The sequence below is a fragment of the Bradysia coprophila genome, unplaced genomic scaffold (genome assembly GCF_014529535.1).
Source record: "Bradysia coprophila strain Holo2 unplaced genomic scaffold, BU_Bcop_v1 contig_94, whole genome shotgun sequence".
NCBI classification, from domain to species: Eukaryota; Metazoa; Arthropoda; class Insecta; order Diptera; family Sciaridae; genus Bradysia; species Bradysia coprophila.
Window position 1 is genome coordinate 4,172,078 of NW_023504022.1, and position 142,058 is coordinate 4,314,135.

General features: G+C 36.4%; 11 protein-coding genes and 3 long non-coding RNA genes across 28 annotated transcripts; 8 read left to right on the top strand and 6 right to left on the bottom strand.

Moving 5' to 3' along the window:
• Positions 1–4,698: 4,698 nt before the first annotated feature.
• On the bottom strand, positions 4,699–6,055 carry LOC119085020 (L-rhamnose-binding lectin CSL3-like). The gene is made up of 4 exons (XM_037195198.1): positions 5,868–6,055; positions 5,507–5,800; positions 5,143–5,439; positions 4,699–5,078 (listed from the first exon to the last, which is right to left on the bottom strand). Exons 1-4 carry the CDS (start codon positions 5,956–5,958, stop codon positions 4,783–4,785), a joined length of 978 nt encoding a protein of 325 aa, XP_037051093.1. The 5' UTR covers positions 5,959–6,055; the 3' UTR covers positions 4,699–4,782.
• Positions 6,056–14,740: 8,685 nt separating this feature from the next.
• Positions 14,741–23,166, top strand: LOC119085019 (segment polarity protein dishevelled). The gene is given in 9 exon segments (XM_037195197.1): positions 14,741–15,559; positions 19,625–19,694; positions 19,900–19,991; positions 19,993–20,204; positions 20,272–20,558; positions 20,629–21,409; positions 22,063–22,149; positions 22,220–22,291; positions 22,397–23,166. Coding segments are annotated over 9 exon segments (1,806 nt in total). The 5' UTR covers positions 14,741–15,374; the 3' UTR covers positions 22,417–23,166.
• A 9,365-nt stretch (positions 23,167–32,531) lies between these two features.
• Positions 32,532–33,585, top strand: LOC119085021. The gene is made up of 3 exons (XM_037195199.1): positions 32,532–32,677; positions 32,861–33,129; positions 33,199–33,585. Exons 1-3 carry the CDS (start codon positions 32,673–32,675, stop codon positions 33,312–33,314), a joined length of 390 nt encoding a protein of 129 aa, XP_037051094.1. The 5' UTR covers positions 32,532–32,672; the 3' UTR covers positions 33,315–33,585.
• A 39-nt stretch (positions 33,586–33,624) lies between these two features.
• On the bottom strand, positions 33,625–46,428 carry LOC119085023. The gene is made up of 3 exons (XR_005089204.1): positions 46,290–46,428; positions 35,393–35,515; positions 33,625–33,721 (listed from the first exon to the last, which is right to left on the bottom strand). It is a non-coding gene; the product is annotated as an uncharacterized LOC119085023 (long non-coding RNA).
• On the top strand, positions 46,291–46,903 carry LOC119085022 (mitochondrial import inner membrane translocase subunit Tim13-like). The gene is made up of 3 exons (XM_037195200.1): positions 46,291–46,495; positions 46,567–46,635; positions 46,698–46,903. The coding sequence occupies exons 1-3, from the start codon at positions 46,394–46,396 to the stop codon at positions 46,794–46,796; spliced, it is 270 nt and encodes an 89-aa protein (XP_037051095.1). The 5' UTR covers positions 46,291–46,393; the 3' UTR covers positions 46,797–46,903.
• Positions 46,904–51,633: 4,730 nt separating this feature from the next.
• On the bottom strand, positions 51,634–58,179 carry LOC119085024 (SRSF protein kinase 3-like). Its single transcript, XM_037195201.1, has 9 exons — positions 57,059–58,179; positions 54,838–54,964; positions 54,317–54,411; positions 53,801–54,083; positions 53,175–53,343; positions 52,832–53,103; positions 52,630–52,773; positions 52,298–52,568; positions 51,634–52,228 (listed from the first exon to the last, which is right to left on the bottom strand). Exons 1-9 carry the CDS (start codon positions 57,928–57,930, stop codon positions 52,041–52,043), a joined length of 2,421 nt encoding a protein of 806 aa, XP_037051096.1. The 5' UTR covers positions 57,931–58,179; the 3' UTR covers positions 51,634–52,040.
• Positions 58,180–63,237: 5,058 nt separating this feature from the next.
• On the top strand, positions 63,238–84,045 carry LOC119085025 (single-stranded DNA-binding protein 3). 10 transcript variants are annotated; one of them, XM_037195202.1, is made up of 16 exons: positions 63,238–64,380; positions 68,799–68,871; positions 68,937–68,998; positions 69,061–69,145; positions 69,202–69,246; positions 69,315–69,404; positions 70,309–70,407; positions 71,356–71,439; positions 71,756–71,804; positions 72,134–72,163; positions 74,519–74,697; positions 74,758–74,805; positions 74,863–74,923; positions 74,997–75,067; positions 75,138–75,335; positions 81,168–82,278. In XM_037195202.1, exons 1-16 carry the CDS (start codon positions 64,322–64,324, stop codon positions 81,270–81,272), a joined length of 1,338 nt encoding a protein of 445 aa, XP_037051097.1. In that variant the 5' UTR covers positions 63,238–64,321; the 3' UTR covers positions 81,273–82,278. The 10 variants fall into 10 exon arrangements, with proteins under 10 accessions (XP_037051097.1, XP_037051102.1, XP_037051100.1 ...); XM_037195207.1 differs by having other exon boundaries at positions 81,855–82,278; XM_037195204.1 differs by having other exon boundaries at positions 63,239–64,380; positions 74,758–74,796.
• A 6,204-nt stretch (positions 84,046–90,249) lies between these two features.
• Positions 90,250–97,029, top strand: LOC119085026 (two pore potassium channel protein sup-9-like). Of its 2 annotated transcripts, none has more exons than XM_037195214.1 (8): positions 90,250–90,422; positions 92,445–92,856; positions 92,922–93,062; positions 93,435–93,576; positions 93,647–93,837; positions 93,908–94,095; positions 94,171–94,328; positions 96,693–97,029. In XM_037195214.1, exons 2-8 carry the CDS (start codon positions 92,730–92,732, stop codon positions 96,907–96,909), a joined length of 1,164 nt encoding a protein of 387 aa, XP_037051109.1. In that variant the 5' UTR covers positions 90,250–90,422; positions 92,445–92,729; the 3' UTR covers positions 96,910–97,029. The 2 variants fall into 2 exon arrangements, with proteins under 2 accessions (XP_037051109.1, XP_037051110.1); XM_037195215.1 differs by having other exon boundaries at positions 96,708–97,029.
• Positions 93,784–94,499, bottom strand: LOC119085027. The gene is made up of 3 exons (XR_005089205.1): positions 94,372–94,499; positions 93,992–94,301; positions 93,784–93,927 (listed from the first exon to the last, which is right to left on the bottom strand). It is a non-coding gene; the product is annotated as an uncharacterized LOC119085027 (long non-coding RNA).
• Positions 97,030–102,985: 5,956 nt separating the features above from the next.
• LOC119085028 (zinc finger protein 565-like) lies at positions 102,986–104,764 on the top strand. 3 transcript variants are annotated; one of them, XM_037195216.1, is made up of 7 exons: positions 102,986–103,183; positions 103,303–103,482; positions 103,531–103,783; positions 103,851–103,919; positions 103,979–104,057; positions 104,243–104,326; positions 104,388–104,764. In XM_037195216.1, the coding sequence occupies exons 1-7, from the start codon at positions 103,178–103,180 to the stop codon at positions 104,407–104,409; spliced, it is 693 nt and encodes a 230-aa protein (XP_037051111.1). In that variant the 5' UTR covers positions 102,986–103,177; the 3' UTR covers positions 104,410–104,764. The 3 variants fall into 3 exon arrangements, with proteins under 3 accessions (XP_037051111.1, XP_037051113.1, XP_037051112.1); XM_037195217.1 differs by having other exon boundaries at positions 102,989–103,183; positions 103,543–103,783; XM_037195218.1 differs by lacking the exon at positions 103,979–104,057 and having other exon boundaries at positions 102,988–103,183.
• Positions 104,765–112,243: 7,479 nt separating this feature from the next.
• LOC119085029 (dual specificity protein kinase splA) lies at positions 112,244–128,284 on the bottom strand. Of its 2 annotated transcripts, XM_037195219.1 has the most exons (5): positions 127,998–128,274; positions 126,437–127,937; positions 126,171–126,368; positions 125,617–126,111; positions 112,244–112,458 (listed from the first exon to the last, which is right to left on the bottom strand). In XM_037195219.1, exons 1-5 carry the CDS (start codon positions 128,014–128,016, stop codon positions 112,269–112,271), a joined length of 2,403 nt encoding a protein of 800 aa, XP_037051114.1. In that variant the 5' UTR covers positions 128,017–128,274; the 3' UTR covers positions 112,244–112,268. The 2 variants fall into 2 exon arrangements, with proteins under 2 accessions (XP_037051114.1, XP_037051115.1); XM_037195220.1 differs by lacking the exon at positions 112,244–112,458 and having other exon boundaries at positions 124,990–126,111; positions 127,998–128,284.
• LOC119085032 lies at positions 112,770–118,313 on the top strand. The gene is made up of 3 exons (XR_005089206.1): positions 112,770–112,858; positions 113,054–113,332; positions 114,981–118,313. It is a non-coding gene; the product is annotated as an uncharacterized LOC119085032 (long non-coding RNA).
• Positions 113,885–114,875, bottom strand: LOC119085030 (neurofilament medium polypeptide-like). Its single transcript, XM_037195222.1, has one exon. The coding sequence runs from the start codon at positions 114,770–114,772 to the stop codon at positions 114,134–114,136; it is 639 nt and encodes a 212-aa protein (XP_037051117.1). The 5' UTR covers positions 114,773–114,875; the 3' UTR covers positions 113,885–114,133.
• A 3,313-nt stretch (positions 128,285–131,597) lies between the features above and the next one.
• On the top strand, positions 131,598–135,476 carry LOC119085031. Of its 2 annotated transcripts, XM_037195224.1 has the most exons (4): positions 131,598–132,046; positions 132,199–132,481; positions 134,103–134,198; positions 135,380–135,476. In XM_037195224.1, exons 2-4 carry the CDS (start codon positions 132,206–132,208, stop codon positions 135,419–135,421), a joined length of 414 nt encoding a protein of 137 aa, XP_037051119.1. In that variant the 5' UTR covers positions 131,598–132,046; positions 132,199–132,205; the 3' UTR covers positions 135,422–135,476. The 2 variants fall into 2 exon arrangements, with proteins under 2 accessions (XP_037051119.1, XP_037051118.1); XM_037195223.1 differs by having other exon boundaries at positions 131,598–132,481.
• The last annotated feature ends 6,582 nt before the right edge of the window (positions 135,477–142,058 follow it).

Consider the following 142,058-nt stretch of genomic DNA (forward strand, 5'->3'; position numbering starts at 1 on the left):
ACCCTTTTGTCTACATGTCTTTAACGAGAAATTATACGGCAAATTTGACCACAACATTTAACAAATGTAACAAACGCAATTACTAAATGAAACCTAGAGTGATGGTTAAGGCAGCTATGCTGCCTTCTCGCATTCAGTTGTAGGCATTGGGTGCAGCTAAAATATACTAGTTTCCGCTTATGTGATAAAATAGAGTACACACTTGTCACTATCAGTCTCGGCAAGAGTGTAATGGTTATTTGGATCACAAGGGACGAAAGTAAAAAAATTCAACCGTGTGCGAAGTTTGCAGCCCGTGGCCGAAGGCCAGGGCGGCAATCGCACAGGTTGAATTTTATTAAGTCGTGCCAGTCGACACCAGACGGAACACATGTTGTTGCTGTCATTTACTTTCGCATCCTCGTTTGAGGGGCGAAAGTACTTTCGCTCCTCTGTTGCGAGGCGAAAGTATTTTCGCACCTCTTGTGATGTCGTGGCTAACTGAGAGTTGAATTTTAATACTTTCGCATCTCATTCGGGAAGCGAAAATTACAACTTTCGTAGTTGGTGTAATGAAATATATATTACATACCTTTGAAACCCAAACCAATTTCTTTGTTTTCACTAGGTGTGTAATAAGCTACTTTCGACCCTAGGGAAAACAAAAGCATGTACATACGACTCTGTTAGTTTGGTTTTCGCTGTTGAGCTTGTTGTTAAGTCTAAAGTGAGAAAGTTTAAACAGTCTGTTTAAAAAAAATCCAAACTTAGTATACTGGTTTGGCCTGACTAGCCTAGGGGACCTAGGAAGCTGCTCAAACGAAATGCCAAAAAGGTATTTACAAAGTAATAGCAGCGCGACCTTTTCTTTTTTCTTTTTTTTTATTTCTTCGAGTTTTCTTTCGATGGAATATGGTATGGGGGGCATAGTCAATTCGAAGGAGATTAACGAAGTGAGAATCCAAAGATTGCAACGAAAATTGGAAGAAAAAGTAATTGAAAATAGAGAACTGAAAGAAATTTGTTCGATCGATAATAAGATAATCCACGAACTGGAAGATGCTCTAAAAGAACTGAGAAGAGAAATAGTCATTTTGCGTAAAAAACAAATAAAAATTCCTCTGTGAAGCCGAGTTTTTGATGAATTTTGGAAATACATTATGAGTCTGCTAAATGTACATGGTGTTTTCGTGGAATCATGACCTTGAGTAAATCCGCCTTTTTAAAGGCAGCCATCAAGTGCTTTTTGAATATTTTCGCTACAAGTGACGAAAAGTAGCACTTTCCGTTGCCTTTATTGCGAAAGTATATTTCCATAACAACTAAACACATGCTACTTCAAGGAAAAACGGCATGGACCTGGACCGCAACCAGATCAGTATCACCAGTTAACTTATTGAGTCTATTACTTCATTTGGTATAGCAACTTTCAACATATTGACATCTTTTACCTCAATAGTGTTATTATTAAAACCTTGAAGGGTGAAGGTGATGCAAGTCCTTTTGTTTCAAATAGTGAATATGTTTGTTCCAAATAACTCGGTGTGTTTGGGACTAAACCTACCTTGCCCGTTTCTCTTCTATATACTCATTGAAGAGTATAACCTGAAGTGAATCATAACTCGCTGACCCATGAAGCAATCGTCTCCTCCTCGTCTTTTCTACCTCTTAACACATTCATTCCTGAACCCAATACCACATTTGTCGTCTTAAGAGAAAGACGCACAGAGGTTTAGAGGGTCTACGAATTATCTGTGCAAGAAAAGAAATTTCGTCCATTGATCCATCGTTCACTCAGAGTCTCAGCGTCACTTTCTCACCATATTCAAGACTTCAACCGAGCTAAAACAGAACAATGAAGACCACGAAAGAAGGGCCATATTCTAAGTCCAAGTACAGTCAAATCCGCGTAAAAACGCAAGAGCGAATTCCTCGTTTGTAATCAACATTACTTTGCGACCTCCATGCAAAACTTTTTGCAAACGTTTGCAACATCTACAGATTGTCTACATGGAGGTCGCAAAGTAATGTTGATTACAAACGAGGAATATTTACCAGAAAATAATTACCGAAAACGAAACGAACGCTGCCGATTTCATCTACAGGAACGTAATCGCAACGTTTTCGCTTTTGTTATATTAACATGTTCATTGTTCAATATTGAATATTGTTATCACATGCTTCGAAAATAATATGGAGGACCAAGCGTTGACTTCATAGCGCCATTTCAAATTTGCGCCACACTAAACTTTTTAGACCCGTACGAAGTACTGGGGGTCTTATAGGTTTACGCATACGTTTGTAACACGTCGAATTGGACTCCCTGAGTAAGGGGAAACCTATTGTGGTTGTCTAGAGATGCCAAATCAGTGAAAAAAAAATGTCCGTCTGTCCGTCTGTCTGTCTGCACGATAACTTGAGTAAAACGCATCCGATTTTGAAAATTCTTTTTTTTCCCGTTTGGTAATGTCAAAAGACAGGCTAAGTTCGAAGATGAGTGATTTTGGATCGACCCCTCCCGAGCTGTGGCCCAATAAGTGCTTTACGGTTTTTCGAAGATATCTCCGGACATTCAAACGTTACACTTGTAAATGATACGTCAAATAAAAGGTATTTACAATACCGATCGACAAAAAACGAGCCATCAGAACAGTCGGAGCGTTTGCTGCGACTGAGCCCCGTACAAACCCGTATATCTATTGCGTACGTGACCCTAGTGCGTCTGTCACCCTACTTTGACCGTAAGCCTATTGCGCCGGTTAATGTAGTTAAAGTAAAATTATTATGTAATGTGTACATCTTAGAAATTGCGCATAGCGCAATTACGAAGCCCCGTACGACGTTCCTTTCAAATGAAACAAAAATTTCAAATCGCCCTAAAATTTTAATTTATTGAGTAAAAATACACATAGGGCCCTAGTAGCGGCCTTAGTCCGAGGACCCAAATTTAATTTTTTTTCAACAACATTCTATTCGGCCTTTGATTACCTTCCAAATGAAACAAAAATTACGAAAAACGGATGAAATTTACTCGAGTTCTATGTAAAATACACATAGGGCCCTAGTAGTGGCCTTAGTCCAAGGACCCAATTTTTTTTTTTTTTTTTTCAACTACATTCTATTCGGCCTTTGATTACCTTCCAAATGACACAAAAATTACGAAAAACGAATGAAATTTACTCGAGTTCTATGTAAAATGCACATAGGGCTCAAGTAGCGGCCTTAGGCCAAGGACCCAATTTTTTTTTTCACCAACATTCTATTCGGCCTTCGATTACCTTCCAAATCAAACAAAAATTACGAAAAATGAATGAAATTTACTCGAGTTCTATGTAAAATACACATAGGGCCCTAGTAGCATTTCACTTCTAAGGCCCTAACTCACGGTCCACTCACCCGATTTTAAAAAATTGACAATACCTATCATTTGCCGTTTCATTTACATTTCCATCGTTTGTTTTGCCATAAATATCACCAAAAGACCTTAAATCACTTATTAGGTGGCCCTAACTCACGAAGGGCCGACCCGAATATGCCCATCTTCGAACTTAGCCTCACTATTTCGACTATCTTTCAGGGAAAAAAAAAATTTTGAAATCGGATTTGATTTACTCAAGATATCGACGTGACGGACAGACGGACAGACAAAATTTTTATTGCGAATTCGTCATCTATGAAAATAGGCAAACACTTTGCCCTTACCGTCCGAATTCCATCAATTACACACGGCATCGTAATCCTATAAGCCCCTTCGTACTTCGTACGGGGCTAAAAAGTTTATGGAAATCGGATGACCGACTCGTGAGTTAGACCCCTTGGTGTGAAAAAGGCACAGGGCGGCAAGCAGTTTTTGCTTGTAGGTCGGCCACATTTGAACATATTTCGTTTGTTTTAGCTTTATTAGATAGGTATTGACCGTACCAATCAGGGAAAAAAAAGTTCATGAAATTATGTTCTCCGGAGCGTGAGCTAGGTCTCTTGAAGTGAGCTCTTATCTGGCTACTCGGAAGTACAGTGAACGTGGTGTATTTTGTCAATATCTCGAGTAAATTTTGACCGAATTTCATGAATTTTTTTGTTTGAAAGGTATTAACGATTGTAAAGCGTCGGTAAAATTTCCGGTCTCCTAACAAAATGGCTGCCGGTGGCCATATTGGATTTTAATAAAAGTGATATATATTGGGGAAAATGGTACTTAGAGAGTTTCTGTTAACATGGAAATAATTTGTTATGTGTGTGGGGTGTTTCAGGCATTCCATATATGGACATCTATATACAGCTATATTGAGCTATATACAGGCATGTAGAGCTATATAATAGCATATATTTATCTGTGAAATGTTTATTTATATGTAAATATAGTTAAATATAGCGGTTTATAGCTGTTTAAATAGGAATTTATGAAAGTTGACTTCGTACGGGGCTGTCTATATTGCCTCCGGCGATTTATTTGTTGATGATAACAAGGCAAAGAGTGGATAATGTAAGTGATTTTAAAGGGCGAATAGTTTTTCAGCAGAGAATGAAGTAAAAGAAATGAAGAGTTTCACAGTAAAGGCTTTTGATGCGAATAGGTGTTTCGTACGGGTCGGCGTTAGCTATGTTTAAAACAAAGAATGAAGCAAACAGCCTTTTTTCAGAAGTAGGCTGCTGTAGTGAACTCCTGCTCAAAACAAATGGAAAATGTATTCGAAACATTTACCACTTAAAACCGCTTAATTTGTAAGAATGTGCTGTATTTATTGAAAAGAAAGCGAAACTGTTGCAGTACAGTGTACCGTGTCCCAACATCAGCCTAAATTTTTACTTTTTTGGAATGCACTCGTACATCACATCCAGATATTTAACCGTACCCGAACATGGATTGGTGCCAAAAGTATCGTTCACAACCGGTATGGTGCAGCTCTGCTTATCAGTGCATCTAGTGCGCACAACCTCCAAGCCTTTTGGGTGGGAACATTTGTCAGTAGCCAATTCGAAAGCCTCACAAATAGTTTTCGTTGAGCGACCGTAATTTGCGCTGATTATATTCACTACAAGTCCTGCATCGCATTTAAGAGTCAAATCAGAATATTGGCAGGCTATCAGACGCTTTTGAGCTAAGAAAATTGAGAAGAAATTGAAGTTGGTCTAAATGTTACGGTCCTTTAGGCTACAACTCACATTTAACGCATTCGTACTGTATGTCTAAGTACTTCGAAGATGCTCCATCGCATGGATCTTGAAATACTTGGTTGGTGACTGGTATACTGCAACTTTGTTTCGTTAAACACAGATCGATAGCAGTTTTCGTGCTATTCTCACTGAAACAGTCTTTCCTATCAATCAGAGCTCCGTTCTTGCAAGTTTTTGATACTTGTTCGCCATAATTTGCACGCCGAACAGAGACTGATTCTCCGTCACCACATTTTACGTCCAAATTCGATCCTTCGCAAACTATTGATTCTTTGGGTGTCGGATCTATGGTAAGAGTAAACCAGAGTGAATACAGAAAGCAGCTTCAATGACATGAATTTCGTTTACTCACTTGGAATGCACTGATACCTCACATCCAGATATTTGACTGTTCCCGAACATGGATTGCCGAAAACATCGTTGCTAGCCGCAACATTACAACTTTGCTGCTTATTGCACTTAGTCTTCACAATCTCAATACTTCCTTTCGCTGCACAAGCGGTGCTAAGCAATTCATTAGTTTTGCAAATGGTTTTCGATAGGCGACCATAGATTGCATTTACCACATCGATGTAATATCCTGGTTCACATGTTATGTTCAGCGAAGTATATTGGCATGCCAGTGATTGTTTGGTGTCCGGAAGCGCTGTTGTTACGATTAAATGATTCGTTAATTAGGAACATCGAAGATGGATAATAGCGCAGATAATTACTGTCAACATCTTGGGCCCACACTGGCCCTCCATACATTACCACCAATGATAGAATGGTAATTGATAACACTAAATTGCTGTTTATAGCCATTGTCTTCAGCTTTGCTTTAACAGATTTCAGACAAGTTTTAATTAGCTTTGCTAACACTCTCTGTAGATATGTTACACAATACTGCAATTGACTTCAATGAATTAACGATCTTTTATAGGTATTTATAGGCAAATCAGGTATTCTCACGTACAGTATCTGTGTAGGAAACATATTATGAAAACCAACTTGCAGGTAACGAGCGATAGCGAGGGGTAACATACTCTTTTACTTTACGTTACAATGTGATTTACGAGAAAATCACACGGAAATCCACGGTGAGCTTGAAAATGTCCATACCTGAACCTGATATGTCGTGCACATGATATTATATTGATATTGGTAGAGTGCAGCTGGTTCAATTTTATTATGCTCGATTTTACTATTATCTGATTCTTAATCACGAGGCAGCCCTCAATAAAAAAATTCATGTGCACGACATATCAGGTATCGACAATTTTTAAGCTCACCGTGAACCACGTGATTTTTATAACCGAAAACTTTTTCAGTTAAATTAAGAGTGATATCGCCAAAAATTCAACCAATTTTTGTGAAAATGAATAGAATTATTCGGCAATCTGGGCAAGCTATGGCTCGTTTGAATCGTCTTTCAATTCTAAGAAATAGGTATCTTTTACTTTTTCGTTTAGTTTTCCATTTTCGGAGTGACCACGTCAAAAGTGATATAAAGGGGTCGTGAAAACAGTCTTTTTGTGATACCTCGAGATAGACATGTTTCTAAAAGTTGAAATTGTTGTAGAAATATAGGCCTCCGGCAGACTTTTATGAAGAGTATAACTCGATTTTCCACATATAGTTTCCATAGTTGGGAACGGTTATGACCTCTTGGGCAGTACAAAGAGTACATCATGAGTGACCATTTAATGACTGTAAATAAACGGTTCGCATTTCTGCTTTACAATAAGCCCATATTCGGTGCAAGCAATTGAGTTTCTGTTCTTTTTTGAAGTCAAATAAGTGAGGTTTTCAAGGCCAATGATCGTAGGGCTCAGGACATTTTTGTGCTGAACATGTAATTTTGATCTCGCTTAATACATTTTCATCGCTCCTTCCTGTTTGACGACCAAAAACAAGTTGAAAACTCTGGAAATATGGGTCTACTGGGCAGACATTTTACTTCGACTAACCTGTGGCGCGCAACACAAAATGTCTGGGGAGTGTTTTACGTGGAATAGGAGAGGGTAAGTCCAACTACAAAACCTTATAGATACTCCCACGGATAAGTGCTGCTGCAAGCTAGCAGGAATGTCCATACATTTACCATATTTTGAGTCATAAGTCCGGAACGGGTGGCGGCCCTTACCGATGATTATACTCTTTATAAAGGTCTGCGAGAGGCCTATATTCCTACAACATTTCAACTTTTAGAAACATTTCAATCTCGAGACATCACAGTGTTTTCACGACCCCTTCACATGCTGTTACTTTTCACGCGTTTACTCTAAAGATGAGAAACTAACAGAAAAAGTAAAAGATACCTATTTCTTAGAATTGAAAGACGATTCAAACGAGACATAGCTTGTCCAGATCGCCGAGCCATTGTTTTCAAATTGGTTCAGATTTTGGCGATATCACTCTTAACTTTTTTCTAGTTTTCAAGTTGGAATCGATTTTTGTTATGGCTCTTTACACATTTGCGATATTCACGTAACGACCATGAACTGGCCTTGAGTTTCAAGGAAAATTTCGATTGTACTGAGCAATCATTGCCGTTTTTCTCAAGGCTGTATACTTTGGGGAGGTCACGCAGATCGTCATTTTATTAGATACGAGAGAACACACCTTTTCCATACAAACAAATTCACCAAAATTGAATTTGTATGGCGTGGTGAATTTTTTGTACGAAACGTGGTGTGTAACCCGCGTATCTGCATCTGCAATACCTCCCCAAAGTATACAGCCTTGTGTTTTCTGGCACATCTGGATCTCAATAAGACCAAAATTCGATAAAAAAATCTGCAAAGTCATGGCGAGTACCTTAAAAAACCGAACTCAAAAATGTTTATTTAACATTTTAAAGGTCGTATTTCTAGTCAAGGCTGTATACTCAAAGTATATAGCCTTGTTTCTAGTTGGGGGAAAACAAATTTTTAAAGAGATTCTAGAAATGGTCAACCCCCCTAGTATATGATCTACAGAGATTGCTTTTTTATTTATAGAAGTTGTCCAATGTTTTGTGGTAAATTCCGTCCGTTGTCGGCGTCGCCCTAAGGCAACATCAATATACAAAAATTAATGATGCTGAATGTAGATTTTTGATTTTAAACTGGCAATGTAAGTTTTAGATTATTTTTATTTTGTGGCAATTTGTAGATATTTATTTATATTCTTGTTTTGTGATAACACATATAGTTTTCTGTGCTTAATGATCACATATCCACTCCATCATTTTGTTGTTCAATGAACGCATATTAACATCTATTCCATTTGTTATTCCCTTGACTGAAAGTCAGGGTCTTACACCAGAAAATACCGAAAAATGTGGGTAACAAAAAGGTTCACTGTGATTGAAAATGTATGAAATGCTATGAAAAACGTTAAATGTGGGTAACAAAAAATCGTTGAGGGCACGATAACTTGAGTAATTTTTAACCAATTTGGATGATTCTTTTTTTTAAATACGTGGAATTAAAATCCCGAGGCTAAGTTCGAAGATGGGCTACGTAGGAGTAAGGATCTGGAAGCTATCCGAGAAAAACGGGATTTTATACTGTTGATCATAGCCTCAATTAAAAAAGATTTGGTTTGGTAGTGTGGTTAAATCATATAAGTTTGTTTTCGACGTGCATGAACTAGTAGGAAGAATAATTTCATCATTCGATGCCCATCTTCTAACGTGTAAACATCTCTTGCTAACAACTTGATAGGTGACTATCAAATTTGATAGTTGACTAACAACTTGATAGTTGACTGAAAACTTGATAGTTGACTAACAACTTGATAGTTGACTCAAATTTGATAGTTGACTAACAACTTGATAGTTGACTAACAACTTGATAGTTGACTAACAACTTGATAGTTGACTAACAACTTGATAGTTGACTAACAACTTGATAGTTGACTATCAAGTTGTTTGTCATTTATCAAGTAGGTAGTTTTTTACTCCCTTTACAACCACATCTTACGCCAGCAAAATGCCTGTTATCAAATTAGTACACTTCGATTAAAAAGTGTAAGAAATTTTAATAAAAAAGTTAAATTTTTGCAGGCAATATAAGATGAATTATCTAAACTAATTTTTGAAGATTTTTTTTAAATACATGGAATTAAATGAATCAAAGAGAATATTTTAAAAATTTTACGAGTGTGAAGTTTGCGGCCAGAGCGAAGCGAGGGCCGTAATCTACACGAGTCATATTTTATTTATGATTTGAAGTTGATTGAAAATCTTGAAAATTGCAAATTTTTAAGAAAATTGAGAGCTCGAAAAGTGGTCAAAAATAATTCCACCTTACCCTCGATGGTTTCCAAGAAAAAAAAATTGTCAAATGTTACTGTCATTTGCGTGGAGTCATTAATATATAAAATATATATTATGTATTAAATGTGACAAGTTTTCATGAATACGTCAAAAATACATTTAGAAAAGTGTCAGTCAAGGGACCTGACCCGCCCAAAAGGTGGGACCTAGTTTAACAAAACTCCTTTGGTTAGTTGGTCTTATCGTTTTGTTCATCTTCGATGCTCTAATTCAGTATAGGATAAGGATATTGATCATTCAATTGATGGAGCTAAATAGCCAATGTTCGAATGTTTTCCAATGCGTAATATATGAAACTTATCTGAATCTTTCGGACAAAGTAAAAGTCTTTGATTTTACATGGAATTTTCAAACATTTTCTAACCGACGTTCTGAAACTAAAAAAAGTGGAACTATCTTCCCATTGCGTGAGTGCAGTGTGACAATGCAGTGGAACTTTTTCAATTTTCGTAAATCTGTCTATTTTGGATGAATTCTGGTGGCTCAAGGGATGGTTCATCCAAAATAGACAGATTTTCGTAAATCTGTCTATTTTTAGTGAACCATCCCTTGAGCCACCAGAATTCATCCAAAATAGACAGATTTTCGAAAATCCATGAATTTTGGTGGGACAAGGGATGGTTCACTAAAAGTAGACAGATTTACGAAAATCTGTCTATTTTGGATAAATTTTTGGTAGCTCAAGGGATGGTTCACTAAAAATAGACAGATTTACGAAAATCTGTGTATTTTGGATGAATTCTGGTGGCTCAAGGGATAGTTCACTAAAAATAGACAGATTTACGAAAATCTGTCTATTTTGGATGAATTTTTGGTGGCTCAAGGGATGGTTCACTAAAAATAGACAGATTTACGAAAATCTGTCTATTTTGGATGAATTTTGGTGGGACAAGGGATGGTTCACTAAAAGTAGACAGATTTACGAAAATCTGTCTATTTTGGATGAATTCTGGTGGCTCAAGGGATAGTTCACTAAAAATAGACAGATTTACGAAAATCTGTCTATTTTGGATGAATTTTGGTGGCTCAAGGTATGGTTCACTAAAAATAGACAGATTTACGAAAATCTGTCTATTTTGGATGAATTCTGGTGGCTCAAGGTATGGTTCACTAAAAATAGACAGATTTACGAAAATCTGTCTATTTTGGATGAATTTTGGTGGCTCAAGGTATGGTTCACTAAAAATAGACAGATTTACGAAAATCTGTCTATTTTGGATGAATTCTGGTGGCTCAAGGTATGGTTCACTAAAAATAGACAGATTTACGAAAATCTGTCTATTTTGGATGAATTCTGGTGGCTCAAGGTATGGTTCACGAAAAATAGACAGATTTACGAAAATCTGTCTATTTTGGATGAATTTTGGTGGCTCAAGGGATGGTTCACTAAAAATAGACAGATTTACGAAAATCTGTCTATTTTGGATGAATTTTGGTGGCTCAAGGTATGGTTCACTAAAAATAGACAGATTTACGAAAATCTGTCTATTTTGGATGAATTTTGGTGGCTCAAGGTATGGTTCACTAAAAATAGACAGATTTACGAAAATCTGTCTATTTTGGATGAATTCTGGTGGCTCAAGGTATGGTTCACTAAAAATAGACAGATTTACGAAAATCTGTCTATTTTGGATGAATTTTGGTGGCTCAAGGTATGGTTCACTAAAAATAGACAGATTTACGAAAATCTGTCTATTTTGGATGAATTTTGGTGGCTCAAGGTATGGTTCACTAAAAATAGACAGATTTACGAAAATCTGTCTATTTTGGATGAATTTTGGGTGGCTCAAGGTATGGTTCACGAAAAATAGACAGATTTACGAAAATCTGTCTATTTTGGATGAATTCTGGTGGCTCAAGGTATGGTTCACTAAAAATAGACAGATTTACGAAAATCTGTCTATTTTGGATGAATTTTGGTGGCTCAAGGTATGGTTCACTAAAAATAGACAGATTTACGAAAATCTGTCTATTTTGGATGAATTTTGGTGGCTCAAGGTATGGTTCACGAAAAATAGACAGATTTACGAAAATCTGTCTATTTTGGATGAATTTTGGGTGGCTCAAGGTATGGTTCACGAAAAATAGACAGATTTACGAAAATCTGTCTATTTTGGATGAATTCTGGTGGCTCAAGGTATGGTTCACTAAAAATAGACAGATTTACGAAAATCTGTCTATTTTGGATGAATTTTGGTGGCTCAAGGTATGGTTCACTAAAAATAGACAGATTTACGAAAATCTGTCTATTTTGGATGAATTTTGGTGGCTCAAGGTATGGTTCACTAAAAATAGACAGATTTACGAAAATCTGTCTATTTTGGATGAATTTTGGGTGGCTCAAGGTATGGTTCACTAAAAATAGACAGATTTACGAAAATCTGTCTATTTTGGATGAATTTTGGTGGCTCAAGGTATGGTTCACGAAAAATAGACAGATTTACGAAAATCTGTCTATTTTGGATGAATTTTGGTGGCTCAAGGGATGGTTCACTAAAAATAGACAGATTTACGAAAATCTGTCTATTTTGGATGAATTTTGGTGGCTCAAGGTATGGTTCACTAAAAATAGACAGATTTACGAAAATCTGTCTATTTTGGATGAATTTTGGTGGCTCAAGGGATGGTTCACTAAAAATAGACAGATTTACGAAAATCTGTCTATTTTGGATGAATTTTGGTGGCTCAAGGTATGGTTCACGAAAAATAGACAGATTTACGAAAATCTGTCTATTTTGGATGAATTCTGGTGGCTCAAGGTATGGTTCACTAAAAATAGACAGATTTACGAAAATCTGTCTATTTTGGATGAATTTTGGTGGCTCAAGGTATGGTTCACTAAAAATAGACAGATTTACGAAAATCTGTCTATTTTGGATGAATTCTGGTGGCTCAAGGGATGGTTCACTAAAAATAGACAGATTTACGAAAATCTGTCTATTTTGGATGAATTTTGGTGGCTCAAGGTATGGTTCACGAAAAATAGACAGATTTACGAAAATCTGTCTATTTTGGATGAATTTTGGTGGCTCAAGGGATGGTTCACTAAAAATAGACAGATTTACGAAAATCTGTCTATTTTGGATGAATTTTGGTGGCTCAAGGTATGGTTCACGAAAAATAGACAGATTTACGAAAATCTGTCTATTTTGGATGAATTCTGGTGGCTCAAGGTATGGTTCACTAAAAATAGACAGATTTACGAAAATCTGTCTATTTTGGATGAATTTTGGTGGCTCAAGGTATGGTTCACTAAAAATAGACAGATTTACGAAAATCTGTCTATTTTGGATGAATTCTGGTGGCTCAAGGTATGGTTCACGAAAAATAGACAGATTTACGAAAATCTGTCTATTTTGGATGAATTTTGGTGGCTCAAGGGATGGTTCACTAAAAATAGACAGATTTACGAAAATCTGTCTATTTTGGATGAATTTTGGTGGCTCAAGGTATGGTTCACTAAAAATAGACAGATTTACGAAAATCTGTCTATTTTGGATGAATTTTGGTGGCTCAAGGTATGGTTCACTAAAAATAGACAGATTTACGAAAATCTGTCTATTTTGGATGAATTCTGGTGGCTCAAGGTATGGTTCACTAAAAATAGACAGATTTACGAAAATCTGTCTATTTTGGATGAATTTTGGTGGCTCAAGGTATGGTTCACTAAAAATAGACAGATTTACGAAAATCTGTCTATTTTGGATGAATTTTGGTGGCTCAAGGTATGGTTCACTAAAAATAGACAGATTTACGAAAATCTGTCTATTTTGGATGAATTTTGGGTGGCTCAAGGTATGGTTCACTAAAAATAGACAGATTTACGAAAATCTGTCTATTTTGGATGAATTCTGGTGGCTCAAGGTATGGTTCACTAAAAATAGACAGATTTACGAAAATCTGTCTATTTTGGATGAATTTTGGTGGCTCAAGGTATGGTTCACTAAAAATAGACAGATTTACGAAAATCTGTCTATTTTGGATGAATTTTGGTGGCTCAAGGTATGGTTCACTAAAAATAGACAGATTTACGAAAATCTGTCTATTTTGGATGAATTTTGGTGGCTTAAGGATTTTCAGACAGATTAGAAAGATTTTCGTTTATCTACGGACTTAAAATTTTCAAAGTTATTATTTTGTGAAGTTAGCTTCTTTCATTGTTCGTTTTGCTCAAGGTTCTGAAAGAACAGGTTAAGACACCCACGAAGGCGGGTGACACCGAAATCGCAGTACAGATTGTGTGCGAAATAAACTTGAAGAAAATGTTTTTTAGGAAAATTCGGAATTTTGTTTTTGTTACGTTGCCTTTTTCATATAAACTTCGTAGCCGCTGAACTCAATTTGTGTGTCACCGCCTTCGTGATCAACTCAAAGTTGTCTTAACCTGGTTCTTTCAGAACCTTGGTTTTGCTCTGTACGGTCAGGTCAGTTGTCAAATTTTAGCGGGTATAATTCGAAAATAAATTTTCATGATTAGCCGAAATGTTTTAATGAAAAAAATGATTGTGGCCGAATTATTGAGGAACTGCCTCTTATTATTGATGTCTCTTTAGTGCAATGCCGTTAGTGACTATTTTATATTCTTAACAGTTTTTCTGTGGTGCTTTACGATACTTACAACTTACCTCGCGCTTTGAAACCATGCAAGGTTTTCTTCCCTTGACGTCCAACCGAAACACAAACAAATTCGTATTTGTTTTGGTATTCGCAATAAGTACATTTGCTACTTTTTTGTCAATCGCTTGTCGTTCGCTCATTTCATTGTCATTCGCTCATATTTCATTGTCGTTAGCTCATATTAGCCGGTCGTTCGCCCTTCGTAATTTTGAGTGACTAAAATTTTTCTTCATAGATACATTTCCGTTCCGAAGCAGTAAAATCAACCACCCCTAAATACCTAGTATTAGAGTATGCTACAAGATGCATTAATTTGCTACATTGTAAGTTCCAGTAATCGAGACAATACTTTGCCCAGCTCGCTGGGAATTATCATCGGGCAAGAAATAACTTTATAATTTTCGACGAAAGTTTCACCATCTGCATGATTTGCATAGTGAAGTTCTTAAAGGGATGGGAAACCTAGATTTGTGACACAGGCACATGAGCGGACGGATAGACGTACAAACAGATGAAGTGTCCACAATAGGAATTTTTCCTAAAAGAAAAAAGCCCAAAAAAATATGTTTGTCGGTTCTTAACATTCCGACTTCAAAACAATAACATTTCATGTCGTGTTCACCATGTCGGCATATTATTCTTTTCGGTAGTATTGGTGACATGACAGCAAAACTCCATTTTGAAATTTCCATCGACTAAAAACACATATGATTGCACGGAACAATTTAAAAAAAATTTACCAATTGTTTTCTATCGAATTCGGCAATTATTGCAATTAGCGGTGTTAATTCAGTGAATTCGACATTAGTGTAATGTTTGCAAATCGGTTTCATTGACGGTTTCCCGATATAAAAACAAGATCGTGGGCGTGTAAAAGTAGAGAGAAAAAAAAAGTTTTTCCGAATTTCGTTTATTATTTTAACGCTGCGGGATTCTGTTTTGAAGAATGGTAAAATATACCTGAGCATCGAATTCTACCGGTTTGTTCGAAAGGACCTTAAATTCAGTGTCAAAATGTTCGTCTGAAACAAATCCTCGCCAATGTTGATGGCTTTTGTTGTATTTTGGGTACGTGCACCCGTCTAAAGAAAAAAGTTCGTGCAAAACAAATCATTCGAGCTGGCTGAGCCCACAATAAAAGTCCACTTTGTGCATCGACTGAGAATTCGAGTTGTTCGCCAACCGTAATCTTCCAAAAGCTGAACAAACTGATCGACTGACGTCTTTAACACAGTCCACATCCGTCTTCCTTTAAACTTTCGGCTTAACATTTTGATTAGTATACTACGTTGAGGTGAACATGGATGAAAATAAATTATCGGGCGAAACAAAAGTTATTTATCACATCGATGATGAAACGACACCGTATTTGGTTAAAATACCATTGCCATCGTCTCAAGTTACGCTGAAGGATTTCAAAATGGTTTTAAACAAACAGAACAGCAACTACAAATACTTCTTCAAATCTATGGACGCTGATTTTGGGTGAGTTTGAGTTACACTAAAATTGTGGAAGGTGCGAGAAATATGATAATGTTTGCAGCAACAAAAGTGCGCACTTTATAACGATCAGTGCGGGTAATTTACATATTTTCGGAAGATGAGAGCAGTTTGACTTAATGGATAAAATTCTCAGTAACACTCGCACTTCAACCGATTGTCTCATTTCAAAAAACCATAAAATCGAATTTTGCCCCTTATGTGGTCCCGCAACAGTTTATTGAACCTTCAGATGTCCAATTTATTTCTGTTTGCACTTCAGATCATGTTCAGGACACAAATTCTCAACAATTTGACAATTCGTAACTTGACAGTGTTGTCACCTTAATGCTAAGAGTGGTCCATACGATTTGTAACTTTTAATGTGACAACTGTGAAGTTACGAATTCTTAAATTCATGAGAATCGGCGTCCAGGTCTTGGATATTTCGATTCACTTGGCTTTCAAGCATGCGAGAGAATGCAACAAGATAGTGCCAATTTTTGTGTTGACCATTTTTGTGCTATCACAAAATTTTTGAAATTCGTTCAGTTTTTCATCCAAGATCTCAACTCAATTTAAATTTACAGAACCAAATTATAGGCGGCAACTGCATTCGCCCTTCAATAAATTGTATTAGGAAGGTGCTTGGTTTGCCATAGAAAGATAAAAAATGAGTTCAGAAAAGGAGACAACATCAGAGATGGTCATTATTCTTCATGGTTCTAGTGCAGATTTGCCTGCTTTAATTGACTTTCCTGTGAGTGACATGAAAGTCGTCGGATTATTCACCAAATCAACTTTCAAATTGAGTGACAGATTTTCCTGAACCCCATAAGAAAGTGACAGCACTCGAATACATGCACAAGTAGAAAATTCCATAAGAAAATGTTAGTCGACTTTCACGTTTCTTTATGGTTAACCATAAAGAAACATGAAAATCGACTAACGTCAAAATTTTCTACGTGATGATACGTCAAATGAAAGATATTTACAATACCGGTCGACAAAAAAAAAGTTTATAGAAATCGGATCACCGACTCGTGAGTTAGAGCCCTTGGTACATGGCGGCAAGCAGTTTTTGCTTGTAGGGCAGCCAAATTTGAACGGATTTCGAATACGTTCGCTTTATTAGATAGGTATTGAACGTTAGGGCGTATCGAATTTTGAGAATTTTAAGGGTCGCGATAGCCTGTGTGCGGAAAACGTAGATCATTGAAAACTAAGTCCAGGCATATGGTTGATGGATCCGAAGATGCCCGGGAAGAAGTCCCACCGGACGACTTTAACTTTCAAATGGTCATAACTCGGAAAGTTAAGAGTATTTTTGAAAACAATGTTCTAGCAGGATGTAGAGCGGTAAAAACTCTACAAAACTGCTAAAGAAACCGATGGTCCAAAAGGTGTGTCTGTCGAGGTTTTCTAACAGCGAAAGTTCGACATTTTGGTTTTTGACTTTTATTTCCTAAGAGACAAATTATTAACTTTAGCTTTTGGCATGAGGTTGTAGAGGAGGTCGAGTACTACCTGTACACTAGGCATTGTCCCGATCGGCGATCCATCCGAAACCACTTTTTCAACATTTTTGAATGGACTTTTTAAGTGTACCCACGTCGCCCACGAAGCCAGTGCAGACAATGTAACCGGTGTTGCTGAGTCGAGGTAACCTTGGCCAGTAAGTGCACATAATATTCCATAACAGTAGCTGAACTCTTTTACAAAATATTTAAGAATTCGGTGTAGCACATTTTGTACTACAAAATCTGAGAAAGTGAAATTTGTTAGAAAAGCAACAAATAATCGTTTTAATTAGTTATTTGACCCACGAACAGTAGTAAGAAGTCGATCTCGTTGCAAATACACATTTTTCGATATTTTTACAAAAGGTTGAACTTCGTGGTATACCGTGTCAATATAATGTACTACATCGAGATCCCAAATATTTTGTAAAAGAGTTCAGCTACTGTTATGGAATATTATGTGCACTCACTGGCCAAGGTTGCCTCGACTCAGCAACACCGGTTACAGTGTCTGCACTGGCTTCGTGGGCGACGTGGGTACACTTAAAAAGTTCATTCATTAATGTTGAAAAAGTGGTTTCGGATGGATCGCCGACCGGGACAATGCCTAGTGTACTGGTAGTACTCAACCTCATCTACAACCTCATGCCAAAAGCTAAACTTAATAATTTGTCTCTCAGGAAATAAAAGTCAAAAACGAAAATGTCGAACTTTCGATGTTAGAAAACCTCGACAGACACACCTTTTGGACCATCGGTTTCTTTGGCAGTTTTGTAGAGTTTTTAACGCTCTACATCCTGCTAGAACATTGTTTTCAGAAATACTCTCAACTTTCCGAGTTATGACCATTTGAAAGTTAAAGTCGTCCGGGGGGACTTCTTCCCGGGCACCTTCGGATCCATCAACCATATGCCTGGAATTAGTTTTCAATGATCTACGTTTTCCGCACACAGGCTATCGCGGCCCTTAAAATTCTAAAAATTCGATACGCCCTATTGAACGTACCAATCAGGGAAAAAAAAAGTTTATGACATTCGGTTCACCAAAGCGTGAGCTAGGTCTCTTGGAGTGAGCTCATATCCGGCTAATCGGCTGTAAAGTGGAGTATTTTGTCAATATCTCGAGTAAACTTTGACCGAATTCTATGAATTTTTTTTTGTTTCAAATGTATAATAAATGTGAAGCGTCAGTACTATTTCCGGTCTCCTAACAAAATGGCTGCCGGCGGCCATATTGGATTTTAGTAAAAGTGAAATATCTTGGGAAAAATGGTACTTAGACAATTTCTGCTAACAGAGAAGTAATTGGTTTTGTGTGTGGGGTTGGAGGCATCCCATATGTGGACATATATATATATATATCTATATATCTATATACAACTATATTTAGGTATACATAGGCATATATAGCTATTGTGAGCTATATAATGGCATATTTATCCGTAAAGTCATCATTTATAGTAAAATATAGGTAAATATGGCGCTATATAGCGACTCATATAGGAATTTATTAAATTTGTCGTACGGGGCTGTCGACATTGCCTCCGGCAATTTCTTTATGCATGATAACAAGGCAAAGAATGGGCAATGTAGGTGATTTTAGGGCTCATGGCTTTTCAGCAGAGAAGAGAATGAAGGGAGAGAGATGATGAGTTTCACATTAAAGGCTTTTGATACGCATGGGTGTTTCGTACGGGTCGGCGTTAGCTATGTTTACAATTAACTATAACATGTGCTGACGATATTGCAGAGGTATTTCAAATCGACTGTCGTCTTCTTCTGTAACTCTTATTGGTAAAACTTCCAATGGTTCCATAAAGTGTATGAGGTCTCTCAACATTTATTAAGCCGCTTTAACAACAGTGATGGGTCTTAGATAGATAAATTTGAGTTTTGGTAGGCTGCTTCCATTGAGAAGCACGAACCCATTTCCAAGATCCTTTGTTCTCTACTCCATTCCCTTACTACTTCTATCAGGGAAATTTGAGGCCCATCTAATGATCCTCATCTCATAATATCCAAAGGTACGAAACCTGAGATTGGTATAAAGTGTACAATTCCTTAGTAAGGATATGCACACCACAAGAACAAATAGAGTAAATGGACCGATCTAATTCTGTGGAGATGATCGTTAAGCTTGCAGTGGTTCGTGATCGCAACAACAACTCGCCTTATTTTCGCTCTCGTAAGTTGATGAATCTTAGCTGACTGAACTACATTTTCACTTTCCTCCCGATGCTCAGCACTTGTTTTCCAGTCTTTGTAATGTACCTTAACCTTTCACTCATCATCATTTACCTTACGTTCAACCGTCCTCGATTCGTCTCCTTCTCTGTTCGCTCGGTCCTGTCCGCATTTCTCCATTATTCTTCTGGTAAATATTTGTCCAACCATTTTGCTCGTCTGAATCCTTACTCATTTCCTCACCGAGTTGGTTCTGACTCTTCACAAACACGTCTTTTAAACGAACAAGAATTTTTGGTTGACTGACTTAATGCGTACCCGCTGCCTTAATTTTACTTTACTAATTTGTCAATTTCTATTGATTCCAGGGTCGTCAAAGAAGAAATTGCCGATGACTCCACAATTTTGCCTTGCTTTAATTTACGAGTTGTTTCTTGGGTGAGTTAATTTTATTGCGATAATTTGAGTATACAATTCAGACGTTTCGTGATGCAATCAACCTTTTATGTGTCCAAAGTCACTTGCATGCTTTTTGTAAATTAAAGAAGAAAAAAAACGAAAAAGGTGGTCCCCAAAAAACACCAAATTCATTGAGAATCTGCTTCTGTACACTGACTTTAATCCCAATTTAAAATTCTATCAGCTCGTTACTGCCGATGGATCCAATCAGTCGGATAATTGTTCCGAAATGCCACACAGTGAAATAGAAAGTCGAGTGGGTAAGTTGAGAACTCGTTCGGTGTGTTAAACATTTGCGCCATTTACATGTTTGCATCATCGTTACAGCCACCAATCTCCGGAAACCAATGCTAAACATGAATTCGAACATTATGAACATCCCGCCAAATCCGTTGACATATCAAAGTGCGTCTGTAATGTCCAGTGACTTAGACTCGACCAGTCTGTTCGAAACGGAAAGCGAAATCACATTAGATAGAGACATGACAGGTTGGTCATTTGTTCCATTACTTATGTGTTCGGTGTACCTCACCACTTGTTCTATTCTCGCCAACAGAATGCAGCAGTGTGCAACGATTACAAGTGCGAAAGAAACCGCAAAGACGTAAGAAGCGCGCCCCAAGTATGAGTCGAACGTCCAGTTACAGTTCCATCACCGATTCGACCATGTCACTCAACATCATCACAGTTTCCATCAACATGGAAGCGGTTAACTTTCTCGGAATTTCAATTGTCGGTCAATCGAACCGTGGCGGAGACGGTGGAATTTATGTGGGCAGCATAATGAAAGGCGGAGCTGTTGCTTTGGATGGACGAATTGAACCGGGCGACATGATTCTGCAGGTACGGAAATCTTGAGTTAAGTTGGGAAAAACGTTAGACACTTACACGGATCGCTTTTTCGCTGTTTCAGGTGAACGACGTAAATTTCGAGAATATGACGAACGATGAAGCGGTTCGCGTTCTTCGAGAGGTCGTATCGAAGCCGGGACCGATAAAGCTAGTTGTTGCCAAATGCTGGGACCCAAATCCAAAGGGCTATTTCACAATTCCTCGAACCGAACCGGTTCGACCGATTGATCCGGGCGCTTGGGTCGCACACACACAGGCATTAACGTCACACAATCACGAAAACATGTGCCAAGAAATTCAAGAGCCTACACGCGAGCGCCTCGATCGCAATAATTTGGAAGAGATTGTCAAAGCAATGACCAAACCGGACAGTGGATTAGACATTCGTGATCGTATGTGGCTGAAAATAACCGTTCCCAATGCATTTATCGGCTCGGATGCGGTGAATTGGGTGCTGGAAAATGTGGATGGAGTCAGTGATCGGCGAGAGGCTAGACGCATCGTTTCATCAATGTTACGTGCGAATTTAATAAGACACACCGTCAACAAGCTTACCTTTTCGGAGCACAGCTACTATGTGTTGGGCGACGGTAAAAATAAATGTAAGCGCAACGGCTCATCAAGCCTTTTGTCATTCTTGACATCGGTCACTAACATTTGTTCGTTTCCAATTGCAGCAGGTAGATCGACAATTAGTCTGGGCGGAGATACGGACAGTATTGCTAGTGATATAGCTCCATTACCAAATCCTCCAGTCTACATGCCATATTCGGGGACTTACAATCCCAGCCATGGTTATCAACCGATTCAGTATGGATGCACCGATCGACATATATCGTCAGGTAAGCAGAAATTTGAATATATTCCTTCCGATAATGGAAAGCCTACGTTTGAGTGACTTTCGTGGTGCGACAGTCTGCCCACAAATGAATGCATGTGAGATAATGTCGATCTGTTAACCATCATCTTGAGTCCAGAGTGTCTTGTTGCCCTTTCCAACCCTTTTTAATCGAACGGTAACACATTGTCTTCGTAAATATTTGTCACCTGAGACGAAATATCGCGGCCCTATAGAGTGCAGCCTAGTCACTTTACATCCAATAAACATCAAATTTTTGTCCAAATCCAGACATTGGTGCCATATGACGAAAGAAATTTAAAAACAAAATTTTGATTGGAAGACCTGTCGCGCCGGACGAGTCAAACATTCGAAAATTTGACTGGTCAGGTACAACATACCTTGGGAAAAAATATTTTTAAATTTCATTCTTCACATGGCACCAAAGTCTGGATTTGGACACCAGTCTCTGCTTTGTCAGCTGACTGAAATACAAATTCTCGGCCTGTGCATTGGTTTTAAAGTGTAACATTTTGTTATTATATGGCGAGTAGTGTGACTGTTTGTGTGCACACAATTTTGTCTGTAAAGTAATCCCTAGTCCAGATCTGACAAAGCCTTTCTATGAATTAATTTGCTTTGTTTTCGAAATTTTAGGCTCAAGCAGCTCTGATGTGTTGACCAGTAAAGATATTTCAGCATCACAGAGTGATATTACATCGATAATACAACAGACTAATCACAGTGAGTAGAGAGGATACGAATCTGCATCCGGAAGATTGCGAAAATTTCTAATTTCTTGTTTGTTTTGCAGTGACTATAACGAATGGCTCAAACAAATCATCTGGTTCCTCAAATCGCGGCAATAACGACCAAGAAATATCGGGTACGCATTTTTAGTTTCATTTTCTCTCGCCTCTTTTATTCGTTTTGCTTCCAGCTTTCTTCTCGAATTTGTTTTTCATTTATTTTCGTTTCGATTTTGTTTCAGTTTTCAGTTACGTTTTATAGAGTACAGGGTCTACTCGACGACAATGGCTGCTAAATTTTCTTTTCGTTTTTTTTTTGTTCGTTAATCCATCCATCGGACGTCTAAGTATGAGAGTTACTAAAACGGTTAGTCATTGGTGTCGATAATGACAAAAATAAGCGATTAGCCTCAAATAGCATTATTTACAGAAAAATCTATTTTTTAACAAATGAAGTAATAGATCTCGTGTCAAACAAACGAAGTAACAGAACAAAGTAACGAATATATCGCGACTTGTTTGCCATTTTGAATAATTTAGGAGAGTCAGGGTTTGATAGTGATCGGAATATCAAAATAATCTATGGTGTTAGTAGACGACAAATTAGTTGCGAATTCCCGGTATAGCCAGTCCGGCACTGTAGATTGATCATTTTGTGCCAACTATCAAATCGGATGCGCATTGGAAAATATGATCCTTTCTTTGATGTGAAATTTACCAGACATTTGCTACCGACAACAACGACAAAGATAAGCAATGAAGTCAGGCATACCGTTTCTTGTATAGCCTACGCCTCTTTCTAAAATGTTGAGACGAAAATGTTGAGGACAATGGGTGTCCTAATGAAGGCAGATGTGTCTTAGAAGTGTTAAACCTGAAAATACAGTTTTTATTCAATGATGATGTTCAAAGGTTAAGCTGGACGGTACGACCGACCTTTTAATCATTTTTAGCCCCGTACGAAGTACAAAGGGGCTTATAGGATTACGATGCCGTGTGTAATTGATGGAATTCGAAGCAGACGGTAAGGGCAAAGTGTTTGCCTATGTTCATAGATGACGAATCTGCAATAAAAATTTTGTCTGTCCGTCTGTCCGTCTGTCACGTCGATATCTTGAGTAAATCAAATCCGATTTCAAAAAAAAAAATTCCCTGAAAGATAGTCGAAGTAGCGAGGCTAAGTTCGAAGATGGGCATATTCGGGTCGGCCCTTCGTGAGTTAGGGCCACCTAAGTGATTTAAGGTCTTTTGGTGATATTTATGGCAAAATAAACGAATGTAAATGACACGGCAAATGATAGGTATTGTCAATACCAATCCAGGAAAAAAAAGTTTTTTAAAATCGGGTGAGTGGACCGTGAGTTAGGGCCTTAGAAGTGAAATGCTACTAGGGCCCTATGTGTATTTCACATATAACTCGAGCAAATTTCATTCGTTTTTCGTAATTTTTGTTTCATTTGGAAGGTAATCAAAGGCCGAATAGAATGTTGTTGAAAAAAAATTAAATTTGGGTCCTCGGAAAAAATTTTAGGGCTATTTGAATTTTTTGTTTTATTTGAAAGGAACGTCGTACGGGGCTTCGTAATTGCGCTATGCGCAATTTCTAAGATGTACACATTACATAATAATTTTACTTTAACTACTTTAACCGGCGCATAGGCTTACGGTCAAAGTAGGGTGACAGACGCATTAGGGTCACGTACGCAATAGATATACGGGTTTGTACGGGGCTCAGTCGCAGCAAACGCTCCGACTGTTCTGATGGCTCGTTTTTTATTCCAATGGTCTCTTGGCACTAATGCCTTCAATTCGACACTAATTTGCGCCCTCTACGAAGCCCTCTAGACTGAGACGAACATCAGGCTAACCACACCCTGGTAGTGTCCGAAAGCAAAGATTGAGGAACAAAATGATTTTCAACACATTCCCTTGGAAGGGCTGACATTTGGAAATTTGGGAAAATGGTTGGATTCAGCCCATTCTAAGTTAATGCGACAAGTCTGCCATCTGTGGGCTATCAGTGTATTAGGGACTATTGAACTGAGCACAAATCTTCCATGCAATCTCCTATTTTCGAAGTTTTTAAGAAAAGTATTAGCAAACCGTAAATGCGTAGGTTTGTCTCAACGATGAAATATTCTCTCTCCGATGGATTGGATACAAAAATTTTAACGTTCAAAAGCTAATGATAAAGAGATATCGAGTTTTTTTTAAATATTTTAGTTCACATTAAGTAAAGCAAATCAAAATAGAAAGAAAATCGTTTTTTTTCTCTTTTGTTTTTAAATTAATTAAAATTGATTTTTATCGAGAATTTTATTTATTTATTTCATTTTATTTACAACCCAATTTTTTGTATCAAAGAAAATTTTGTTTTTTAAGTTTCCCGCAAAGAATTTCTTTCTTTTTTTTTAATTTTTATTTTTTTATATAAATCTTCTTCAAATATAATAGAGCATTTATAGGACAACAAGCATACAAGAATCGTATTAAAGAAAAACACTTAAAAAAATGATATATTTGACACATTTAAAATAAAATAATTTTCTACTTTAATAATCTAACGTATAAGTGACGGATATACAATTCTGCAACATTCTCAATCCATCGTATAGTCGAGTATGCTTGAGGTGGGAAAAAACTTGCAATCAGCGTTTAAACACTTTTTAAGAACCTGATTATGATAATGTGAAGGTGGATGCAGCAATTACGTTTTCAGATATGTTTCGATGAATTTGACTGATGTAGTATCAACTGACACTTCTCGGCCAGTGAAAATGTGTATTCGAAACAAGCCTATACTACACATGGCACACATGCATTGATACATTTTACCGTCTGAAAACCCGTACTTCCACATACGTAATAAACACATAATAAGCGAGCTAGCTCGATTGTTATGTTCACGTTTGACATTTTTAAGTTTGCAGCACGATTTTACCAAGGTTCTGGAAGATCAGGTTAAGACAGCCACGAAGGCGGGTGACAACGAAATTGATAAATGCACTCAGTCCAGATTGTGAGTGAAATCCAAGGTTCTGAAAGACCCAGGCTAAGACAACTCTAAGTTGATCACGACGGCGGTAACAAAAACAAAATTCCGAATTTTCCTAGAAAACATTTTCTTCGAGTTAATTTCACACACAATCTGTATTGAGTGCGTTTATCGATTTCGGTGTCACCCGCCTTCGTGGGTGTCTTAACCTGTTCTTTCAGAACCTTGGTGAAATCAACTTGAAGAAAATGTTTTTTTAGGAAAATTCGGAATTTTGTTTTTGTTACGTTGCCTTTTCCATTTAAACTTCGTAGCCGTTGAACTCAATTTTTATGTCACCGCCTTCGTGATCAACTCAGAGTCGTATTAACCTGTTCTTTCAGAAGCTTGGATTTTACGTGGATACAACAAAAGAAAACATAAAAAGTAGACGATGAAAGCTGTGTTTCGTACATCAAGTACGATTTCTGAAAGTTCTATGTTTGACTTTCGATGAGATTTCCAATAGAAGGAAACGACAAATGATGAGAATTGTATTTTTAACCGATAGAGCTAAAGAAAGCGAATGAATCGGATTTGTCTCTGATTTTATATTGTCGTTTGCAATTTTCAAAGTTAATTTTGACCAGTTGACCAGCCCTGACCAGTTGACATTAGTTTTTCTTCACCTTATTCAATGGCTAAATTAACAATAATTTGGACGAAATATCCTCTTGCCGCAAAATAACAAATGTGCCCAGTCTAATAGGAACAATAAACCAAGTTCCTTTCTACCATTTCCTGTAATCTGTCGAAATCACTCTTAAAAACTTCGCTTACAATTGCTGATTGCAGAAAAAGGATTTCTCCGTTCCATCTTGTGCATTGGGACTAATGAGAATGTTGAATTATTTGACTTAAATAAAAATGAATGAATAAAGTTACAGGGAATTAAATTTAAATTAAAAGAAGAAAAAAAAGAATCAAATTGCAACTCTTTATATACAAAGAAAGAAAGAAAAAAATTAGAAAGAGACAAACGATAAAAATGAATAAATTTAATTAAAATAATGCAGTAACGTGCAATGATCCTATTATCAATTTATATGAAAAAAAAAAATGCAAAAAAATTTCATTTTGTAAAAAATTTAATGAAAAAAATGACAAAAAAAATTATGAAAAAAAAAGTTTAAAGAAAATTGTAATAAAAAAGAAAGCAAACAGAAACGCTAAATTATGAAAATGATTCAATATAAGAACGTTATTTTCAGAAACACACGTGCATAATAATTGTATACTTGAAATGAAGTTTAAGCAAAATGTAAAGTAAATTCAATGATTATGATGAAACCAATAAAAAAAATCAAAAATAAAAATCTTATTTTCTTTGCGACCTTGACTCAAAAGTCGACAAGGGTATCACAAGGGTATTAACAGTTTTATGTTAAGAGTGATATCGCCAAATCTTCAGGTGATTGGGAAACAAGCGGTCTCCGATTTTAATGAGTGATAGCTCGTTGGATTCGTCTTTCAATTCTAGGAAACACGTGTCTTTCACTTATTCTTTAAAAAAATTGTTTTCTGTGAAAACCGCTCAAAAGTGAAGACATGTCAGAGGGTACCGAAAACAGTTTTTCGGCAATAACTCAAGAAAAAATTATTTTAAATTGTTGTAATGTTGTACGATTGTCGGCCTTGGAAAGACCTACAGGTAGAGTATACGCACCGCTTGGTACTAGTTGATCCACGAGAGTTATGACTAGAAATATAGTGAATGTTCGGAGAGTCCGGATTCTCTGCAGCTTCGATGTTCCGCGGAACTGAGTATGGGGTGTAGTAGTTGGCCTCACCTACTATCGTCCCACATATAAATGAATATACTTTTGTGCTGCAATCTTACAGAAGTCTTAGAAAAAAAGTTGGTGCCAAATTGCAAATTTTTTCCTTCTTTCTGAGGGCCCAACTGCCAGAACAGCGTGTGGAACGGTTCTACGTGAGTAATTTTGTATCGTCTACTATTCCCTTACCGTATACGCTTCACTTTGACTCGAATATAGGTCGTTACAACATATCCAGTGTTAGTAATTCTTGTGAAAAATTATTAAATTTTTCTCGGAGGATTTTAGTCAAATAAAGTGTTAGCGTATAGCAAATGACCTCAGGAGTCCGGAACGGTAATTAGTTTTTCAATTGGACCAATATTTGCTACGTGACAGGAGTTTGGAAAAACGATACGATCAAGTGGGGGCAAACGGTTTTCAAAAATGATTTTTCTCTTGATATTACTACACTATTAGTCTATCTGATATATTCGCGACATAGCGAAGCGTTTTTCTATTGATAAGGTGAAAGAAGAGCAGACAATAAAAAATGATTGCCGTAGTACCGTTCCAGATGCTGTTCCAGCAGTTGGGCCCTCAGAAAGATGGAAAAACTCTACATTTTGGCACCAACTTTTTTTCCAAGACTTCTGTAGGCTTGCAGCACAAAAGTACTGGGTTCATTTATATGTGCAACGATAGTGGGTGAGGCCAGCTACAACACCCCATACTCAGTTCCGTGGAACATCGAAGCTGCAGAGAAGGCGGACTCTCCGAACATTCACTATATTTCTAGTCATAACTCTCGTGGATCAACTAGCACCAAGCGGTGCGTATACTCTACCTGTAGGTCTTTCCAAGGCCGACAATCGTCCAACATTACAACAATTTAAAATAATTTTTTCTCGAGTTATTGCCGAAAAACTGTTTTCGGTACTCTCTGACATGTCTTCACTTTTGAGCGCTTTTAACGGAAAACAAATTTTTTTAAGAAAAAGTGAAAGACACATGTTTCCTAGAATTGAAAGACGAATCCAACGAGCTATCACTCATTAAAATCGGAGACCGCTTGTTTTCAAAGTTAAAATCACCTGAAGATTTGGCGATATAACTCTTAAGTGCCCTATATTCTAATGTCAGGTTTTCACGACTGATAACGAAGTGGTGCTGTACCTGCTATCTCCATTAAATTATTAGAGAAATTTTATACAGTCGGATACATTCAAATAAGTGATGCATTTTCTTTCAGCTGCTTTTCAGCAGATCCACTCAGACAAACAACATTGCTTACACCTGTTTATTCGGGTGAAATAGGTACGTGCGTAAGAAAAATCTTTTGTTCACTTATACAGCATCAGCCGGAAAACCGCCGAGACAAATGAGTCACTTCTTTTAAAGTCGCCGACTGTAGTTACCACCATTCCGTTCCATTCCATGTAGTCCACCTATGACTGATTGTCAAATGAACTACGAATAGCCCCGGAACGAAGCAATGTTGGATCGCACTAGATTTACGCACCAACTAGGTATATGGATTTGCTTGGGGCTACGATCTCATCTGGTTTCTTTATAAATTATCGACTGAATTACAATTTTCTGTCATCTGAGCATTTCGAACTTTGAAATGGTAGCGGAGAACTAATCATGCACAGCATGAGCACAAACGTGAAGTATGATGCATTCTGAAAATGCAAGCAAAATGTAACACTGTTAACCGAGGATTTAGAATAACTATTACTGCTTAGTCCTAGAATGGTAATCGAAGTTAAAATAAGAGACAAGAGTCTAAATATGTAACACAGTCTGAAGGACATAGAGCTATCAAAACTGAACGAGTAATACATCTTACTATGGAGTATGAACCGTTAGTTTAAAAAATGATCATGACAAGGGTTCGGGACTGAGCCGCCAGTTCAAATATTTTTAGTCTCAGTCTGAAACTTACTTACTTTTGATGAAAAGTTGACCACGATTAATGACCACGTATGTACATCACAGTGTTTCTGTATTAATTAACTGCAACAATAAATTGATTATGGCTCTCGACATCAGTAACTTAACCTGGAAATTTTATTTGTCATCTACTTCAATTGTTTTCCAGAGACAATTTCTGTTGAATTTATATTTATATTTTGTCCCCCTCTCATCATTTTTATTGCACCTTTATGATTGGCCACGCCATTTGACTGAACTATAATTATTTTCAATAAATTTCTATGAAACACTCAACAAAATCTAATTAGGTTTATCAACATCAACTATTCCTTCGTGTAAGTTTGACCTTCCTTCACGTTGTGTAGTAAAATTTATTACGCCATTGTGGATAGTGACCTCAAATCGATTTAATATCATCTGGGTTGTTCCATTATTCGCTCCCTTAAAATAGAAACTAATTTATACATTTGTCGTATCTGTGTATTTTCCTAATTAGGTAGGTCATACTGGATATGTTCTTAGCAGAGGCTGGGAGGTCTACGTTACTTGCATGATGAATCGAATTGGAAAAGAGTCACTAGATCTGGATTTCATGGTCGTCTTGATCTTGAAACGGCACACCATTCCAACCTGAAAATCCTGAAACTTGACAGTGCTCCATACAAAATTTGACACTGTAAAAAGAGTGGGGATAAAATTACATACAAAAAGTACTCTATTTGGCAGCTGTCATAAATAGCACTCTTGCTTGAAGTGCGTTGATTTCATCCATTTTCAATCAATTTGTCATCGGATTCACATTTTCTGGTTGAAGACTCTGACTTTCAGCCTAAGGGAATAATCAAACATAGCTAACGCCGACCCGTACGAAACACCTATTCGTATCAAAAGCCTTTAATGTGAAACTCTTCATTTCTCTTACTTCATTTTCTTCTCTGCTGAAAAACTATTCTCCCTTTAAAATCACTTACATTATCCACTCTTTGCCTTGTTATCATATACAACTAAATTGCCGGAGGCAATATAGACAGCCCCGTACGAAGACAAATTTCATAAATTCCTATTTAAACAGCTATATACCGCTATATTTAACTATATTTCACTATAAATAAACATTTCACAGAGGAATATGCTATTATATAGCTCTATATGCCTGTATATAGCCCAATATAGCTGTATATAGGTATATATAGATGTCCGTATATGGAATCCCTGAAACCCCACACACATAACAAATTATTTCCATGTTAACAGAAACTCTCTAAGCATCATTTTTCCCAAGATATTTCTATTTTACTAAAATCCAATATGGCCGCCGGCAGCCATTTTGTTAGGAGACCGGAAATAGTACCGATGCTTTACATTCGTTAATACCTTTTAAACAAAAAAAAATTCATGAAATTCGGTCAAAATTTACTCGAGATATTGTCAAAATACACCACTTTCACTGTACTTCCGAGTAGCCAGATAAGAGCTCACTCCAAGAGACCTAGCTCACGCTCCGGAGAACATAATTTCATTAAAAAAAAATTCCCTGATTGGTACGGTCAATACCTATCTAATAAAGCTAAAACAGACGAAATATGTTCAAATGTGGCCGACCTACAAGCAAAAACTGCTTGCCGCCCTGTGCCTGTTCCACACCAAGGGGTCTAACTCACGAGTCGGTCATCCGATTTCCATAAACTTTTTTTTTGTCGATCGGTATTGTAAATACCTTTTATTTGACGTATCACTTACAAGTTTAACGTTTAAATGTCCGGAGATATCTTCGAAAAACCGTAAAGCACTTATTGGGCCACAGCTCGGGAGGGGTCGATCCAAAATCACTCATCTTCGAACTTAGCCTGTCTTTTGACATTACCAAACGGGAAAAAAAAGAATTTTCAAAATCGGATGCGTTTTACTCAAGTTATCGTGCAGACAGACAGACGGACAGACGGACATTTTTTTTTTCGCGGATTTGGCATCTCTAGACAACCACAATAGGTTTCCCCTTACTCAGGGAGTCCAATTCGACGTGTTACAAACGTATGCGTAAACCTATAAGACCCCAGTACTTCGTACGGGTCTAAAAATTCAGTAGTTAAAACACGGCCAAATGCATGGTTTTCAGCAAAACATCACTCTTCAAAAACATCAAATAACAGACAAAACAAAACATAGCTAACGCCCACCCGTACGAAACACCTATTTGTATCAAAAGCCTTTACTGTGAAACTCTTCATTTCTTTTACTTCATTCTCTACTGAAAAGCTATTCGCCCTTTAAAATCACTTACGTTATCCACTCTTTGCCTTGTTATCATATACAAATAAATTGCCGGAGGCAATATAGACAGCCCCGTACGAAGGCAACTTTCATAAATTCCTATTTAAACAGCTATATACCGCTATATTTACCTATATTTCACTATAAATAAACATTCCACAGATGAATTTCCTATTATATAGCTCTACATGCCTGTATATTGCTCAATATAGGTGAATATAGATATATATAGAAGTCCATATATGGAATGCCTGAAACACCCCACACACATAACAAATTATTTCCATGTTAACAGAAACTCTCTAAGTACCATTTTTCCCAAGATATATCACTTTTATTAAAATCCCATATGGCCACCGGCAGCCATTTTGTTAGGAGACCGGAAATTTTACCGACGCTTTACATTCGTTAATACCTTTCAAACAAAAAAAAAATCATGAAATTCGGTCAAAATTTACTCGAGATATTGACAAAATACTCCACGTTCACTGTACGGCCGAGTAGCCAGATAAGAGCTCACTCCAAGAGACCTAGCTCATAGAACATATTAATATATAACCTAGAACATAATTTCAAAAACTTTTTTTTCCCTGATTGGTACGGTCAATACCTATCTAATAAAGCTAAAACTGCTTGCCGCCCTGTGCCTGTTTCACACCAAGGGGTCTAACTCACGAGTCGGTCAGCTGACAAGTGTAGTGCTTAAATGTCTGGAGATATCGTCGAAAAACACTTAGGCACTTATTGGGCCCCAGCTCCGGAGAGGTGGATCCGAAATCACCCATCTTCGAACTTAGCCTGTCTTTTGACATTACCAAACGAGGAAAAAAAGAATTTTTAAAATCGGATGCGTTTTACTCAAGTTATCGAGCAGACAGACAGACGGACATTTTTTTTCACTGATTTGGCATCTACAATAGGTTTCCCCTTACTCAGGGAGTCCAATTCGACGTGTTACAAACGTATGCGTAAACCTATAAGACCCCAGTACGTCGTACGGGTCTAAAAATTCAGTATTTAAAACACGGCCAAATGCATGGTTTTCAGCAAAGCATCACTCTTCAAAAACATCAAATAACAGACAAAAATCGCCAACAAAAAAGGTCATGAACAGAATAGAAAGTGGACAGCAAAAATTTTATTTTGCTGACAGTTTGTTGGTGACCCGTCGACGAAAAAGATTCTCTCCCGTAAAAATATATCTCATATAATATAAGGTAGGTGCTCATATTATACACGATCGTGGTCGTTGTTGTTGCAATATGCGTGAATAAAACATTATTCGGATATTGGCTCTCATCATCGTGTTCGGAAATTTATATAAAATCTTTCACAAATAGGCCCAAAAGTCTCTCTTGTAGCTGCGATTTTTGCAAAATATTCTCTTTTCCGAAGGATTGTTATTCCAATATATACGAACGATGATGACATGTTCATATGCTTTTCTTAAAAGTAGTTTTAGTCACCAGAGACCTTCCTGCAATCAATCATTCATTGTGAAAACTTAACAAAGACAAAATGAGGTGAGTCTCGAACGTTTTGTTCAACAAAAAATGAATGTTCCAGCAGAGTGATACACATTTTGTAACTTTCGCTTTCGATACAATGATTTTCCTTTCGTTTATTGTGTATTGATACCAGTGTTGTACCTAAAGTGAAGTTATTTCGTCTGCGTTTTATTAAATAACAAACATGTTCGTTTCCAGTAAAATTGCTGTGGTTGCGTTATTCGCCATTTGTTCGATTACCTATGTTCAAGGTAACATCTTCACAAATGCCATCAATGACGGTATTTATTCGGTGATCGACATACTACTGAAAGATAAGTACCAAGACAATCCTCGGAAAGCGGAATGCATGAGTGAGGATTTCAAGCGAAATCATATCGCTGACAAATTCTATTCGACTGATCTGCTCGTCAATCAGGAGAAATTATCGCGTGAACTTCAACCGTACATCGATGCAGCCAATTTAAGTGTGTAGTGGAAATTTGTGTGCGGAAAATTTCGATGATTTTTAAATGCATTTCGTCTATTTTCCACAGAATGCGATGTGGTTGCATTTTTGCTCAGCCCATTGGGCATTGGCATCATGGTTCTCATCGCTTGCATGTTGGCCATTTCATGCATTTGCTGCTTGATTCGTTGCATTTGCAGATAGATTGGACGGTCGACTAAAACTATAATTTGTTGTGCAGAATACCCCGTGTGCTCAGAAAAATAACTCAAAAACATTCCAAACAATTCTCAGATGAATCTTCAAACTATTTTCGTTTTTTGTAATACTTTTTTGATGTACGAACTTCTATGATTAAGAACTTGTTACCTCATATCAGCCGAAATTTATATATAATTAACTTATACAATAAATTTACTGATTTTTGGGTAAAAATATACATGAAAATGATGATAATAAACGGCTTGAAGGTTGATTTTCCATTGTATGTGACGGCAATTAAGTTTTCGTTTAAACAAAACGAATAGACGGAAAGAACAATATATGCAATAGTTGCGTGCGCAGCAATGCAGAATGAGTAACAACGAATTGTTCGTTGCATTATATGCGCACTGTACAATCAGAGCCGGATTAACCCATGGGCAAAGTGGGCCCGGCCCAGGGCGCTGGGAAAATAGAGGCGCTGAGAAATTAAATTTTTTCGACAGTGTAATCATTTCACGTTCAACATAAGTCATGTACAAATCAACGTCGATTAAAAAAAATTCGCGCTCGCTTCGCTTGCATCTGTACATTACATTCTTGGGGTAAATGTGAGCTACAAGAAATGCATATATACATCTAACTTGATATTTTTGAATAATACACGCACATCGACTAACCCAAGGCTGTTCGTATTTGGTTATTTAAAGCGTTTTTATGATGGTCCTGCTTTAGAAAAGTTGAACTTTGAGGCTTCTGGCTGAAGACACTATCAATAATTTTCAATAACCATTCCATTGCTTCATTTTCGTCAGCCGCCGGTGATAGTCGGATGATGGAAAGCTTTTAGCTCATGAGGAATTTTCGAAAATTTTGTAAATTCCTCATGAGCTGAAACCTGCTCATGATCGCCGGACAACGGGAGTTTGGAACAAATAAAGCAGCTGGAAAAGCTGCAGAACAAATCCGTTTCCGCCCATTGAAAATTGTTCATGGCATACATTCGCGATTTTTTTTGTCGAAATCCAAGGCCAATTACCTAAATTTCAAGATCTAACACTTTCAGAACGAAGACAAAGGATCATTCTAGAGTGCCCTAAACTTCAATACTTTTGGGATCCCGAGTCCTAGATTCTTGAAATTGCTTCAACGCAAGTCGTTTTTTCCGAATCATGACCTTACCCAACGCACTGCTCCTAGCATGAACATAAGAAATATTTGGAGGCTGATGAAGTCACAGTAGGCACTGCGTTTCTTTCGTGAAGATAGGTGACTTGTTTTAGTTGTGTGAGTTCAACACAAAAGCCTCCAAATTCGACGTTTGTCAAAGTAGTGTTCATGCTAGGAGCAGTGCGTTGCCTTACCAAGTAGAGTAAATCTCGCAATATAATGAAACTGTAACAGTATCACAAATATTGTGTCAAAAATTCACGTTTTTTTCTTGGTTTTTCCTCACAACGCGTTCATGTTCTAACGATCTTCCAAGGGAAGTGAAAAGTGAGAATAATGAGAGGACATTCGAGTGTAAATTGAAAGAACACCTGAATGAAACTATAGAATTGTGATGTAAATTTGAATTGTAGTGTTCATTTTTCAATGTCTGTGATTATGGAACTTTGTATTTGAAAATAGCTATTTGCTAAATAAATTTGTTTGATTTGATTTGTTCCTAGAAAAAATTGTTTCGGATTCATTCTACAAACTTCAAACTTAAAATCCCGAAAAATACGAGCGAAACCTTTTTATAACTTTACTTGAATTTTGTTTGTGGGAAAGTTTTGCGAATTAATCACGAAAACTCTGGTTATATCATATATCTCTCATTCATATATGGTTATATGTTATCATAAGCTTGCCACCTCGCCTCGCTCGCCGTTTCTAACTTCACATTACTTAGAAAATAATATTCTTGAGGAAATGTTGAAAACATTTTATTTGATTTGGTTGACAATGTAGGAAACAATTTCTTTAATAAATTTTTCATGCGGCGCTGCAAGGCTCGTTGCCCAGGGCGCTGTAAATGCTAATCCGGCCCTGTGTACAATGTACAATGGTGACACCGAGACGTTCATGTTATAGACGTATAATCGTTGCTGATGCAATATTACGTGCTTCCGTAACGCAAATAGTTAATGTTACCTATACAAAAGCATCGGAATCTTGGAATTTTAAACGACCCTCTCGCAGAACATAACATTGCGATACTTAAACACTATCACCTGTAGGTAATCATTGCGACTTCGATAGTAGTAAATAGGTCACTTGCAAAACAAGAATTACCATATTGGCATTAGAATGATTCACGTGCTAATACAACCTGTATTTAAAGTGAATCACAGATGGTTCCGCGTAGAATTCATTGTGTGATTGTTAACAATTATTGAGAAAAGTATGATTTGCTTGTCTTCCAAAGAATGTTTCGCTGAAAATATTTGTGGTCGCTCGAACGTTTTAGAAGAGATTTTCCTGGTACTAGGCCCCATCTTTTGGATGGGTCAGATCCCTTGACTGACTGACTAATTTTCTCAAGAAGATTTTTGTAATCCGAGCAAAAAAAATCACTCTAAAAGTTATATAAAACTACAAGGGTATGCGTTCAGTAGCAAAGTTTAGCTTAGAGATTCTTATTCCCTTTACTTCAATACCACAGATTCTCAATCCACATAAAAAACTTCGTTCATATCACGTACTTCAAAATGGCTCATACGTATTTTCAGTACTTAATCGATGCTTTGCTGAAAAGTATACATTTGGGTGATTTTTAAATACTGTCTTTTGATGATATATTTCCACCAGAATCATTTTTCAAGTATGTACGACTGCAATAACGACCACGAATTGTTAGCTTTCAACATAAAACAGATTAGGTTGTAGCAATACTCTCTCTAGCAACCAAACTCTCAATTCTCTGTGTCAAATTCACACCTTATTTCTTTGTATTTTACAAACACTATTTTACATTTTGACTAACTACGCTGTAATTTACATGTGAAGGCTACTTGATTCTTTTACCACCTTAATAAAAGTAGTTTGGTTGCTAGAGAGGGTATTGGTTGTAGCAGTTTGACCAACCATGAGAAAACTATGTAAGCCGAGGGGTAATCACTGATTTACTAGCTCAGTAAATCACGGTAAATCACGGTAAATCACAGTAAATCAAGTAAATCAAAAATGAAGTTTCTACTAAATTTGAATCTATTTACTTCAATTTGTATTAGTTCATGAAATTTATCCTATATGTTTACGGCCACGATACTTCGAAATGTAATCCAGTGACAATTAAAAATTTTTCAAAAATTTTTCAAAATTTTTTGTGATTTACCGTGTTTTACTTGATTTACTGATTTACTAGTGATTACCCCCTTGATGTAAGCAGTTTATGAAAATTTCGTTACACTGGTCACTTTTTTTAGAGCTGATAAAGTTTTTTTTTTATAAAAACATATGGAAGAATGCGACCATGTTTTGACATCTTTTATTGGTATGCTATAGTACAATGGTAACTTATATGTTAATTTATTACTATTGATGACAATTTTTGCAACTGTCTCTCTGTCAGAGACACCCAGCCGAACGTGTGCGAGTTTTTCCATTATATTGATTAATACTAGAATTTTAGCTAACCACCGATGCCTCTTAAGTTTTATTGTCTGCTAACAGACCCTGGAAAGGGGTGAATTTCTCGCTTACCTCTTAAATAAAAATGGAACTCGTGTGATTACGGCCCTCGCTTCGCTCTGGCCGCAAAGTTCACACTCGTTCAAACTTTAATTTTTAATATTACACAAAAATTTTTTTGGAATAAATCCTAGAATATTATTCCAGTATATTCCATTAACGAACTTAACCCAAAAATTTCTTTTTTAGTATTTATAATTTTCTTTTGTGGAAAACCATTAAAAATTACTCAACTTAAACACGATAATATCACGGGACGATACAAAAATTCTTTTGGGAATATCTCTCAGATCCCCCGACCGTTATGTTATAGCCCATCTTTGAACTTATCCTCGGGAATGGAATTCCCCGTCTAATAAAAAAGTTTTTGAAATCCATTGAGGATTACGTGAAGTTATCGTGTTATCTAGGAACGAGATTCTTTTGTGAATATCTCTAAGATCACCCGTCCGTTACGACCCATCTTCGAACTTTACCTCAGCAATTTAATTCGCTGACGATTAAAAAAAAAACATTTTGGAAATCCATCGACTTCTCGAGTTATCGTTGAATCAAGCGACAAGACAAAAATTCTTTTGAGAATATCTCTAAGATCACCCGTCTGTTATAGCCCATCTTCGAACTTAACCTCAGGAATTCAATTCCCCGTCGATTAAAACAAAGTTTTTGAAAATCCGTTGAAAATTACTCAAGTTATCGTGTTATCAAGAAACAAGACAAAAATTCTTTTGGGAATATCTATAAGATTACCCGTCCGTTACGACCCATCTTCGAACTTAACCTCATCAATTTAATTCGCTGTCGATTAATAAAAAGTTTTTGGAAATCCATCGAACACAACTCGAGTTATCGTGGAATCAAGCGACAAGACAAAAATTCTTTTGGGAATATCTCTAATATCACATATCCGTTACGACCCATCTTCAAACTTAACCTGAGGAATTTAATTCCCCGTGAAATAAAAAAAAGTTTTTGGAAATCCGTTGAAAACTACTCGAGTTATCGTGTTATCAAGGGACGAGACAAGAATTCTTTTGGGAATATCTCTAAGATCACCCGACCGTCATAGCCCATCTTCGAACTTAACCTCAGGAATTCAACTCCCCGTCGATTAAAAAAAGTTTTTGGAAATCCGTTGAGAATAGGTCAAGTGATCGTGTTATCAAGGAATCATCAAAGTGTGAGAAACATTTTCTATATTTAAGGTTTTTGGTCATACATTCATGCATTTTCAATCATAGTAGTAAACATTGTGTGACAAACATTTTAGGGTGTTTATCATCCATAAGACCCATGACTTTCAGTCAAGGGAATAAAGTAAATATAACTAATGGAAAGTTGACCTAAATTGACAAATTCCAACTTTCAACTTGAATTTCTCAGCGATAGAGAAACGTCATAGGACAACTCACGGTTTATTGGATGGTTAGTTGACCGATCATTTTTTTCTTCATACAAATTTGCACGGACAACTTAAGATCACTTTTCCATTCCACTAGATCAACTTTCGATTATTTACCTGGCTACCTGATATTTACCTAATATTTCGTATCACGATAAGTAAACCTACCACGGGCCAAAGTATTTGGCCGCCTTTACTCATTTGGATACGAAATATCAAAATACTTCCCTGGTATAGTAATGTACAATAATTGGATAGGAGGTCGTTATGTTGAACTTAGCGTACATGTATATTGGAAGAAAAAATTGATTTTATTGACGAATGATCACTAGGGAGCTTTCACTTACACTTTGACATCAGTTTGATTGATGAACATTGACTTATTGTAACTGACTTTGCTATTGCGTTTGTGTATTCATAGCATTATAAATATGGAATTGATGTATTACTAGAACGCGACGTCACCATGAATTCAATTTCGTGTAATGTAATCGTGTTATTGCAAATTTCATTGTTTTTGTTAAATATGGTACTTCTGTGCACTGAGTACACTGTACTCGTGTCCAATGTAAATATAGTGGATTGCGTCATTGCTTGTAATTATTCACACAAAAGGCAGACAATTACACGACTTATTTTACTCGCTATTAGTGAGTCACTAAGCCCACGAGAAATTAGTTTTAACACTGATGTCGATGAAGTAATACTCATTTTCACTGGTGCAGTGATTACAATAATTTCAATCGATTCCCAACTCTCTTGCAAGGAATCTTCTGCAAGAGGACAAAGTCATTTTGTGAAACATTCCATTGTTTGATTCCTTGAAACCCGCACCGGGAAGGAGTTTTAGGGTAAATAGACTTCCGACATTTAAAATTATTTTGAGAGAGATGATTTCAGTGGTACAATTGTTAAATGTTTCCTATGTGCAGAATGAGCACCAGCTGAATATCACCAGCTGGATCTACTAACACACACTTATTGTATGATAAACAATCAAAACACAGTCTTCACAATGTGTTTACTTCGTGTTATGTGCGCGCATAGATGACGTCAACTGAAATGCACTGTGTGTAGGTTGTCTTTGAATTGTTTACAATACAAAGGGTTTTTGTTTGTACATCAGCTGGTGATATTCAATTGGTGCTTATTCTGCACATAGGAAACTTTTAGCAATTGTAAGACTTTGATCCATCCCAAGTAGCATTTCATAACCGCGGTTAGAAAATGACTTATTCGTTGCAAACTTTTTCGTTGTCCAACGGTTATGTAACGAATAAGTTATGCTCAAAATAACTTATTCGTTATGTAACCGTTTCACAACTAATTCGTTATCATTCAATTTATAACGAATTAGTGGTACAACCGTTAATAAACGAATAAGTGAATAGATAATTTTTGCCAAAAACTTATTCGTCAATTAACCGTTATGTAACCACCCGGGTAAAAAAAAAGTGAATGTGAGACCCCTTTTGAGACCGTTTTTTTTGTATGGAGGTGAGACGTCTCTTTTCGAACCTTTGAGACTGGTTTCTTCTCATATACTGATGAATTGATGATGATGATGATTGCGAAACCGATGAGAAGTCTCGTTTTAAATGTTTTAATAGACTGTATGAGACTGACTGAGTGGTCTCTTCTTCTGTATTTTACGTCTCTTTTCGAACCTTTGAGACTGGTTTCTTCTCATATACTGATGAATTGATGATGATGATGATTGCGAAACCGATGAGAAGTCTCGTTTTAAATGTTTTAATAGACTGTATGAGACTGACTGAGTGGTCTCTTCTTCTGTATTTTACGAGACTGACCGAGTGGTCTCTTCTCCTGTATTTTACGAGACCGACCGAGTGGTCTTTTCTTCTGTATTTTACGAGACTGACCGAGTGGTCTCTACTCCTGTATTTTACGAGACCGACCGAGTGGTCTCTTCTTCTGTATTTTACGAGACCGACCGAGTGGTCTCTTCTTCTGTATTTTACGAGACCGACCGAGTGGTCTCTTCTTCTTTATTTTACGAGACTGACCGAGTGGTCTCTTCTTCTGTATTTTACGAGATTGACCGAGTGGTCTCTTCTCCTGTATTTTACGAGACTGACTGAGTGGTCTCTTCTTCTCTATTTTACGAGACTGACCGAGTGGTCTCTTCTTCTGTATTTTACGAGACTGTCCGAGTAGTCTCTTCTTCTGTATTTTACGAGACCGACCGAGTGGTCTCTTTTTTAATAATTTGCGAGACCGACTGAGTGGTCTCTTTTCAAAATAGTTTACGAGACCGACTGAGTGGTCTCTTTTTTAGATTTGACTATGTTTGAGACTCAAAATATTTTTGAGACTCTTTGAGAAGTCTCATTTCAGTTTTTTCTAGATCCTTTTAGAGGCCATCTGAGAACTCTCACTTTCTTTTCGACGTCTTTTGAGACTATCTGAGAACTCTCACTTTCTTTTCGATATTTCTTGAGGTTATTTGAGAAGTCTCATTTTAATTTTTTTTTGAGATCCTTTTGAGGCCATCTGAGAACTATCACTTTCTTTTCGACATTTTCTGAGACCATCTGAGAACTCTCATTTCCATTTTCCATCTGTGAGATATTTCATTGTCTTTAGGCTGTAGTTTCTTCCCGCATTCACAGATGGCACAGTTTTTTATTTTTTCTTATAATTCGCTGAAATGATAGAAATTTTAGTGATATTTGATTTTTTTTTTACCTTTTTTTATTTCGTAATGTATTTTCCGGTCACCACTCCAAGTACTAACCGCGCCGAATGATGCTTAACTTTAGGATTGGACTGCCAGCCACTTTACGCGTGTTGCTAAATTGGATATATCTTCGTATAAGTCTTATTTCGAACCGTTGTTACAAAAACTTTGAGGCCGACTGAGTGGTCTTCCTTGGATTATTTTTCGTTGGACTTTGGGAGACTGACCGAGAAGTCTCGTTTTGAATATTTTACGAGAATGTAAGAGAGCGACCGAGTGGTCTTTCCTGGATTATTTTTCATTGGACTTTATGAGACCGGCCGAGTAGTTTCGTTTTTGAACATTTTACGAGAATGTAAGAGACCGAACGAGTAGTCTTTTCGGATTATTTTTCATTGGACTTTATGAGACTGGCGGAGTAGTCTCGTTTTTGAATATTTTATGAGAATGTAATCGAACGACCGAATGGTCTCTCTTGGATTTTTTTTTCGTTGGACTTTATGAGACTGACCGAGTGGTCTCATTTCAAGAACATATTTTTTCGAAATGCAGAGACCAACTGAGTGGTCTCATTTTAAGAACATATTTTTTTTAAATGCAGATGCCAACTGTTTCAATTTTTGACATACTTTGACTCTGATCCACTGTAAAGACCTTTGAGAGTTCTCTTTAGAACTAAACTTTTATTTTACCTAATTATTTAAATTATTTATGAGACTAATGATACAGTAATGATGTGAGTAATAAAGTTTTTTAGAAAATAGTTACGAAACTAATACCAGCTGATCAAAATAAATACGCCGTCGAAATGGCTACTTGTTCACAGAACTCGATGCAAACACAGCAGCAAAACTTGATAGAAACAAAATTGCGTTTATAATTAAAAGTTAAGTTCAAACGAGAACTCTCATAGGTCTCTGCAGTCGGTCAGAGTCAAATATTGAAAAAAAGACCGCTCAGTTGTTTTCTATTTCAAAAAAATGAGACTGCTGGTTTGGTCTCTGTATTTCAAAAAAAATATTTTCTTGAAGTGAGACCACTCGGTCAGTCTCCCAAAGTCCAACGAAAAATAATCTAAGAAAGACCACTCGGTCGGTCTCTTACATTCTCGTAAAATATTCAAAACGAGACCACTCGGTCAGTCTCCCAAAGTCCAACGAAAAATAATCCAGGAAAGACCACTCGGTCGGTCTCTTTCATTCTCGTAAAATATTCAAAACGAGACTCCTCGGTCAGTCTCCTCAAGTCCAACGAAAATAATCCAGGAAAGACCACTCGTTTGGTCTCTTACATTCGCGTAAAATCTTCAAAAACGAGACTTCTCGGTCAGTCTCCCAAATTCCAACGAAAAATAATCCAGGAAAGACCACTCGGTCGGTCTCTTACATTCTCGTAAAATATTCAAAACGAGACTTCTCGGTCAGTCTCCATAAGTCCTACGAAATATAATCCAAGGAAGACCACTCGGTCGGTCTCAAAAATCTCATAAAATATTGAAAAAGAGACCACTCGGTCAGTCTCGTTCAGCCAAAGTTCAACAATCATCAAAGAAATAAAATATTGAGAATGAAATGAGACTGAAAACGTAATGAGACTGAAATGAGACCGTTGATCATGCTCATTTTACAGTCTCACTGAGACCTTAATTTTCACCCGGGCAATAAGTTGAAGAAATCTCTTTCACTAATTCGTCGTAAAACGGTTGAGCAACTGATGCATTTTCAATTTTGCGTCAGTTGGAATCAAGATGTCATGCTAAAAAGTTCGCTCGGAACTATCTATGAGTGACTTTTTATGTGTAAAATGTGCTAAATAGTGTTTCAGTTTTCAGTCACTATGTGAAAATGAAATTTGAAGAATGTTTGTGCTGAAAATTGTTAATACTTTGTGAATTGTCGTATTTTTCTAACTTATTGCCAATTCGTAAATCAACATTTTATTGATCAATTTCACTAGTTTTGTTTGTTGCTGTTGTCGAAGTTAGGTTTCTTATGTCTTGTTAGGTCTCTTGATAGGAGTTAGGGTCGACAACAGTATCTTACAATAAAAGTGAAATTGATGGATAAAACTTTGTTGAATTGGCATTAAGACAATACGGTGCTAATTATCAAAGATGTAGAAAAACGAGTGGAAAAACGTGTGACTGACTGAATTGTTGACTAAAATCGAACCGTGAATAAAATAAGAACAGTTCACCGTGCCTCTTACTTTAGTTACGCACCAAATGATGAATGATAATAAATAATTTAAAAGAAAAAAAATCAGTTGAATTGCTGTGCATAAAAACATCTTTATGAATATTGCACATATAATTTTCCAGATAAAACGTGTTCTTGAATGTGTAGCTATAAGCTGAAAATAATGATAAACGAAAAAGTTGTGAAACGGTAGTACAACTAATAAGTAAGACGGTATCGAATTTTCAAATGTGATTTATAAGTCCTACGTCGGTTATACAACCGTTTCATAACTTTAACCAATTCGTTGTATAACCGTCTTACAACCAATTCGTTACTAGAATCTTACAACTTTCGCAACTGGGCAAAAACCGTTGTACAACCGTTATTGCAACGTTGTAGCAACGTTGCGACAACCAATTAGTTATTTTGGGTTATCTTCAAATAATTTATAACCGCGGTGTAATAACAGTTGTACAACCGAATTTTAACCGTTGAATGCTACTTGGGATATTATCTGTAGTCTTTACTTCTCTTATTTTCGAAAAAAAAATCTTTAACAAACGAACCGCGTATGTGAGAAATTCTGACTTTTTGCGCTTACCCACAGTTTCTAATTCACAGTCTCGCTAGCATTCAGAGAATTGAGAATTTGCCTTGGGTGAATACTTCATATTGAGTTGTAATGAAGAAATGAAGTCGAAGGGCCCCAGAAACCTGAGCCTATAGTTTTCATCAGAGCTGGATACTAGCACAAATGTTCAAATTATACTCGAGTGGTGGTGCTGTCGATCAAAGGAAAAAGGAAACCAGAAAAAATATATGGGAAGCCAGACATGCTGAAAGAATGACAGTGCCATCTTGACAACTCTAATCTCTCGAGTGTAACTCTATGGTTCTGCTGTTTTGATTTCACCATATTTGGCACAGTAGGGACTATCATCAACGATATTCAATGTAAAGAAATATTTGTTCAATGGGTCGTGATCGGTGAGGATGTGTGCTAGTCGCTTGATGTTTCTTTTGCTCTGGTGAGAGAAAAAACTTCACGTGACCAAAGTTAATTGATAGAAAATTCTTGTGTCGCATTGCTCAGATGAGCAGGAGCTGTTGAAGTTCAGGAAAGTCAAAATGGATCTCAGACTCACTAATTTTCCTCCCACTTAAATTGTCTTTTTTTACCGTTTCTTAAACTCAGTTAATCAAAAAAAACATAGCTAACGCCGACCCGTACGAAACACCTATTCGTATCAAAAGCCTTTAATGTGAAACTCTTCATTTCTCTTACTTCATTTTCTTCTCTGCTCAAAAACTATTCTCCCTTTAAAATCACTTACATTATCCACTCTTTGCCTTGTTATCATATACAACTAAATTGCCGGAGGCAATATAGACAGCCCCGTACGAAGACAAATTTCATAAATTCCTATTTAAACAGCTATGTACCGCTATATTTACCTATATTTCACTGTAAATAAACATTTCACAGAGGAATATGCTATTATATAGCTCTATATGCCTGTATATAGCTCAATATAGCTGTATATAGGTATATATAGATGTCCATATATGGAATCCCTGAAACCCCACACACATAACAAATTATTTCCATGTTAACAGAAACTCTCTAAGTACCATTTTTCCCAAGATATATCACTTTTAATAAAATCCAATATGGCCGCCGGCAGCCATTTTGTTAGGCGACCGGAAATAGTATCGACGCTTTACATTCGTTAATACCTTTCAAACAAAAAAAAAATCATGAAATTCGGTCAAAATTTACTCGAGATATTGTCAAAATACACCACGTTCACTGTACTTCCGAGCTCACTTCAAGAGACCTAGCTCACGCTCCAGAGAACATAATTTCATAAACTTTTTTTTCCCTGATTGGTACGGTCAATACCTATCTAATAAAGCTAAAACAAACAAAATATGTTCAAATGTGGCCGACCTACAAGCAAAAACTGCTTGCCGCCCTGTGCCTGTTCCACACCAAGGGGTCTAACTCACGAGTCGGTCATCCGATTTCCATAAACTTTTTTTTTGTCGATCGGTATTGTAAATACCTTTTATTTGACGTATCACTTACAAGTTTAACGTTTAAATGTCCGGAGATATCTTTGAAAAACCGTAAAGCACTTATTGGGCCACAGCTCGGGAGGGGTCGATCCAAAATCACTCATCTTCGAACTTAGCCTGTCTTTTGACATTACCAAACGGGAAAAAAAAGAATTTTCAAAATCGGATGCGTTTTACTCAAGTTATCGTGCAGACAGACAGACGGACAGACGGACAGACGGACATTTTTTTTTTTCGCGGATTTGGCATCTCTAGACAACCACAATAGGTTTCCCCTTACTCAGGGAGTCCAATTCGACGTGTTACAAACGTATGCGTAAACCTATAAGACCCCAGTACTTCGTACGGGTCTAAAAACATTTCAACAAAGGCAAGCGTAATGCTATGAAATCATTTAATCTATTACTTCCTTTCTTCAAAGTGCTGGAACTGTTTTTGGTGATGATTGTCATCGCCGTGATGATGTGGTGATTTTTTTTTAATGTAAAATCATGAGACGTGGTGTGTTCCCGCGTATCTAATAAAATGGCGGTCTACGTGACCTACCCAAAGTTTACAGCATTGACAAATAGTCCCTGAGCTTGTGTCTGATCAATACCCTCTCTAGCAAACAAACTTCGTTTTGACGCTGTCAAAATATCACCTTATTCCTTTGTTTGTGGAATCATGCACTGTTGTCTAATTTTTTACCATGGTGCACCTTATGTAGTTATGTTGCTAGAGAAGATATTGGTCTGATACAAAATCTGTTACTTCATTAAATTTGTTTTAACATTTATTTCACTTTTTATGACCATGTAAACTGGAGGTTGTTATATCAAATGAATAACCATATTCTGAAACGAGTGCTTGTTTTGCGCGTAATTTTAATAAATTTTTATGTTCATCCACGCCATCTACATTTTCAACATCGCGTACTCTTTCTTATTTGACATTACTGATAAGTCATGATAGCCGCCTGACGTTTATAGTTTCACGATTTCGTTCCGCAACTTATCATCTTGTAATCACCCGAAAATATTTTCTCCCAAGCTCAATTAAAATGGATATGCAGCTAGGTAATCTGTCATCCGGTCAAAAAGATGAACTCATGGATCAAGTCAAACAACAAATAGCTGTAGCCAATGTGCAGGAATTATTGACGGTAATTCACGATCACCGCAAACCTAACCCAATAATTTTCAACAGCGAAATGAAAATTCAATTTCTTCACAGAAAATGACATCGAAATGCTTCAAGAAATGTGTTCAGAAACCCGGCTCGGTGTTAGATAATTCAGAGCAGGTACGTCCTACTACCATCGTTCGTCGATACATTTTTACTGATATGCCCGGTTAATATTCCAGAAATGCATTGCAATGTGCATGGATAGATTCATGGACTCCTGGAATTTGGTGTCTCGAACGTACGGTCAACGGCTGCAGAGGGAACGTAACGCATCGTAGTGGGGTGCAGTGCACTGTTTGTTGTTCCCTTGAGATAATAATTGTAGAGCTAATTTGTTAAATAAAAGTGAATTCTCGTTCAAGAGCAAGTTCTTGAGACAGGATGACGACACAGTTTTTATGTTGCGGCTTGTTGCCCACATTTGCAAGCAATGCTGGTAGTTGCCTTCAGTGGACGTATACACTTCGAAGGCACTGACAAACTAAAGAAATGTAGTTAGGATCGAGCTTCCTCCGGGAATGAATTTTTTGGTAGGTAACAACGATTTCATGGAAAGTTCAGATTCCTCGTGAGTTTTGTTTTATTTATAGTCCTACGTTTTAAAGGTAAAAATCCTCGAGAGATTCCGAAATTTACAATTGCTCAAGGGCAACCGCTTCTCAAAAATTACGAATCCAGTTTCCAGTCAACGTTATTGGATCTGAATCTTACATTGTGATTAAGTGATAAATTTACGGTTTTTTAACTTATTTAAAGACAAGGTATAACTCCACATGGGGGCTCAACCAGGATAAGACCTTGGATAAACTAAACTCTTCAAAGATAGTATCGTTAATAGACGGCTTGAACGGTTTGAAACATGCCTAATTGTTACTTAGTTCCTGAATAATTGCTGAATTGATAATTTGAATAATTGCATCAGATTTCCAAAAACTTCTTTTTTTTTAATTCGATGATATCACGGTGAGCTTGAAAAACGTTTGAATAAAAAAGTTCTTGCATATATTCACTTTGGCTGTGCAAGATTGTTTGTGGGGTCGAGACAAAACTTTTTTTGTTCCGACACAAGGCAGTGTTAACTGTAAATTTAAAAAATAATTGTCCAAAACGAGTCATTTCCAGAAAATGGTGAAAAATACTGCTGCATATGAGCGTCTCTTTATTTTTAATCGATTGACAACATGATTCACAGACAAAAATCCTGGATTAGATTTAAATCTTTTTCGGATTACATATAGGACCAAATTTATTTTTGGATTGAAATCTAATTTTTCCAAAGATTACTTGCATTTAATCTTTCGAAAATAATCTGTCGATGGATTAGATCGAAATCTTCCAAGAGATTTCATTTTTTTTATTTTGAAATTAAAATTTTTTTTCCAAAATTTATTTGAATATTGGAGTCAGACTTATTTGTTTTATTTATTCTGAAATTGGAAATTTTATTTGTTTAATTGAAATTAAATGTTTTTTTTTTTACTTACTATGATCAGGATTTGAACTCGTTCACCTCGGTATCTCCGTATCTCCAGTCCTGTACTTTACCACTGAGCTATTGGGTTCTTAATCTTAGCAAGATTATTTTCGAACCGTTGTTGTGGAGATTTTACTCTTTCAAAGATTAAAAAATAATCTTCTGAACGAAACCTTTGTACCAACTGAGGTAACCATCATAGTAAACGAGTTCAAATCCTAATCGAAGGCAACATTTTTTTTTCATTTTTCCAATTATTTAATTAACTATTATCATAAATCTGTATGAGCAACGATAAGGAAGTTGAGCCTGGCAAAACTATTGAAAAGTAACATAAGCGTATAGAAAATATTATTGCTACTATCAATTTTAGCCATTTTAACCCGAAACGCAATCTATCGAAAGATTTAAGTTTTGTAATCTTTGAAAAAAGATTGAAACGAAATCTTTCAAAATATTTAAAATATTCGTAATCTTTCCGTAGATTAAACATTTAATCCGAATTTTTTCTGTGTTCTAGGTAAAACTTCGTTCTACAGTGTCCCTCTAAAGTCTTTGATTTTATTTACACCAACAACTTAGTCCTATCTTTTGACACAATTCGGTAGTTTGTGTCAGCTTTATGCATAAAACAACGCGTTGATAAAACCAAAGATTTTAGGGACATATAGAACGATTTTTTACCTAACTCATGTTGTCCATCGATTAAAAATAAAGAGACGATGCAACAATATTTTTCACAATTTTCTAGAAAATTAAAAAATTGTATGGAGATGACTCCTTTTGGACAATTATTTTTAAAATTTACCGTTATTGCCTTGTGTTGGAACAAAAAAGTTTTGTGTCGACCCCACAAACACTTTTGCACAGCCAAGCTCACGGTGACGAGGAATGAAATTCCCGATGCTAGGTTGGAAGAGATGAAAGTAAATATGAAATAAACGCTGAATTCACTACGATATATTTGAATATGTTTTATGTAAACATGAAAAAACTATATATAGAAAACGTTCGTAACGCTTGCCACCACGATAACTCGAGTCTTTCAAAATAGTTATTGACGTGTCTCTGGTGGATGGTATATTTTTCGCTGGTTGTAGCCCGAACGAAATGAGGCGACAAGCGAAGGTGCCTAAAGTAAAAACATTCCGAAATTTATGCCCAAGGCATGAAAATTTTTTTTAATTGAAGAAGAATGAAAATTGTGAGGTCAGATCCGTAGGTAATATCAGAGTAGTGAGATATAGGAGTAATTCTCCATAGAATATTTTTGCCTTGTTACCACAATAACTTGAGTAAACCTTCAATGATTTTCATTTTTTTTTCAATCGACGAAGAATACGTTTTCTGGGGTTGACTTGGTACATGGATATATTGAAGTATTGAGATGGAAGTATTTTATTTAAAAAAAATCGATGGAAGAAGTTTTTTTTTACATTTCTCGATAACATGCACTGCAGGATAAGCATTAGAGAGAGTAAAGTTAGAGGTCAGAGTGAAGCGAGGTGAATTAGTGAAAATACCCTATCGCTTCAGCGCTCACGGTGTGGTTGAATGGAGCTTAATTAAACATGTCGTCGCAAATTTGATATTTTTGGATATTCTTAGTCTGCTTGTGACCCTGAACAACGTTCCACAAAAATTTTTGATTTTCATCCGTGCAGTCAGGAGCACCCAGAGTGCTCTGTGGGTGCGATAGAGCTGATTGGGGTTGCAATCGATAGGGTATGGAATTTTAATAGTCATAGTACAAAAAAAAAATTCCCATGGATTCAAGGTGGACAGGTGGCGACTCATTGAAGTTGAAAAATGACGATCTTTGAAAGGTTCTACAGGCGTAGATACTTGAGTCACAGAGGTGGTAATTAGTTGTACAAGTAGAGAGATATTAGCTCTACCAATATCAAAAAAATTACTTTTCCAAATTTTCTACGTAGCAACTTTATAGTGGTTCAAAATTTTTCTCTCTTTTTTGGCCATATTTGTGAAACTCAGCAACACCTCAGTCACACTCTTGATAGTTTTTCGCAGCCAAAATGCATGGATTTGTTTTGCTGTTAGTCTCAGCTTTCCAACAACACCCCACTTGCTATATCTCTGATCAACAGTGCCATTCTATTGAGTGCCTAAGTGAGGTAAGTCCATCTACGACGAAATTTTAAGCATGACTTCAGAAAACGGTGGGGATGATTTGTTTGATTGCGATTTATAAAAAGAATTATTAAACTACATAAAAAAAGCAAAATATTACTGATATTTGGCCTCTATTACCGTTTTCTGAAGTCATGCTTAAAATTTCGTCGTAGATGGACTTACCTCACTTAGGCACTCAATAGAACGGCACTGTTGACCAGAGATATAGCAAGTGGGGTGTTGTTGGAAAGCTGAGACTAGCAGCAACACAAATCCATGCAGTTTGGCTGCGAAAAACTATCAAGAGTGTGACTGAGGTGTTGTTGAGTTTCACAAATATGGCCAAAAAAGAGAGAAAAATTTTGAACCACTATAAAGTTGCTACGTAGAAAATTTGGAAAAGTAATTTTTTGGATATTGGTAGAGCTAATATCTCTCTACTTGTACAACTAATTACCACCTCTGTGACTCAAGTATCCACGCCTGTAGAACCTTTCAAAGATCGTCATTTTTCAACTTCAATGAGTCGCCACCTGTCCACCTTGAATCCATGGGATTTTTTTTTTGTACTATGACTATTAAAATTCCATACCCTATCAATTGCAACCCCAATCAGTTCTATTGCACCCACAGAGCACTCTAGGGAGCCTTGGTACGGGTGCTCCGGACTGCACGGATGAAAATCAAAAATTTTTGTGGAACGTTCTTCAGGGTCACAAGCAGACTAAGAATATCCAAAAATATCAAATTTGCGACGACATGTTTAATTAAACTCCATTCAACCACACCGTGCGCTATTTAGTGGACAAGAAAAGCGTGAACTTTTATATCTTTATTTTCCCCGTGTTTGAGTCATAAACATTAAGGATATTAATTTAGTGGAATACATGTAAAGATAGTCGCTTCTCTGGTGTATGTGGGAGGAATAGATCGAATCGAACGAATAAAACTATCGGTTTGCGGTCCCTTCACGATCAAATAAATATATTTTTATAAATTCAAAATTGGAAACGTTTCAGTTAAGGGATCTGACGAGTGGCGGATGTTTTTAAATTTCGTTGACAAGGCACAAAGGCTTTTCAAAAAGACAATCTGAGGATTTTTAATGATTTTATGAGGATTATCTACGATTTTGAGAGATTTGAGAGTTGCTGGATTTTCTTTTTAAGTTTTGAGGATTTTCTTAGAATTCCAAGGATTCCAAGGGTGTGGGGATGTGTGGGAATGAAGCCAAAATTAAGCCGATTGCTTTCCATCATTCTTACATCATTTCTTGAGAAAATTTAGTGTAAGCTTTCGTTCTTGTTTAGAATAACAGCTAGTCTACGTACGAAATTCTCTCACAAAATCGTGAATCTCCTCTGCGCTGCGTTTTTGTTTTACCTTTTAGACTAGATGTAGACTGCAACATTTTCCTTTTTTGTGCTGCCAAACGCTTCATTTTGTCGATAGTAATCAAATAAAAGTCTCTGACTCGAATTTGTTCCATTTTTTGTTTTCATTTTTCTTTAAATATTATATTTTCATAAATTTTTCTAATATTCAATCATCGAATATATACCGAGTTCAATCTTCTAAAAATCATTCTGTAAATATAATTAAGTTTTGTGTTTTCCAGTTCCATAACCAAATCACAAAATCATTAAGCAGCACTTTGAAAAATCAATCAATTTTTCGTTTTGGTAAATTCAATAATTAATCAATCGTCAACAACTAATTTCATTCAAATTCAAATGTTTTCCGCCTTGCCATTTCTGTCCGTCGAATCCGAAACGGAAACGGAAAACAAATAAAATTGAAAAATCTAAACAAAACACCGGCTGGGGCACACACAATTAATTCAAATACAATTTTGCATTAGATGTGTCTCCTTAACAGAAAACCGAAAAACAAAAACCTCGAATAAAAAACAAAATTAATTCAAATCCAACCAAGGATGCTTTAAACATTGCGCTGCTGTGGCTCGTTCATTAGGATTGAATGCAAGCATTGGTTGTAAAAATTCTGAAAATTTTCTTGCCTCATTAGGATCCCAGTCATATTTCTCCACTAGGACATTGTAGAGACTCCATGGCTTTAGTTTTGTTATGTTTCGTAAATTACCTGAAAATCAATTCACTCAGTCAATGCCTTCCCGTAATAATATCGTTGCGTCGGTCCGTCGGTACATACCATAACTAGTAAAATATTTTAGTCCATGCTTTCCCCGAAAAATTAGACTAGGCGGTATGACACCCAATAATTCTATGATATGAGCTAAATGGTCTTCGTCCCGTGTATAGTCGTCGCCACCGTGCGGATCGAACAAATAATCGCCAGTTGCCAATTCAAATGCCAGACAGGCCGTGCTCCAAATGTCGGCGGTATAGTTATACGGTGCACCAAGTAATACTTCAATGGATCGATACTGACGCGTCTGAATGTCTTCGGTGAAATGATGATACTGAAACGAACGATTCTCGTTGCTTTTCTGTCACGATTGATTCATTTCGGTAATCGCTTACGTCATAGCATGCGTTTCCCAGATCTGCAATCTTGACCCGAACGTTGCTGCTGTTGATTAACGTTTGAATTGCATTCGAGTACGACTGGGTAGATGGAATGTTTACTTTGCTCTCTGGCTCATCGCGGCTGTTCGATGTTATCAACTGGAACAGAGATAGATCATTATCATCTATCTCCAGCCGAAAGATTGCGACTACTCACCATCTTCCCTGCATGACTTTGACTATTTTTACGCTCCATTTTGTATCGGTTAACGATACTGGCAGTTGCACCGAAATTCGAAATGTCCTCATCGTAATTATCCAAATTAAATCGGTAATAGCTCGACGAAGCCGTTGATGGTGGATCTTCTTCCGAGGTCGTTGAAATGTCTAGACTTGTGGCATTCGTCGATTGAGTATTTGTGGTGGTTGTTGTATTGGTCGATGAAACAGTCAGTTTAGACTTGTTTCTCTTTTTTTCGAATGCACTCACTGGAATGGGAGGGTTGTTGTTGTTATCAAACTGACAATTATACAAATATTTTCGGATTTCCCACACTTACCATATGAGTCCGGAAACTCAACGCCCTGCACTTTTAGACTTGCTATTTCGTCATCGATCTGTTGGTTCATTGCAGCAGCATTATCGATTACCAGTAAGATATTCTCGGGTTTAATGTCCGTGTGGATAATATTGCATTTGGTATGTAGATATTCTAGGCCTTGCAGCACCTGAAAAGTGATTTCAAAAATTTAACTTCTGCTCTTCAAGTTCTAATTGGTATGGCAGAAATGTGCTGATAGCCGAGTCAACACTTATACGAGGAGCTGCGGGAGGACAGGAAAAGTATGCCGTTCAAAGATACTTTCATGTTTTCCAGCAACTCCCTGATCCGAGGCCGAAAAAGAACTCATCAGCATTCTAGTAGGAGGACGGCGTTAGACTCATACGAATGTCCGGGTTTTATTACGAAAAATAAATTTGTGGACAATCGGGCATAGAGACGACCTCGATTTAAAATTAGATCCACTGAAAATGTGAAACTTCATTGCTGTAGCAAGGAAAGAGGTTCCACTGAATTATAGTCCCAAGAAGAGTTCCAGAGCCTTAGAGTTCCAAACGAGTTGTGTTGTTATCAGAGGGTAGCCTAGGTCTATCGAATGCTTTACAAAAAACCCCGTTACTCACCTGCTTAATGATCGATTTGACTTGTTGTATTGCCAGACCTTGATAATTGTTTTTGACAATCAATTTGTACAGACTGCATCCCAGTGCTTCAAACACAATACAGGTATGCACTCCATTTACTCCCCTTACTGTAAAATGGTTAAGAAGACGTACGATTTTTCCGGCAAACGGATCGTATGGCGCTGCATCGCGTATTACTTCCAAGAGACGAATTTCATCCGTCGCCGTTTCTGTATAATGTGTGGCACTTTTAACAACCTTTAATGCCACGTATTTCTCACATCTGAAAAGGCATAATCGGATCAAAATTGGATGTGTGGTGGGAGGGAAATTCTTTAATTTTCTCGCCACAAAATTTTTTAAAATAAAATTTGAGGAAACTGAAAATTTCCGTTAAATTTTTAGAATAATTCGTCGGAATTGCGCTGAGTGTGCGTCCGACATGCATTCATCATTGTTAGGTTTAGTCAAGTACTGTCCTAACATCATTCCCTGTCTATCTCAGTTTGTACTTACTCAATGTCACGGCACAGCCAAACCGTTGAAAAATGGCCCCAACCAAGCTTTCGAACAACACGATATCGATTATCGAACACATCGCCAATGACAATCTGTTTACGAAAAGAATTGATTTCATTAAATGAACCTGTCCAACGCACTTCAAGCATGAGTAGTACTTTAAATAGAGTACTAAAACTGGACAGTGTATCGAACAAATTTTGGCACTGTAAAAAAATTCGGACACTTTTTTCATACGAAGTAGTATTCTATTTGGCAGCTGCCATTTATAGCACTTTTGCTTGAAGTGCGTTGACCTGTCACATACTGCTATTCATCTGTTATCGATAACGACGACAAAATAGAGACAATCTCTGGGTAATTGTGATCCTTTATACAGTAAAATGCATGTTAAAAAAATTGAAGTACCAGATTTGAAATCAACAGATTAAAAATACTTTCTTTTAACATCACATTTTCAATCCAAAAATTGGCTACCATAGAATCACATAGAAATGAAAAGCTTAAAGAAAACTTACCGGATGATAACCGCCTCGACAGTACTGTGAAGCATCTTCTTGCTCTTCATCCGATCCGTACAAACTGCTGTCTGGTGATCCAGGGTATACATCTTTTACCGACGAAATGGATGCACGAGGCTCTGATCTGAAATCGAAATAATTTTTAGCGCGTCACGTAAAATACAAATTGAAATTTTGCGAAAGTATTCTGAATTGACAAATTGACAAGAGAAACATGTCGAGCTTGACCGTTCATCTAAATCGGTGAAGTGATCTAGAAATAGCTTTTCGTATTTACATTTACAACAATTTATTTACCGTGTTCGAGTGCTTTGTTTGAACGGATAGTTTTAAGAGTGAAGTTAACATAGATATAGTACATTACGCACCAGCCTCCGAGTACATGTTTTGACTTGGAGGAAGTTTGTGAGCCGAGTCGCAGAGACAAAACAATCCTATTCTATCTTATTCGCGCTTCAAATACGAGCAAAACGAGCTATCACTCGACTATGTAACTTTAAAATTGCCGGAGATACATCGTTTTGAAGTTGGTCATTTTGATAGAAAATGCACCAAATTAACGTTTTCCAAACAATCAAAATCTTTCAACTTACTCTGTATGTTTCTATCTGTCTGTCTGTCTATCTGTCTATCTATCGACGGTCGATCTCGGAAACTAGTCAGCCAATCTCCATGAAATTTTGCAGGAACCTCAGGGTGGGCATAAAAATGAAAATGTGATACGCCATTACCCCAGGAAAAACCAGAATTTTGTTTTATTGGCCTCGAAGTTGTTTCTGAGTGTGGTTTTCGAGGGTCGGGAACGCGTTTTCGGCTGTAGCTTAGCTGTATTGAAACCTACAGAGGCATGCGACCCATCAAATGAAAGGTATTCGTATCACGATTCGAACAAAAAAATAATTAAAAAAATCGGGGCAGATTCGTTTGAGCTAGAGTGATTAGAGTGACCAAATTTTGAGCTACTCGAGCGTAGGATGAAAGGACTAATATTTTTTTGGGTTATGAGAGATAGAGAATTACTTTCTTCGGCAAAGTCTCAGAGTTTTACGAGTAGAACAGAGGGGCATATGTGAAAAATGTCGATAGTTGGAAATGGGTGGGTCAATTATGTTTTTAGAGGTATTTCTTGAATGGTGGCAGATAGAGAGTTACTTTCTTCGGCAAAGTCTCAGAGTTTTACGAGTAGAAAAGAAGGGCATTTGTGAAAAATGTCGAAAGTTGGAAATGGGTGGGTCAATTGGGGTTTTAGAGATATTTCTTGAATGGTGGCAGATAGAGAATTACTTTCTTCGTCAAATTTTCGATTTTCGTCTTTCGAATTTCGTCAAATTTTCGATTTTCGTCAAATTTTCGATTTTCGTCAAATGTTCGAATTTCGTCAAATTTACGATTTTCGACAAATTTTCGATTTTCGTCAAATTTTCGATTTTCGCTCAAAAAGCAGTGTTCTAAAACTTCTAAAACGACTGATATCCCAACAAAAATCTCTTCGAGAAAAGTGTGACGCAGTCTTTGAAGTACAATTTCTAAAATGAATGATATCGCTAGAGTTGACGCTTTCAGCTTTCTTACGCAAAAATTAAATTTTACACCCAATTTTAGTTCAAACAAGCTGGCTTAGTTTTTCTCATCATCTGCCAAATAATTTTTACCAAAAAAAATTTGACTGGAAACAACCAAAATTTTACCAAAAAAATCTGCGTCGCATGTGGCAGATAAATTTTCTTGCTGGTCTGTTCCTGAACATCTGCCACTTTGCGACGCAGATTTTTTTGGTAAAATTTTGGTTGTTTCCAGTCTAAAATTTTTTTTTTAAAAATTATTTGGCAGATGATGAGAAAACCTAAGCCAGCTTGTTTGAACTAAAATTGGGTGTAAAATTTAATTTTTGCGTAACGAAGCTGAAAGCGTCAACTCTAGCGATATCATTCATTTTAGAAATTGTACTTCAAAGACTGCGTCACACTTTTCTCGAAGAGATTTTTGTTGGGATAGTACATTACTCACCAATGGGGCAAATGATGGAAATGGTACTTCTTGTGTGAAATTTACCGATCGAGGCGTAGCCAAGGTCGGTAAACACACAAGAAGTACCATTTCCATCATTTGCCCCATTGGTGAGTAATGTACTATTATGGGTGGGCGGTATGTTAAGTAGTAAACGAAGGAAATCCATGACAAACAAAATAAAAACAAAAAAATCAAAGAAATTACACACACATAACATGTTGTATATGATCCAGTAGTGCTATTACCATCACTTTCTTTTCGTTTCACTAATTTATTTTCCGCACACTTCCCATTATCACTGTCGTTCACATTTCTATCGTCATGGTCGAGACGCACCGGACATTCAATTTCAACTAGGACCGGACCAACTGACACACACTTTCGTTTCTTTAGCAACCATTCCCGCTTTAGGCCAGTCTTGTCTCGGAACGACTGACCGACACCACCCCATCCGGAATCGTTAATACCGATCACGGTCGAGGATTTTCTAATCACTTTCGTGCTATGCTTTTTCCATTTCACGTACTCATCGATGTAATTGAATTCGAACACAGCGTCAATGTTGACCGGATCAACAATCACATCAAAAATTGTCCGCGGTGAGCCATTCGAATTTTCACACTTTTCAACAATTCGAATGCCGAAGTACTGACTCAATAATATAATCACCGCTACGAAACCGACGATATGCGCACAACATAGTCCTAAATGTTGCAATTGATTGTCGTCGGTGTTAATGAACTGCTGATGATCGGTAAACAATCGATCATTGCTAACGGTTTTGTGGAACCAATTTTCCAATTTCAGATTGGAAGTTATCAGTTCGGATGTGCGGTAGAGAATCGGTGACGAACTGTCCGTCAATTGTGTCGTTTTGCTTTTCACAGGTGGATAATTTGGATTGACGACATGTGGATATTTGATCGATTCCGCGGACGGTTTCGATTGCAATGTTGAACGAATCTTATTTTGTCGATGATGACCGTTATCGGATGGACACTGTGTACCGAATAATGTTTGAAAATATTCAGCGCTGTCCAGTGATATCACAGAAGCTTGTGAATTCGTTCTTCTATGCATCGGTGATAAACTTAATATTTTCACAATTTTCCGTTTTATTTACTATGTTCGAGCACATTATAACATTGAAATTTTCAATTGATTTCGATATTTGCTTCATTTACATAATCACAATCGTCGATGAACACTCTTCATTATTATGATCTCTCAGTTGAGGTGCAAGTTTTTCGCAAATTTTCACATTTTCCGATTCGACAAGTGAAAATTTACATAAGTTACTGAAACAAAATAAAATGAAAATTTCATATGCGATCACAGATCTTTTAATAGAACATTTTCCGCGCGAGAAGCAATCACTTTTCTATGTTATCTTCTTCTTTTTGTGTGAGTTTCAAAGTCGTTTAGTCGGGGGCAATTGAGCTGTTGCGAAAACGACTGCAAGAGTAAATGACAAGCACTGACTATTGCAGCAAATAGCATGTTCAAAAAAGTGAAGTAATAGATTTGAAAGCAATCTATCGAAAATATGTACGTTGATCAAATGAAGTAATAGATTCTATAGAAGAACTTGCCGTCAATGACAAATTGTCGTTCTAACATCCCACAAAGATTCAACAGAACTCGAGACCTAAACAATTCTATAACTACAAACCGAAAAGCTAACCATGCAGTGCCATAATAAGCAATATAATAATACCAAATGGGATGATTAAATACTTACAAACTAACATATGGTCCCCTAAGTGCTGGCATTTCACGTCGTCGGTTGACAGGTGGCGATAACGATAACGATAGATTTCCTCCTGCAGGAGATGAACATTTATTATCGTCGTCATTTTCGAGACTACTGCTAGTCAATTCTGATATTTTTGGTGTGCGTGTAACACTAGTTTTTATCAATTTCGGCTGCGACAATAGCTCTTCAGCCGTTGTTGCCGTCGTTGTGGTCGTTATTTCATTTCCATTATCACTAATTTTAGTAGAAAGTTGAATATTAAAAGTTGTGCCTGTTCTTGGAGGTTTCCAGGTAAAAACGTCATCATCATCGTCCTTAAGTGCATCGTTTTGGTTGTCGCATAATAAAGTACTAGAGTATGATTCATAAGAGGAAGGTTGATGTACAGACGATGATGTAATTGAAGTTGTAAAAGTCTCTTCTTGCGATGCTTCCAATGGCGGTGAATGGGTGATGGACGATAAGGAATGTCTTGAAGATGGTTCGCTAAATGAGTCAACTAAATTATGATGAATTCGTTCCGTATCACTGAGTAAACTTTGTTCAATATTTTTTGATTCATCGACAGGTATCGTCGTTGTGTTGAATAAACGATGTGCTGCTAACTGCTTTGTTGGACTCAGCTGTGATGATATTGCCGTACATGTGATTGTTGCTAATTTGCTCACGATTGACGGCAATGATGGATCTTTTTGATTCGTCAGATTCAATTGATTGATGGAAATGATCTCGTTTCGACGATGATCCGAAATCGTTTGCAGTTCCGTGTGAATGGGCGACTGTTTTGGATGGGTCAGTGCTGGGGACAATGGATGCTGTTGTTGTTGTTCTTGTTCCTGTAATATCAGGATTGTTGTCTCCTGCTTCGCTATGGGTACTGTAGCAGACCCGGAAATTGTTGCTGGTAGAACAGGAGCCAGGTTTGACAATTTTATTCAATTTCTTTAACCCTTTGTCAACCACGCCACATGAAATTTCAAAGAAATTCTCATTCATGTTATATCAAGTTGAAGCAAAAGAGTGTTGTTTTGGGGTGTTGTTTCTGTATTCGATGGATCGAAGACAATAAATGTAAGAGCGATGCTATTTTTGCAGTTTCATGTTGAATCAAACATGTCACAACCGCACTGAAACACTCCGAAGGAAAACAACTTTTCCACTTTGATAAATCTATAAAATGGCAAAAACCTTTGGCAAATGAGCGATGTGTGTGCAAAACGTCTACCGAATCGACGTCAATGTCCTCACAAAAATCACCAAACGAAAATTCAACTAGTAAAACTGCGAACTAAATAAACAGATTCTGTATATCACACGGGGAAAATTCACTGCCACATTTCATCTTATCAATTAAAACATTCTACGATTAAGACTACTTGGTGCTGAAGAGCACTTATAACGCAATTTGATGAAAATTTGGTTCAAAAATTTTCCATTTGTTTTCCCGTCGTCAGTACATTCAGGTCAATAAAGAATGGATAAAATTCATGCAACAACAAAATTTTTGATAAAAGAAAGGTGTGGGTAGAGTAGAGGGTTGGTATAATATCTTGAACACTCATACTGTTTTGTTCAAGTGGTTCCTGCGCATGATTTCACAGTGTGGTAGTAAAGAGAGAGAGAACAGCAAAGGCTTTCAAATATCCTAGAGAAATTTTCCGTGTTATCACACTTGGAATTTCGAGTATGTTCAATATGTTCAGCTGTATTTTATATTATAAATGTGTGCGGTGGTCGAAGATGTTGAGATGGAAGTGGTAGAAAGAAGAATTGATCTCTTGCTCCTACATTTTGAGCAGTACGTTCGTTGCATTTTACTTCCACCGAAATAATCAAACGACATTCGTGAGACATGCGCGTTACAAAGTTCGGAAGTGGAACATAAATTCAATAATTTGGTGTCCACACAACTATGGATCGAAAATGTGAAAATGAGATAAATACACAGGGTTCTTCGAACATAAAATTTTGTTAGCAGAAGAAACGTTATTTTCCTGAATTTTTCTGCATTTTTCCAAATTTTTCAGACTTTTCCCACATTTTTACCAAATTTTTTTTTTCTGGAAGCTCGAGGAAAATGTCGGATAATCCAACAGAATTCGGAAATGTTAAACAGAAATTCATAATCATTTTTGTCGTAGATAACAATTAAAATAACTAGCAACAGTACCGGACTGGCTCGAAAAAGCCCATCGGGGACTCCATGCGACTCAATTTAAAAAGGCCCACAAATTAAAAATTCTCATACAAAAATCCAAAAGGCCCATCGGGAATCCCCCGCAGTCACCGTATGGCCAGTCCGGGTCTGACTAGCAATGAAGGTGTATCCCAGCCGGCATCAAAATCCATTAACATTTTGCGATTTCTAACCACCTTAAACCTATATATCGGAAAACACCGAAGACTCATTGAGCAAATCAACGATGTCGACTATAATCTTGAAAAAAAAAAAAACTGTCGGCTGTGATTTATGGATAAACTCTCTTAAATCGTCCAGGCTCGATTAACTCTAAGAAAATGTATTTGTGTAACAATTAGCGTTCAACAGGTATACAAAAAGTTTTAATGTTAGATTCATGGTGGAACAAGAGACGCTACAATAAAATGAAACTATAAATAAGTCAATGCCGCAGCTGCAAAGCAACTTATTCGTCTGATAGACTCAAAATTATAACACTAGGAAATGGATCTGTCGATATCGATTGAAGCTCCATGGTTATGCTCAGACCCTAGTCTTTGTTTCAAGTCGTTAGCTAGGTTTTATAGAAAAAAAAAATTGAATAAATTGTACGTAACCATCGTGCTCAGCTCATACGCATCTTAGGCAGATATATAGGGATATATTGCAAGTAGACGTAGTCAATCTCATTTACATGTACTTGTTGGTATATAGATTGTCGATACTTGCGTGTATATACGTATATATATATGCGCTTATAGATACTTATATTCACCTATATAGAACCTAACCTCCATAGATTACTGTACACTTTTAATATTGTAGTTGTGCTCTTTTTTTTTCATATCAAACATTCGTCTGATTTTGACTGTATGCTGCTCATCGTTATATTTTACTTTATTTTTAATTTTTTTTTCAGTTCGTTTTTTTTCTTCTTATTATGTTATTTTGGTTTTGTACCTATGAATATTGTACTACACATACAATTTCATTCGTTTCATACTTCTTCTTTTTTTTCGTTCATCGTAACGAAACGTTTGTGTGTGCGGGGTGATAAGTATTTTGCATCACAGCACAGAGTACGAATAGAATTTTATTGAAAATTTTAGGCAAGTGAAAGAAAGAGAGAAAAAAGAGGAAAAAAATATATTCGGCTTGGATGATTTGGCTGCATGCATACGATATTGTACATACATTTGTTTTGTATATGTGTTGTTTGGATGTGTTCTGTTCAGTGGAAGGTAATGTCAGGGCCGTACAACGGAACCTTTCATTACCATTTTCATATTTTTACCTTTTGAGCGAACCTTTCTGCAGTGTGACATCGATTGATGGATTCTAGGAGTCTTTAATCGTGAAAACATTTTCACGAATTTACATACTCTACTAGGTACTGAAAGAACACGTGAAGACAAGACACCCCTTGATCCCGAAACATCCACTGAAATATTCAAATTTTGGTGTCAGTTCTTTCAGAATCGAGCCGAAGTCTAGTCTTAATTTATGTGCTACTGTTTCTTAGCTTTGAAAGGTATTGGATTTGCTGAGACCCTATTTTCAATGTAGGTCACGCAAATCGCCATTTTATTAGATGCGCGGAAACACATTTTCCGTGCAAACAAATTCACCAAAATCGAATTTTGTGGCGTTGCCAAATTCAAGTGACAAATCTCGTAAAAATTGTCCAACAACACCGGGAGCATACTGTACCTTTTCCATGCAAACAAATTCACCAAAATCGAATTTTGTGGCGTTGCCCAATTCAAGTGACAAATCTCGTAAAAATTGTCCAACAACACCGGGAGCATACTGTACCTTTTCCATGCAAACAAATTCACCAAAATCGAATTTGTATGACGTGGTGAATTTTAAGAAAGTGGGTTGTCACTCGCGTATCATAATTTGCGTGACCTCCCTAAAGTTTACAGAAGGCAAGCTTATGACTTATTATCGGGTCTATTACTTCCATCGATCAAAATGTTTTTAATCGGTTGGTTTCCAATCTTGTACTTCAATTTCTTTAACATTTTTTTTTATATAAAGGACCATTTTACACAGAGCTAGCCATTGTTTTTTCATTATTTTTGTCGTCGTTATCGATAACAGATGAATATGTATGAGACAGATTAACATCAGCTAAACAGTACATTGGCTTTCAATTTGCAACCATTTTCGTTTGTTATAAGTACGGTATTTAAAACCAAATATCATCAATGAAAAAGCAATGCCCAGTTCGACTCATTCAACGAGTTTTGTGTCATTATCAAAATGCGCATAACTACATGGATATTCATACCGTCTCTTCAATTATTCTCGTTCATATATACAACACACCAATACAACGACAAATAGATAGGTTAGGAAACAAGTATATATAGACACTGAGTGGAATACATATGTAGAAAAACACATACTAAACACATACAAAACTAGGTTGACTGTACGCGCGTTCATGAAATTTCACTGGTAGTACTCAGGGACCGACAGCGACGTTCTGTGTATAACATTTTCTCAATATATTTGATTATTTTCATAAAATTATATTTCCGAAAAGAATTGAAGTGAATCAAAAAAAAACAACACACACACCGAATACATGTACCGTAGGACATCGAAAATTGTTACCAACCATGAGTTTAGTTACATGAAAAGTGCGTCGAAAGGGAAATAATTCGTTCCGATTATGAACTATTTACCGATAATTATGTTAAAACAATGTATCTATTGTTGTTATCGTGGTATTTGCGAAGAAATCTTTGATTTTCGGTCGAACATTGAATGAATGAAATTCGAAATTTAAAAAAAATAAGTCAACGAGGTGTTTGTGATTAACTTTTTATTTTAATTTTACTTTTTGTTTTAACACCATTTTTTCCGTGTAAAAAAAAAGAAACGTCGGTAAGGTGTACCACCAGACACAATAATATCATCAATGCAACCAATTCAGAACTCAAAGAAAAGAAAACTGTGCGTTCGGACGATATTGTATTGAAACCCAAAAATAAGTTTCGAATAAAACATAATAAGAAAACCGCAACGCTGAGAATATCACAATTTTTCCGATATTTTTTTTCTTCTTTTTTTTTGGTTACCCGAACTTCAAATTTCCGTTTGTTTACTTGCATCACCATTTTTGTCCAAAAAAAAAGTTCAGTGTGACACCACCACTTCGGAGTGAAAAGTTTATAAAATAGATTTCGCAGCGATTAAACATTCCAAAAAGTGGTCTTTGCTGCAAGATTTCATGTCTGTATCCATCAATAGTAAACAATTTATTTATTCGCAATATTCGGATTCAGACTGGGAGGACATGTGCTTATGTGGAAAGTAATATATAATTCAAGTGTGTGGACTAAACGCAGAAAAATTATCCAACGAAAAAAAGAAGAAGTTTTTATTGGACACCGTGTTTCATTAGATTTTAACGTTCCGACAGTGTCACTACTTAACTACTAGTGTCATTTTTTTTGTGTGTTTTAAGTCTTAAGATTGAAATTAGAAATATTTGTTTTGTACAAAATTGTTAATAATCACAAATGATGTATGGAAAAACAAAAAATGCAACAGTGCCGTCAGATGCTCAAGCAAGAGAAAAGTAAGTTTGAGAAGATTTCTTTTCCTTTTTTAATATTAAAATCAAATGAATGGAAAGGTGAACAACAGTAATCCGTTCATATGTACCTAATTGAACAGGTAATAGCGGCGTTGTGATCAAAAAAGAATTTCTCTCACGACACCTTCAATGCTAAAATTTCTGTACGAATATACATTTTTGTGTATTGTTTGGTTAAGCCATCAGCTATACACTCCGGTGTATAGGTAAACAGAAAGTATGAAATCGGCTATACCTGTTTCAGACTTTGTTGTAGTACCGAATACTGCCGGTAGACCGGGGAAGGGGTGCATAGGTTTGGAGAGAAAAATGCTATATTTGGGACAGATTTTCATGGAATTTTTTTTTCGGATAGCCTACGTATGTCCAGAGTCATAATAAACATAATAAGTACTTTTGATCATGAAATTTGCTTCGTGAATATTTCAATAAGAGTCTGCTTGCACCCACAATTTTTGTGTGTGTTTACACCACCTACCAGAAACGACATAAGCGTTTTATAGCACATTTCGTTGTATATAAGACACACTTGCCACGACTAGTCTTGTCGTCGTTGTCGATAGTAGATGGTTAGTCGTTTTTAAATGGGTAACTTATTGTTTACTGTCAACCAGCTACCAAACTTTTCCATATTCACTTCTGAGCAAACGTGGATTTCGGCGTCTTCGATTTTTTTTTTCATTGTTTACGACGATGTGCAACGTTGTCTTTCGTGAAGATTCTATGAGCCGCTAGAGTTATGCTGTAGTTATTCTGATAAGGTCTGAACTCGACCTTCTACAGTTTTCTGTGAGAAGGTGGTTGTGTCACCATAAAACTTCCAAATCAACACTGACAGTCAAATGAAAAAGAAATTTGTTTAAAAATACCTTAAAAACATTCGTATGACCCTTGCTGGTGAAAAGCGAAACAATACTCCCCGTTCTCAAATTGGTCGTACACAATTTTCATGCGCACAACAATAAAACAGTAAACACCGTTAATTTCAATTGTGTAATCGTAGGTCTAACAGAAATATTCTTTTCCACTTTTTTTTTTGCTGTTATACCATACACATGAGATCAATTTATTGCATTCGTTGTAGTACATCTAAACGTTCATAGAACAACTAGGTATATTTCGCATCGTCAAAGCCATTAAACATTCAAAACTGTGTTTTGCACGAAATCGATTCATTCGTTAGATAGTTGACAAGAAGAATTTTGTAAAATTCTGTGAAAAATTCATCGTCAAGAGACATTAGAGGGTTTACAGTTTTGAAAGCTCCTACTACCCATATTAGACTGCCACGAATCTTTGTAACTTTATTTGCACAGAATGAAGAACTTCATTTCGTCTTGATGGCTAAAAGAACCCATCTCATTCACCGTACCCTGATCCTTGACACTTTATAATCAGCGCACTCCGAAACAGGCACAAGAACAGTAGTCAGAATTTTTCAAATAAATTTAGTTTTTTGTGTTGGTATACTGCGGTGACCAAAGTTAGAGACTTTTTGACCATTAAAAAATCTGTTTGTTCTTGGAGTGCGTTGTTACAATAACTTTACAGTTTTCGGTTCATAACTATCGTCGTTGGTTATCTCACACTATTTTCGCGATGAAGCACATAGTTCATAGTCCATAGTCGTTCACCCTGACTTTAACGTACAACAATTCGTTGTACCAATCAACCCACTCCAAGAACAGGCACAAGAACAGAATTGAAATAAAAGGCCTCCACGATGATGTAGTAGTCCAAAATTCTCATATAAATTCAGTTTTTTATGTTGGCTATATGCCACTGCGTTCAATCAATAATAATAGAAAGGCCAGCGCCAGGTTTTTTTACGTTACGATTTAGCAACGGACTAAATGCAACAGTAGAACTCACCCACAGCGCGAGACTAAAAACTTCGAAAAGACTCTTGATAAGATTTGAAAAGAACAAACTAAAAAGGTGAAATGCCTACCAAGAGGTACTGAAAGTGGCTGAAATGCCTATAAATTTAAGAAGCTGAAATGCCTATTACTGGAAGCAACTTAAGCTGCAAAGACTAAACTCTTAAGAAATCACAGTCAAAACGTTTACAAAAAATAAAATACAAAAAAATGAAACAGGCAAACAAGAATTCACAGGTCTACAAAAGGTTTCTTCCAAGGCCGTTCAAAATGTCAATCGTCATCCACAGAGAAGTCAACACAACCTCACTTTGAAGTTTTAACGAACAAATTTGTTTAAGTTGCGAGAATGTTTGCTTCTGTGGATGACGGTCGGTTGTTTTCGGCCTGTCAAAATTCGTTTTTACCGTACCATGGAAGAAACCTATATGAATGAGAGATATATACGACATGTAGAAGAAAAACGTAGGCTAAAATTTTATGTGTTGGTAGTACCGAATTTGAGCTAGTTAGCTGTCAAAATTGTATGAGACGATGGTGTAGCGATGCTACAAAGTCTCATACATTTTGACAGCTATTTGAGCTAGTTAGCTGTCAAAATTGTATGAGACGATGGTGTAGCGATGCTACAAAGTCTCATACATTTTGACAGCTATCTAGCTCAAATTCGGTACCAACACAGGTTTTTTTGTTCCACTAATATTCAACTTTGTCGTATATATCACTCTTTCATATAGACCTTTTAAGTTGATAAAAAGACTTGATGGTCTGGAGGGATGAATTGACAGCTGACAGCTGCAATCGGTTTGCTTTTCATTGATTGTGTTCACTTTCGTTGAATAAAAGTGAAAAGTGAAAGATAGTGACCAAAAGCGAACCGATCACAGCTGTCAACTGTCAATTCATCCCTCCAGACCATCAAGTCTTTTTTTCAACTTAAAAGGTCTATATGGTTCCATACAAAATAAGAGACCAAAAAATGACCGTTAAAAAATCTTGTGCCTGTTATTGGAGTGCGTTGTAGCAATGTAATTCATCCGAAGAAAATTCTGTGCACGGTAATTCGGGTATGAATTGTGCACGTTGTGCATAGTCTAAAAAACCAAGTTGATTCCGATCGTCCTTAACTGACTACTATTTTAGTTTTTCGTTGTTCTGATTCTACTTTCAATTTCAATTTCTTGATTTGAGTGAGCAAAATTTGACCCATTCCTTTCTTAAGTTTCTTCAGTCTATTTTTTAGGTTTTTTAAGAACCTTTGTGCAGGAATATGAATTGCTGGTATAACTCTTCTTAAAAATGTAATTATTCGTAAGTAGGTCAAAAGATTTCATGAATTTTCATCGTTCAATATTATTCCGAAATATTGTCAAGTCAGCGTTAGTCGAGCAGCCGGTAAAAAATTAGCTTCTAATAACAGACTATCGGTTTTGTGGACACAAATATGTACAATGAATGTTTGAATTTTGCATAACAGCATTTTCATGTCTCACAATGATAAAAATGTGTGTCGGAATCGGATGCTAATTTTTATTGACTTTTATAAAAAAATGTAGAAAAAATTGAGATGTTGCGACAGTTCCCGCTGTTTTACATCGTATGAACATCAGAACTCTTTCCATTCAAACTCAACCACTTCAAATTTGTTTGAGATTATAAATCCACAGAAACTTACTAAAGTAACCTTTGTGGCCTGTTTCAATGCACTTCAAGCAAAAGTGCTTCGAGTGACAGCTGCCAAATGGAGCACTATTTTGTATAAAAAAATTTCCAGATTTTTTGACGGTATGTGATAATCTGGCACACGGTGCCAAAAGAACGCACTTTTAAACTACGTAAAAGGTGAACTCGCACACGCAAGCTTATTGCTGCAAATGCTTTTTAGCCATGTAATCGACTTAATGACTCCTTTTACAAAATTTTGGTATCGAAAAATTGTGTGCGAGTTCACCTTTTACGTAGTTGAAAAATGCGTTATTTTAGCACCATGTGCCAAATTACCCCACGCCTTTTTTGACATTGCCCGAAATTTGTTCGATTCACTGTTCCGTTTCAGTACCCTATTTAGAGTAAGTACCACTCGTGCTTGAAGTGCGTTGACTGTTGCAACAGTGACAGTGACAGTTGCAAAGAGAAACAAAACTCTTGTTTGCCCCGTGGGCGAAACAAGGGGTGAGAAAATAAAGATTTTCTCATCTGATCTGTCATCAGATAGAGAGCGTCAACAAAACACCATCTTCTCACTGCATTTGTGTGAAGAAATAGTTATTTATTTTATCTGTGGTAGACGGTAGATGTTAGGCAATGTCACGAGCTGTAGTTCGGACAAGTATGGTTGCTACGTGTGACGTGCACAACGTATACAAACATAGGAGGGGTCTTTTGGGTTGATCAACTTCCGCAAGGTTTTACCGTAGCAATTTTCCTAGATATTTGGAACCGAATTTTCTAAATTGCCCACGCGAATAGTTTTATCGCCTTTTACTGGTTTACTGATTTCGTTCGTTATTTTCTTCACAGATTGGCACTGTACGTCTATGAATACCTTTTACACGTGGGGGCAACGAAAGCAGCACAAACATTTTTGTCAGAAGTAAGTCGGACGATCGATTTTGTTTCATTTACTTACCGATAACATTTCGCATCTTTCCCTCGCAGATACGATGGGAGAAAAACATAACACTAGGTGAACCTCCGGGATTTCTACATTCCTGGTGGTGGTAAGTGATCAAGATTCGATGATAGTCCGGACAGAGTTGTGATGAACCATTTTTTTTCGCAGTGTATTTTGGGACTTATACTGTGCTGCTCCTGAACGACGGGATCAGTGTGATCATTCATCCGAGGCCAAAGCATTTCATGATTATGTATGTTGTCGCTTGTCGTACGGTAGTTTCCACCACTAATGTCGTTACATTTTTAGGGCTTTGTTAGTTCAGGATATGGCGTGAATGGACTTGGTGGACACGTAAGTATTGATGACCTGTTACTGATTGTCTAAAGTTTCGTAAATTAACAAATTTTCCAAATCAACAGAACACTGGTCCAGCACCAAGTCCGTTGGGACAAATACCGCCGAATGAGGGTGGTATGCCTGGTGGACCAATGGCGCCAAATTTCTTTCCAGTAAGTGTTTCTGTTTGTCGATCCGTTTTCTATCTGTAATTTTATTTCGGGTTTGGTTGATGTGTAATATCCGTGGTATTTGACGATTTGTTTGTGTTAATTTTCTGTAACATTTTCTTCAGTGGTCGGCCAATGTTATTCAATTTATGTAAAAAGTGTGTGGTCACATTTGACCGAATCAAAAACAAAATTTCATTCACACCAACACTAACACATCACACACACACATATGCACCATATGCCATTACATTTTCACTCAATCCTTACGTGTAAATGTATTGTAAATCATTCCTCATCTTTCATACAGACCTTCTTAGACCCTGGACACTATTATTGCATCCCAAATCGTCTCCGAATCTGTCTGTACAAAAATCCTAAAAGTTTTATTTGAGAACTTGCTGTGTGGAAGTACTGCCGTTTGCTGCACTGAGTCACTGTCATATCAGTGATATTAGTGGTTAAATAGACGTTGCTTTATGCTAACAATTGCACAGTCTTGAGATTATGCTTTTTTGGTGGGAGTTAGGGTATAACCAAAATTGCTTAACAGTCTCACCAGTGCGCTCTATGAGAAAGTAGGACTGCTTATAAGTCTAGCCATTATGGCAGAATCTGTGCACTTGGTCTTCCTTTTTCAACGATTCGATCAAATTCCAATCGAATCTTTGATCACGAATAAATTCCTCTTCTCTGATTAATCAAAAACTGTATTTCTTGCTTCTTCGTTAACATCCGGCACTCTCGTTTAGAATCGTCTTCGCGGTTGCCTGTAGGAACTGTTCGTATTTTAGTTGAATTTCTTTTATTTTAAAAAAAATTTTAATTTCTTTTTTGGATTTAATTATTTTTTAGCTTGTTTTTCGTTCTTTCCTTTAGTTTTTGTTTTTGTACATTTGTGTTTCAGAATTCCACAATGCGACCATCACCGCCAACACATCCAACTAGCCAGCAGTCCCCTCATCCTCAGCCTCCACCCTCACATAATCAAATGATGTCGGTTCAGGTTAGTAAGCATAAAGGGATTAGCACTGAGCAGAAAATTGAAAATCCTGAGGGTCTGGGTGTTCGATGACAATAATGTTTCTTCTGTTGCGTCACTTTTGTTCAATTTATTATTTAGAACGAGTCAGTTGTTCATTTTTCGTTAATTTATTATTGTTTCTTCTAAGCCAGATAGTTCCCGAGATATTGACGGTTCTTAGGGTACTGTATCAATGACGAACATTAAATGTAGGAAGCAAATCATTGAGTCCTTTATCATATTTTTGTGCCTCAGGTGGGGTGCTTTTTGTGATCAAATACTGAATGTAACGAAGAAACTTGTAGATTTAACAATGTTGGGACATGTAGAAACTACACCCTTATGTGTTGCATAAGATTTTCTAGTTATACTAGGAAATATCAATTGTGATCCGGATAAGACTCAACATTTGAATGGACCGAACATCAGTAGTTATGGGGCTATGCAATAATTAATGGGTACAAAAATGAGGCAAAGAAGTGAAGAAGTTTACCGACCTTCGAGGGCTTAGAGGGCGGAAAAATGTGTTTTTGTAGAATTGCAGTTCTGAGAAGAGCTGTAACTTCTGAGTAGTTGTAACTCGTAAAACGCGTGTTACGATCGCAAACCATCACTTTAAATACTCGTTGTCACTATGTTAACTGCATCTCTGCGTTTTCTTAAATCGGGAGATGGGGTCAAAATGGGCTATGCCGGAAATTGGAAGCGATAGAGCTTCCACAAAAACTTTGGATTTCATTAGTGCATGTCTCGTTCGGATATAAATGTTTCTGTCACACCAAAATATCATAACAATTTTTGGATTCTAAAACTGTGTCGTTTCCACCATTCAAAAAGCGAATGCACCAAATTGATTTGTCGTCATCGTACCAAAACAAATTGTTCATTGTTCTCATCAATGTTTTTTTTCTAAAATATTTAATTCAACAGCCGTTTATGGGTGCGCCTAGATATCCATCTGGGCCACGGCCTGGTGTCCGGATGCCACAAGGAATTGGCAATGATTTCAACGGAGTGAGTCTAAAAAAAAAAACAATTTGGAAATGATTTCATTTTCGGTTTCCCAATGTCATTTTGTGTCACTGGCAGAGAGAGGAAAAGTCTCTGAGATTTCGATAGACTTGATCGATCGAGTGAACGATTGACATTTTGAAACTTTAGAAATTTTGGCTTTTGATTTTGGAAAGATATAATTCCTTGTAATTAACACTTTTTTCTTGTAAATAATCATTTCACTAATTTAATAGTAAATCCAGTTCTACTTTAACTAAGCTCTTGATCTTTTTCAATGGAAAATTATTTTTGTTAACGAAATACAAATTTCTTCTAGCCTCCCGGACAAGCTATGATGCCAAATAGTATGGATCCTTCCAGAGGAGGTAAATAAGAATCCATTTGACGAGGGGAAAAACCACTAGACGAAAGTCTGATTCGCTAATACGAATTTGTACATATTAATTTAAAAGTGAAAATTTTAAAAGAGAAACTAACAGACTTCCAGAAAGACTGTTCAAATTCGATAACTTTCCATATTTATTTCCAGAAATTTGATTGGCGTGTCACACTAATTTCAGTAGTGATCTTCCCCTCGCAAACTTTATTTTTAAGTTCTTTATAGCTAACAATTTTGTTGAAGAAATCAAATTTGTTTTTTTTTTGATGAAAAACTTAATTAATTAAAACAAAAATATTTTTTTTATTAATATAGGTGAAGCTGGAGATTTTGTAGCATGGCAAGGTAGGCAATTAAATGTCGCTTGTCAGCTACTTATTTATTTTCGTTATTTTTTTTGTTGTTGTTCCTAATTTTTTTATTTTTCTATTTTATGCTTCTAAAATAAAAATTTGTTAATTTAAACAAATTCTGTAATTTTTTCCAACTCTTTTTTTTATGTTGTAGCTGTAAATGACCAAACAAATCGCCAAACATTTTCATTTTCTGGCAATTTTTATTTTGTTCATTTTGTTAATAACAAGTTCGCACAAATTACACACACACCCACACACATTCATAAAGAACACAAACTCAGATAAAGAAAATCATAAACGAACCCCGAAAATGGAAAACTTTTTTTTTTGTAATTTATTTCGACTACATACGTGGAAGAACAGCAGTAAGTTATCAATTCCAATGAAATCCGGAACGGAAGGAACTCAATGCCAGCCACAATATCATGTGACGTCCTTTTCATGCCAAAGTTTTACAAAAACAGTTTGTACTTAGCCTACATGAAGGCGTTGAAATAATCCAATTTCGGTAATTACGTTCTGCCGGCATCCTTTTCTCCTTCACAAACGTTCGCCCTTTTTATTCAGATCGAACTTACTTTTACAATTATTGTTTTACATTCTTCAAAAATATTTTCTTTACCGCGTACAGTCGACGTCTGTAAAAGTTTGACGTGAATTTGCTTCAGCTGGTTTTCAACTGGTCAACAAACAACAACTGATCATACGGCCTTATACGGGTGAAATAGTAGCATACGCGCTCGTATAAGTGGTAAGATCGTATGAACAGTTTTGGTTGTATGAGTGGACGAGCTGATAAACAGCTGACGCAAATTCATGTCAAAATTTCACTGACATTTGCTGTAATTTAAAATAAATTTCATGAAAGCTATAGTTCAGCTTTCCTGCAAGTACTTGCACTGCTCCATTTTATCAAACATTACCATTCGCTAAGACGTCAACCAGTGTAACTATCGAATCTTTTGTGCCCTTTATTCCTTCATATTATACATGATGGCATTGCTCTTTAGCCTTGCTTCAGTTTTGTAAATTAACGAATCTCGACGCAATAACCGATTCGGTGCATTGTTCTAGATAACTTACTGCGATCCAAAAGTGTGACCCAGAATTGTAAATTCATCTCGATTTCGAAAATTTCAAGCACATTGAAATAATTACAAAACTCTATTTGGCCATCATTTGACGATTGTGTGTTGAAGCAGAGGATCTTTGTTTGCCTCCAAAACATTTATAGGGAATAATAAACAATCTCCAGCTTGACGAAATTTATTGAAAAAAAATATTTCACTGTGCTTTTTACGGAAAGAAATAAACTTTCGAATGGTTTGAATGATCAGATTCATTACTGCAAAGCAATAGTGAATGTTTAGCTCATTAACAGCCAGATATTTAAGTAAGAACCAAATGTCTTATCAACGCACTTCAAGCATGAATAGAGTACTGAAAGTGGACGGTGTAGCAAACGAATTTTGACACTGTAAAAAACCTGGATTTTTCATACGAAATAGTACTATATTTGACAGCTGTCACTCGAAGCACTTTTGCTTGAAGTGCGTTGGTCTAATGCAAAATTTGTACTTTTAAATGGTTAAAGACGATTTATTGGCGCAAGTTCAACTATTTCAAAGTATAAAATTTGTTCGGCAGGTCATGAAGTCGAAACATTGGTTTGAATCTGAGGTCGGTTGAAATCAATGTCGACACTCCCAATCTCAAAGAATTGTTTTTTAATTTACAAAATTCTTCTTTTCTTGTCATCTTTCGCTTTTGTATTTTTAATTTTTCATTGTTTCACAACTTTTATGAAAGAGTTCTACGATACAGATATAAATTGATGTCGCATTCAAATCCTCTATGAGAAAACTCTTTTTTCATGAGTTGTTATTTGTCGGCTATTTTGGTTTCGTTCTAAGAATTTTAGTTTGGAGTCTAAGTCTGTGACAAGTTTTTCGGTGTTATTGAACTTCCTCAGATATCAAGGCTTGAATCCGAAATTTTGTCAAACAAATCTGTCGAAACCATTTTCAGAAAGTCGATTCAGATTTGAATGTCATAATACTCAGATCACTTGCGAGACCACTTTTAGAACCATAAATATTACGACATAATGACATGCGTTCAATTAAAAATCGATTTGATTTGACTTCTCTCTCATATATATCACATGCATTAACGCACGAAATTTCCAATAAACATTTTCGTTCCATCGAACGCTTCAATTTTTAGAACAAAACCAAGTACAAAACTTTGAACTCGATTTTCATCTTCATTTTGTAAACTAAAGCCAACATCTGGTCTATAGTGACCTGAATTTATGAACGTTAAATTGTACAATTACCTTTAGGAGGACCACCTGGCATTGGAATGAGTCCGCGAATGAATCCGCCTCGGGGACCTGGAATGGGTCCGATGCCAAATTCGTATGGACCTGGAATGCGAGGACCGCCACCAAACAGTAACTTACCAATGCCTCCGATGGGAATGTCTGGCGGGCCAAGACAGTGGCAACCGAATACATCAACGGTATGTTGTGATTTGGTTATTAACCAAGTTTAGTTTGTTCATTGTACATTTGTCTTTCAGCCAATGAGTTACTCGTCGTCTTCGCCTGGAAATTATGGAGTAAGAGAAGTTAAAATAAGTTTAAAAAAATTGCGACAGAAAATATATTTTGTGTAATGCTTTCAGGGACCACCTGTGTCTAGTGGACCTCCTGGACCTGGAACACCAATAATGCCGTCTCCGCAAGGTATTAAACTATATTCTATTCAAACTCAATTTTATCATCGGAAAAATGACCTTTGTCTCTCTCCCTACTTTAGATTCATCAAATTCTGGTGGTGAAAATATGTACACTTTAATGAAAACGGTTCCGAGCGGAAACATGGGTGGTGTAAGTTAAACAAATTTGAAAAAAAAAATTAACGAAATCATGCCAATCATTCCAATTCTGTTGTTAACAGGAGTTTCCAATGAGTGGTGGTCCAGACGGACAAATGGGACCGATGGGACCTAATTCTATGGGTCCAGTGCTGAACGGAAATGACTTAGATGGAATGAAGAATTCTCCGGCCAACGGTGGGCCAGGAACACCGCGAGAAGATTCGGGCAGTGGCATGGGTGATTATAATTTAGGCGGATTCGGTGGGCCGGGAGAAAATGTAAGTACATCCAGACTATTCACAACATTTGTTTGATTTAGGGAAGTCAAATTTTATCATTTTTTTTCTGTTTTGCCCATTGTAACGTCTCGTTGTAAATATTGGAATTAAATTTGATTTTTTTTTTGTCGAATTTGTTTATTGCTGATGCGCGTTAATTGTTTTTCATTTTATTTTTTTGTACTTGATTCATGTGCTTTATTGACCAATATTTACAGAAACTGTGTAATCGATTTGACGTTCATATTTTGTTATTTTTAATTGATTTTTGTTTTAAGTTAATTTTTTTACTCGTTGTAACCGTGTTCGTCCAGTCCACCGTTATATTTTTTTTTTATTTTCTTAAATTTGGAAATTGTTTCGTTAGTTTAAAATAGAAATGGCTTTTTGTGACTTTGTTTTATTTGTTAAATTTATGTCCACAGTCTCAATTGTTTTTTTTTTAATTTGTGGCATCGCATCACCAACACCACTTTCCCATTTATTGTAATGGTTAATGTAAATCACTCTCGTAAATTACTCGTTTACGAGCGTGAGAAGTTTAATGTTTGGGGGTCGTGTCGTGCACTATTAAAGTTCACATTTCTATTAGTTTATTGAGTCTTCTCCTGGTGACGTTAAGGCACCGCTCGACCGCTCAGCCTATCAGTTATACTATCCAATTCGAGAATTTTAAGAAAGTTCATTTTCAATCCAAATTCTCTCTGAAGAGTAGACTCATTAAACATACGTAATGTGTGTCATAAATCTCATAAATCTTACTCTTCATGGAACAGCAACCGATTTCATTAAAACCATTTCAATTCCAAAGTTATTTCGAATCCAAAAGCTTATGCAAATGATAACTCTTTGGATAGTACAACTGCTGAAGAGGCATGGATACTTTCAAGTTTTTTATTCTGGTGACGTGTCATGGTTACATAACTGAAATTAGAGTCTACATTTGGGCGTTTCGTATTGTATTGGCGCTGAAAATTCCATTTTTAGTGTTGACGACAACAGCCACCACAAAATGAGTCAGCTTTCAATAAAAAATGAATTTGTTTCTCTGAGCAAAATCAACAGTTTATGGAAAGGCAAACTGTTGACTTTTCTCACCGAATGAACTGCCACAAACAAAACTATTTTTTATTGAAAGCGGACACAATCGTGGTGGCTATTGTCGTCAATATTCAAAAAGGAATTTTTGTAAAAAGTTATGAGCGAAAATAAAATGCGAAACACCCGAAAATAGACTATAATTTAAGCTAAATATCCATGTCACTTAAGTCGCCAGACGCTAGAGCACTTGAAAATCACAACTTTCATCGAAAGTGTACAAAGTTCCACACTTTGGTGCAGGTTTACCCGATTTATGTTGAGGGTTTTACTAAAGTTACAGTAGAAAATATTGCGCTGTGAGCACAATAAAGCTCAATACAAAAATGTTTAAGGAATAAAACTGAGCCCTCGATTTTGATTCCATTTCTCTCTCATGATCCCTCTATAAGGCAGATGCAGAGTAGGGCGTATCGAATTTTGAGAATTTTAAGGGTCGCGATAGCCTGTGTGCGGAAAACGTAGATCATTGAAAACTAATTCCAGGCATATGGTTGATGGATCCGAAGGTGCCCGGGAAGAAGTCCCCCCGGACGACTTTAACTTTCAAATGGTCATAACTCGGAAAGTTGAGAGTATTTCTGAAAACAATGTTCTAGCAGGATGTAGAGCGTTAAAAACTCTACAAAACTGCCAAAGAAACTGATGGTCCAAAAGGTGTGTCTGTCGAGGTTTTCTAACATCGAAAGTTCGACATTTTGGTTTTTTACTTTTATTTCCTGAGAGACAAATTATTAACTTTAGCTTTTGGCATGAGGTTGTAGAGGAGGTCGAGTACTGCCAGTACACTAGGCATTGTCCCGGTCGGCGATCCATCCGAAACCACTTTTTCAACATTTTTGAATGGACTTTTTAAGTGTACCCACGTCGCCCATGAAGCCAGTGCACACAATGTAACCGGTGTTGCTGAGTCGAGGTAACCTTGGCCAGTAAGTGCACATAATATTCCATAACAGTAGCTGAACTCTTTTACCAAATATTTAAGAATTCGGTGTAGCACATTTTGTACTACAAAATCTGAGAAAGTGAAATTTGTGAGAAAAACAACAAATAATCGTTTTAATTAGTTATTTGACCCACGAACAGTAGTAAGAAGTCGATTTCGTTGCAAATACACATTTTTCGATATTTTTACAAAAGGTTGAACTTCGTGGTATACCGTGTCAATATAATGTGCTACATCGAGATCCCAAATATTTTGTAAAAGAGTTCTGTTATGGAATATTATGTGCACTTACTGGCCAAGGTTACCTCGACTCAGCAACACCGGTTACAGTGTCTGCACTGGCTTCGTGGGCGACGTGGGTACACTTAAAAATATTCATTCATTAATGTTGAAAAAGTGGTTTCGGATGGATCGCCGACCGGGACAATGCCTTGTGTACTGGTAGTACTCGACCTCCTCTAGAACCTCATGCCAAAATCTAAACTTAATAATTTGTCTCTCAGGAAATAAAAGTCAAAAACGAAAATGTCGAACTTTCGATGTTAGAAAACCTCGACAGACACACCTTTTGGACCATCGGTTTCTTTGGCAGTTTTGTAGAGTTTTTAACGCTCTACATCCTGCTAGAACATTGTTTTCAGAAATACTCTCAACTTTCCGAGTTATGACCATTTGAAAGTTAAAGTCGTCCGGGGGGACTTCTTCCCGGGCACCTTCGGATCCATCAACCATATGCCTGGAATTAGTTTTCAATGATCTACGTTTTCCGCACACAGGCTATCGCGGCCCTTAAAATTCTAAAAATTCGATACGCCCTACTGCAGAGAGCAAACGAGAATAAGCAATTCAATTAAATAACGCCAATTGACTTACAGAGTTTGAGCCAATCAGATGATAGTATTTGCCTTACGGATTTTAGGGAAATTTCCCGTTATTTGCACTTGTCTTATATCGCATGTCAGGGCTTTTTTTGGAATTTTAATTCTGAAAAATTCCGAAAGATTTTGAAAAGTTCCAAAACGTTCTGAATTTTTCAGAATTAAAATAAGCCATCGGAGTTCAAATACGGAATGTGCAGAAAATTGACTTTGTACTGTCACTCCGAAGTGTTTATCCAAGGACTTTCCTTGCTTCGTATCAAAGTTACTTCGAAGTTAACAATTAAATGCGAGAACCAAGTCCCCCATTAACGGACGAAATATTTATGTTCTTTTTCGTAGATCTGTTTCATGTTTCAGTCGATGATGCGATGCGTTAATAAAAGTACATACAAAAACCACCGTGTCCTCATCTCGGCATTTTATTTGCTGAGTGAAAGGAATAACTCTGTTACAAATATGTGATGTTGAAATTGGATTTTTATTTTTTGGATTAATTGATTCGATCTGATTTGTCATTTTAGATGTGTTTTAAGTTTCTGCCGACAACATTTTCTTTTTATCAAACTTAATATTTGCATGGTTGCTCTTGCTGAAAATGATAATGCTTTTTGTAGAAATCGATCGATTACTTTTGCTTTTAATTGAATTATTTTTGTTTTTTTTTTTTTGGTGGATTGATTTGCTTTCTTTTTCCTAAAAGCTTCTGTTATTAGTTCTAATGAAAGACTGCTAACCATATTCGGTAAACGTTTTATTATTTCGTTTAAAAATTGGTCGTACAGAGTGAACTGATCTGCAGAACACTTTCGCTTTTCGGTCTCTTTGTCGTAGTATACTCAGAACATTTTCCAATTTTGAACGATAAGCTAGACTCGACAATAAAGAATATATGTTCCATGCAGATGTAAAAACAGAGACACTTACGGAACATACAGGCCAATTGTAATGAATTCACATAATTTCAACAGTATGCGATTCACATGCCTCAAAGATTCATTTACTTTGATAAAGACGGTATACCGACCCGTTTAAACATTTCATTCATCAGCTCTCGTTCCAGCTTAGAAAGATCCATACTTTGTAAATTTCGCCCAAAGAAATTGCTCAACTAATTGTGACTGCAATACGTATCAGTATCCAATTACCATCTGAATCGGTGATAAGTGATTATTGACTCAATCATTGTTACGTGTAGATTTAGTTGTAATGAAGAGAAAATCTATCGCATAAGACGAAAACGTAACTTTATTTTGAATGGTAGGGGACGGAGAATTTTCCTTTTCTGCAAATCCTTCGTTTTCGTCTACATAGCCTATAAGCACATATCTTGCTTGACAATTGAAGTACTAGACGTTTCGTGTTTTCTGTTGGACTGGTTAACCAGAATATACAAACAATAAACAAAGTAAAAGCTTGTTCCGATTTTCATATTTCTAAAAAAATGGCTTGCATTGAAGCAATAGCAACTACAGATACAGATCCGCTGAAAGTGTTATAATAAGAAAGTATTTCAATCGTAAAACTTGCCTCTAAATAACTCGCTGGAACTGAGATTGCTTACGAATGTCATCTCGTTTCCACTGATAACTGAGCGCTTCAGTTTTAATTCAGTGTAAAAAAATGCTATTTTGAATGAGTTCGGTAAAAATCTTATCAGACCTTATCGGATGTAACACCAAAAGTTAACATCAATGTAGGGCCGAAACACTAAATATTACGGAGTCAGTTTTTCGCCTTAGGAAATGTTTATCTGGATCGATAATCCTCAAAGTTTCAGAGTTTTAAATTTCATTTTCGTTTTAAAAGAATGACCGCAGTTTCGGTGTCGTTTTTAAAAACCAAAAAAAAAAAAAACTGTAAAAAGTGACGACATTGCAAGCAGCAATTTAGTTGGAAATTTAGTTTTTTATGAAATACAGTGGTCGTTGATAGCGAGAAACGTTCTATTGGGGGTACTTATTAATTTCTTACAACTGTCTATCCTATGCGATACACTCCTAAGTTAATAAACACCATTGTGGTTCATTTTAATTGTTAAGAGCAATGAACCATTTGCAAATTAGTAGCCTATATTTGGGCGGGAAATTATTCGTTTTTTGATGATTCCTTTGAAGCAAAATCTTTTTTTGAAAAAGCACGGAAAAATTGGTTTGTAGATCAAAACGTATCAAACTTGGAGAAACCTGTGCAGATTACACAAATTTACACAATCTGCAAAGGTTTTTACAGGTGGGATAAGTTATCACCCAGAAACCAATTTTTCCTTCGAAAGAAACACATTTTAGCGTGCTCAAATGGTTTTACTTTTTCAAATAAAGATTTTGGTTCATAGAAATCATCAAAAAACGAATATTTTTCCTTTTAAATGTAGGCTACAAATTTGCGAAGGGCTCATTGTTCTTAAGAGAATCTCGTTCTGAATTGATAGCAAATATCCTTATGGGAAGACACGTAGATATTAGAGATCGGTTATCGATAAAATGTATTCTATGCCAAATAGAGGTTTGTCAGTCTAACCGCTCTCATTTGTCCAAAGTGTACAGCAGAAAGTCACTATAAAAAGCCAATTTTAAACACGTTTTTACATTTCAATTAATTAATTTGGTAAATTCAACTGAAAATAACAAAATTAAAAATCATTCAACTCTGAATTTCTTTTTCCCATTTTCTTTAAATTTTTTTTTGTTTCGTTAAATGTTAATTTTACATTTTTCCTGTTTTTTTTTTCACGTTAATTTTTTATTAATTTGTTTTTTGTTTTTTTTTTTTATTATTTTTCATCGTCATCTCCATTGAATTTTTTTTATTATTTCTCGTTCGATTGATCTTTTATAGAATTGAAATTTAAACCGAAAATAAAACTAAAAATTGGCTTTGCTTTGTTTTTTTTTACATTTTGAATTACAGGACCAAAATGAATCGGCAGCTATCCTCAAAATAAAGGAAAGCATGCAGGAAGAGGCGAAACGATTCGAGAAAGATTCCGATCATCCTGATTACTTTATGCAATAACATTCTTTTTCTCTAAACAAGAAAACCATACAAAAGCGAAAGGGCTAACTAAAATAAATTATTCAAAAATAAAATTAAAAGAAAGAAAGAAAAAAAAACCAAATGAAAAACAAATGAATGAAAAAAATGATAATAGATTGAGAGACGAAAAAAAAGAGAAACGTTACAACCTCAAAAGTTAAAACTATAATCACCACCACCAAATTCACGGAATTATTTTTATTTTTGACATAATTTCATGTACTTTTTTTTACTAATTCTAACCACGTAAAGGGTAATTAAGTATCGACATAGTATTTACTTCTATATCTTTTTATCCTATGGTTTTTATATCCTGTTTACGTTGCTGGATAACGTGTTTTTTTATCGACTAATAAAACAAATAAATGAATAAAACAAATCGAATTTCATCATCACAAATTACGCCATTTTTATCGTTTGAAACAATAAAAATTAAATAAAAATTTAAAACTGAAATCAATTAAAAACAAATCCAAATAAATAATCAAACCAATGTTGTCGTTAACCAAAAAAAAACAAACAATTTTTCGCTACTTTTTTTTTCTTCTCTTCATTTTTCAGTTGTGGAGTTAAAAAACCCAAGCAAAATTTTGGTATATTGTCCCAGCAAGAATGGATTTTGTTTTGTCAAAATTTTAAAAAAGAACAAACAATTCAATTCATTTCGACAAGAATTTTATTTTGCTTTGAAATGAAGACAAGACAGACATGTGATTTGACGATTGACAAGTATTTTTTTCTGTTTTTTTGCTAGTTAGTTTTACTATTTTTAATTTAACGAATTTTTTTTAATTGCTGTCGTCCGACATTGTTGTATTTTTTTATTATTATTTTTACTTAGCGATTTCTCTTATTTAAATCATGGTGGTAAGTAGTTTTAACTCAACAATTATTTTTTATTCGAAATAATTTTATTGTTTTTGTTTTTTCGTATTGCGTCTCTCATTGTCATTTCAATAAATATGTTCGGTTTTCGTAATAAAATGTAGAAAAAAAAATGATTTTAAAATCTCAGAGATGGTGTAGCTATGTTTTCTTAAAAAAAAAATCAGCAAAATAAACACAAAAACTTAAATGAAAAAATCTTAAAAAAGCGTTTAATTTTTTTTTTCTCTAAATAAAACAAAATAAACGAAAAAAAGAGTAATTTGAATAAAATCTAGTAAATTAATACAAATAAATCTTTAAAAACAAACTGAAAACTATGCAAACCGTTCAAAACCAAAATAATAGCGACAGAAGATCCCTAATTGTTCCCTAATCATTTTCCGAAATTGAAATTCAAACTTAACAGAGGAAACAGAAAATTTATTTCTAATATAGAAGTAGCTTTTAGGTCATTTTTGTGTAGAAATGGAATAAATTGTCGCCTGTTTCATTGTCACAACGCTAGACATTTTGTTGGACGAAATATCTTTTTATTATTTTCAATTTTCCATTACATTTTTGTGTACCATAGTAATGTATAAATCCAATCAACGCACAGAATGAAAATATATTTAAAAAAAAGTGTCCGTTACGGTAGCAAGATAATCCGTTCGTTTAAAAAGAAAATAATTAAAAATAAATAAATTTAATGAAAGCTACACGAAACATTCCGTTTAATTATTTCATCTTATTGGTTAACCTTTGCAGATGCTTCCATTTCTCTTGATTCTTTAATTTAACGTAAAGGAAGAAAAAATGTTAAAAAAAAAACGAAAAAGTAAAAAATCTGAAATTTTAAAGTGATTATCTGAAGAAACCAAACCATTTTCAATTATGAAGTTTATTCGAATACTGAATGGACTAGTGTACATCACAAAGAATAATTATTTTTTTTGTTAACAAAAGAAAGAAAATTCATTTTTTTTTCTTGTTTTGCCAGCAAAAAGGGAAAGGAGAATTGTTGAACATTGTTGACAATTTTGGTAGTTTAATTGTAATTTAATATCCAAATGATTGAAACCCATTTTTAATAATAAAGAAAAAAAGCAAAAAGATGAAAAACATTCGATGTGATTGATTGTTTGGTATGAATATAGTTTAAAAAAGATAAAGATAAAAAAGAAAGAAAAAAACATTAAAACCGCTCAGGTATGGCGATTTTTACAAATATTAAAAGTAAACACATTTAAACAAGAAAGACGTAAAATTTTTACATTAAAAAAATTAAAAATGGAAATTAAATTAAAATTAAAAAAGAAAAAATAATTAAATTGAAAAAGAATTAAAATAAATAAAATCTTAGTGTAAATAGGTAAGGTAATGTTATTACTATTTTAAATAAAATAAATGAAAAAAGAAAAAATCTTGAGAAATGTCGTTGATTTTGAACGCACCGTTTTGTGATCAACAAATAACTATATTATATACCACTCACTGGGTAATTCACTGTATTAGTGTCCGACGATTTTTTTTAACTTTTCTCTCGCAATTTATAGAAGAAAGAAAGTGTAAATCCGGCCTCATCCGGAACTAATTTTTTGTTTCGAAAATTATTTTTTTTTGTGGTAATTTTAGTATTTATTTAGTGGTATAAATCTTTCCATCACACAGACACATTATTCTTGCAACTTTTCTTAATTTATAATCACACTGTTAAAAAAATATTGAGCAAAAGAAAATGAAATGAAAAAAACAAGTTCAGAATGGGGGATACAATTTTTTCTGTTTTTCTGATATAAATATTATCACTGTGGAATGATTGTGAGACGAGTAAAAGTGTAAAAAATAAATTATTTAAGAATTAAATTAGTGACAACAACAACAACAACAAAAAAACACAGAAAAAAAATCATTAACATTATGTATAAATTTTGAGACTATATAAAAAAGTATAAAAATAAAACTGCAAATATATATGTAAAGTAATGATTCAAAAACCAAAGCGTTTTCAATTACCGAGCGGGAGTAAATAATTTTAAAGAACAGTCCTTCCTTTAGCTAACAATCGTTGTCTCTGTGACTGACGAAAAATATAAAAGGTAAGTTACTACCACAAAGGTGTCAGTCATTCACACCCAGAAAAAGAAAATTCAGACAATACTCCGGGTATGTGTAAAATTTCTCGGAGAGGTGTAATATACTTCACTGACGTATATGATACATGGACACTGTTTTCTATACACGTGAGACATATTGAAAACGTAGTTACGTATTTCGGTTGTCACATTTGAATATTCATGTGTTACGTATTGTGGTGGTGTACGTGGAATGTGAATAACTTACTAGTGGGACGGAAGTTAAACCCTCACCACGTATGTTAAACGTATACAGTGGATGTTTGTCCTAAACAATGAATTTGCATCATATTGATATTTCGTAACACGAAGAAGATAAACGACAAAAAAAATATTTTTGTAAATTAAAAAAAATTCTCAGCAAAATCCTTTCAATTTTTATGAAGTACCTAGTTTCATTTCGTAATCATCTCAGAAAGTTGTTTAAGTTAAAATTAAAAAGTGATAACATTGTTTATGTGCGTTGCGTTATAACGTGCTCTGTAACTTATACTCCACACACGTTTACTGCAACATTAGAAAGATCGTTGGCTCATGATCCAGAGGTCCCCGGTTCAATTCTAGAAGCAGTTAATTTTTAATTTGAAATATTTGTTACCAATAACTTCTGAAATGTATAATAATTACTGTCAACTGTTAATATGCTTTCTACCGTAGATGAATTCAATAATCGCTAGCCGAATGAACAATACTAGAACAAATTCCTAACTCTCTATTCACAAAAATCTCTCGACTATTTTTAATCGTCTTTGCTTAGAAATTTTGTTATTTTGATTAGTGGGAGGTTTGTTGAAAGCGGTGGCTGTAATAAAGAGATTTGAATGGTAATTTTGACTCCTCATTTTTCTCCGACACTAAGTAGTCGCATTCACTTTGATGTGCTTTCGCCTACACAATTAAGCTTCGTTTTGCGTGGTTCAATTTAGTGTGCACGCGAGAATTTATCGTGACCTTATCTTAAGACCAGGTGAAGGTGTTTACTTACTTACTTACTTAACAGCCATTTTTAACCCAAGCGGGTTTTGGCTGACTCCACAACAGCATTTCGCCATCTTTGACGATCCTCGGCAACAACTTTCCAATTGCGAATACTCAGCTCACGTAGGTCCTCTTCCACGCAGTCAATCCACCTTTTCTTTGGGCGGCCTCTGGGCCTAGTTCCGTCAAATTGGCTCACAAAAACTTTCTTTGCCACTCTATCATCGTTCATGCGGATCACATGACCCGCCCATCTTAGTCGTGCAGCTTTGATGACGCTAACAATATTTTCGGCACCAAAAATTTCCATGAGCTCGCTATTTGTTCTGATTCGCCACGTATCGTCCACTTTGACTGGTCCACAGATAGAGCGTTGAATTTTTCTTTCGAAACACCTCAGCCTGTTTTCTTGATTTACTGTTAAAGTCCAGGTTTCGCAGGCATAAGTGGCAACACTCCTAACCAGAGTTTTGTATAGCCGATACTTCGTGGTAATGTTTAGTAGATTGCTTCTGAAGAGGTGTTTCAATGCATAAAAACACCTACTAGCTTGCACCGTTCGAGTTTTCAGTTCTTCATCCAGATCGTTAGCAACGTTGACAGTGGAACCAAGATATTTGAAAGATTGAACAACCTCAAAATTGTACTCATTCATGGTCATGTTTTGTCCAATTCTGGATCCCTGACTCCTATCTAGTACGAGGTATTTGGTTTTGTCTTCGTTAATCACCAATCCAACTTTCTTTGCCGCCTCGTCCATTTCCACCAGACTCTCTTTCACCTTGATAGTGCCTCTACCCAAGAGGTCCGTGTCATCCGCAAAAGCCGTCAATTGTTTGGATGTGGTAAAAATTGTTCCATTCCAGTTAATCGACAGTGCTCTAGCTACTTTTTCTAATGCCAAGTTGAAGAAAAGAGTAGATAAGCGGTCTCCCTGTTTGACTCCGGTATCGATGGAGAAGGGGTCAGATAGCATGTTCTGAATCAATATCCTGCACTTCGTGTCCGTCAATGTCGCCTTTGCAAGTCTTATTAGTTTCATTGGTATCCCGAACTCCTCCAAGATATAGAAGAAAGCATTTCTGTCTAGCGAATCATACGCCTGTTTAAAATCCACAAAGAGTTGATGAATCGTGATATTAAATTCGTATGCTTTCTCCATTATCTGTTTTATGGTGAATATTTGGTCAATGGTCGATCTTCCTTCTCGAAATCCGCCCTGGTACTCGCCAATTATTTCTTCCGCGTAAACCGCAAGACGATTGAAAAGGATCGTCGCGAAGATTTTATACGCCGAGTTCAGGAGGCAAATGCCTCGGAAATTGTGACAAATCAGCTTACTCCCCTTTTTGTGTATCGGTATCATAACTCCTGTCTTCCATTGTTCCGGCATGACCTCCTCATTCCATACCACTAGCACTATTTGATAAAGCCTCCTCCATAAAGGTTCTCCGGCTGCTTTGATCAATTCGATTGGTATGTTGTCCTCACCCGGAGCTTTAGAGTCCTTGAGGGAATTCATCGCCGTTACCATTTCCTCAAAAGAGGGTTCTTCGATATCAGGTTCCGCACGCTGATATGAACAATGTGTTTGCTGAACTAATTGGGGCCGATTCAACAGGTTCTTGAAGTACTCCGTCCACCGATTCAATATTGTTAAGTTATCGCTCAATAATTCCCCATTTTCATCCTGAATTTTCGTAGAAGTCGGTTTGAAACCGTTTCGACTCTTTTTCACCGACCTGAAGAACTCACGAACATCACCATTCCTGTTGTGCGCTTCCAAAGTTTCGATTTCTTTGATAAGGTGTTCCCGTTTCTTTCGCCTCAGTAGCCTGTACGTTCGGACATTCTCTAGCTTGTAAGCGGCGCTGTTTGCTCTAGAATTTCTACTCCGCACCCTCAGCCTTAATTCCTTTTTCTTCAAAACTGCATTCGCACATTCGTCGTCGAACCACCCCCCCCTTCTTCGAGATGATGCTCTTCCAAGGACGTCGGTAGCTGCATTGCAAATGACTTCATTGGTTTTTTGGGTCATCTCGTTAAGGTCGAACGGATGCGGTTCATCAGTCAGCTGGCTTTCTACTGCTGCTTGGAAACGGGTCTTCATATCACCTTCTTTGAGACCATCTATGTTGAACTTGGGGCGTGCATTCACTATTCTGTTATTACACCTTGGCAACTTGCATCTCAATTTTATTTTGACAAGCGCATGATCTGAATCATGCAACGTTCCCCTAAAGCTCCTGACATCATAGATGCTGTTCCTGTACTTTTCCTCGATCATCACATGGTCAATTTGGTTTTTGGTAATTCCATCATTCGAATTCCAGGTAATTTTGTGGATGTCTTTCCTCTGGAATTGAGTGCTTCTTATGGTCATACCGTATGATGTCGCAAAATTTACCGCCCTGGTGCCGTTATCGTTACATAGAGAGTGTAAACTATGTATGCCTACAATCTCTCTGTAATAATCTTCTTTTCCAATCTGCGCGTTGAAATCACCTAAAATGATCTGGACGTCAGATGACGGGATACCGTTAATTATGCTCTCCAACTGGTCATAAAAGGCTTCCTTGATATCGTCCTCCTGTTCTTCCGTTGGGGCGTGTACATTTACCATCGTAATTTTGTGTGTCTTGGTCTTGAGCCTAAGCGTGCACATATACTTGCTAATGGGCACAAAACCGATAACCGTGTGATCCACCTTCCTGTCCACAAAGAAACCTGTACCAAATTCATGTGCGCTATTGTTTGAGCCGCTAAAAAAGAACGAATGATTGGGTAGCGTGTGTATGCCGCTGTCCAACCATCTTGTTTCTTGCACTGCTGCAACGTGAATTCTGTATTTAATTAGATCGGCCGTTGTATTTTGTAGCGCTCCACGAGCATAGAGAGTTCGTAAATTCCATGTCGCTAAATGAAGATCATGATCCTTTGAACGTTGCGTGGGTCGTCTTCGTAATTCCGTTGTTATCCGAGGCTGTTGTAGTGTTTCTTGAACTAGACTTTTTTTCCGAGGAGAGGTCGTTAGCCCCTCGCTCAACCCACTCTGCCCTCCACGATTTCCCATCCAGCTCGTAGGCAAGCTTTCAGGTAGCACTCTTAAGTTTAGCAAATTTGATAACAAATCAGTACCCGGGGACTACGATTTGGGCGTAAAAAGAGCACTTGTTAGTTGAACAGTTACACACCTGGCATATGACCCGGGCTCCTCCCTTCCGTTCATATACGGTCAGATGCCACCCTATCCAACTAACCAGCCCCCAGGTGAAGGTGTTTACTATCACAAAATTTGTAAACAAATTCACCCGACCTTAAGATAGAAGATGCTGTTGGCGCCTTGACTGTGTTTTAGAATTTGAATTTTAAGTGAACGATTGGGTGAATAAATAAATCAAAAAAATAGATTTGAACGGTTTATGAACGCTGCGTTACACTTTTCCATTTTGAATTAGTGCCTAGCACTAAGGGGGTAAATTGAATTGAAAATGTATTTGATTCAATTGAGGCGGAGGCACTTCTCTATGTGATATCTATCATGAAGGGAACAACACTTTGTATATCAACTCAACAGCCTGCATACAGCAAAGGCCTTGTTTGTACGGCAAAGTGTTTCATTGTACGTGAGCACAATTGTGAATCTGCACAACATTTTTGAAATTGCAATTTCGTTTCTCATGAGAGTCAGAATTTCATCAAAAAGTTCGCAGTGCGCACGGGTGAGAATGAATTACATGTTACTGTCTCTTCAATTATTCTCGGTGTTCATATATATGCAGCACACCACCAATACAATGAAAAATAGTTTGACTAGGAAACGAATCATGTACAAACTCTACTTATTATAAAGCCTCAGAGAGCATCAGGCTTTAGACTTTTAATTCCTAGAGTTGGCATTCTTTGGTCTGTTGGATTTCCGTTTTCGGTTTAAAAATATTATTTTGACGTTGTCTGAATTCTTACGGTTCTGAATACATATCCTTTTTGTTACTTCTCCTTCAACAGGAAACAGGCGACATGAATGGCGAAGGTTCACATGATCAATAACCGAATTATAGCCAACTCATAAATTAATGTAAATCTATTTGTCGCATCACATTGCCTAACGTAACTTATATTACGAATGTTCCATTCAAAATTTGGGTCTGAATAAGTAGGTAATTACTTACTTCAAGGAATCGTTTAGGATATTCCTACATAACACACATTTCCCGTTAGACAGTAACATTATTAGATCACTACCGATCTAATTTGTACTCACCCCTTTCTATGCAGTGCTTTTTCAGCTTTCATGATGCTCATGAAATTTTAAGAATACCGCAGAACGTACTTACTTCTTGTATAGAGCTTTTTTCATGATTTTATGGACTGTACAGTACTATGAAGTTTTTTCTAGAGTTTCTCCTAATCGGAATTGGCTCTTTATCATCTGTTGAGCTCTGTTTTATGTGTGGCCTGGCCTATGTATCATATTTTGTGCTAAACCAATTGAGATTCTTCTTCAATTTATAGAGATTGTCTAGTTCAAGAGAAGTAATAGATTGGACAACTTAACTGATTAATATCCTTGCCGTCTGTGAAAAAGCTTGTTTATTACAGAAAACAATGACCAGAGTGTCTTCCAAAATACATCAAAAGAAGTAATAGATTTAGTGATTACATTGAGATGCGTTAGCCGTTTCCGAATGGCTTTATTGTAGATTTTCAACGAATTATTAAATGATTAAAGTATTTAACGATGAGCTTTGACAAAGAAAAAAGCTTCCGAAAAACACCCATCCAAACCATCGCCTCTTACTTGCCACCAAGTATTATGTACAGCAAAATTAATTCAACATGTGAAAAAAAAGGTTTGATTACGTTATTCACCACCACATACTAATCGTACACACGTACACATGCACAACATCCTCAAATAAAAATACAGAACGGCGCATCGCATCCTTATCGATCGCCTGGCATTTATATTTGTTCGACTAAAAAAATCCTCATCAGTGTGGCCGCGTGTGCATTGATTGTGATTGTGTCGTGTAAATTTCTCTTATCATTACTAAAATTTGAATTTGTCTTTTATGATTTCAATTGTACATCGCGTAATCCGTTAATTGCACATCAGGGGCAGCAATACGACCACCGAAAAAGCCAAGTAATAATATTGGAAAGTTTAAATTTACTCCGGATATTGAGAATTTTTCTGCCTTTCAAATGTCACTCGGTGGATTTTCCTTTTAAAACGTTTCCGTGTTATTGGAAGGGATTATCGGTGAATTAAATTTTGGTAACAGATATGACGTTCGTCTGAAACGAACCGATTTTTTTTTGGTTTTCCGAAATTAGTTTTTATGTCAAAAAAAAATCCTTTTCTTTTCGGCATCCAAGTAAATCGTGTCGGACTATCAAATTTTATCCCTTAAGTCCTTGTCGTGCACAAAAAAAATTTCCTCCAAGTTATCTTACGAGAATTTCATTAAATAATTTATTATTTGCAAAAAGAAAACGCGATAATACATTTTTCCTTTGTGTACGTTCAATTCGATGTGAATATGTATGTTTTATGTGTTTATCTGGCCCTTCTGGTGTGTATTTATAGGGTGGGTTACATTTCGTTTACGCAAGAAAAACATTTTTGTATATTTCGAGGGGAAACGAATTGATACATTTTGTTCGATATTGCGAATAAAAAAAGAAGAGAAAAACTCTTCCAAATCAACTGTACAACATGCGTTAAGAAATGTTACAGTTTAATGATAGTTTTCACTGTGTACTCCTCAAGTTATGTGTACGGCATAGTTCGTCTGTGTTAGTTTATGCAAAAAAAAGCTGCAAATTTGATGGAATCTACCATCCACTTCTTTTAGGATTTTTTTTTAAATGTCGGAATCGGTAATGCTATTTAATTTGTCGTGTCAGAAATGTCGACATTATATGCTAAGTTAAGGAGAATGTGTGTACGTTAATTATACACCAATCCCTGTTGTCAATTACGAAAATGCTCTTGTCGTAAAATGCATAGGTGGTGGTGTGTTAACTATCTACTTCCTTAAATTGAGTTAGGAATGTTTCTGAATATAAACGATTTTTCAGCGTTCTTGTCGAGTATATTTGATTCGAATATTCCGTGTAGCAACAAAATTTCAAATTGTTCGAATGATTTTTTTTTTCATTTCCAATTGAATGAGCAAAATATTACGATCGTCATAAGTGTGTGCTTGTGTTTTAAAATAAAAGTTGCCGTCTCTAACATCGGCGTTACCCTAAAATTTCTGGTGTTTCTGGGAACACTAAGTACCCACTTAATCTGTTCATCTTTAGATATTCTGATCGTTAGATTCTTTCACTCACAGCAGCGATGACGAGAAAAATGATCTCGTTGTACTTATTTAGCTCAGTGTTCATTGTAGAACCGAGTAAAGCTTTCCCAATGGAAAATAAACAGCTATTGATGTAATAAACAGTTGATTCGAGTCGAAGCCGAGGTCAAGGAACTCATGAAAACGAGACATTTCATCCTTATATGGCTAGTTATGTAATGGATTTTACTTTACTAAAGAGGTCATGGTGCCATTCACTCACTCTCTTTACCTCGCTCGTAAAGTAAAATAGCACACTGCACCGGGAAATAATTAACAAATTACTTCCCTGGTACAGTAATCTACTATTACATGCTTTTGAGCATTAAGTCAATTTACTTTTCATCAATAGGGTTGTAAAGGCTCACTTTCGGCCCTAGAGAAAACAAAAGTGTAAGTTTTAAAAAGACTGAAATTCGAACAACAAATTCGTTCATTACTACGTATTGACGATTGAGAAAGGTCTCCTTAAACCGAAAAATCATTTCACAGCATTTTTCATATGTCGGTCGATCCATGCGAAGCTCAGTAATATGAATTTCAATTTTAATTTAATTTTCTAAGATTGTGTGGAGTCCGAGGCTTAATGTGACAACGAATAAATATCATTAAGTATTAAAGAATTACCTTTTATGACCGGCCATCGTTGATGCAGAAGTGTCTTAATTGAACGAATATACTTGAAACAAATGTTTGGAAGTACATTTTCAATTGTAGGGGCCTCATATTTCGGAATTAGTGTCTAAAGTTTACGAAAATTATCCAAAATTTTCCAAACGAACCGACAAGTCTTTACAACCGAGATTTCCTATTTTCAGTAAACAATTTCTTCCCATCCTCTTCCACGGCAACGTTAAATTGAATCAACGATCCATATCTGGTGCTTCCGATTACATAGTTGCAACAGCATAATTGATAAATCGACATCGACGACAACAAATATCTCGTGCCGATATCGAACTTTGGCAAAACTGATTTCGTCATTACGCTCCTCACACAATGCTGGTGATGATCGAAAACTCATCGATTGAACAAAGCTAGCAAGACGGTGTGGGGGCATTGAGATTGGCCCCCAGCCCGAGCATGTCGCTCGCAAATGAAGAATGAAGAAACAAAATGTTCGCACGATCTCCTTAATCGTGTGCACATTTACATATTTACTTGTTGGAGCGGCTGTATTTGATGCACTAGAAAGTGATACAGAGAAAAAACGCTTTGAAGCGTTAAACGGTAAGCTGTTTCGACTGATGCAACTGTAGCTGGACATATTTTCATTCGTTTCATCCGTATTGCAGATATAGAAGCTATGATAATTAAAAGGTACAATGTATCTTCTGAAGACTATAAAGTTATGGAAACCGTAGTACTGAAATCCGAACCACACAAGGCTGGTCAGCAATGGAAATTTACGGGCGCCTTTTACTACGCTGTGAATGGTATGTGAACAGAATTTATGCTCAAACAAATGAAGTAAAAGATTTTGTCTTCATCAATCTGATGACAACAATTTGATCAAACGAAGTAACAGATTCGGTAAACTTTTCTGATAGTCCTTGAAGCTATCGACTGCTTATTTTTGTGCAGTCTTCTAAAGAGACTACAAAGTTAATAAAAATTAAATGAAGTGAAAAACCGCTAGACCGTTGTTGTAACTTAACGATACGATTTAGTAATGTCCTGATATTATACGACCATGTAGTAAGGCAAATAAAATCATCGCAAGCTAAATCGTACCGATACGCTACGTTAGCCAACTTACTGGAAGTTAGAAAATGTATTCCACTAATGACTTCGCCCTTTTATTACAGTGTTGACAACCATAGGTTATGGTCATTCAACTCCGAGTACAGTGGGTGGAAAATTGTTCACAATGTGCTATGCCATAGTTGGTATACCATTAGGTCTGGTTATGTTTCAAAGTATTGGAGAAAGAGTTAATAGACTGAGCAGGTAATTTTACAAAACGTCCTAATATGCAACGATACCGGCAAAACTTACTGACCTTCCTGCAACCATTTAGTTTCGTCATCAAAACAGTGAAATCATCGCTTCATTGTCGACAAACTGCAGCTTCCGAATTAGACTTAATTTGCGTTGTAACAACGTTGAGCTCTCTTACTATAGCGGGTGGTGCTGCCGCATTTTCGAAATTTGAAGGTTGGAGTTACTTTGATTCAGTTTACTATTGTTTCATCACTCTCACGACCATCGGTACGTTGATTGAAGCATTTTTGTCGTTACGGCTCAATTTCTGTAACGATTGTTTGATCAATTCTTTTAGGATTCGGAGATATGGTAGCACTGCAAAAGGATAATGCACTCAACAGAAAGCCCGAATACGTTATGTTTGCTTTGATTTTTATACTTTTCGGACTGGCGATTGTAGCCGCTTCATTGAACTTATTAGTACTAAGATTTGTGACGATGAATACGGAAGATGAACGACGTGATGAGGCCCAAGCTATGCAGGTAAGAAATCACAGTTTGTTTGTAGTACCGAATTGGATCTGTGAGGTGATCGGAAACAATTAATTTCAATCACAGGCTCTACAAGTAGCTGTTCGATTAGAAGGAGATGTTATAACGGCGAACGGTTCAATATTAAGCGGGCATATTGGACATGATTCGGCGTCTTTGAATGGCGATAATACATCAATATGTTCGTGTCATTGTGCCTGTTTTAGGGCAAGTCGACATAAAACGTAAATATGATTTTTTTATATGACTTACGCATTAGCCTTATACCTTGGCTCCTCAAACTCATTTCCGCTATATGCTGATTGCATTCAATTGGAAACCGGCGGCCGAATGGCAGCTCTTCCAAGTGAATTGTCCTTGCCTTTTCTCACCAATTATTGGAAAAACTGAATGCCAATCAAATTTGTGTCTGAGTTTGTTTCAGCTGTTTTACCAGCTTATACGTCTGTGCACGGGTTTCATAGTCACACGTACGCGAGTGATAGAGATAGAACCGTATAAAAAGGCTGAAACAAACATAAAACTCTAATTTGATGAACATATTCAAATCAATTCTCATAAGGTGACAATATAGTCACTATAGTCACCACATGAGATTCTGAATTGATATGCAGTGGGTGACTCCTTCAAGTTAACAGCTTAACTAATCTCTAAGTGCTTAATGTGTGCTTGACCAAATTGACTGCTTGATTCAGATTGCCGCATCTACAATATCCACAGTAAAAATTGAGTGACTGTCGTCGCTTGTAATCAAGAACTATTTTTACGAAAGAGTTTTGCCATCATTTTTTTGCCCGATTTTCTTACATTTTCCCAGATTTTTCTAATAAAACGTTTTTGGGAAAATTTAGGAAATTGAAGCAAAATATGGGAAATTCTTTTTTCCTACTTCCACTGTAAAGGGTTAATGGAGAGAACATTGAAAAATATCATGTCCGGAGCGATAGCGGAGGACTTGACGCAGTCTAACTTCCAAAAAAAGAACGAAGAAATTTTTTTGAGACGCGGCAACTATATATAGGCGAGAATTTAAGTTTCTTTCCTTTGGCCTGTATCACCACAAATCCTATTCTTTCTTATTCGCGCTTCAAATACGAGCAAAACGAGCTATCACTCGACTATGTAACTTTAAAATTGCCGGAGATACATCGTTTTGAAGTTGGTCATTTTGATAGAAAATGCACCAAATTAACGTTTTCCAAACAATCAAAATCTTTCAACTTACTCTGTATGTTTCTATCTATCTGTCTATCTGTCTATCTATCGACGGTCGATCTCGGAAACTAGTCAGCCAATCTCCATGAAATTTTGCAGGAACCTCAGGGTGGGCATAAAAATGAAAATGTGATACGCCATTACCCCAGGAAAAACCAGAATTTTGTTTTATTGGCCTCGAAGTGGTTTCTGAGTGTGGTTTTCGAGGGTCGGGAACGCGTTTTCGGCTGTAGCTTAGCTGTATTGATACCTACAGAGGCGTGCGACCCATCAAAATCGGTGCAGATTCGTTTGAGCTAGAGTGATTAGAGTGACCAAATTTTGAGCTACTCGAGCGTAGGATGAAAGGACTAATATTTTTGCGATTATGAGAGATAGAGAATTACTTTCTTCGGCAAAGTCTCAGAGTTTTACGAGTAGAACAGAGGGGCATATGTGAAAAATGTCGAAAGTTGGAAATGGGTGGGTCAATTAGGGTTTTAGAGATATTTCTTGAATGGTGGCAGATAGAGAATTACTTTCGTCAAATTTTCGATTTCCGTCAAATTTTCTGAATTTCGTCAGATTTTGGAATTTCGTCAAATTTTCGATTTTCGTCAAATTTCGTCAAATTTTCGAATTTCGTCAAATTTTGTCAAATTTTCTATTTTCGTCAAATTTCGTCAAATTTTCGAATTTCGTCAAATTTTCAAATTTCGTCAAATTTTCAAATTTCGTCAAATTTTCAAATTTCGTCAAATTTTCAAATTTCGTCAAATTTTCGAATTTCGTCAAAATTTCAAATTTCGTCAAATTTTCAAATTTCGTCAAATTTTCGAATTTCGTCAAATTTTGTCAAATTTTCGATTTTCGTAAAATTTTTGAATTAAAACTGTAAACTGTTATAAAAAGCATTGTTGACTACACTTCTAAAACGACTGATATCCCAACAAAAATCTCTTCGAGAAAAGTGTGACGCAGTCTTTGAAATACAATTTCTAAAATGAATGATATCGCTAGAGTTGACGCTTTCAGCTTCGTTACGCAAAAATTAAATTTTACACCCAATTAGTTCAAACAAGCTGGCTTAGGTTTTCTCATCATCTGCCAAATAATTTTTACCAAAAAAAAAAATTTGACTGGAAACAACCAAAATTTTACCAAAAAAATCTGCGTCGCATGTGGCAGATAAATTTTCTTGCTGGTCTGTTCCTGAACATCTGCCACTTTGCGACGCAGATTTTTTTGGCAAAATTTTGGTTGTTTCCAGTCAAATTTCAGACTCATCGACTTTCCTTCAACCTCCACATCCCTGCCTCATTTTAACTTTTCAAATTATAAAATTGCGCATTGTATTTCTTAGTGATAATCGATAAAAAAAAACAAAACATTAGTGGTTTTCTATTTAGCAAGCACAGGTTCAAAGTGAGACGATCACCGAGTCACATCCGACATTTGCTACCATCGGCCGTGTTACCGATGAAAGAATTTCACCTAAACGATCGGTACGGTGTGATGGAATCGCGAACCCAAACCACATTATTGCAACACAACCTTGGACCACCCGACCTGCCGCCACTGTATCAGCCACAGCATAGAGCTTCGGTGTAATGGACAATTTAGCATTTTGTAAAATTTAAAATTAGTGGAGTAAAACGAGATTAAAATGAAACGAAAGGATAAGACGTACGCTATAGGAGGAGGACAAGGAGAGAAAACATTTTGCCGAAATAGAAAGTTTTACAATTTAATAGAAGAAAATGAAAAACACAAAATTCGAATGGTGAATGAAACGAAAATCTTATTGGTACTAGTTGATATGCTAGTGTTAGGTTAGTGTTCTTCACTTTGTGTATATATATGCAACTGAAGAAGGAAGAGAAAATATTTGAAAAGGAAAAAATTTAATTTAATTTTAAGGGATCATAGGTTAGAAAAACGATATTGAAAATTATTAAACTAAAAATCACCAAGAAAATAACTTTACCAAAACTTAATAAATTTATATTTCAAAGCAAAAAAACAAAACAAAACAAAAAATTCCAATTGCCAAAAGTAGTCTAAAACAAAGATCAAACCAAATCTAATCACAAACAAATGATGTTTCGAAAAATTAAATTTTTAAGAAAAAATGTTCTTCCAACGGTCACAAAATGTAAAAAATATGGAAACTTCCATGCTGAACTTCTGCCAATACCAAGTTTCACAGTCGGCAAGCATTCAGGGTAATAAATACTTTGGTCATACTTTGGGAATCTGAATCTGTTTTTGCTGATGGTTTCAATACCATCACAATGTTCCTTTCAAATTTAATGACTCAAAGGTAGACTCACCCTGTCTTGACGTATTTTGTTGCAATAAATCTTGTGGAGTGTTAAAATTAAAACTATCTTTGAACCGTTTTCTAACGGATTTGGAAGCTCGCCTAAACATCATTCTTAATGAGCTGAAGAGTGAAGATATTGATGGTTTCACACCGTGGAGCAAGTTGAACGCATGTGTGAATGAAATAGTTATTTACGAAACGAGAATCGTATCGGCTTCGCCTCGGGTTGACAATCGACATCTAGTGCGATAAAATACCAGAATATGATTCGTGATTCTTCGCGAGCATAAACAAAACACAAAAATCAAAATTTTCATTGAAAATCAATCTAAAATCGGTCACAGTGATATGGATGAATACACAACTGGGTGATGCATTTTGGGTGCGATAACAGTTGTTTTCCTAACGCATGCTGAAAGGCTTTTATCTCCTGTAATGTCATAATATTCACAATTTGAGTGTCACTTTTAGAATCAAAATGGGCCAGATTTAAACACGTCATTCACAGGACGTTACGTTTATTAACTGAAAATTTCGACAATTGGTCATTTGCGCACCGCTATCTTCGATATTTTCTCATTTATTCACGGCGAACTTCGATAATTTCACATATTGACAAATTCTTGACAGTGTACTAGATGTGTGTTTTATTTGTGGGGAATATGAATGAGTGACAGTGTCATGGCGTGTTGATGTTTCAGTTTGATTTTTTAAAATTGGTTTTTATGGTGATTATGACATTACAGGAGATAAAACCTTGTTCCTAACACGGTAGTAAATGGGATTGTTTTGCGCACACGATGTGTTGCCGAACTCGCTTCGCTCGTATCGGCAATCTCACATCTAGTGCGCAAAACAATCCCATTTACTACCTTATTATGAAAATAGCTATTTTTTTAGCGAATGAGAGGATTTCAGGACGAGGTCGCGATATTTCACACTAATTTTTGGATGAAATAAAATTGGTTCAAACGACATTGCACACAGGCATTGTACATATCGAATTCGCTCACATTGCATTTATGCGCTCAGAATACGAGAAAATGAACAAGTAACATTTTCAGCACGGTTAGGATCCAGTTGTTATTTATTCCACTAGCGATATCCACGTTAGTAAACATAAGTAGATGTCTTAACATTACATTGGTAATGCATGTGGAAGAGAATTGGATTGCAAATTGTGACTTCTCAATTGTCTCCACCTGTACCAGAATTACTTCTGGGAACAATATAAAGCACAGACTGCAAACATATCGCCAGTCTGCTACTTCTTTTGTTAATTCATGCAAGGGCTGATACGTCATTAGTTTCAACAGGCGTTTTGTTATGCAAGGTCTGAAATGCTCATCAAGTTTCGTCATCATTATTGTCTTAGCCACTTTTCGAATGGTCGAATCTAGTTGCGTGATTGTGGAAGATCATTTATTAATTCTTTAATTTGCCAAACATTTTTATTCTAAAGCCAAATAATAAATTTTACTGTAAATAATTACGAAAACCTAAATTCACAACGTGAGATGAATTTATTTTATGATTAAAAAAGAAAACTAAACTAAACAAAACGATCTCGATATTCACGATCGCAATGCCGGTGGTATTAAGAGATGGTCAATATTTACACCATTCCATACACTGACTGGTGCGAAAGGTACATATTATTGGTGAGTATTGAAATTGTTTTAACTATAAACTGTAGACAATGAACATCCTCTCTACTGTCGTGGGATGACTTCCATCGAATTTTAACTTTATTCTCTATTTTCCTATCTCTCTATCTATCTATCACTATCTGCACATTTAAATAAAATTTTAATCTGGTTATCTCTGAGAAGTGACTGATTTCTTAAAATACCTAAAAGAGTCGATTGACGCGAACATCAGGATATTAATTCAGAAATAAACAACACTTCCTATGAGTCGTCTACTGTGCGCGAATTGTTTTCGATGGTATACATCTATAAATTGCTATTGGTTGTTGTTGTTTTAGTTTGTGTTTTAACAAAACTTTTTTCATCTGACCGATAAAATTGTGAAAACACATTTCACAGCAGCTGATTTACTACCATCGTAAAGGGACATTTATTTTTAAAAGCCTAATTGAATGTACAAATCTTTTCGTAGACACTGCCTCACGGATATATTAAAATACTTTTGAATACAAATACCAAACAAAAACGAATAACGCTTTATCGGGATGGAAGAAAATCAATTTTTACGAAATAAAATTTATTAGTATCATTAAAACACAACAAATCGAGAAAAATAGATTTTTAATTATTAAGAGACCATTGATGATATGATTATCCGTATAAAAAATAAAATGCCAAATTTTCCCAAATAAATAAAATATATTTGCCAAACAAACAAACACACAAAAAAGATGAATCTACAGCCAATTTAATCAATATAAAAATATTTGTAGTATATACTCATATAGACAACCATCACTATCATTATATAGTTAAACAAAAAAGAAAAGAAATCATTTCATAAAATTATACCTCGAGAGTGTTTACGTATACCAAAAAACTTAAAAGACAATTTTTTCTGGATATTTGATTAATGAGAAATAAGTTTAAAAAGGAAGAAGAAGAAAAATATTTAGAAAATATTGATAAATTAAGCTTTGTGCATTTTTTAAAAAACAATTTCTTAAGGACATTCTAAAAAGTATAAAAGCAATTAACGAACGGTTCCACTTTTTCATTTAGAGAAATCCGACTTTGTTTATCTCACAAGAAAAAATGTTCAAATTTTTTTTATGAAATTTAAGCTTATCCTTTCAGCAACGGCTAATCATTTGTTATTTTGACAGTAATGACCATAATGACCTAATTTGGTCTTACATCGTAAAATGAAAGCGTCAGATTTTTTGAAAACAAATGAAGTAAAAGAATTTGTGTCTGGTTCGACACTTTAAGCAGTGGAAGTATAACAGAAAACAGTGTGATACGCTTGCCGTTTCTAAAAGGCTATGTCATGTGCTTACAGAATTCAGGAAAAACGCATTTCAATTTCCTATTTTTTAGAGTGTAAATTCGTGGTTTGTGTCAATACCTAAATTGCCGTGGAAGTCCATTGTGCCGTGAGATTATTTAAATTTAGAAAATCATTTTCCTGAAAGACAAAAATTAGCCATGGCCGATAATTCATTGGATCAACGCACTTCAAGCATGATTAACACTCTAAATAGAGTACTGAAACGGGACAGTGTGTCAAACACATTTTGACACTGTAAAAAATGTGATACAAACTTTCATTCAAAATAGTACTCTTTGGCAGCTGTCATTAGAAGCACTTTTGATTGATTGATAAAATATCGATTATTTTCTTAGATACGATTATCGATATTTTCAAAAAAATCGACATCAATCGAATGTTTTATCGATAATCGACAAATATCGACTGATAATTCGATCATTAGTCGATATTTATCGATTAAACATTCGGTTAACATTGTATCGATTATTTGGACGGTTTATCATCGATTGATGATATTTCTCAGTGAACCCTAAATAAGACTTTACTGAAAATCAAATTCGAGTTTTCCGGATAAACATCGTTTTCCGACACTTAACCACAATCAAGAAAAGTTTGTCGGAGAAAATATTTGAGCGCGAGACAATTTTCATTTCTATGTGATTCGCTAAATGTGAAAAGGCGATTACAAAATCGTCATACAATATGCAATCGGCTCGTATGAGTCTGAGTGTAGTGGAAAATTCAATGAGAGTTATAAAGGTAGGAACGAATAATGAAAAACTTTAAATGATCTCTGCTCTGGTTGAATCAGAACATAACTTCTATGTTTCTGAACAGGACGAGTAGAAAATAGGAAAGGAATGCATTTAACATCCTGTGCACTTCAGATCACTATGCACTTCAAAATTACGGTTTATTTAATTTGTCATTTTTTGTTGTTGTTGTTGCAAAAAGAAACTCATTTCATTCGCATTTGTCTTGATTACAAATCGTATTACTTTCCCAGCCAGCCTTTTCTACAATGCTTCTCTTTAAAATGTCATATTAGATGACTCTAAAAATTAAAAACTAAAAATGAATTTTTGACGCCATCTCTTAAAGGTTTTTTTTATTAAAGAGAATTGATGAAAAATTAAATGAAAAATTGAAAGATGAAAATTTTGTAAATATCTAATAACTAGTTTTAGAATACCAGAAAATTTGAATGAAAAATAAAAATAAAATTCCTTAAGTCTTTATATTATCATGATGAATTTGTATTAATTAGAGAGTATTTATTGATTAATTACAGACACTAATTGGTATTAATCCATTGGCGTTTCATTTACTCATTACTTATCTTATCTTCAACTGAATTGTGAAGGTCGGAAACAAGAAAATTGGTTTAGGTTCAAAAAGTTCAAAAGAGATTTTTGGTGTGTTTATTGACTTCGGCTTCGCCACAGATCACCAAAATTCACAATGAAACCATTGTTTTCAACTTTTTTTCGCTTCTCATATTACAAAACTTGGGATAAAAATAAAAAGTCACATTGTTGATGCGAAGCACACCCGAAAACTTCACACAAAAAAGTGGACTTTTCAAATTTTTAATCCCTTGTCAAATATCATGTAAATAACTTCTGATTGTGTGGTCGGTTTTACTTCGAAAAGTTTTAAGTTGTGCCTACCCTGGCTTGACGACTACCCCGAATATATAGCAAAAAGCATGTTCGAAACTGCAAAACTGCTTGCCGTCTATTACGGGATAATAGTAGATTACTGTACCAGTGAAGGAATTTGATATCTCGTATTCAGATGAGTAAAAGTATCCGAGGGCGTCAGCCCGAGGTACGTTTACTCATCGTGATACGAGATATCAAATTCATTCACGTGTACAGTATGACGTTTTACTTTACGAGCGAGGGAAAGACATTTCACTAGTGAGGAAATGGCCACATTCCCTCACTAGTAAAGTAAAATCTTTTACTCTTCTTGAGAAACACTGTTTGCAAACAATTGAAAAATCTTTACTACACTTGTATCTCTGGCATGCATCATTCTGAATGGAAATAATGTTGAGTGCATTTAAAATTAAACCAATTAAATTTTCGACAAAAAAGAAAGTTTAGGATTATAGGTCTGTACCGTTTCACATACAAATAAAAAAAAGCTCTGACAAGCAAGTGGTGTACCTTAAACCGAATGAAGTAACAGATTTTGTATAAAGACTAGTTGATCGGCTCGACAAAAGGCAAGAAGTTGAATCAATAATTTGGTCTTCGTTTCCACATTACAAAAAAGCTTGTATCGAAAATAGCTACTTCATAGTTACATGACAAAATAGAGATCATTTAGAACACAAAGAGTACTTTCGGTTTTCAAATATATTCCTTTCGTAACTCAACACTCGTTTCGGGTTCAATAGAATTCGATGGCAGAACGAAACATTTCTATTATTTTGTTTGATGATCGGGTTATCGCCGTATAATGTAATGTGAGTTTGTCGACAGCAGTGTTCGTATTTTTGGCTGAATGTTTTATTTTCTATATTTTTACCGATTACGAGATAATTATCCGATTTAAAATAAGATGCAGGTAAGACTTTGCAATGGAGTGTTCCCAGCACCACGCAGTCGTAGCAATATTTTTATCACTTCCCGGAGATCGGAACTTCTCAGTCTCGTTTCATGGTTTTCGACCATTGTTTCTGACAGGTTCTTCCCAATTTACGTACTCAACAATTGGACGAAGAAACAAAATCAAGTTTCGATGTATCGCTCTGCCTGGAACCACCTAGTTTACAAGCAGAACTTAATCGATTTAAGGAGATTCAAAAACATCCACAGCTGCTGCTGCAAACACTTTTTCAGATGGAAAATCAAAAGCCACGGCAGGTGATTCAGAGCTATTCCCTGCAATGACCTCCAACAGATGATTTTTAGATTTTCTTCAAGGTGGAAGATCTAAGGTTGCCAATCAAGAAAAACGAACATGAAGCGATCGAAATTGTTGCCAACAAGAATCACAATGAATCAAATTCGTTAGTCTGTTACATTTGTGGCAACTTGCTTCGTAGGAGTAGCATGTACGCTCATTTAAAAGGTCACAACGGATGTACTTATGCGTGTACCATTGACCAGTGCAGTTCTGTCTACAAATCGAAACAAAGTTTGACGAAACACCAACTTGTTCACCGTTAGTACTTACAATTATTCTCTCACTCTCTCGAGCGCTAAACTGACTCTTTCTTTCGGATACATAGACTTGAAGAGGACAACTAATAGTGGAAAAAATGAACGCCGGATATCATCGGCTGATCAAGTTGAGAATGGTAAGCGTTTTGATCGTCCCAGAAATTTACTTGAGACCAAAAAAATTCTCTCTTCAAAGGCAAGAAATCACACATTTGTGTGCGGGAAGTGTTTTCTATCAAAATCTGCGATTTTGGAGCATATAAGAATACACACTGGTCAGAATTTACTTTCTTGAATATATTCGGTGGGCAGCTTTCGACACAACGTTTAATACGTATGGAGAAACCCACAAACTGTCGAATGGGATTAATTCAGTATCCACCAAAGACTGTGTGTCGATAGCTAATTCCTACCGACAGTAGCTCCCAACCTGATGAAACAATTTCTTTCTATCATTCAGGTGGAAAACCGGAAAGATGTCGCCTTTGTTACAGAACATTTCGACAGAAATGCGCTTTAAGAAATCACTCAAGGACCTGTCTCCGTAAGTATCTATAGTACTTTCACTCGCTTAAATAAATTATTTTCTTTTCTCTATCGGAAAGACGCTGCCACATTCTCTATTAAGCCGAAATGAGCGCTCCAAACGGCACACACGTTGAATTTACCAGAGTGTTTTTTTAGGATTTATTACGATCCACTTGCGAGATCATTTTTTTGCGAACTCGTTTTGGTGATGTCGGTTGAATTATTATTCGAAGTTTATGTTTTACGTGTTGATGTAAGTCTTTTTATGTTTTAAGAATTTATGTTTTTCCTCAAGTAGGATGAAGAAAATTTTGTCGCTTAGCGAAATGTTTGCTCGTTGAAGCTTTCAATTTCAGTTCAAAAAGTGTGTGCGTGAATTTATGGTTTTATTCCAATGTAGTTTTATTAAACAATTTTTAAATGAAATATTTCCAAATAAAGTTGTTAAAGTCGAAAAACGTATTTTAAAAGTTGTTGAATATAAAAGTCGGACATTTCGACAGTCCAGTCGGTAAGGTCAGAACGTTTACCGAAAGGGTTGGGCAAATCGAGTGGTTGGAGATTGTTGGGGGCATTGAAAATATAGGTTCTAGAAGAAGAGACAAAATTTTCGGCCGCTCTCGGCTCCGCCTCGCCTCTTCAAAGTTCAAGTGCAGAGGTGTCTTTGTCGAGTGATTTCTCCGGCTGTGTGACACGTAGGATACCTTGTGATAGCTCAAATGAAAGGTGAAAGTCCAAAGTTTATTTTGGCCTGAAAAATTTTCCGCGATTTTCCTAGAGATTTTTCAGTTTTTCTCGAAAGTTGACTCTCATTTTTAAGTTTAAAGTTAAATATTTTTTCAAACGAAATTTTTGGATTAAAACTTTGTTCGGCAATAATGATCTACGTTTCTTTCTGCACAATTAAAAAAAAAAATCTGATTTTCTAACTTTTTTAAATGCGAATCTACATGCAATTTTCCACCCATTTTCGAGGATTATTTTACATATACATGTTTTTTGTGTTATTTGTGTTGAGTTCTGTGCGTCAGTGAGTGGCGTGTGATAGCTTAAATTAATGGTATTGGTCTCGAGTATCGTTTAGCATGCCAGGGATTTTCCAGTTTTCCGATTTTCATACGATTTTTCCGAGTTTTCCCTAAAATATATTACAAATTTGAATATTTTGCTTGAAAATCAAATATTTTCAACCGGATTTTTCTGATTCTTTTTATTTAGAAGGTCATATTGGATCTTATTAAAAACAAAATATTTTACAAAAAATACTTAGTTTTGGGACGAAAATGCAGTACACATTTGGTTTTTTCGCAAATTGTCCTCTCGACACTTTGAAAATTTATTCTGACATAGGTCTACTCTGCCGTAATTTTTAACAAAAACAATGTTTTAACAAAAAAAGAAATGTTCGCAGTTTTGATATAAAGTTTTTTTTCTCTTTCATAACCTTACACCTCTTTCACCTTAGACTAATCATACTATAATTACTCTAAGTTTCACACGCTTGTTTTTCTTCCAAATTACGGCAGTACTCTGTAAAACATTGTAATGACGAGAAACCCAATACAGGTTTCTTATTGGAATTATTGAAAATTTCCTTGAATTTGCTTATGTTCAAAGGGTGTAAAATACCACCATTGGGACGCATCGAACAGCGATGCGGGTCAAGTTTTTGTTTTCATAGTTCAGGAACTATTTTCCTTAAGAAGCCGGTTCCTTCCCCTTCAAAACGATAGCACACACGATTTGTCTAAGGGCGCGTACAGAAATTGTATCAGTTAATTATGTTCTTCAGGTTTATGTTTAACTCAGCGTATTCTCTGAGCGACGAAAAAATATAATTTCTGTACGCGCTCTAAAAACTGGATTTTTAGCGACGCTAAGAGTGAGCTAATACGGGATATTCGCTTCCAGAATAGATGGCCAAGATATTACCTCTTCTCTATGAAAAAGTAACGACCAGTCTTAAAATTGGATTCGTGATTGTTCAAAAACATCAAACAAGAATCACATTTTTGGGAACTGAATCCATTCTGGTAGTGAGTAGCCAGCCCATTCACTCTTAGCATCGCTAAAAATCCAGTTTTTAGCCAAATCGTGTGTGGTATCGTTTTGAAGGGGAAGGAAACTTCTTTGTACGGCTGTTTAGCAGGCAGTCACAATTTAGTTTCATGATTCACACAAGACTTTCACTATGCAGACACAATAATCTTCCACAGATTTTAATCACTCCAGAACCATTGGATGTAGTGCTTTGAGAAGTTAGACTATTTGTCAACTGAATGACTATGGTAATGGTATGCAACTCGGTGATAAATGTCAGACTTGGTCCGCGGCCTCAAGTGACAATTTACACATCCAGTGCCTAAAAAGCATTTATCACTCGGTTGCATAAATAACTATTCTGTTGTGTGAAAGGATGCTTCACAATTTAACAACGAAATATAATTTTCCAATATAAATTAGGTGAAATAATTGATATTATTGATTGTGTGCCAGCGCATATTAATATTCGGGTTATGTGTAAGCAGTGGATGAAATTTCACATTTCATATGAACTTGGAAGAGTCCTATGAACAAAAGTTAATTGCTTCACAGGAAAATAGAGCGCAAAAAAATTGTGGCCAGCCGAAGTTTTCAGAGAGATGGTAATATGACGGCTGGGACGCCGTTTCGACGGATAGAGGTAACATCTGGACCTTTTCTATAGAACGAATGAAATGTCAAAAATGGCCGACTATTTGCCAAATTGGTCGGTTGTTTACAAAATAATTAATTTGTGACTATAATGATTTGAGAAACAGAATATGGAAATACTTTTGCAGCGGTGTCAAAACTAATGAAATAAAAATAATTTCCAAGCTACTTTCGTATTATCCGAAATATATTGTGTACGAATACTGTATCTGATTAACAGATTTATTTTTTTACGTTCGTTCTGATGGTTACAAGGATTATTTTATAGCAATTTATTTCGTTGAAATTGGTGATGTTGAAAATAATTTTAAAATTTGTGGTTATGTTGGTAATTTGGTCGCATAGCATTCAATTGTTTGAAGAAGTGGTCGAGATGTTCCCTCTATCCGTCGAAACGGCGTCCCAGCCGTCATATTAGCATCTATCTGGAAGTTTCCTATAATATATTTCTTGACAGTTTGGCTGTTCATATGAATCACGTATGGTCCCAGGTTTGTTCCAAATAACTGTAAACACGAAGTTTGACAACCGAACAATGACGACTTTGATCCAAATGGACATAACCTGCACGATTTTTCATATATATTATATACAAATGTTGATGAGGTTATGTCCATTTGGATCAAATTTGACAGAAGTTTGACAATTTGTACGACCTTAACCCATTAAATCATTCAATTATTAAGAAAACTTGACAGTTTACATCTAATTTGTTGGTAAATTTTTTTGACAATTAATCACAATATTTCATTCAATACATTGTACATCGTAAGTTCACCAATCCACACAATTAGGCCGAAGTTGAAGATGTGTGTGAACTATCTGCAAATCTGCGAATTTTTAACCTCCGATTTTTTGTGGTGAAAACATTTTTTTGTGATAGCTCGAGATACACATGTTTCTAACAGACCTTCATAAAAAGTATAATCATCGGTAAGGGACACCCGTTCTGGACTTATGACTCAAAATATGGTCAATGTTTGGACAGTCCGCTGGCTTGCAACAGAACTTTTCCGCGAACTGACCATAGAGTTTTGTAGTTGGACTTATCCTCTTTCGTTCCATGTATCATAAACCCCAGAAAAATTGTGTTGCAAGCCATAAAGTTAGTTGAAGTAAAATCTCTGCCCAGTAGACTCATATTTTTCAGTGTTTCCAACTTGTTTTTGGTCTTCAAACAGGATGGAGCGATAATAAACGAAATCAAAATTGCATGATCAACCCGAAAATGGGAAATTAACCGAAAAAGTAAAGGATACCTGTTTCTCAGAATCGAACGACGATTCAAACGAGCTATAGCTTGCCTGGATCGCCGAACCATTGTATTTATTTTCACCAAAATTGGTTCAAGTTTTGGCGATGTCACTCTTAAACAGTTTCGATGATAGCTCTGTTCTCACATTCGCACATCAAGGTCGATTAGTCTTAATAGTAATTTATGCAACCGAGTGATAAATGCTTTCTTAGGCACTAGATGTGTAAATTGTCACTCGAGGCCCTATTTCTACCCTATTTCGTGATATAGATCTAGATTTTCAAGCAAAATGGTTTTTTCTAAATTGTTGTCCCATTTTAAAATCTACAGAGAGGAATGTCAGCAAAATTTGACGTCGGTGATGAAGTAACAATTGACGGAACCGAGTGTAAGATCGTTAAAATTGTTGCGAATGGTGATGCGCTGACACCGTTGTATCTCGTGCAAGACAAGAAGCATAATCATTTCACATATCACGGAGAGGACAACATGTCAATTACTTCAGGTTTGGAGTGTTCGTTCATAAATTCATCTGGAAAAATTACTAATTCGTTATTCATATATGCAGGGTCATATAATGCCAAAGATGATTCTGATGGTCCAAGTCGCAAGCGAATCAAGAACGGTTCGTCAATTGGTTCAAACCAGTCAAATAGTTCAGCCCTGTCAGAAAAAGCTGGTCCATCGACGAATGCCACAGATTCAATATTAAATTCATTTCGAGAAGTCATGTGCAATCCGATATAAGAAGCGCGTTCAACAAATTTTTCGAACGTGACTTTGGTCATCAGGATGATGACGACGTGAAGGACCTGGTACGAATGGATTGGGGTGAAAACATTGGAGGCGAAGTTTATACTACATGGGCAAAACTGATATCAGATTCACATCAATTCGAGTTGACGCAGTCAGAGGCGTCCGTAGATGCATTTGTAACCACACTGCTTGGTATATTTAAGTGGAAACCATTGTCGTCAAAAGTAACCCTAAAACTTGGCAAAGTCGATATGTTGTCTTATGTTGGTAATGAACAGACAGTCATGAATTGCGCTATAGAAAACAAAGGAGCAGCTCCGTTCAGTATACACCATAGTCAAGTGTCGCAATCAATTGGCTGCGTATATTGTATCAATGGGTATTGAAAACGCTTATGTACTCGACGTAATGTATAGGAAAAAATTTTGCACACAGAAGTTGCTGGGTATTTTGCATATCGGATTAACTCCGATATTTTATAAAGCGGAAATAACTGATCAGTATCTGGACTCTATTAAGACACTATATTCGAGAACCGATACCGCGTCTAAAACATCATCAATTCCCGAATTAGTTATCCAAGAATTTGCTCCAATACATCCGTATACAGATAGAGAAATAATGCGATCCCAGTCATCACGGTCGACTATCTTTAAATGCTATAAAGCTTTTGAGATGCTCGCCGATGAATATGGCAACGAAAAATTGAAACAAATGTGCGAATAAATCACGAGCTAAACTCAATATTGTGACCATGATAATTTATTGAAATTGAAATTTTTTTTTACTAAATCATTAAACGAATGTCAAAGTTTCGGTGTGTTTCGTTCTGGCTTTTTAGACCCGTACGAAGTACTGGGGTCTTATAGGTTTACGCATACGTTTGTAACACGTCGAATTGGACTCCCTGAGTAAGGGGAAACCTATTGTGGTTGTACATCGATGCCAAATCAGCGAAAAAAAAATGTCCGTCTGTCTGTCCGCACGATAACTTGAGTAAAACGCATCCGATTTTGAAAATTCTTTTTTTTCCCGTTTGGTAATGTCAAAAGACAGGCTAAGTTCGAAGATGAGTGATTTTGGATCGACCCCTCCCGAGCTGTGGCCCAATAAGTGCTTTATGGTTTTTCGAAGATATCTCCGGACATTTAAACGTTAAACTTGTAAGTGATACGTCAAATAAAAGGTATTTTTGTGCCTTACGATCATAATTCGACGTATTTAGGCACTGCACCTACGATCGAAAGTTCAATTATTCAGTACTTCTCAGAGAGACGTATTTGCGGCCGTAAAAGTAACTTTCACGGACGCTCTCTCCGGTTGACAATGGACTAGTCCTGAAAAATTCCACTTTTCATCCCTCGTAACGAAAAATACTATTACAATACCGATCGACAAAAAAAAGTTTATGGAAATCGGATGACCGACTCGCGAGTTAGACCCCTTGAAATGAAACAGGCACAGGACGGCAAGCAGTTTTGCTTCTAGGTCGGCCACATTTGAACATATTTCGTCCATTTTAGCTTTATTCGATAGGTATTGACCGTACCAATCAGGGAAAAAAAGTTTTTCAAATTATGTTCTCCGGAGCGTGAGCTAGGTCTCTTGAAGTGAGCTCGGAAGTACAGTGAACGTGGTGTATTTTGACAATATCTCGAGTAAATTTTGACCGAATTTCATGATTTTTTTTTGTTTCAAAGGTATAATAAATGTGAAGCGTCAGTACTATTTCCGGTCGCCTAACAAAATGGCTGCCGGCGGCCATATTGGATTTTATTAAAAGTGATATATCTTGGGAAAAATGGTACTTAGAGAGTTTCTGTTAACATGGAAATAATTTGTTATGTGTGTGAGGTTTCAGGGATTCCATATATGGACATCTATATATACCTATATACAGCTATATTGAGCTATATACAGGCATATAGAGCTATATAATAGCATATTCCTCTGTGAAATGTTTATTTATAGGAAAATATAGGTAAATATAGCGGTATATAGCTGTTTAAATAGGAATTTAAGAAATTTGACTTCGTACGGGGCTGTCTATATTGCCTTCGGCAATTTTTTTGTGTATGATAACAAGGCAAAGAGTGGATAATGTAAGTAATTTTAAAGGGAGAATAGTCTTTCCTCAGAGAAGGAAATGAAGTAAGAGAAATGAAGAGTTTCACATTAAAGGCTTTTGATACGAATAGGTGTTTCGTACGGGTCGGCGTTAGCTATGTTTTTAGTTAGGTATTAAAATAGGAAAAGGACACCCCACACACATAACCAATTACTCCACTGTTAACAGAAGCTCTCTAAGTACCATTTTCCCCAAGATACATCACTTTTACTAAAATCCAATATGGCCGCCGGTAGCCATTTTGTTAGGAGACCGGAAGTAGTTCTGACGATTTACATTCGTTAACACCTTTCAATCAAAAAAAAATTCATGAAATTCGGTCAAAATTTACTTGAGATATTGTCAAAATACACCACGTTCACTGTACTCCCGAGTAGCCGGATATGAGCTTACTCCAAGGGACCTAGCTCACGCTCCGGTGAACTAAATTTCATAAACTTTTTTCCCCTGATTGGTATACGTTCAATGTCTATCTAATAAAGCAAAAACAGTCGAAATCCGTTCAAATTTACCTGGTTCACATCATGGGTCGGTCATCCAACTTCCATAATCCGGCCATTGGCCGCGTTAATCAGTTTAATTCCTTTCGTTTTATGTATCGCGTAATGTTTCGTTCGAATATCATTTGTTGCGCAAGGAGACCGTTAACTCGAGGCATTCATTTATTGTTGTCGTCGCTGTCGGTAACACATGGATTAAGAGACATCTTACAAAAAAAATCGTTTAATATTGATAAAAAATTCTCTAACTTAACAATATCATGGTCTAAGTCTATTGTGATGTTGAATCCTTAACACTTAGTTCTCATATACACTTAAAAGTGGATGATTTTACTGTTTAATTGTAAGTCCTTAGTACGGGCATCTACATCATAGTCATATCAATTGGAGAAAATTATCGATAAAGAGTTCGCTCACCAAGCGTCCCCTCAGACACAAATAATAATTCTAAATCAAAAAGAAAACGACCGGCCGTTAGATCTGATCCAACCGACCGTCGGATAACGAACAAAAAAATGTTTTTTATTGCCTCGGATTAATATACTGAAATGGGGTGGGTTTTGTGTGCGTTGACTCTCATGGAATGTATGCTCAGTCATTATAATAGAGAAGATTCAACCTGATGTTACGGGTCGGCTGCCACATCGTTGCCATTATTCTTTTGCCGAAATTTCGTTGAATATTTGTAAAAGTCAGACATTTCGAATGGCTTTGACTCTTCTTTGTACGGCTGAAATTTAGCCGGATGAACGACAGTCATGTTCTTGGGCGATTCAACTTCGATATTGGTCGGATTGATCAGCAAATTGGTCGATGTTGACGATGCACTCGATGCTGTTCGTCGTAATTGCATATTTTTCTACTTAATTTCTCCTTTTACAAAGTGCGATATGATAAAAATGTGTCCGAATTATCTTTTTAAAAAGTGTGATCAATGTGTCTATGTTCACGCCGTGTGCCAGATTGCCCTACGCCTTTCAATGCGTTTTAAGCGCTCTCAGTACGTTAAAAGGTGAGCCGCCATATTTTTTGTACTGGAATATTTGGATGTGTACGATGTGTACTATACGAAAATAACACTCTTGGCTTTCGTAAATTTTGACATTCGAAATTTACAGTGTTTTACATTCGAAAAGTAGTATCAAGTCACGATTGTATTAGAAAGTAATTCAATTAATTGAGCGGTAGACGTCCGATTATTGCTGATAAAGTTCTGTAAGTTCATCATTTTATAATACAAATGTTTGTTTTTGTGGTGTAGAGTGTGGTGTGGTGGAGTTGGGGGAATCGATAATAATTATTTGCACAGTGGCTCGTCATTAACGATGGGAACACTGTGAAAATTATTAACGATTCACACAACTCCCTGTTTTTGATACCCCCAATTTAAACTCATCAATGTTTACACAGGAAAAAATGAGCGGATCGGATTCTGGTAAGGAGGAATCCATTGATTCAAAACCACCGACCGCAGTTCCGAGCCTCGATTCGGGGGAAGAATGTTTGCTTGACCTTGCGTTGAAAGAAGATTCTGTTCAAAAAGCACTGGATATGGTCGTGTCCTGCTTCCCATTAACTAGTAAACCAATTCCTGAAGTACCCGTATCGCCAAGGCAGCAAGAGCCAACAGCCTCACCAGCTTCATTAAGTCCCAAGCCGGGCCCGTCACGGTTGTTAACAGATGCCGAGGTAATTGATAAAGTTTATATCAACTGTCAAAGAGTCTTACCTGGATTATGTACACACCCCATAAATTCACATTCGGCACAAAATTTTAAAACATTTGTGTGTACAAATGTAACATTGAAAAGGTCACAACGGGTCTGAAAAGAAAACGTGGAGGGAAGGACCTGTGAGTAGAGTGTACAGAGTAATTTGTTGGATTTCCTCCAGAGTGTTGCGACCTTGGAGGATTTGGGTCATTGAGGTTCGCAAAAGGGGTTGAGTCGAACGAATTGAAATTCCCAAAAATAAGTGACGGTGGCTGAACGGATCTTCTAAGACCGAGTGAATCAAAAATGAAAATTTGACTGAATGTAGAGTAGATCCAGTGAAAATTAATTAACATTAGGGGTCTCAACGATGCTGAATAGAGTAGGACAACTGTGAGGTCTTATAAATATGGAGTTATGAGTCAGTCCAGGTGACATTATGGAGAATGGTGGTTTTGTGGTTTTTCTCAAACTTCTATGTGCTGTTGGTCGATTTGAACGCCCGTAATGACAAATGACAGTAAATTGATTTTTGTTCGACAAATAAATTCGATTCGAATGATCGGCGGTAAATACGATTCTCGCGCGAACTGAATATCCAAGAAAAAGATTGCCCTTTACTCAATTGTTAATTGCGGCGCAGCTTTTAGGCAGAGAATTTTTCGTTTATTTTTCTTCTTCATCTTCCTTAGTTTGCTGTGAAAGAACTTTTGATTTGTAAATTTATCGATCAATACTCACAAACACCATCGACTGGTTCCAACAATGCAACAACAACTCACAATATGTGCCAGCGCACTCCAATTCCAAATTTCACATCTGAAATCAGTCGACAGAACCAAAGATTAGATGAATTGTTTGAAAGATACTCACTTTTCGGTTTGGCCGGTATCAGTTTGATGCCCGGTTTCTCCACTGCCAACGATGTGTCGATTTTCAGCTTCTTTTCCGGTACCACTGCATCCTTCTTTTCGGGCGGCGGTGATGGTCGTTTTGTTACCGTTGTACCCGGTATTGATGCACCAGCGGTTGGCTGAGACGATGGACGCTGTAAGCCACGTCTGCTTGGCGGTGGCGGTGCTTCTTCGGCCAGTCCGTGACTGCGGAATTTGGAGTTGAATGTTTTGACGGTTTTCGGCAGATTTTCGGTGTCTTTTTTGACCTCGATTGATATTGATGACTTTTTCGATGGTCCACTTTCTTTTCTTTTTTCTTTCGCTTCTTTCGACTCCTTGACATCACCCGATTCTTTCGCAGTTTCTTTGCTGTTTCTCCGTTCCTTATCATCAGATTTGGATTTCTCTTTCACTGTCTCACCCTTCGCCTTTTCCGTTTTTTTTATTCGCTTCGACTTTGTCTTGTTCTTTTTTTTCGACGCTTTCTTGCTTAACTTTGTCTTTGATTTGTTTCTTACCATCGACCGTAGCAATTTTCAATTTGGCAATCGGCTCTGACTTTACCTTGACTTCGTCTTCGTTCTTGATCTTAGTATTTAGTTCGCTCTTGACTTTTGCCACCCTCCTTCGATAGACCTTTGACCAATTTCGGTGCCGAGTTCGACTCTACTTTTCATCTTTCAAAATACTATTCTTACATATAGTAACTAAATTGAAAATCGTTTTTAGGTCCAGCGCAAACGCAAATTCTATGAAACCGATTTTTCTATTGAAGAAATAGACTTCATAAATATCATGATCGAAGAGAGAAGAAAAAAGAACAAGGTATTCATAAAATTTAATCATTTTAATATTAGGAAATAACTTAAAACGAGGTGATCTTCACAAACAGTTTTGACATGCATTTACTAGGCCCCATCTTTTGGATGGGTTAGATCCCTTGACTGACCGACTAATTTTCTCAAGAAGATTTTTGTACTTATATGAGAAATTCCAGCATTTGACCATATACTGGCTCATACGTATTGTCAGTACTTAATAGGCATCAATGCTTTGCTGAAAAGTATACATTTTGGTGATTTTTAAATACTGTCTTTTGATGATATTGTAGAGAGAGATTGTATGTCTATCTACAATAAAACACTAGATGTGTCTTCGGCCGAAGCCGGGAATGGAATGAATTGTATTTCGAATGAACTCAAATCAATTCAATGGCAATCTTTGATGAATGCATATTGTGGAATCACCACAATACTTCCCCCGTTGGAAAAACTTTGAACGGTCCGTTTTGATTCTGATGGTCTGGTTCAATTCACTCGTGAGCATGAACATTTGTTTTGAGGGTTGAGCAGGATTTTCCATGGTATTGTGGTTGCAGCAGCTAACGTCTAATGCTGGCAGGCACCGCAGTAGGGTGGTTTGATTGTTGAGTGCTCCAAATCGTATGGGTCCAAAACGATGCATGTGACGAATGTTTATTTGTTTATTCCCACAGACTCAAGAAGTTGCTTTAAGCAAGTTCAAGTTTGAAAGAGAATATATTTGAATTTTAAAGAAATTCCCTTTAAGTTTTTAGCTAGTATTGATGTGTTGTCAGGACTAGGAAAATACATAATTTTAATCTTGATTAGTGAGTTGACTGTAATTTAAGAGTCTTCACGTAAATGGACTAAGATATTGGAATATTAGTCGATTTGTAATCTAGTTTTCAGTATGATGAAAAGTAGGTTGACAAGAATTTAGGGTGTTTGAAATTTTGATTTTATTGGAAAATTAATTTGCAATACAGTTTGTGTAGAGTGATACGTAGTTCAGTCAGTTCAGTCTACGAATTGTTCTTGAGTTGTTGTTTAAAATGGTTTAACAGTTTTGATATAATTTGACTGATCTGCAATTTCGTCGAGGTTTTAGCCTCGATGCAGACTAGAGTGAATTGACTTAAAGGGTGAATCCACTGTAGGTTTTGGATTTTTTTTAGTTTGTGGAAAGAGATGTAAATGTTTCCAAGTTGTACTGCTCTGAGCAAGGCTCTGAGTTGCATAGAAGACACGTCTATGTGCGAAATAAAAGGAATGCAGTAAAATACATTTTATTTCGACTGATATCGTGATGTTGGATCCGGGTTGTGTGATATCAGATTCTTGTTGTTTGGCAACACTTTAGAGAATTTCTTTAGTGGTGACAAAGGTCTTTGTACAAGTTTCTGAGACTTGTAGAATGTTAAATCATTTCTGATTTAAATGAACAATCGGATGATAGGATTGTTGGTTGTCAAGTGTACGATTACGTCCGTAACTTGAGTTCAAAAACTATTGGCTATTCCTTTGTAGCAGTTCTGTGTCGAAACTGGTAAGGATTAGTGAGCAATATTTTTGAATGGAAAAGAAATGTCTAGTCAAACATGTCTAGTCATATAGAATTCTTTTAAAAAAATCCTCTACAAAATTTATTGTCCTGCGCAACGTGACGGGGTATAAGTTCTAACAGTACGTCGTTAGTGACTTTCCGAAATAATGTTTAACAGAGTGAAATTAAGTAGAGTAGCAGAGTGATCAAATGTTATGATAGCACCCGTCCTCGTTAGAAAACAATTGCCGACTAGTATTTGACTAGCGATTTTGACTAAAAGCTCTATACCTTAACTTTCCATGAATGACGCAAATCTTTTATGTTTGGTGATTCGAATTCGAAAGGTTGATTTGGTTGAGGTTTTTGTTTGCTAAAGTAGTACTGAAATTTTGAAAAGGAACTACATAAAGTTCGTTTGAATAAATTTTGAAAATTTTACTGAAATGATCTGATTGAACTCCGAATGAGTCGTTCCTACACAGCATTACCTGGAACTAGCGGAACTAGACAACCAATTTATTCAGTGAGTCGAATAAATTGGGGAAGGCAACCAAATACTTTAGTTTTAAAATTTTAAATACATTCTGAACGAAATGTAGTTGTAGAAAACAATGTGCAAGTATTTTGCAGATTTAAAATTTATATGAAGATTGACTTGTGGAACTGTACGCGTGTAGTAAGGGTACTAGAGGCGCAGTGACAACTTTTGTGTTGGTCTGAATTGCTTAATCATAACTTAAAGATAAAACTTAAGTCTAAATTTACTTTCGTGCTTATCGTTGAGTTTTTTCTTAAAAAACGATTTAAATTTTGAGTTGTCAACATTCAAGTGATCTACTTTGGGTCACAGCAAAGTGATTTGAGTGTAGAGTGAATGTGATGTACGTCATGTCTTAGACTAAGTGATTTGCACGTAGTCAGGTAGCGACGTTGAGATACTTCTGGTTAGACAAAATTCTGACAGCTAAGTGTACGTGTAAGTCTGGTTGCGAAGTATGTTTGGTGTTGAGAGTAAAAGTGTGAATGTGTTGAATCACTTTGCTTTTAGTCCATTAACATTTATTTGGTTGGTTCAGGGCAATATATTGATATTGTTGACCAAAAGTTGTAAATTTTATTTGTTTTTGCAAATAAAACTTAGTTGTGCCATGTGTGACGACTGTGGTTCCTTTTTTTTTTTAAAAAAAAGCGAATCCATGCAGTCCATGTTGAAACATGCAAATTATAACCTTGCTGATTAGCTAAAGTGTTTAATAATTTGGTCGTGGTATGGGCTTAATTTGTGTAAAGGAATGTTCCTTTAAACAATACCAATAATTTTACCATGTTGGAATGTTCAAGATGGTTAAAATGTTAACAGACAAGTGAAATTTATTTTGAGGCAATAAACCTGAAAATTAAAGTTCATGTTGGTTAAGTGATTGCCGGACTTGAAATTTGTTCAATGTCGGGGTCACCAATTTGTAGAGAGAGATTGTATGTCTATCTACAATAAAACACTAGATGTGTCTTCGGCCGAAGCCGGGAATGGAATGAATTGTATTTCGAATGAACTCTGTATATAAAGGGAATGCAAAGGCAACATGATGCAAATCAATTCAATGGCAATCTTTGATGAATGCATATTGTGGAATCACCACAATATCTTTCCACCAGAATCATTTTTCAAGTACGTACGACCGCAATAACGACCACGAATGTGTTAGCTTTCAACATAAAATAGATTTGGTTGTAGCAGTTTCACCAACCCTGAGAAAACTGAGAAGTTTATGAAAATTTCGTTACACTGCCCACTTTTCTCATAGCTTGTCAAGTGACTACAACCGCAAATCTACTTTCTGTTGAAAGCTAATACGTTCATGGTCGTTATTGCGGTCATGTGTTTTGAAAAAAGGATTCTGATGAAAAGATACCATCCAAAAGGCAGCACGAGATAGGCAAATATTGGCTACAGTTTTAGCTAAGCACCGATGGCTTTTAAGTTTTAGTGTCTTCTAGCAGACCCTGGAAAGAGGCAAATTTCTTGCTTACCTCTTGAATAAAAATGAAACTCGTGTGATTACGGCCCTCGCTTCGCTCTGGCCGCAAAGTTCCCACTCGTCCAAACTTTAATTGTTTTCTTATCAGCGATACCAAGGTATTACACAGAATTTTTTTATGAATAAATCCTAGGATATTACTCCAGTCAGTATATTCTATTAACGAGCTTAACCCAAAAATGTCTTTCTTAGTGTTTATAATTTTCTTTTGTGAAAAACCATTAAGAATTACTCAACTTATAACACGATAATATCACGGGACGATACAAAAATTCTTTTGGGAATATCTCTGAGATCCCCCGTTATTGCCCATCTTTGAACTTATCCTCGGTAATGGAATTCCCCGTCGAAAAAAAAAATCGAAATCCGGTGAGGATTGCGTCACGTTATTGTGTTATCTAGGAACGAGACAAAAATTCTTTTGGGAATATCTCTGAGATCCCCCAACCGTCATAGCCCATCTTCGAACTTAGCCTTCGTAATTTTATTCCCTGTCGATTAAAAAAAAGTTTTTGGAAATCCGTTGATAATTACTTCAGTTATCGTGTTATCAAGAAACGAGACAAAAATTCTTTTGGGAATATCTCTAAGATCACCCGTCCGTTACGACCCATCTTTGAACTTAAACTCAGCAATTTAATTCCCCCTCGATTAAAAAAAAGTTTTTGGAAATCCGTCGAAAACTACTCAAGTTATCGTGGAATCAAGCGACAAGACAAAAATTCTGTTGAGAATATCTCTAAGATCACCCTTCTGTTATAGTCCATCTTCGAACTTAACCTGAGGAATTTGATTCCCCGTCAAATAAAAAAAAGTTTTTGGAAATCCGTCGAAAACTACTCGAGTTATCGTGTTATCAAGGGATGAGACAAAAATTCTTTTAAGAATATCTCTAAGATCACCCGACCGTCATAGCCCATCTTCGAACTTAGCCTCAATAATTCAATTCCCCGTCGATTAAAAAAAAAGTTTTTGGAAATCCGTTGAGAATTACTCAAGTTATCGTGTTATCAAGGAATCATCAAAGTGTGACAAACATTTTCTGTATTTAAGGTTTTTGGTCATACATTCATGCATTTTCAATCATAGTAGTGAACTGAACATTGTGTGACAAACATTTTGGGGTGTTTATCATCCGTAAGACCCATGACTTTCAGTCAAGGGAATAATATTTCCACTAAAATCAACTTTCTTCAAAAGGCTACCAGTAAAATATTTTAAATTCATGTCAAAACTACTTGTCCCGGGTGAAAAAAATGGTCTCTAGAGACCTATTTTAGACCGTCTCAGATTGTTATCGCAACGGATAGAGTGACTAATTCTAAGCTAATTCGTATTGAAATGGCTCCCCTCGACAACTTGACCACGTAGCTACAGCCAGCTAAAGTCGAAAATTCGACATCTTTGAATGGTGATATGTCCAAGACCAAGAAAGTTTGAAACTCTTCGAATGGCGAATTTCACGATTTGAAAATGTCGAAATCTCGACGTTAGCTGGCTGTGGCCATGTGGTCAGATTGTCGAGGGAAGCCATTTTAACACAAATTAGCTTAGAATTGTTGCAAACTGAATGTGGTTCCTTAATTTTCACCCGGGTGGAGATCCCTTCTAGTTCAGGTGTTCAGCCGTACCGAACAATTGAGTCTGTTGGGATCAAAAGTCGGTCTTTTCCATCTGTCAAAGTGACGTTTTAAACGTCAAACTAAAAAAATATGAAAACTGGTCCCAAGTCATTAATTTTTCTTCAATTCTACTTCAGCAAAAGAATTGAAGACATTTTCTTCAGGAAAAATTAACGACTTTGGTACCAGTTTTCATATTTTTTTTTAGTTTGACGTTTAAAACGTCAATTTAACATATGAAAAAGACCTACTTTTGATCCCAACAGACTCAATTACACTATTTTTAAGTTTTTTTGTAAAAATGTACCTTTATTTTTATACGATTGTGTAGAAAACAACCCCCCCAAATATGGTTAGCTCCCCGGAATCAACCGGGTCGACAAGTCCAGTAGAAACGGCAGAAAATCCTTCCAATCCGGCCAACGAATAAAATTAATTGTGGAAAAAATTGTCTTTTTTTCTGATTACAGGGTCTATTTTTGAGAAAAGTATTTCTCAAATTTCTCAAAAATATCTCAAATTTCTCGAATTTATTTTTGAGAAATTCGAGAAATATTTTTAGAAATTCGTGAAATTTTTGAGAAATTCGAGAAATATTTTTCTCAAAAATAGACCCTGTCTGATTATGATCGTTGCAAATAACTCTTGATAAAAGCAGAATTTTTCAGGACACGACTAATCCTGAAAGATTCCACTTTTCATCCAAGTTTCTGCCGTTTCTGCTCTTTTAGTATAAGAATATAAAAACGCTGAAAATAATATTCGACATCAAAATAAATTGCAAAAATTTTTTAGCCTTTTTGTTACAATGAACAATAAATATTTTTCCATAATTTTTTACAAATATTTCGTTTGTTTTAATCCAATAAAATTAAAAATTAATCCTTTTTCAAAAATGTACGACCGCAATTCCGACCACGAATGTGTTAGCTTTCAACAGAAAATAGATTTGGTTGTAGCAGTTTGAGCAGTTTATGAAAATTTCGTTAAACTGCTCACTTTTCTCAGAGCTGGTCAAACGACTACAACCAAAACTAATTTTGATTTAAAGCTAACACATTCGTGGTCGGAATTGCGGTCGTACATTTTTCAAAAAGGAATATGATGAAAAGATATCATCAAAAATGAAATACGAGGCACACAAATGTAGGCTAAAATTTTAGCTAAGTACCGGTGCCTCTTATAAGATGCATGGATGCTTTGCTGGAAAGCATAAATTTAAGCGTTTTTAACGCTGTATTTTAGATGACTTTTGATGATGTCTTTCTAGCAGAATTGCAGAATCCTATTTCAAAAATGTAGGACCGCAATAATGACCATGAACGTGTTCGCAACTGAGCACTAAGGCTACTCTTTGTTGTAGTGGAATGATTACCTGTGAAAATTTCGGTAAACTACTGACTTTTCTCAAAACTGGTCAAACTCACTACAACCAAATTTATTTTTTATTGACAGCTGACACACTCGTGGTCGTTAAATTTTGAAAAAGGATTTTGGTGAAACATGTCATCGAAAATTAGATAAGAAACACACAAGCTGCAATTTTAGCTATGTGTCAATGTCCCTTAACTCATAACTAAGAAATAGAAGTTTTCATGAAGTTTATTGCATTTCATGAATGATGTACACACTGGTTGTTTGGACCAGCTTGAAAATGTAAGCATATTGTCAATGCTATAAATGTTAGATTAGCATTTCCAACAAAAAGCCCATGTAATGTTGAAAACGAAGTCGTCCATCGATAAAATGCTAATACTAAAATCGGTCATACGCTCTACAACAAGGGATCAATCATTCTTGAAATACACCGCATTAGTCGTAAAATGTATGAAATTTGCAATCTGTAGTTCATGTTTATTGTAAAATTAAAACTACAATGTCTTCATTAAGTCGAAATTGTATTCGAAAATTATATTTACCACTTTCGATGTATGCCCATTTTAATTTAAAATATTTATAACGCATCTTCGTATGGCCTGTTAAGAGTGTCTTTCCATCAAATGCATTTTCGATTATGACAATGACTGTCTCACTGGATGTAAACTGACTGTAGGGAAAAATAAAGATGTAAAAGCTCACGCGTATTTTTCTAAGGTTTTTATTGTCCACAATGAATGCCCCGTTCCATATTTAAGGTCAGGAACCTAAAATATTTCAATACGAATTCTGGAGAGTGAAAGTTAACCTGTTACAGACGGCAAACATATGACAAGTATCGGGTCTATGTATTACTTCCATAGATCAAAGTATGTTTAATCGGTTGATTTCAAATCTTGTACTTCAATCTTCTTAACATGAATTTTACTACATAGAGGACCGTATTACCCAGAGCTTGTCATTCTTTTTGTCGTTGTTTTCGATACCAGATGAATAACGGTATGAGACCGGTTAACAGACAAAAAAACTGAACTTAGAACTTCCGTCAATGGGTCATTAACATAGATGATGGCAAGCATATTGACAGTAAAATTATCGAGTTATTGTCAACAAATGGAAACAAAATTCTTATACTTCAGTATGTTCATCGTCAGCATGCATTAATTGTGTAAAATCGCAGTAGTAGAGATCATCTATGATTCATTTAGAACAACGATTACAAGGGCCTGAATTCAAAACCCAAAATTTGAAAATGCACTTAGGAAGTTAGGACTGCTCGTCGGTCTGTGAAGAAGTAGCATTATATTACTTTGGGTAACGTGAGATGCAATGCTGGAATAGTCTCTAAAGATTCCTGTTTCATTGAGGATTTTGACAATAAAGCGAAACACTTAAATTATGCCGCACGAGAAATGCTGAGCCTCAATGTACTGGTTGTTCGTAAAAGAAATCACCAGGGCTACTTCTTAGCTGATTACGAAGTAGACTTAAGAATTAACATGAAGACTCCCTTAGAATGCCTATCCGACATTTTGTTAATTTGATAAAAATCCGCCGTAAAACCAATTGACTTATAACGAAATTCAAACAATAATTTGAAGCGACAATAGAAGCAGCAAATGGTGAACTTTCACTCATGGTCATGGTACCGAAAATATGCGATGAATGACAGTCCAGTTCAATAGAATTTACAAAGGAAAGGCGACAAAACAGAACCGTAGGGTTCGCTAGTATATATTTATGGGTGTTATGTGTTCAATTCAAAGGCTATGATAGTTTGAACCGAAAACCAAATAAATGAAATTTGTTAACGCAATCCTAAAATATATGTTAAATGGTTCGGTGTTTGAATAAAAAGTGATTTAAGATTTTCTTTTTTGTTTTAACTCTCGCTTTAGCTTTATTCGTTCGAAAGGAGTGTCTTGTGGGATTTAAATTTTGGTATTTCTCTTTCCGAAACATTCTGTACAAATTTCTGGTGATGTTTGCCTGAGAACAATGCACAAAGACCACAAATAAATATTTGTTTGAATACCAATGTTCTCTGGATAGAATTGAATTCGATCGAGCGGTAGCTGAGGTAATTTATTATAAAATAAAACAGGAAAACTATTTACAGAAACAAGATGCAAAGCCAATAACTGGATTTCGTTCGACTATTTTCGTCATAAATGGTAGGATGGATGAGGAAGCAATTTTTAAAGGATGTGGTGGATGTTAATTACTACAACAAGAGACTCCTTTTCGGATGTAAACTTGCGACTGAGCTAATTTAGAAGCAATTAAGATCACACAGGAATCTCTCAAAATTCATCTTATCTCTCTATTTCCTTCGTTAGTATAAATTGACTGAATAAAACCTAGTGAGTGAGTTCCCGTGTGATCCGGCAGTGGCTTCTGAGTAACCAATCATCGAATATATGAACATAATTTTCTAAAAACTTAAATTTGTTTTGAACGATAAAAACTGAAACAAAAACCTTGTCGTAATTTCGCTTTAAGCGGTTCCTCCAAATTGGGATCAATTTCTAATCCTTCGACTTCATCAACGGTAAGATTGCGACGTTTCACTTTAAAAACGGAAAAATTTCAATTTGTGAAAATTATACAAAAATCTGTGTAGTCAACCACGGTTTCCCTGAACAAGGAAGAAGTTTTATGGACCCAAAAATTGATTACGGATTTGAATAGAGGACTACTAGAGGAGCTCAGAACCGTGCTCAGTGAAATGGCCCACGTTGCTTCCCCGAACAACTTTTTTTTTTGTTTAAGTTGTGACCCCCCTTGAAAAATACCTCATTTAAATAATTGAGAAATCGCGTTTTTATGCAGTAAACTGGTTAGTATTTCATAGTTGCACCTTCCAGCTATACCAGCTAGACTCATTGAAGTTGAAAAATGACGATCTTTGAAAGGTTCTACAGGTGTGGATACTTGAGTCACAGAGGTGGTAATTAGTTGTACAAGTAGAGGGACATTAGCTCTACCAATGTACAAAAAATTACTTTTTGAAAATTGTTTCCATAGCAACTTTATAGTGGTTCAAAATTTTTCTCTCATTTTTGGCCAAAGTTGTGAACCTCAACAACACCTAAGTCACACTCATGTTATTTTTTCGCAGCCAAACTGCTTAATTTTGTTTTGCTGCTAGTCTCAGCGTTCCAACAACACCCCACTTGCTATATCTCTGGTCAACAGTGAAGTTCTATTGAGCGCCTAAGTTAGGTAAGTCCATCTACGACGAAATTTTAAGCATGACCTCAGAAAAGCTTTCAATATAACGACACAAGGACGCAAGGTTGATTTATCGTTGTAGGTATCCCACACATGGAATAAGAGACATTTTACAAAAAAAAAAACGATTTAATAAAAAAAAATTCTCTAACTTAACAATATCGTGTCTAGTCTATTGTGATGTTGAATCCTTAACACTTAATTTTCATATACACTTCAAAGTGGATGATTTTACTGTTTAATAATGTCCTTAGTACGGGCTAAATATCATCATCTACATCATAGTCATATCATTGGAGAAAATTATCGATAAAGAGTTCGCTCATCATTTTGTCACTGCTAAAAGCGTCACTGCCCCTTAAACACAAAATTATTCTAAATATAAAAAAAGAAATAGAAAAAACGACCGGCCGTTAGATCTGATCCAACCGGCGACGGTCGTTAACGAAAAATGTTTTTTATTGCCTCGGATTATTATACTGAAATGGGGTGGGTTCTGTGCGTTGACTCTAATGGAATGTATGCTCAGTCATTTAATATAGATTCAACTGATGTTATGGGTCGGCTGTCACATCGTTGCCATTATTCTTTTGCCGAAATTTCGTTGAATATTTGTAAAAGTCGGACATTTCGAACGGCTTCGACTCTTCTTTGTACGGCTGAAATTTAGCCGGCTGAACGACAGTCATGTTCTTGGGCGATTCAACTTCGATATTGGTCGGATTGATCAGCAAATTGGTCGATGTTGACGATGCACTCGATGCTGTTCGTCGTAATTGCTTCTGCATTTGCTGTGGTGGTGGACGTGACGGAGATGTTGGCTGTTGTTGTTGCGTTACTCGATGTTGATTTGGATGAGATACCGATGCGGTTGTCGCGGCCGAAGGTAATGGATAAGGTTGTTTCGGTGGGATGGGTAACGGTTTCGTCTGATGATGGAAATCCGACGGTTTGTGTGTTACCAATTTAGCTGCCGGTGCAAGTGTTAAGGCCGAGTTGCTGAAGTTTCTATCTAACGCACTGTGACCGATTTGCTGCTGTAATTGCTTCTCGTTGTAGAATGAGTTCGATGGACTCGCATACAGGTAATTATTACGACCCGGTGAATGCATTGAGTGCGACGACAACTTTTTCTTTTCGCGTTGATGTAGTACCGGAGGTGGCGGAGACGGAGTCATAAGTTTTCGTTGTCGTTCGTCAATCGGTCTGGGCGGTGGACAGTCCAAAGAGGTTTCGATCCTGGCAGTGAGATGCTAGATTGTAAAACAAATCTTTTGTGTGAAAGGCGCATCACTTACCATGCTCGTTCCTTGAATTTCTTTTGCTCACTGTTCATTGACGATATGGACAAGCTGTCGGCATTTTCGTCGATGTTCAGCTTCGAAATGTGTTCGATGTTTCCGAGCGACGTGGAAATGGTCGGCTGTTTTTGCAAAGTGACTGGCGCTTGCTTTCGCAATTTTAACGACTGACCTTTCCGATCAAGGCTAGCAAATCTGAAAGCGAAGAAATTTGAAAATTTTGCATGAGAACACGAACGTACGTATGCATTTTGCAAACTCACCGGTCTACCGAGCACCAGACTCGTTCGTTGTTGTCCAAAGTCATCCAGTATCCACCCAATCCTTGATGTACCATTAGCGTACCTTTCGAAGTGATTGGTGGCGAGATCAGTCTACCATTCAATTGATCAGTCATAGCAGAATCATCCACAACAACATCCAGCCGTTGATTGTACGGATGTCGTTGAGCCTGTATCATCATTGGTTGCGTGTGCGGTGCATTATCCAACCGATGGTTCATTGGTAATTGTCTCGGTTGATTGACATGCTGCCCGGACAACATTAGTCGACTCATCTGCGGCGATGATCGGAATTCCGGTGACACCGTCGTAATGATATCACCGGGTGAATATTGATTGTAGTGATTGTGGTAGTTGAACGTATCGGTTTCGCATGATATCGGCGAGTATCGCTGCAAATTGTAATCGTTGTCCAGCAAGGCGGTCTTCTTCAATTTGTGTGGACTGGTGGAAGTGTCTGGGATCGAAAAGTCTGCCTTGTTGTTATTGGAAGCACTGGCATTGTGGTGGACATGATGATAACCGGCAAAATCGTATGGGGCGGTTACAGTTTCCTGTCGATGATGTCGAGAACTAGTCGGCGTCGTGGGCATTACATCAAGATTAGTCGAGGATGTGTTCGAAATCAACGAATTCCGCCGTTGCATCATCGAATGGTGGTTGTTGTTGTTGATGTTGGGACTTATATTGCCACTGTACGCCTTCATAAGCAATTGATGTGAGTTAACGGCACTGCCAATGAAATTATTGTTGAATTGGGTCGGTGAGGCCTGGCTCGTCGGATGCAAAAAATTGTTGTTGTTCGTCGCATATTTGCTGTCGCTCACGTTCTTCAGAATGGGCGAGGCTTGTTTGAACTGATTCTGATAAGCCGTCGAGGTCACATCACAATTTTGACGCTTTTTCAGAGCCGTCAGACTCTGATTGATCGAAGTCAATTTCTGCTGGGCTGCCTCGTAGTTATTCTTGTGCGTTCGCCGTATCGACTTCGTTTGGGACGCATCATTTGCCATTTTGAGCGACGCCTCCGAAATTTGCTGTTGAATCTGCTTCCCCAGCAGCAATTTGTTGATTTCATCTTCCTTGTCTGTGGTGCCATTCAGTAAATTTTCGGGCAACTTAAAGGCCGTGTTCACTTTACGTCTTAGTGTTGACGATTTACCGTCGGTCGATTCAAAGTCATAGCAGCCAATGATCTGTGCCTCCTGACGGCACAACTGTTGCAGGAGACTGTTCTTTTCCAGAAGAATTTTCTCCAGATCCGTTTTCCGTTGCTTTAATAGTTGGAGTCGTTGGGCTGCAGCTGCCTGAGTTGAATTACCCGGTGAATGAGAAGACGATGCTGGCGACTCCAGTGGCTGCGTCCCCGACGGGTAAGAAGTGTTCGATATTGTTATCGAAGTATTTGACACACTTAGCGATGGCGTAGGAGACAATTGCGCTATGTTTGGGGCTCGTAAACTGGTACGAAGAACAGTCTCGGCTGAAATAAGGTTTTGTTCAGCGAACGGCGATTCACCAACGCAACTCGATTCCAACTTACCCATATTCGCGATCCTCATTGATAAAAAATCATGAATTTCGTCACTGGAACATAGCAAAAGAACAACAACTTGCAGGAAATTGTAATCGTTCGTACCGCTGTCCTGGGCACTCTTTCATCGAAATAATAATTGGATGTGTGTCAGCGAAAAAATGTGGAGGAAATTACGAACGAAAAATGTAAACAAAAGAGAAATAAACCAAAAGCAAAAAAGATAAATAAATGTTCGACACCCAGATTTCTTTTACATGTTGCCAAGTAAAATGGTTGTTGATGATTCGTGTGTCAAAACAAAATCGGAGAAAATGACAGATTTTTTGCCGTTGTTGTACTAGAACTTTCAACCGCCGTTATGCAACATTAATACGGTACAAATTCCAAAGTTCTGAAAGAACAGGTTAAGACCAAAGTATATAAACACTGAAGGTAGCGCAGTCCCTCAGGGAATAGCAAGAAATACGGATCCCGACTTTAAGGTGAATTTCGTATGACGCCAATACATATATTTACAGTATGTTGTACGCATGTGTATTGATATACAATAAATTCACCTCAAAGTAGGGATTCGCATGTTTTTGCGGATCTGCGCTACCTTCAGTGTTTATATACTTTGGTTAAGACAACCACGAAGGAGAGTGACACCAAATTTTATAAACAGATAGTGTGAGAAATCAATTTGAGGAAATTATTTTTCACGAAAATTCAGAATTTTGTTTTTGTTAAGTTCCATTTTACATATAAAATTCGAAGCCGTTGACGCAATTGTGTGTCACCGCCTTCGTGATCAACTCAGAGTTGTCTTAACCTGTTCTTTCAGAACCTTGCTCTGACCGTATACATCTCGCAAAGAGAATGGACTTTTTTACCTGTCGTCTTAAGAAAGACGCACAGGGGTTTAGGGGGTCTACAGATTATCTGTGCAAGAAACGAAGTTTTTGTCCATTGATCCACCGTTGATCCACTGTTCACTCAGAGTCTCAGCGTCAGTTTCAGTTCACTTAAAGCTTCAATTCAACGCTCATTATATTTTCATCACATTCAAGATTTCAGCTGAGCTAAACAGAACAACAACAACCACGACATAAGGGCCATATTCTAAGTCCAAATACAGTCAAATCCGCGTAAAAACGTAAGAGCGAATTAAACAAAAACGAAAGTCGTCCGAGTCGTTTATCCCTAGAGTACCTTGACAAATTCAACAACGAATTCAAGCGATGCTATCGATGAAAAGGATTTTCGTTTTATAGTGTCTTTGTTTAAAATTTCAATCACTCAACAAAAAGTACTTGGTGAGCGAGCCGTGAGAGAGCAAACTGTCAAATAAACAAAGCAAAAATTGAAAAAAATCAATTTTGTCTCTCACACGGAGTACTTTTTTGGTAAGTGTAAATCTAGCCTTAGAGAATTAATTATTCACAAAATTGTTGTGAAGACGATAGAATGACTACATTTTCATACGAATCAAGACACAAAGACATATCCGAAGATAGTCCAAGTCCAAAATTTAGAACCCGCCTCCTGTAGAAGAAAAGACCCGCCTCTTTTCAATTTAAGTTCACAATGTTAACGTTAAATGTGTGTCTAATTTAAGTGAAATAGGCGTGTTTTTAAAGTCTTATTTCTGGACTGTCCAACTTTTTCTTCGACTCTTATTTCTCGACAGTCCAATTTTCTACTTACGAATCAATTCTGGACTGTCCAACTTTTTTCGCGAGTCTTATTTCTGGACAGTCCAATTTTCTTCTTACGAATCAATTCTGGACTGTCCAACTTTTTTCGCGAGTCTTATTTCTGGACAGTCCAATTTTCTTCTTACGAATCAATTCTGGACTGTCCAACCAATACCAATTTTAATTGTACATAAAAAGCGTTTTAACACGCCGAGCGATCCGGCCCATTGCCCCGTAGGTAACTACCGTGTCGGTAACTTAGGAGTTAATTTTTTTTCTCTCGCATCGTCTAATAATAATTAGTCTGTGTGAAGGCGTTAGCTCGTTCCTAGGGAATTCATCCTTTTACGAAATTTAACGTAAAGGCGTTTTGTTCCAAACCTAGGGAATTCAACCTTTTATTGATTCGTAAGTAGAAAATTGGACTGTCCAGAAATAAGAGTCGAAGAAAATGTTGGACAGTCCAGAAATATGACTCGCAAAAAAAGTTGGACAGTCCAGAATTGATTCGTAAGAAGAAAATTGGACTGTCCAGAATTAAGAGTCGAAGAAAAAGTTGGACAGTCCAGAAATAAGACTCGCAAAAAAAGTTGGACAGTCCAGAATTGATTCGTAAGTAGAAAATTGGACTGTCCAGAAATAAGACTCGCGAAAAAATATGGACAGTCCAGAATTGATTCGTAAGAAGAAAATTGGACTGTCCAGAAATAAGAGTCGAAGAAAAAGTTGGACAGTCCAGAAATAAGACTCGCGAAAAAAGTTGGACAGTCCAGAATTGATTCGTAAGTAGAAAATTGGACTGTCCAGAAATAAGACTCGAGAAAAAAGTTGGACAGTCCAGAATCGGTATAAAATATTTTATTTTATTAAAATGGACTGCCCGTTTTAAAGACACGCCTATTTCACTTAAATTAGACACACCTTTAACGTTAACATTATGAACTTAAATTGAAAAGAGGCGGGTCATTTCTTCTACAGGAGGCGGGTTCTAAATTTTGGACTTGGACTAAGTTCGGAGATATACACAAAGAGCTCTTTCTTTGCGAACACAGTCCTAACATAGTCTAGGTGTGGTACCATAAGTTATAAGGGGTTCATTCAAAATAAGGGGTGAAGTTAAATGAAAAATTAATTGAGTTCGCTAAAATTGGATAAAACGGCACTGACTAATCGTAGTCGTAATTACGATTTCCTATTTTCAATGCGTTTAAGCGCTCTCAGTACGTTGCAAGGTAAGCCGCCGTATTTTTTGTACTGGAATATTGGGATGTGTACTACGAAAATAACACTCTTGGCTTTCGTAAATTTTGACATTCGAAATTTACCGTGACATAATGTAAGACGAGTGCAGTGTTATCGATAATTAAATTTGGTTACAGACAGTAAATTGTCAACGGTTCTCAACGGATAATTTTTGATGGATTTTTGATGGAAAGAGTGGCATAAGATAAATGTGGTACCCGTTCTGTTGGCGGAACAAATAGTATGTTACATACCAAGGATCGAAAAGGTGTGTTTTAGACCCAGGTGGTGAAAACGTCCAGGGATGGAGCGACGCGAAGCGGATCCGTGGTATGTATACTATTTTTCTTCCTGGAGTACCAAAGTCACATTCCGAACAAAACATAACAACAGATTTGCACGCCATATTCAGCTGCGATCTCTATACCACATGCGAGATCGTATGCGATATCACAAAATCTCATGCGATATCACAATATCACATGCGAGATGGCATTCGATATAACAAAATATAATGCGAGATCGCATGCGATATCACAAAATCTGATGCGAGATCGCATTTAATATCACATGTGTAGCATTTTCATTTGTATAGTACATGACACATCTGGGAAAGAATAAAGATAGGATCGAAAATGACATAAGCGGGAATGAAAATTGAGAGAAAAAAGTGTCGGAGAATGTTGCTCTTTCGGTACTAAATTTGGTGAGTGAATGTGACGGTTTTGGTACTTCAGGAAGAAAAAGTGTTTTCTAGACAGTTTAAGTTAATTCAAAGTAAATTGGAACTAAAATTGTGCCGAGAGTCTGTTGTTTACGAAAATAGTGAAGTACCACGGGTTATTGCCTCACATGAAGTGTTTTTCTATGAAAGGAACCTGTAAATTGTCTGTGCAAAATCGTGTCGGCATTTGTTGTATGTTTGCCTGCCACGTTCTGGTACATTAAACAGGTCTTTTGGAAAGGCAGCAGACAGTAGCCATATCCGACTTTTGGAAGTTTTTCCATCACAACAGCTGTCAACACATAAACTGTCAACTGGTGGTCAGGGTTCATACATCACCACATCAAAGTCAACACCAGAGGTCGGTTTGGTAGCAAAATTCGACGCGCGGTATTCATTTTTGATAATTATTTGTAAGTGCAATAATTATATGTACCACAATCAATGTTTGTTTTGGTTGTGTAGCTGGGAGTTGGGGGTAATTTTCACAGTGGCTCGTCATTAACGGTTCACACAACTCACTGTTTTTGATGCCCCAAAATTCAATAATTCAACGTTTACACAGGAACAAAATGAGTAGCTCAGATTCCGGAAAAGAATCTATTGAGTCGGACGCTCCATCGTCGGTTCCGAGCATCGACTCAACAGATGAAGCACTAATCGGGGAAGCACTGAAAGACGATGCGGTAACTAAGGCGATGGAAAAAATGGTGTCCTGCGACCTTCAATTATCTTCTAAGGCGACACCAGGAGCAACACCTGGTTGGTCACAGCCTCCAGCGCCAACTGTCGCACAAGGAAGCAATAGTCCACAGCCTGGTCCATCTAGAAGTTTAACTGAAGCTGAGGTAATTGATAAAAAACCTTCAGACATTTCAATGTGATATTGTCATGGTAGCGCGGTGGATGAATGTTCGTAATTTCACCCATCGATAATGTTCATGTGCTTTTGGACGCAAACCCGAACTTTGACAAAAAAATGCAGTGAAAAATGGCTCACTAATCGATGCCGACGTAGCATAAAATTGATAAAACTTAAATGGGTTGAGTGGATTTTAATGATCGTGCGAGGTGTTCTAATTGAGGGATTTGGCATGAAAGTTTCAAATGACTCTTCTAGAATATAATTGATCGTTAATCAGGTTGTTAATGGTGAAATTAACGACATTGTGCGTCAAAACAACTTTTGTCTTTGCTTTCCGACGAAATTAAATGAAGTGTTGATCAGCTGTTGTTTACAAGGAACAATTGCTCTTAATTTGACGGGATGACTTAGTAGTTATTTAGTGGTACTAGTCTTCCACCAAAATGACTTGGGTTTGATTCCCGTGTCAGACAATTCCACAAGGAATTTTTCTAGTACCACATCGTATCGCATTGGTAACGTCCAACGTCCACTCAACTCATTATTTTCAAAAAAAGTAATTCTTTAATAAATGATCCACGTAGCTCCAGTATGTATAAATTCTAAGGAGCTACACAAGCTTCATAAGGAGCTAAGGAGCTATTCAAGCTTCATAATTTGTATAGTTGCACTGGGTTTGGTGGCTAACGATGTACACACTGAATGACTCGTATGACGTACCCCAATCAAGTTAAATTTGTGTTGATATATCTAGCCTACATTTAGGTTTGATATCATTTAGCACCTAACTTTCCTCAGACAGTATTTGCATACTTCGAGGCGTTGTTCGGAAGTCACGTTAAGCCAGTGGTCCAGATTTCACTTGTTAGGTCTCTATAAATATAACACATGGGAACCTAACATGCTAGTCGTAACATACATTGTCTAAGATTTCCATTGATACCCCATGCCTGCCTCGTGATTCCTGGCGAGTTTTACGAGTAGCGGGGTTGTGCTAACATAAAATTCTGTTATGTCAATGAATTAAATTAAACTAGGCATGACCCGAAACTACTTGAACTCAGCTTTCCAACGAGCCCACTCTCGCCCGGGACGATCGTTTATAACGGCCAAAAAATTCGGATAAAAATCACCATTTTACCAACTTCGGAGATGTTCAACCAGCAACCAGGTGTGGCTAGAGACCGTGTGAGGCCTGTTTTGAGGACTACTGGCAAAGACCTTTCAAACCATGTATATATCAATCCCAGGTGGAATGGGTCCGATTTTGGTAGGCGGCTTTTCAAAAGAATCCTTCTGAAACAAACAGCAGCAATTATATGAAATGATGCTGAAACAGCGCTCGTCATCTGAAGAGACTCTCTGAGTAAAATATATTTACATGCTACATGCGTCGAAAACCGTACTTTTCATGTTTCAAGCACTTCTTTGGAAGCTCTCAGCATTTAAAATCCATTACATAACTCGGGATAAAAAGATGAAAAGTCTCGGCTTCGCCTCAGATCAACAAAATTCACACGAAAACCCTACTTTTCATCTTTTTATCCCTAGATATGGAAAATACTAATCTTACATATAATAACTAAATTGAAAATCGTTTTTAGGATCAACGCAAACGGAAATTTTACGAAACGGATTTTTCTATCGAAGAGATTGATTATATGAATATGATGGTTGATGAGAGGAGAAAAAGGAACAAGGTATTCATAAAATTTAGTAATATTAATATTAGAAAATAACTTCACTAGAGGTGATCTTCACAAGCAGTTTTGACATGCATTTAAAATATTTCCACTAAAATCAACTTTCTTCAAAAGGCTACCAGTAAAATATTTTAAATTCATGTCAAAACTACTTGTGCCCGGGTGAAAAATAAGGTCTCTGAGACCTATTTTAGACCGTCTCAGATTGTTATCGCAACGGATAGAGGGACTAATTCTAAGCTAATTCGTATTGAAATGGCTCCCCCCGACAACTTGACCACGTAGCTACAGCCAGCTAAAGTCGAAAATTTGACATCTTTGAATGGTGATATGTCCAAGACGAAGAAAGTTTGAAACTCTTTGAATGGCGATATTGGTAGAGGATTCCATGCTCTATTAAACGCTAAGAATGAATTTTACAAAATTTGTCTGAATTGTACAATATTTGAAAAATTTTATTTTCACCATCCTCGGCGAAACTAGGACTCATCTGCAATAGACAGGTAGACCCTGTCTGCAACAAAACAATAGTGCCTGATCAGCCTGCGGTTAAAGCTGATTTCGCCAGCCGTTAGAGGAAATTTATCCCAAAAGTATGTGGAAATCAGCTTTAATCGACTCCAGATACACGTAATTAATGTAAGAATTGCTTCAAATAACTTAAATCACTTATTTATGAAGAATGGATAACAATTCTACTCATCCTAAACGAACTAGCACTTGAAGATAGATAATGAATTGAAAATTTCGTCGTAGAGTGACCTTGCTGCAGGCTGATCAGGCATTATTGTTTTGTTGCAGACAGGGTCAACCTGTTTATTACAGATGAGTCCATGTTTCGCCGAGGATGGTGAAAATAAAATTTTTCAAATATTATACAGGTCAGACAATTTCGTAAAATCCATTGTCGGCGTTTAATAGAGCATGGAATCCTCTACCAATATCGCCATTCAAAGAGTTTCAAACTCTCTTCATTTTGGACATATCACGATTTGAAAATGTCATTTTAACACTGAAACGGCTGAATGGATCCGCAAACTGAATGTGGTTCCTTTTTCACCCGGGTGGAGATCCCTTCTAGTGAAAAAAGGTGTTCAGCCGCACCGAACAATTATTATTACATTATTTTTAAGTTTTTTGTAAAAATTTACCCATATTTTTATACGTTTGTGTTACAGACGCAAAAAGGCAGCAAGGTTGCATTAAATAACTCGTCTTAGCTTTTATTCAAGTTTAGATATTTCGTAAAAGAAAAAGAGAAAAATTATCTGGAATTAGGCTCTTGCATATGAATTTATTTCAATTTCATATACAAATAGCAACTAAAAATTATTCTACACTATGCCAAAGAAATGTGTTGTTTTTTTTATAAAGTTGATTAAAAGTGACGAATTTAAATAACAAAATTTAAAGGGTCAAACTCTAAACTCAAATCCCGATACTTTTATATGTAAATTGTAAAAGCTTCTTGTGAATAATTAAGATGGCGCGCTGGTCGCATGTTGACGAACGTTGGTAATTTTGCTAACTTTACCAATACTTTTTACTGTAAAAAAAACAAATAAGCAAAATTTTGATGTATGATAGAATATAAGAACGCTGAAAATAATATTCGACATCAAAATAAAATACAAAAATTTTTAGGAGAGAACCTAATTAGCCTTTTTGTTACAATGAACAATATTAAATAAATATTTTTCCATAATTTTTTACAAATATTTCGTTTGTTTTAATTCAATCAAATCGTATGAAGCTGCAATTCTAATCAGACATTTTCCTAAGGAACATCAGGATTCATGCTAGTGAGTTTGTTGCACAGGAAAAGCTTCTTAGAATAGACCTAGGATTCGTTGATTCGCATCTGACAATGCTAACATGGACGATAATTGAAGACTCAATTCAACTAAAGAAAAAGTAAGCTCCAACAAAAGCGGTTTAAGTCCGTGCATTGAATGCAAAAACGAACATGGAATTCGAATATATAAAATTGCAAAAAGATTCATTTTTAGTATATATTTTTTTCATCTTCGTTGTTGACTTCTTTACAATATCTTTTTGCAAATATGAACCAAGCAGTGCATAAAATTCATATATCAAAACGAACACCCATTTTCACGTATTCAATTTTTTTTTTTACTTTCGGAAATTCGAAACCTGACTCGAATTTCGTGTTCGCACTTAGTAAAAATTTTCTAATGAAGAGAAGATATGGATTTCACGGTTCATTTTGAGATGCGTTTTTTAAATACAATGCTCGAGAAATTACAGCAAAATATGTATGCAATTGCGGAGAGCTACTCATCCGTTGTTGAACAACAAAATAAGCCATTAACCCTGGTCAGTCTGGTCCTATAAAATAGTCAAATGTACGCTGAAAGATTTGAAGTAAAACATTTTACCATCAACCACATGCGAAAGTTGACCATTACATAGCAATTTGCCCGCTGCGAAAATCATCTATTACATATGGACTATTTTCGGTTCATTTTCGGAAATCAACTTACGTATGTAGTAAACCGAATACATTGGATGCTGCTACGTACTTCATCAATTCGGAAACCACTTTTTAATGCTCGTAACTTACACTGTTTTTTGAGCAACTTGCTTGGCTACTGTTTCTCGACAAGTCTAGATTTTTTTTATCCAAGTCAACAAAACATTGCTACTCAAAAACTCACTTGCGAGTTTGCTTTCATAACAAAGTTATTGCCTCACGTAATGAATTACTTTCGTGATTGTGTCAATAGATTAAGGATAGCTTGTTCAGTACGTGTTTATTGCGTAGATGGGAGCGAGGGTTTTTAGGGGATATGTTGTACCACTGAACGTGGACAACGTATAAAAATAAAAAAAGGGAAAAGCAACTGCTGACCGGTATGACGCGCATGTAGACTGAATGATGCGACGACAATTTATCTGTAAAACATGAAAAGAAAATCTTTCTAAAGACTCGATGACATCTTACAATCCATAAAAGCTATGACCAGCCAGCGCAGAAATAAAGGACTAAAAATATTGAATTCTTAAGTGCACATTACGGCTGATATGGTTGTTATTACAATATTTTTTAGCTTAAATTTCACACTTTCCGGTGATTGTTTAATCAGTAATTTATTGAACATTGAAAGATATTGCTAAGTACGATATTTATTACACGCACAATGTTTCGACGGAAAAAATGCTGTGTATCACGGTTTCCCTGAACAAGGAAGAAGTTTTATGGAGAGGTACCCAAAAATTGATTACGGATTTGAATAGAGGCCTACTAGAGGAGCTTAGAACCGTGCTCAGTGAACAACTTTTTTTTGTTTGAACTGTGACATCCCTTGAAAAATGCCTCATTTGAAGAGTTGAGGAATCGCGTTTTTATGCAGTAAATTGATTAGTATTTCATAGTTGGACCTTCCCTATACCACAGAATCAAAATCACCATTCGGCAAAAATACTGACTTCGACCAACCGAATGTTAGAAGTTTGTGCTACAATGAATTTTACGGAACAATCAAATTCTCCCGAGTAAAAAAAAAAGTGAAAGTGAGACCCCTTTTGAGACCGTTTTTTTTGTATGGAGGTGAGATGTCTCTTTTCGACCGTTTGAGACTGGTTTCTTCTCATATACTGATGAATTGATGATGATGATGATTGCGAAACCGATGAGAAGTCTCGTTTTAAATCATTTAATAGACTGTATGAGACGGAGCGAGTGGTCTCTTTTTACATAGTTTACGAGACCAACTGAGTGGTCTCTTCTTCTGTATTTTGCGAGAACGACCGAGTGGTCTCTTCTTCTGTATTTTACAAGACCGACTGAGTGGTCTCATCTTCTGTATTTTACGAGACTGACCGAGTGGTCTCTTTTTTAAATAATTTGCGAGACCGACTGAGTGGTCTCTTCTTCTGTATTTTGCGAGACCGACTGAGTGGTCTCTTCTTCTGTATTTGCGAGACTGACCGAGTGGTCTCTTTTTTAAATAGTTTGCGAGACCGACTGAGTGGTCTCTTCTTCTGGATTTTGCGAGACCGACCGAGTGGTCTCTCTTCTGTATTTTACGAGACTGACCGAGTGGTCTCTTTTTTAAATAATTTGCGAGACCGACTGAGTGGTCTCTTTTCAAAAATATTTATGAGACCGACTGAGGGGTCTCTCTTTTAGATTATCAAAATATTTTTGAGACTCCTTGAGAAGTCTCTTTTGAGTTTCTTTTTCGAGATCCTTTTGAGGCCATCTGAGAACTCTCACTTTCTTTTCGATATTTTCTGAGATTCTTTGAGAAGTCTCTTTGTAGTTTTTTTTCGATATCCTTTTGAGGCCATCTGAGAACTCTCACTTTCTTTTTGACATCTTCTAATGACCATCTGAGAACTCTCATTTCTGTTTTCCAAGTGTGAGATATTTCATTGTCTTTAAGCTGTTAGTTTGTTCCTGCATTCACAGATGGCACAGTTTTTCATTTTTTCTTATAACTCGCTGAAATGATAGAAGTTTGAGTATTATTTGATTTTTTGTTTACCTTTTTTTTTATTTCGTGATGTATTTTCCGGTCACCACTCCAAGTACTAACCGCGACGAATGATGCTTAACTTTGGGATTCGACTGCCAGCCACCTTACGCGTGTTGCTAAATTGGATATATCTACGTGTAGGTCTTATTTCGAACCGTTGTTACAAAAACTTTGAGACCGAACGAGTGGTCTTTCTTGGATTATTTTTCGTTGGATTTTACGAGACTGGCCGAGTGGTCTCGTTTTGAATATTTTACGAGAATGTAAGAGACCGACCGAGTGGTCTTTCTTGGAATATTTTTCGTTGGACTTTACGAGACTGGCCGAGTGGTCTCGTTGTAAGAAAATATTTCTTTTAGATGATGAGACCAACTGAGAGGTTTCAGAAAAATGTTTTTTTGGACTTTAGATACCGTGAGAGAAGTCTCATTGCAAGAAAATATTTTTTTAGATGATGAGACCAACTGAGAGGTCTCATTTCAGAAAAATGTTTTTTTGGACTTTAGATACCGTGAGAGAAGTCTCATTGCAAGAAAATATTTTTTTAGATGATGAGACCAACTGAGAGGTCTCACTTCAGAAAAATGTTTTTTTGGACTTTAGATACCGTGAGAGAAGTCTCATTGCAAGAAAATATTTTTTTAGATGATGAGACCAACTGAGAGGTCTCATTTCAGAAAAATGTTTTTTTGGACTTTAGATACCGTGAGAGAAGTCTCATTGCAAGAAAATATTTTTTTAGATGATGAGACCAACTGAGAGGCCTCATTTCAGAAAAATGTTTTTTTGGACTTTAGATACCGTACGAGAAGTCTCAATGCAAGAAAATATATTTTGTAAATGATGAGACCAACTGAGAGGTCTCATTCCAGAAAAATGTTTTTTTTTGGACTTTAGATACCGTGAGAGAAGTCTCATTGCAAGACGAGAAAAATCACCCTCTTAGCCTCTTCTGGAATGAGACCTCTCAGTTGGTCTCATGATTTACAAAAAATCTTTCATTGAGACTTATCGGACGGTATCTAAAGTCCAAAAAAACATTTTTCTGAAATGAGACCTCTCAGTTGGTCTCATCATCTAAAAAAAATATTTTCTTGCAATGAGACTTCTTTCACGGTATCTAAATTCCAAAAAAACATTTTTCTGAAATGAGACCTCTCAGTTGGTCTCATGATTTACAAAATATATTTTCTTGCATTGAGACTTATCGGACGGTATCTAAAGTAAAAAAAAACATTTTTCTGAAATGAGACCTCTCAGTTGGTCTCATGATTTACAAAATATATTTTCTTGCATTGAGACTTATCGGACGGTATCTAAAGTAAAAAAAAAAAACATTTTTCTGAAATGAGACCTCTCAGTTGGTCTCATGATTTACAAAATATATTTTCTTGCATTGAGACTTATCGGACGGTATCTAAAGTAAAAAAAAAACATTTTTCTGAAATGAGACTTCTCAGTTGGTCTCATGATTTACAAAATATATTTTCTTGCATTGAGACTTCTCGGACGGTATCTAAAGTCCAAAAAAACATTTTTCTGAAATGAGACCTCTCAGTTGGTCTCATCATCTAAAAAAATATTTTCTTACAACGAGACCACTCGGACAGTCTCGTAAAGTCCAACGAAAAATAATCCAAGAAAGACCACTCGGTCGATCTCTTACATTCTCCTAAAATATTCAAAACGAGACCACTCGGTCAGTCTCGTAAAGTCCAACGAAAAATATTCCAAGAAAGACCACTCGGTCGGTCTCTGACATTCTCGTAAAGTATTCAAAACGAGACCACTCGGGCAGTCTCGTAAAGTCCAACGAAAAATATTCCAAGAAAGACCACTCGGTCGGTCTCTAACATTCTCCTAAAATATTCAAAAAGAGACCACTCGGCCAGTCTCGTAAAATCCAACAAAAAATAATCCAAGAAAGACTACTCGGTCGGTCTCTTACATTCTCGTAAAATATTCAAAACGAGACCACTCGGCCAGTCTCGTAAAGTCCAACGAAAAATAATCCAAGAAAGACCACTCGGTCGGTCTCTAACATTCTCCTAAAATATTCAAAACGAGACCACTCGGCTAGTCTCGTAAAGTCCAACGAAAAATATTCCAAGAAAGACTACTCGGTCGGTCTCTTACTTTCTCGTAAAATATTCAAAACGAGACCACTCGGCCAGTCTCGTAAAGTCCAACGAAAAATAATCCAAGAAAGACCACTCGGTCGGTCTCTAACATTCTCCTAAAATATTCAAAACGAGACCACTCGGCCAGTCTCGTAAAATCCAACAAAAAATAATCCAAGAAAGACTACTCGGTCGGTCTCTTACATTCTCGTAAAATATTCAAAACGAGACCACTCGGCCAGTCTCGTAAAGTCCAACGAAAAATAATCCAAGAAAGACCACTCGGTCGGTCTCTAACATTCTCCTAAAATATTCAAAACGAGACCACTCGGCTAGTCTCGTAAAGTCCAACGAAAAATATTCCAAGAAAGACTACTCGGTCGGTCTCTTACTTTCTCGTAAAATATTCAAAACGAGACCACTCGGCCAGTCTCGTAAAATCCAACAAAAAATAATCCAAGAAAGACCACTCGGTCGGTCTCTTACTTTCTCGTAAAATATTCAAAACGAGACCACTCGGCCAGTCTCGTAAAGTCCAACGAAAAATAATCCAAGAAAGACTACTCGGTCGGTCTCTTACATTCTCGTAAAATATTCAAAACGAGACCACTCGGCCAGTCTCGTAAAGTCCAACGAAAAATATTCCAAGAAAGACCACTCGGTCGGTCTCAAAAGTCTCGTAAAATATTGAAAAAGAGACCACTCGGCCGGTCTCGTTCACTATTTGTTCAACAATCATCAAAGAAAAGAAAAAGTGAGAATGAAATGAGACTGAATACGTAAGGAGACTGAAATGAGACCGTTGATCATGCTCATTTTACAGTCTCACTGAGAACTAAATTTTTACTCGGGCTAAGAGTTTTCATAATATTAGAAGGTGAAATCGTTATATTTATCACTTTTCAATGGTAAATGACGCCTAAACACTGATATGTCGCCTTAACAGTTCATTATATAACAGTGTGTTTCGGCAAAAATATCATTATTTAGGGGCGACATATTAGTAACGACGGGTAAGACGTGATGTTGTTATATACGTACGTATTTGACACACTTAGCGATGGCGTAGGAGACAATTGCGCTATGTTTGGGGCTCGTAAACTGGTACGAAGAACAGTCTCGGCTGAAATAAGGTTATGTTCAGCGAATGGCGATTCACCAACCGAACTCGATTCCAATTTCCATATTCGCGATCCTCATTGATAAAAAATCATGAATTTCGTCACTGGAACACA

Excerpts from the sequence above, each read along its gene's own strand:
- LOC119085020 (XM_037195198.1), bottom strand. The coding sequence starts at position 5,958 with ATGGCTATAAACAGCAATTTAGTGTTATCAATTACCATTCTATCATTG. Across the intron at positions 5,801-5,867 it reads GTGGGCCCAAGATGTTGACA|CGCTTCCGGACACCAAACAA; the intron begins GTAATTATCTGC and ends TCGTAACAACAG. Across the intron at positions 5,079-5,142 it reads ACAGTACGAATGCGTTAAAT|CTCAAAAGCGTCTGATAGCC; the intron begins GTGAGTTGTAGC and ends CAATTTTCTTAG.
- LOC119085021 (XM_037195199.1), top strand. Across the intron at positions 33,130-33,198 it reads CATCGATGCAGCCAATTTAA|AATGCGATGTGGTTGCATTT; the intron begins GTGTGTAGTGGA and ends TATTTTCCACAG.
- LOC119085022 (XM_037195200.1), top strand. The coding sequence starts at position 46,394 with ATGGATATGCAGCTAGGTAATCTGTCATCCGGTCAAAAAGATGAACTC. Across the intron at positions 46,496-46,566 it reads ATGTGCAGGAATTATTGACG|AAAATGACATCGAAATGCTT; the intron begins GTAATTCACGAT and ends ATTTCTTCACAG. Across the intron at positions 46,636-46,697 it reads TGTTAGATAATTCAGAGCAG|AAATGCATTGCAATGTGCAT; the intron begins GTACGTCCTACT and ends TTAATATTCCAG.
- LOC119085024 (XM_037195201.1), bottom strand. The coding sequence starts at position 57,930 with ATGCATAGAAGAACGAATTCACAAGCTTCTGTGATATCACTGGACAGC. Across the intron at positions 54,084-54,316 it reads TGGCTGTGCCGTGACATTGA|ATGTGAGAAATACGTGGCAT; the intron begins GTAAGTACAAAC and ends ATGCCTTTTCAG. Across the intron at positions 52,229-52,297 it reads AAAATATTTTACTAGTTATG|GTAATTTACGAAACATAACA; the intron begins GTATGTACCGAC and ends ATTGATTTTCAG.
- LOC119085025 (XM_037195202.1), top strand. The coding sequence starts at position 64,322 with ATGATGTATGGAAAAACAAAAAATGCAACAGTGCCGTCAGATGCTCAA. Across the intron at positions 69,146-69,201 it reads CCAAAGCATTTCATGATTAT|GGCTTTGTTAGTTCAGGATA; the intron begins GTATGTTGTCGC and ends TTACATTTTTAG. Across the intron at positions 70,408-71,355 it reads ATCAAATGATGTCGGTTCAG|CCGTTTATGGGTGCGCCTAG; the intron begins GTTAGTAAGCAT and ends TTAATTCAACAG.
- LOC119085026 (XM_037195214.1), top strand. The coding sequence starts at position 92,730 with ATGAAGAAACAAAATGTTCGCACGATCTCCTTAATCGTGTGCACATTT. Across the intron at positions 92,857-92,921 it reads ACGCTTTGAAGCGTTAAACG|ATATAGAAGCTATGATAATT; the intron begins GTAAGCTGTTTC and ends TCCGTATTGCAG. Across the intron at positions 94,329-96,692 it reads AGGGCAAGTCGACATAAAAC|TGGTTTTCTATTTAGCAAGC; the intron begins GTAAATATGATT and ends ACAAAACATTAG.
- LOC119085028 (XM_037195216.1), top strand. Across the intron at positions 103,784-103,850 it reads GAAACACCAACTTGTTCACC|ACTTGAAGAGGACAACTAAT; the intron begins GTTAGTACTTAC and ends TCGGATACATAG. Across the intron at positions 104,058-104,242 it reads GCATATAAGAATACACACTG|GTGGAAAACCGGAAAGATGT; the intron begins GTCAGAATTTAC and ends TCTATCATTCAG.
- LOC119085030 (XM_037195222.1), bottom strand. The coding sequence starts at position 114,772 with ATGGTAAGAAACAAATCAAAGACAAAGTTAAGCAAGAAAGCGTCGAAA.
- LOC119085029 (XM_037195219.1), bottom strand. Across the intron at positions 126,369-126,436 it reads GTCTGGTGCTCGGTAGACCG|ATTTGCTAGCCTTGATCGGA; the intron begins GTGAGTTTGCAA and ends CTTCGCTTTCAG. Across the intron at positions 112,459-125,616 it reads GCATCGAGTGCATCGTCAAC|ATCGACCAATTTGCTGATCA; the intron begins ATCGACCAATTT and ends TGCATCGTCAAC.
- LOC119085031 (XM_037195223.1), top strand. The coding sequence starts at position 132,164 with ATGCCCCAAAATTCAATAATTCAACGTTTACACAGGAACAAAATGAGT. Across the intron at positions 132,482-134,102 it reads GAAGTTTAACTGAAGCTGAG|GATCAACGCAAACGGAAATT; the intron begins GTAATTGATAAA and ends AATCGTTTTTAG. Across the intron at positions 134,199-135,379 it reads AGAGGAGAAAAAGGAACAAG|ACGCAAAAAGGCAGCAAGGT; the intron begins GTATTCATAAAA and ends TTTGTGTTACAG.